The sequence below is a fragment of the Fistularia commersonii genome, chromosome 14, assembly GCF_037954325.1.
Source record: "Fistularia commersonii isolate RoL2024-O1a breed Wild chromosome 14, RoL_Fcom_v1.0, whole genome shotgun sequence".
NCBI classification, from domain to species: domain Eukaryota; kingdom Metazoa; phylum Chordata; class Actinopteri; order Syngnathiformes; family Fistulariidae; genus Fistularia; species Fistularia commersonii.
Window position 1 is genome coordinate 8,090,110 of NC_141297.1, and position 132,588 is coordinate 8,222,697.

General features: G+C 42.2%; 9 protein-coding genes across 14 annotated transcripts; 4 read left to right on the forward strand and 5 right to left on the reverse strand.

The window, feature by feature from the left end:
* The first annotated feature begins 2,516 nt into the window (after nucleotides 1-2,516).
* Nucleotides 2,517-13,337, forward strand: camk1gb (calcium/calmodulin-dependent protein kinase IGb). The gene is made up of 13 exons (XM_086159740.1): nucleotides 2,517-2,633; nucleotides 4,396-4,507; nucleotides 7,076-7,201; nucleotides 7,283-7,357; nucleotides 7,461-7,599; nucleotides 8,136-8,259; nucleotides 9,060-9,135; nucleotides 9,222-9,334; nucleotides 9,421-9,499; nucleotides 10,346-10,433; nucleotides 11,266-11,600; nucleotides 12,116-12,209; nucleotides 12,469-13,337. Exons 2-12 carry the CDS (start codon nucleotides 4,422-4,424, stop codon nucleotides 12,171-12,173), a joined length of 1,299 nt encoding a protein of 432 aa, XP_086015866.1. The 5' UTR covers nucleotides 2,517-2,633; nucleotides 4,396-4,421; the 3' UTR covers nucleotides 12,174-12,209; nucleotides 12,469-13,337.
* Nucleotides 13,338-16,686: 3,349 nt separating this feature from the next.
* Nucleotides 16,687-23,517, forward strand: taf8 (TAF8 RNA polymerase II, TATA box binding protein (TBP)-associated factor). Its single transcript, XM_086158924.1, has 8 exons — nucleotides 16,687-16,853; nucleotides 17,808-17,967; nucleotides 19,002-19,100; nucleotides 19,355-19,417; nucleotides 19,495-19,619; nucleotides 19,782-19,929; nucleotides 21,069-21,211; nucleotides 22,213-23,517. Exons 1-8 carry the CDS (start codon nucleotides 16,806-16,808, stop codon nucleotides 22,351-22,353), a joined length of 927 nt encoding a protein of 308 aa, XP_086015050.1. The 5' UTR covers nucleotides 16,687-16,805; the 3' UTR covers nucleotides 22,354-23,517.
* A 469-nt stretch (nucleotides 23,518-23,986) lies between these two features.
* On the reverse strand, nucleotides 23,987-28,582 carry LOC147227153 (ciliary microtubule-associated protein 3). Of its 2 annotated transcripts, XM_086158926.1 has the most exons (5): nucleotides 28,309-28,582; nucleotides 25,968-26,060; nucleotides 25,080-25,213; nucleotides 24,895-25,003; nucleotides 23,987-24,124 (listed from the first exon to the last, which is right to left on the reverse strand). In XM_086158926.1, exons 1-5 carry the CDS (start codon nucleotides 28,456-28,458, stop codon nucleotides 24,059-24,061), a joined length of 552 nt encoding a protein of 183 aa, XP_086015052.1. In that variant the 5' UTR covers nucleotides 28,459-28,582; the 3' UTR covers nucleotides 23,987-24,058. The 2 variants fall into 2 exon arrangements, with proteins under 2 accessions (XP_086015052.1, XP_086015051.1); XM_086158925.1 differs by lacking the exon at nucleotides 23,987-24,124 and having other exon boundaries at nucleotides 24,596-25,003.
* A 254-nt stretch (nucleotides 28,583-28,836) lies between these two features.
* atp6ap1b (ATPase H+ transporting accessory protein 1b) lies at nucleotides 28,837-36,369 on the reverse strand. Of its 3 annotated transcripts, none has more exons than XM_086159282.1 (10): nucleotides 36,209-36,369; nucleotides 34,381-34,501; nucleotides 33,658-33,732; nucleotides 33,369-33,562; nucleotides 32,917-32,954; nucleotides 32,693-32,778; nucleotides 32,329-32,573; nucleotides 31,975-32,010; nucleotides 31,397-31,634; nucleotides 28,837-30,963 (listed from the first exon to the last, which is right to left on the reverse strand). In XM_086159282.1, exons 1-10 carry the CDS (start codon nucleotides 36,328-36,330, stop codon nucleotides 30,751-30,753), a joined length of 1,368 nt encoding a protein of 455 aa, XP_086015408.1. In that variant the 5' UTR covers nucleotides 36,331-36,369; the 3' UTR covers nucleotides 28,837-30,750. The 3 variants fall into 3 exon arrangements, with proteins under 3 accessions (XP_086015408.1, XP_086015409.1, XP_086015411.1); XM_086159283.1 differs by having other exon boundaries at nucleotides 32,329-32,570; nucleotides 36,209-36,368; XM_086159285.1 differs by lacking the exon at nucleotides 32,329-32,573.
* Nucleotides 36,370-37,040: 671 nt separating this feature from the next.
* gdi1 (GDP dissociation inhibitor 1) lies at nucleotides 37,041-48,888 on the forward strand. Its single transcript, XM_086159399.1, has 11 exons — nucleotides 37,041-37,550; nucleotides 39,267-39,374; nucleotides 39,470-39,569; nucleotides 40,213-40,347; nucleotides 41,336-41,534; nucleotides 42,113-42,244; nucleotides 42,869-42,968; nucleotides 43,062-43,233; nucleotides 43,929-44,073; nucleotides 44,193-44,247; nucleotides 45,187-48,888. Exons 1-11 carry the CDS (start codon nucleotides 37,506-37,508, stop codon nucleotides 45,337-45,339), a joined length of 1,344 nt encoding a protein of 447 aa, XP_086015525.1. The 5' UTR covers nucleotides 37,041-37,505; the 3' UTR covers nucleotides 45,340-48,888.
* Nucleotides 48,889-49,312: 424 nt separating this feature from the next.
* itih6 (inter-alpha-trypsin inhibitor heavy chain family member 6) lies at nucleotides 49,313-66,803 on the reverse strand. Its single transcript, XM_086159398.1, is given in 17 exon segments — nucleotides 49,313-50,558; nucleotides 51,348-51,722; nucleotides 52,188-52,301; nucleotides 52,408-52,500; nucleotides 52,587-52,610; nucleotides 52,720-52,767; nucleotides 55,147-55,179; nucleotides 55,272-56,349; nucleotides 56,351-56,856; nucleotides 56,951-57,122; nucleotides 58,284-58,400; nucleotides 58,515-58,684; nucleotides 59,196-59,443; nucleotides 60,039-60,149; nucleotides 63,151-63,305; nucleotides 65,597-65,632; nucleotides 66,217-66,803. Coding segments are annotated over 17 exon segments (3,654 nt in total). The 5' UTR covers nucleotides 66,322-66,803; the 3' UTR covers nucleotides 49,313-50,289.
* Nucleotides 66,804-67,775: 972 nt separating this feature from the next.
* pfkfb1 (6-phosphofructo-2-kinase/fructose-2,6-biphosphatase 1) lies at nucleotides 67,776-81,208 on the reverse strand. 3 transcript variants are annotated; one of them, XM_086159403.1, is made up of 14 exons: nucleotides 81,012-81,208; nucleotides 73,704-73,829; nucleotides 73,535-73,631; nucleotides 73,382-73,448; nucleotides 71,971-72,045; nucleotides 71,685-71,741; nucleotides 71,466-71,587; nucleotides 71,190-71,397; nucleotides 70,672-70,818; nucleotides 70,124-70,228; nucleotides 69,033-69,162; nucleotides 68,881-68,943; nucleotides 68,735-68,799; nucleotides 67,776-68,627 (listed from the first exon to the last, which is right to left on the reverse strand). In XM_086159403.1, the coding sequence occupies exons 1-14, from the start codon at nucleotides 81,061-81,063 to the stop codon at nucleotides 68,568-68,570; spliced, it is 1,374 nt and encodes a 457-aa protein (XP_086015529.1). In that variant the 5' UTR covers nucleotides 81,064-81,208; the 3' UTR covers nucleotides 67,776-68,567. The 3 variants fall into 3 exon arrangements, with proteins under 3 accessions (XP_086015529.1, XP_086015527.1, XP_086015530.1); XM_086159401.1 differs by lacking the exon at nucleotides 81,012-81,208 and adding an exon at nucleotides 75,627-75,792; XM_086159404.1 differs by lacking the exon at nucleotides 81,012-81,208 and adding an exon at nucleotides 75,048-75,187.
* Nucleotides 81,209-83,966: 2,758 nt separating this feature from the next.
* LOC147227158 (UDP-glucuronosyltransferase 2B16-like) lies at nucleotides 83,967-87,480 on the forward strand. The gene is made up of 2 exons (XM_086159400.1): nucleotides 83,967-84,234; nucleotides 85,449-87,480. Exon 2 carries the CDS (start codon nucleotides 85,451-85,453, stop codon nucleotides 87,059-87,061), a length of 1,611 nt encoding a protein of 536 aa, XP_086015526.1. The 5' UTR covers nucleotides 83,967-84,234; nucleotides 85,449-85,450; the 3' UTR covers nucleotides 87,062-87,480.
* A 4,847-nt stretch (nucleotides 87,481-92,327) lies between these two features.
* ccn5 (cellular communication network factor 5) lies at nucleotides 92,328-103,817 on the reverse strand. The gene is made up of 5 exons (XM_086159405.1): nucleotides 103,504-103,817; nucleotides 100,583-100,799; nucleotides 98,770-99,018; nucleotides 94,306-94,547; nucleotides 92,328-93,750 (listed from the first exon to the last, which is right to left on the reverse strand). The coding sequence occupies exons 1-5, from the start codon at nucleotides 103,657-103,659 to the stop codon at nucleotides 93,463-93,465; spliced, it is 1,152 nt and encodes a 383-aa protein (XP_086015531.1). The 5' UTR covers nucleotides 103,660-103,817; the 3' UTR covers nucleotides 92,328-93,462.
* Between the last annotated feature and the right edge of the window lie 28,771 nt (nucleotides 103,818-132,588).

Here is a 132,588-nt window from a genome sequence, read left to right on the forward strand (position 1 = left end):
AGGTCCCTCAGTTGTTTGGTCTTTGTATGTCCAATTTACTGATACATGTTGATCCCGATTTTTTTTTTTTTTTTCCTTTTGTTTTTCTAAATCGGACTTCTTCCGGGAAGTTAATATCAAGCTGCTTTTTATCTATTTAAGGACCAAAGGCCCTTCACTGAAAAGAATCATCCTTTGTTCGTGTTGGAACATCAAATCTGGACATAAAAGTGGCTGTTGATACTGCAACTGATTATCTGATTCCTCTGAAGGACTGGGGCTATTTTCAGATTTGAAAAATCCTTTTAATTATTCCAGCTGCTGTGTTTAAACAGTGTTTACTAAATAACACCCGTGTCCGTTGTTTGGGAGAAAACGTGTCTTTTTGCATGACGTTTCGTTTGGATTTTTAATTGCTTTATGTAATCTTGATCGTGTTACTGGAGTCCCACGAGGCATAATGAAACCCTTAATCTCAGGTTATGTGAGCAGTTTAGCTTCAGATAGAGGGATTAATGTAACTCGAAAATAACTTATCGATGTGCGGATTTAAATACACCGTCTGGTTTTCCCCGAGTGGAGCAAGTTTACTTATTTTTTTTAAGTCAGGTTCTTCACTTCAGCTCCAGGGCAAAACAAGAATAAAAAAAGTCAGAACATCCAGCAGATCGCTGCAATATAATCACAATCACCTTTTATCATTTAATCTTGGTGGATGTCAGGGACCCCAGGCAGCGTTAATTGTTTTGTTTTTCCTCGCCGGTCTTTGGTTTACATCTCTTTAATTACATAATCTGGAGTTTTTGGATTATCCTGTTCTCAAGAGTTTAACACCTTGTCAAGTCGTGAAGGAAGCTTGAAGGGAAGCGAAGTTACACAAGTCTTGGCAGGATTATCCGTGTACGTCGTCAGTTGACTCCCGGGTCAATGAGATGAAGACTTGAAATGTTTGTCAGAGATTACAGAAATTAACAGCTCATCCTGCAATAATAACAGTACATGCAAAAATATTAAAGCACTTCATTTACACAGAGGAATATATTTACAGTTCATACAATGGATGGTGTGGCTAAATTTTTTTAAAATCCACAAAAGTGAAAGTTTATCTAGAAATCACACAAAATACTATGCAGAGAAGGGGGAAAAAAATAAAAATTACAAGGACAAAAAAATCCAATGACAGCTGACAAAAAATATAATATAAACTATAGAAAATGAAAATTAGATGCTCAAACTACCTGGCAGGCTGCATGTTTTTTTTATTTTATTTCTTTTTAGCAAATCAACAATAAAGTAAAAATTAAGTTAAAAAAATTTGAGGGGGCCAGTTAGTAAATATATCAAAAAGTATCTGAATGTCAAATAATGATTACTTTAAATGAAAACCAATAACAATGAATATCTTATAGGGCCTAAATAAGAAAAAATGTAAAAAGTGAATTAACAAAAATCACTGTAAAAAAATAATGCATCTTTAAAGTCAGAGAGCAAATAACTTATTAATCCATAAGGGGAAATTACTTCTATGTACCCAGTATGGGTTAATTGCAGTCACAGTTGGCTGCCATCCATCAGCGCCACTGTGCAGTTAAGGGTTCAGTGTCTTGCTCACCAACACTGCGACACACTCGGAGCGGCCGAGAATCGAACCAGGAATATTCGGTTCCAAAGAAGATTGCATCACAATGCCCTTTAATATATGCAAACCAGGAAAATAATCACACTGAAATAATGACTTCATATGATATTTAATCCATATTTGCCAGAATCCAACTTTATGAACTCACACCATCAGCACCACCCCTCGACCTCGCAAGCCAGTATCCATGGCAACACATGTTTCCAGTCCAGCTGCAGACATTGTTTTCCCTGCAGGTGCAATTTGTTAATCTTCTAGGATTTGAAGTCTTCATGAGGATGCAGAGTCTGGCACTGCTCTGAGACAAGTGTCATCAGACTCCAGATTAATAAATAATCTGGCTGAAGGTCATCGGCGCTGCCGCCGCAGCACACTCATAATCTCATCTCACACTGTTAGATATGACAACTCTCAAATATTCTTACTTTTCAATTCAAATATGGAAACAATAGGAAAAGGCCTTAAGGCCCAAATTGGAGAGTATGGACCAAAATGAAAAAAAAAAACCTTATTTACCTGAATACATGCCAAAAATAAAACAAAGAAATCTTTCAAAAATGTACTAAATGAAGAAATTAAATTCTGGGTGTAAACAAAGACCAGCACCGAGAAACAGTTTCCAGACAATATCCTCAAAAACATTAAGCCGTTTTCAAGTTGTTGGTTGTTTTGGGGATAATTATTTCTCTGACATCATTTGTGAAAGAAAGAAACTGCAGCAGCGAACCCCTGGGGCCACCTCAACATCCCCCCCCCATGAGATGTAGAACCAAAACAAGCGCTTGTGGCGTCCTGGAGGGGGTGGGCATGGTAACGTTTGCCGCATGAGCCTGCATGGAGATGACGGAGTGAGTCAGCAGCCAATAACATCGGAGGTCACTCCCTCCTCCGATTCCTCCTCCTCACTCCACGCATGTCTAATCTCCGACCTTCCAACAGGTACATGTGATGTTGCCGGCGATGTAATCCCGTCCAGACCGCGGCTTCAGTCAGGAGAGTCAGAGCAGAACCTCCGGTGAGTGTTGACCGATAAAAAAAAAAAAAATCAATGAATGTGTGTAATGCTGCAATTGGATGATGATGATGATGATGATAGTGATGCTGGGTGTTTCCATTGTTTCCCTGCTGTTTTTTTTTTTTCCGATCAAGAAACTACGGAGGTGATAACATCAGGATCAAGTGTCAGAGCAGGTTTTAATTATTTTGTTTATGTATGTATTAAATCAGAGAGAAATTGCATCAAGATTTGATGATTTTGTTTTCAAAAGATTGATTTAAATGTTAAAAGAAAACGCCTTAAATAAGTTTATCCTAGATTGTGTGAAATCTGGAAGGGTTTACATCAATTGCAAACTGATCTGCCTAGAGGAAAATCATTCAAATTTGCAAGAAATAAGATAAAAAATATAAGTAAAGATTTAAACGTGCCTTTTATAGTCATAAGCGACCCAGTGTGAAAATTAGAGCAGCCACATCTCTGTTTGTGTTTGAGATCAATCTCTCAGCATCAGCTGTTTGTATTCCGGATGCAGGTGTGTGTGTGAGTGTGTGTGTGTGTGTGTCCACTGAAAACCGCAGTGATTAATATCAACACGTTGCAGCTGCAGGGAGAGGAAGTCAGTTTGTTTTGCAACAGAGAGTGAAAATCCTCCTTTCAGGTCAAGGTTAACCCCTGGAAAAATAGAAATATTAGCATGTTAGATTTAAGATCTCTATTTCAATAGGAATGAATTTCATCCCAGCATCAACTTGAAAACAGTTGGTGGGCAAAAGAACTATAACTAAAATATGCAGAATCCATTCATGGTCAGAATAAATAATTTTAAAAATAGTCATCGATCCATGAAACTTCCCCAAAGAAGAAGAGCCACAATAATTTTAAATTCAAATGCTGGTTCTTCTGGACCTGCCAGCCAGTCTGGGCCTCTAATCTGTTATATAAGAGAAAACAGGGCAAGAAACCAAAGAAGATCCCGGAATTTAGAAGTGTCCTAATCCTTCCCCACATCCTGATTATTTAATGGATCAGCACTTTGTTCCACCTCACCAGGTTCTCCCGATCTCCTCAGTGCACCAAAAGACTGGATCAAGACTGCACCCACTGTCAGAGCAGTAAAAAGAAATTTTCAGTGAAATTACTTTTTCTAAATTAGCAAAGACATTGCATGAAAAGTCTTAAAGGAAAATGGCGAGAAATGATCTGGTTTCAACAGGAAAGCCGTCTCTTATTTGGTCACGAGACTGAAATGGTCCAGAAATGAGCTAAAAACCGTAAAGCATTACTACATGTAGTTTGGGTCGCTGATGCTGCTTCAGATGGTTTAAATTAAAAGTAAACTAATCTCCAGGTGAGATTATGCCTTTAAAAAGGTATTTCCTACCCCCTTTTTGAAATAAATTCAACTAAACTTTGTCTACTTTATGTAAAGTGAGGAAACTAGGTGGAAATTTTTTTAATAACAGTGAAAGTCCCCCCCCCGGTCATCATGCCGGCCGCTGGGTAACATAATCTGGATTAGCGCGGCAAACCTTTTGTCTTCAGACAAAGACGCATCGCATCAGTCATGTGCTGTCTGGCAGACGGTCTGAGCGCCGTGACCTTCCCCCGCGACCCCTGAGTAATAATCCCAAGGAGAGACGTCGCGTTCTCTGTCATGACAATGAGACGGGATTAATCAGATATGCAGAGGTTACCCACCTGCTGCTGCTGCTGCTGCTCTGGTCGCCATAGTTTTTATTTTGAAGTGACCTCCTGTGTTGTGTATGTCTGTGAGCAGAAATCCCTGCTGAAGCGTCTGCAGTCATGGGGCGACAAGAAGCCGACAGCATCTGGAAGAAGGACACAGAGAACATCCAGGAGATTTTTGACATCATGGAGGAACTCGGATCGTAAGTCCTCTTTTAAACCTCACCCTTTTAATACGAATAACCTCAAAATTCGTAATAAACTCCCTAAAAAAACATAATTCATTCAGTCATTATCTGTACTGCTTATTCTACATTCAGTGCATTCAGAGTGACCGGTTACCAGAGACATACAACCATTCACTCACACATCTGGGCAATTTAGGGTTTTCAGTGGACCTAGGACATGTTTTTGGGCTGTGGGAGGAAATGCAACATTTAAATATATCACATAAAGTTTATCTAAACTTTCCCCCAACATATATCTGTAGACTTATATTATGAAGTCGGTTGTTGCGAGACAAGAGGATACAGTGAATAAGGTTGGACGCAGAAAGTTGATTCGCTGTGGCGGGAAAAACCGATAGGAAAAGAAGATACCTGTATACTATCATGTATATGTTGTACGAATGTATGTATGAACATTTTTGTATTATTCCATAAACCACTGACAAAATTACTTCAAAATTCAAAAAATAAATATTTTTTTTTCTTCAATATAAAACTATAAAAAAAACTCAAAGATCAGACAGATATATATATATACTTTTTTTTCTTTTCTTTTTAATATATTTTTTTAAATGTCTGATCCTTGAGTTTTTTTTTATAGTTTTATATTGATCGGTTCTATCTGTTGCCGTAAGTGGCGAGCAGGGTGGAGCGGTCGACCTCTGGCTGGAGGCCGTGGTCAAGGAGCCGCAGAGACGGATTAGTCTGATTGGATGGAGGCGGCGAGGCCTAGTTTCCAGACTCAGACCGACGGAGGGTCAGTCCCACTTCCAGGCGCCGCCGGTGGATTAATGCCGCTCATTCACAAAACACTGACCTGACTGCTGGTTAATCCAAGGGAGGATGTATGGTTAAAAACAAATATCATACCAATAAGACTGGTAAATTACCAATAAAATTGACATATATCCATGAGGCGTAAAAGGCTAAATATGGGGTAGAGAAGAAAAAAAGAGAGAGAGGGGGTCAAAGACACATGTTGATTTTCTTTTTATGAGAAAGCCAAGGTGGTGTTTGCTGAGGGCCAGGAATTTTATCCTCTCATATCAACTCCATTAAAAAAAATGACTTCATTGACAGCCGGCCTTTTATTTAGAAAAAAAAGAAGTATAAACAGAGTAAAAAATAGAGGCAGGTCACAGCTGGAGGGTCCATAACAATACGGAGTGTTTTTCTACCTGCATACAACTCGCTCTGACACACACACAAACACACAGATAATCTACAAACCAAACATAACTAATCAGGTCATACCAATGACATTCACAAGCGGGAGGGAAAAAAGGAAAAAAGAAATGTATGACAAAATCAATAACATAAATTGCTACACGAATTGAAATGAGATAAATACTGAGGTTAAATGTTTCAGGTCTTAGCTGTCAAATCTGGTGCACGACTCATTATTTACTCTGTACGTAGTCTGAAAACTGTAGGATACCATGAAATGGACAAATAAATAAACCAATAAATAAGGAAAAAATATGTTATACCAAATTTTATTTTGAAAGCATCAGCTTAGATTAATTTGTGATTAAATTATCTTATCATGAACAGTCACAGATTAACGAGTCTATTCCTGCTTTGAGTTCCCGGAGGAAATAAAACCCGGAGGCAGCAACTCCACAAACAACACGGCATCTTTTAATTCTTCCTTGGCCTCGGGGGTGATTTCTCCCTTGAGCAGCCGGTAACCAGGAAGATACCCACTGGAGTGAGGAAGTGTGTGTGTGTGTGTGTGTGTGTTTGCTCTTACACGCACTTCCTGTTTCTGATGTGGGAAAAATAGTCCTGTATTTGTGTGTAAATTAAAAACTATATATATGTTAAAGATCATTTGAATGCCATTTATTATTGTCGATTTTTCACATTTTACTCAAAATACACATGAACTAGTTTGTTTTTTTGTTTTTTTTTTGAGGAAAATATGTTAAAAATAATTTAAAATTTGCCCCTGGAGGAGTGTCAGAGGAGTCTATAGGAGGTCACAAGGCTGCGCTTGACAATGTTTCTGGGTCAAAGTCACATCTAAACTCCTGTGTGACCTTTGCCCCCCCCCTTCCGATGGATTCTATTTGCGTCAGAGATGAGGAGTTAATCCTCGAGAGGAACAAACCGCCCCCCTCAGGAGGCTCCATGGGTTTATTACACCACAATTAACCCTGTTGTTAATTTGGATTGCTTTTATTCCGGGTTAGATCAGATGGATTGGTGAGGTTGTTGTGGCCATGTTGACGTCCATCGCCTTGGCTGTTGTTTATTTCACCCGAAGCCTCTGGGCAACAATCCCAAATGTTGATAATCTCTCTGCAGAGCCACCTTTTCAATCTTTCGTTCTTTAAACTCTGACTTTTTGTTGCTTAATCTAGCTCTCTCCTCACGCAATCTTTTTAAATCTGCAATTCTTTCTGGGTTTTCTCATCATTACTTTTGGTTTCAGATTGGGATTTGGATGGTGTCAACATTTTTATTTTTCTGATTTGATTATATCTTCCTCTTATGTTTTATGTCATTTTTTTTTTTCATACGTTTTCTGTGTGTGTCCAGGGGTGCCTTCTCCGAGGTTTACATGGTGAAAGAGAAGAAGACGGGGAAGATGTTTGCCATGAAGTGCGTGAAGAAGAAACAGAAGCGAGACTTGAACCTGGAGAATGAGATTGCTGTGTTGAGAAAGTAAGCACGCACACACACACACACACACACACACATAATAAATGTTTGCTGTGCGTTAATCCAAGTTGTTTCCTGGAACAGAATCAAACACGACAACGTGGTGGGGATGGAGGATTTATATGAAAGCCGAACTCACTACTACCTGGTCATGCAACTGTCAGTTTACACATTATTGTTATTACTATTGTTGTTATTATTATTATTGTTATAAGATAGTGTGTTACTTGAGATGCTGATGGGAGGTGGCTTTCCTCCTTAGGGTTTCGGGTGGCGAGCTCTTCGACCGGATCCTGGACCGTGGGGTTTACTCCGAAAAGGACGCCAGCAGCGTGATCCAGCAGGTGCTGCAGGCCGTCAGCTACCTGCACCAGAGCGGCATCGTGCACAGAGATCTGAAGGTGCTGCTGCTTTTATTTATTTATTTTTTTTACACCAGGAAGCGCAAAAATAAAATATGAAAATACATTTTGAAGAGCATCCCCAAACATCAACATAAGAGAAAATAAAAAGTAAAAATATACATAAAATAAATCAAAACTATGGTAAAATAATCAGCAAAAAATATATCAGATATGCATAATATAATATAATATATATAATATAATAATATATAATAATATAGAATATACTATATAAATAGAACAAAATATGCATAATCAATCACAATAATAGTAGTAGTATCTCACAGTAACATGTATTACTTCTAATGTTATTCTGTATCTCCATCACTAAATCTATGGATACAACTGACTAAATACAGCCTAATGATAAATAACAAAAATACTTTCAGTGGAAAAAATTGTAAAATTGTAGCAGTTGACCTGCCTCTGGCAAAAAAAGAAAAGGCCAGATATTTTTCCTAACACTGATCAATTTCACCACAGGGTAGGAACCATCCCTGATAGTTTACCTCAATGTGGGTTTCCATTTACAGCCGGAAAACATCTTATACTACAGCTCAGACGAAAACTCCAAGATTATGATCAGCGACTTCGGCCTCTCCAAGATGGTGGACAACGATATTATGTCGACGGCATGCGGGACACCAGGATACGTGGGTAAGAGCGGGGACTGTCAGTGGTTGGAACACAGCTGTACAGTTTATTAATAACGTATTAACAGTTTACAGGTCAGCCCGTGGTCTAACTGTTTGCAGATGACATTGTGATCTATCAGAGCAGGGGACAGGCTGAGGTGGAAGGGAGAGGAATGATGGTGAGGCTACAGGGAGTGGAGATCAAGAAGTTGAAGGGTTTCACGTACTTGGGGTCAACAGTCCAGAGCAACGGAGAGTGTGGAAAAGAGGTGAAGAGACGGGTCCAAGCAGGTTGGAGAAAACTGTCAGGGGTACTATGTGATAGAAGACTATCGGCCAGAATAAAAGGAGAGGTGTACAAGACAGTGGTGAGACCGGCCATGCTGTATGGAATAGAAATAGTTACAATGACTAAAAGACGGGAGGCAGAGCTAGAGGTTGCAGAGATGAAGATGTTGAAGTTTCTTTTGGAGTGACCAGGATGGATAGGATCAGGAATGAGTCCATCAGAGGAACAAGACATGTTAGATGTTTTGGAGAGAAGGTTAGAGAAGCCAGACTGAGATGATTCGGTCATGTAGGGATAGTGAATATATTGGTAGACGGATGCTGGATTTGGAGCTGCCAGGCAGAAGGTCTTGAGGAAGACCAAAGAGAAGATTCATGGACGTAGTGAGAGAGGATAAGAAGGTAGTTGGTGTGAGAGAGAAGGAGAGAGAGAATAGGGTTAGATGGAGAAGGTTGATTCGCTGTGGCGAAAACCGAAAGGAAAAGATTAGCTCATGTCGTAATTTCCGTGTCTGACATTTTTCTTCCCTCCAGCCCCTGAAGTCTTGGCTCAGAAACCCTACAGCAAGGCAGTGGACTGCTGGTCTATTGGAGTGATTACCTACATCTTGTAAGTATGACCCTCTCTCTCTCTCTCACACACACACACACACACACACACACTAACCAACCAACTGTATCCTCTGCTGCTCTCAGGCTGTGTGGTTACCCTCCGTTCTATGAAGAGTGCGAGTCCAGGCTCTTCTCCAAGATCATGAAGGCCCAGTACGAGTTCGACTCACCCTTCTGGGATGACATCTCCGAGTCAGGTAACAGCCTCACACACACACACACACACACACACCTGGTCCTCCTCTATCCTGCTGACGTTCCCATCCCCTCTTCTCACCCGCAGCCAAAGACTTCATCCGGAACATGATGCAGAAGAATCCTCACATGAGATACACGACGGAGCAGGCGCTCAGGCACCCCTGGTAAGCCTATCAATATTCAATATTTAGTTAGGAAGTTGGTTTAAAACCGAGTTGTCAGTTTGACCTGAGGCACAGACGTATCTGCGGGTTCATGTTGAAAACATCAAATTGTCAAAAGACACGTCCGGATAGTTGCTAGGTGTTCTACTCTGGTCAGTTAACAAAATAAGGAAAAATGAAGGCGTCGCATCACACATTTAACCAAATCTGAATGTTCTTTGATAGATCGAAAATACAAAAACTTGGGAAATTTCAAAATGAAATATCAATTAGTAAATTAAGTTTCAAATTCTAATTCAATTAAAAAATGCTTTTGTGGTTATTTGTGGAAAATTCTTGTTATTTCTTTTAACAAATTGTTTATTGTCCTGTTATCACTTATGAATATTTTAGAAATTTACTGAGAATTTCTCACAAAACTCATCAAATATGCCTTGCTAATTTCTTTATATTTCATATTCTTTTTGAACATTTTTAAAGAAGTTATTTTCTTATTATTTATTCATTATTTTGAAAACAGGCTAGTGAATTTACTAAGTGTGTGAAATAATTTTTTTTTTTTTACTTTTTTATTCAAATTAAAAAAGACTTTGCAGTGTCTTTATTCCTTTTTTGTCACATACAAAGACTCCTGTCTAGATGTAGGCAGGAAAACTCATTATACACAATAACGAAACCAATGCTACGAGAAGATATTAGATGTATTACGGCATATTGGATGTGGAGCATGTCGTGACTGGCCAGGCAATGAAGAGTCCATTCACCTTTCTTCGGGATTAGGGATTAAACCACCCCAACCAACCCTGAGGCCAGAAATAAACATCATGGTTACGTCTTGTTTCCCAGGATCATCGGAAAGACGGCGCGGAGCCAGGACATCTACTACTCCGTCAGCGTCCAGATACAGAAGAACTTCGCCAAGTCCAAGTGGAAGGTGGACTGCCTCGCCATCAGGCCATGGGGGGGTTGGGGGGGTTAATCTGTTGTGTAATCAGTCGGGCAGGTTATCCTATCTTGTCAGCCAATCAAAATACAGGGGATTGCAAAACAGGAAGTGATTGTCCGTTAGACTCAGCATCCTCCGTCTAATGGCTTTTTTACATTTTATGACAAAAAAAAAAAACACAGAGAAACAAGCGTTGTAATACTTTTTTCTAAAAAAATACTAAATACTAAAAAACAATACTAAAAATAAAAAAATAAATATATATATGAGTGTTTGTGCACATACAGGCGGCACTAGTCTGTATGCTGCAGGTGTTCATGTCATCCCATGAGATATTTACCCAGAAAGATTTTACACAGAAACATTTTTCAATGCCCACAAATACGCACTGGAGTTTATTTCCCCCCCAAACAGTGCCTGTAATATGGCTGATGAAAAAGATTAATAATAACTAACACAAGGAAAAGTCCATCCATCCATTTTTTTATCCCCGCTTTGTCCTACTCTAGCCGATCGCTATCTTCGTCCGTTCAACCAGTGTTTGAATTGAACAGCTTCACAATTTCATGATAATTTAATTGGTCCGATGTGATGAGGCTAAATGTTTTGGCGACATGAAGTTAGTCCAAAAAAAAATCCATAAATTAACCGCAATTGTTGTTAAAGCAGCAATGTTCAAAGCATGTGAAAAAAGTAGCGGCTTATAGTCCAAAAACAGTCTTCCTGCTAATCCTTATGAGGGAATATTAAGGCTTTTTTTTTGTTTACTATTTCATCTTTTGCTAATTTTAACGTTCATTTGTATCGACTTCGTCGACAGCAAGCCTTCAACGCCGCCGTCGCCATCAGCCACATGAAGAAGCTCCACCAGGCTCACTCCCAGCAGGCCCTGCGGCAGCGAAACATTCCCGCCATCACCGTGGTCGACGTCTCCTCCCCCGACGTGCAGAGGAAGTGCTCCAACCCCGAGAGCGCGGAGGTCAACGGGAACGTGCCGGGTTCCGACCGCATGCCGGTTCCCCCAGACCCCATGGGGCTGAAGAGCCACTTCCACCCGCTGAAGGCCAGCCAGAGCCAGAGCGCCGCTCCCCACCCCCCCTCCATCGCCGGCCAGGGGAAGCACATCTACCAGTCAGAGCCCGCCAACCTCAACGGGTCCGTGGCCACTTCCTGTTCTTAGCCACGACACCATAGCAGGAAGTTGTTTTCTATCCCACAAATAGATTTTCCTCATGACTTGATTACTTTAATCTTTTCGTTTAATTTAAGTATATTTTCTTTTACTTTCATCATCACAAGTGAGCTGTATTCTTTCATTTATTTTATATTTTATTAAATTATTGATTTCAGGGATGTTTTTATTTAATTCTATCAGTAACATTAAAGAGGTTCAGTATTAATATGAAGTAGAGTTTAATTCCTGTTTTTTTTTTTGTTTTTTTTTTTACTTTATATCTGTAATCTTGTTCAATTTTAATAGTCAAATTAATTCTTTCATAAGACTGGAAGCAGATTCATGATTATTTCCGTGTTTGATTTTAACAGTACAATTAAAAAAGGTTGTACCAGTCACATCAAGAAGGTTTCCCCAGCCACATTTTTTAATCTCTGATATGGGTAATAACACTTTTTCTCTTTATTTTAATCAAATGTTTTTCTTTTGCCTTCAGGTTTGGTAAAAACAGAAGCAACCAACCCGTCCAGACTGGGGTGTGTTCAGTCATGTGACTCTGAGGTGCAGTTTACACTGAAAAAACACACTTGGTAGGTTTACCAAAGAATAATTATTAGTAATAGTATGGATAGAGGGTTGTCAGTAAATTTACCTCAAGAAATAACATTAAACTTTGAAACTCATTTTTCAAAAAAAAAATTCGAAAAATTAAATAAAGTTTATCCTTATTGATTTTCAATCAGAGACCTTACCAGATAAGTGAGTGTACAGGCGCATGTTTTTATGCGTCTGTGTTGTGTGTGTTTTCTGTGCACGTCTCACACTGAGCATATTTATGTCCAATTGCAGGTCAGCATTTTGGCGCCCAGGAGACAGACAGGGACGACGATGACGCTCGCCAACTGCTCCGTCAAACGGACCGGCGGCCTCCAAAAAAGTGCCTGCGACGTGTTAGGAAGACATACAAAGACACGCACACTTTTATTGCACGACACACACTTTAATGCACGACCTTTGAACCCGGTGGTTGGAGAGGGGTGTCTGGAAAAGTACAGGAAGCTCACCAGGGAGTTTACGGGCAAATGCCTTCAACGTTGTAAAAAATTATCTTGTTAAAAGTCTGATATAATTTCCACAAAAATAAATAATAAACGGAGGTGCTTGAAGTAAAAAAAAAAAGAAGAAAGAAATCAGATGAAAAAACGCCTTCCATGGCTTAAAACTGGAGGGTCGCAGAGCAGCTTCTGAGAAAAAGAACCAGAAACCTCAAATCCAATCAGGACTCTTCTAGCAATCTCCTTTACCGTCTTCTTTTTCATTTTATTTGATTTTGCCTCTGCCTCCGGCCCCGATTTGACTCCTCAGTCACCCCAGGCTCTCCTACCTCCGTTTCATCAGATTTAATTAAAAAACAAACCACAATCCAATGGCCTGCGCCTGTAAATAGAAATGTAAATATTTCCCACTTCATTGATGTATTTGCTTCAGATAAATATGAGAATGTAGCTGAACAAAGTAAGTAATACCAACTCTAGGGTGTAAATATGTTCAAAATCTACCAGTTCTTTGCTCCATCAACCTAAAAACCATCTTAAATGTGTTTATAAATATATGTTGAAGTGGTTCGTTATTCCAGCTCCTGTTTGTGTATGTGACCTGAAGTGGCTTTGTATTTCTGTACTGCCAGTATTCTCTTAAATAAACGCACATATATCTTTTACCCATCTCAATTCTTTACACTGACTTACTTTACAGAAGATACATTTAGTTTTTTGTTTTTTTGTTTTTTTTTGATTAACTGAGAGACTGCAGCATACTTAAACATTTTTAAGTTAATAGGCGTTTGTTGTTCCAATCATGTCCACCAGGGGGCGTCAAAGTGTATGTATCAGCAGTTGAATACAAATTTCGAGGAGGCTCTCAACAAAAAGAAAATGTTCTCATTTTAATTGAGCAAATACAAATACTTCACATTTTTCAGTTTGCAACTGAACCCATGTATCCCTGTAATAAGATATACAGGATGGTTTTACAAAGAGGAGAAATTTTTCCCCGGGTCACATGTCAAGGCTCCCTTGTTGATTGATAATTATTTTTATCAACAAACCGATTTATCCCGTTGCTCCTTCTGCTTCATCAGAACCCACCCTTTGTATAGATCTCTTTTTTCTATTTTGAAAATTTGCAGTCAATTTTATTACATTGCTGATTACATTTTCAGTGCTCATATATTGTTCTTTTTGCTTTTTTATGGTGTTTTGAGCAATATTTTATTCTTTGAAACATTATAATTTTATTTTATTCTTTTCATCTTCTGACAATTCATTCAATCTGCTTTGTAGTGTATTTCTTAATGTTGTATTTGTTGATTTTTAATAATTCAGAATATCAATTTGATTATATTTCTTCTAGATATTCAGTTGAATAATTAGTTTCCTTCCAAATTACCTGCTTGTTAGACATTTATGACTTCTTTTTTTATGCATTTTCATATTTACATTTACATTTTTTGTATTTTTTTTTTTTTAGAATTGCTGTTCTAATTACCCGCCAATTTTATGAGAAATTTCAATTATTTTCTGTTTTAATCCTCTGCCTCTGGCTCTCACTGAAGATGATTTTTTACTTTTTGTAATGTTAAAACCAGAGGGGTGATATTACAGTCCACAAACACATGAACAGTTGGAGTCTCTGGAGTCCAGACGGGACCAAATGTCTCGTTACCAGGACAACACAGGGTTTGGTGTGGCAAAGATCGGACACCCTTCGCAACCGACTCATCCCATTTGGCCTCATGCAACCGGATCCAGGTCAAAGGTCACACGCATAAACACTCATACTCCGGATTGCATGATGTTCTGGTGACCGTTATCATCTAAGGCCAATCAATAAACACAGTGAAAATTGTGTGTCGGCCAATGAAAGAGTCCTATTTAGCGAGTCTACACTGTGATTGGACAACCGACGACCTCTTGATGTGTGTGGTGGCAAGACGCATTGTCCTCATCATGTTTTCGAAATGGGAGATTACGTACAATCGCAAGAGTTATGAAGGAAAAATTATAAATCATTGTTGACCTTTTTTTATTACAAGAAATGCAGAAACACATTGTCCCTTTACAAGTTTGCTTTTTACCTTCTTGTGTCCTCTTCTTTTTCTTTGGCTCATTTTTAATCTTTCATTTTCTTTTTCTTTTTTTTGAGGTGAAAGCATGTTGACTTTAGTTTGTATGAATTTCATTGATTGATTGATTCCTGATTTTACATTATGTCCATTTCCTGTTCAATTTCCACTATTGTAATTTATTACTTGTTCTTAACAATAATCAAGCTAAATTTCTTTATTTGAATTCATTTTCTGATATTTCATAGTGCTTTCCAACTTTAATTTTCCATAGACTATAAAAATGGCTTGCGTGAACTTACGAGGGACATTGTGAAAACATTTTTTATGTGATCAAAATACATTTTGTTTTCCAGATCACAATCGTTCTCCTGGGTCTCAGGTTCAGTTCGTGTCCTCGTCTGGCCTTTTACCCACAACCAGCCCTGCGGCCCAGACACCCAACCATGAATATTCATTCCTCTGCACTGGGGGAGTCGACTGCCGCTGGCCTTTAAATTCGGGCGGTCCGTCTGAGATTCGCTCACCGGCCTGGACACGAGGAGGAGGTCAGAACCCCCAACCCCTGAATATTTCTGTGAGTTTCTGCCTTTTTCTTTTATCTCACTTTGATGTGTGTGCATGAGGGGGAATGAGTGGACAGTAAGGATATTTGTCTTTTCAATAGAATAAACCAGATGGCAAAAAGGTGCTGGAATAAATTTATGATAAATTAGGCCGCTGGTGGGAGGAAGTATAAGAAGTTTTCTGTGTGATGGTCATGTTCGGGATTCAGCGGCAAGAAATATGTGATAAATAGAATAGTTGAATAGAAATAAAAAATACATTGCAGCCATTTTTTTGCGACTTCTTTCCTTTCTATTTATTTTCATTTTCCAGGTGTTTCTTTGTTATTTTTCAACTATTTAATGATGAAATGTATGTATTGCATTCATAACTATCACCCCCCACCATCACAGTTAGACCCTGTGAACCCCCCCTCACTCAATGGAAGGCCTGGACGAACTGATCCCGTTCACCAAGGAGCTCCTGCAAGGGGCGTCGGGCCGCCGCCTGCTGAAGGTCTACATGCTGGGCTCCACGCTGACCTTGCTGGGGGTGATGGGAGGTCTGGTGGAGACACTCCTGCCGCAATCTGAGGAGGACGAGGAGGTTCCGAGCTTCCCCGACTCCTTCGCTGGAGATCAAACACCTGAACGATGGCCTGAGGAGCCCGGATCATGGGCTTCACGCCTGCAGTGGAGAACCAGGAAACTGATGGCGAATTAAATCGTGTTGAATCAACCGATCACATTGTGTTGTTTTCTCTCTCGGTTAAAATGACGTCATCGTGGCGTGACCTCTGACCTCTATTTTCGGTGGTTGTCGATTTCCCACTGAAGATAACTGGTGTGGCAATGACCAGAACTCAGCTCGTATATTGATTTTTTTCTCTCCAGTCGATTATTAAAATAAAAATAAAAATTTCCGTTATTCTGCTGTAGTGTCTTAGAAGCACGCAGACCCGGTTCTGCTTATCATGTAAATGACGTGACGTAATGTCGTAAATATTTGTAGATAAGGTTTGGCTGGCGTCATACCGGATAGCAAAATGAATATTTTCTTTATTTCATTTTATTCTTTTGACTCAGGTCACATAATTATCAACACTTGCGAGTTTTTTTTGTGATTGTAAATCAAACAGAACTTGAGAGACAAGATTTATATTGAGCCCAAATGCATTTTCATTAACTAATAAATATGCTGGACATTAAGTCACTGTTGATAAAACTGTAACTAAATGAAGCGCGTTATTATTTAAAAACATGTATGGTTTTCAAATTCGGTATATCTCTATATAGGATATCTTACATCTTAAATATTAGCAGTTTATTTTCCTTAAAACCACTAAAATGCATCAATAGGTCCAGCCGTTCGTTTCAACTTCCGCCCGGTCACCGGAAGTTACGTCTCGCTCACTCTCCCCCATGTTTACTAACGGAGGCTAAACGATTGACAGCGGGAGAAAGTTGTCGCTGTTTGTTCCTCCAAACCAAACTGCCGGCCTCCGCGGGGAATCGCGATGGCGGATCCCGCAGTGGCATCGGGGGGTTCACTGAACGCCGGTGGGGTAAGAAAGGTTTTTACCCGCGGGACCGGAAATTAGCATTCATGCTCCGTAGCTAAATTAGCGCTAGCTGCTAGTCCGAGTGAGAAAACGCTTCTGAAATTCTTGTCAGTTTGAGGCACGTTACATGTGGCGTATTGTCTAGTTGAAAATAAAAATGCTCTTTTAAATTCCAAAGAATTTAATATTACGTGCTTAATATAAACACCACTGTTTACAACGGCGGCCAGGCTGAGGTCCTAACAGTATTCCATGTGCAGCTATCGTGGCAACTACGACGCTGAGGTGCATCTCAAAAACAGAATACAAACAAATTTTCCGGAGTTGTTTTTGCACTACAGAGAAATGTTCTTGAATTTTTGTACTTTTTGTCCCTAACGATTTTTGTTACTATGAAAACACCAGTTGAACTTAACGTTTCTCTTGTAATCTTGCAACAAGAGGCAGCATTTGAGAATGCAAGTTATTAAACTCCTGACTGTCAGTGTTGATAAACCCAAGTTTAACTTTGTCAGTATCCTGATTATATATGTTTATTACTAATACTGTTTATTGTATTTATGTTTAAAATCACATGTCCATGATTGATAATGAACAGGAAGTTCAAGGCCATTCCTCATTGTGAACTTGTATTTCTTATTTTGGTTACTTGATTCTGAAGTAGAGTTTGTTGTTCTTGTCTGGTAAAACAGATTCTCAGAGAAATTCTTATAAAATTTTCTGGTAAATGTATAAATTATATCTGTTCATTTAAAACAATTAATGAATTATTTAGGCATTCTTTTTTTTTTCTACCATCACTTCAGCCTCACAATATATGGTGTCCTATTTTTTACCCGTGTTCAAAACTAACTCTCCTGGGTTTTTTTTTTTTTTTTTTTACCTCCTTCCTCTCAAGAGGAGTCCCAGTTCTTCATTTTTATAAAACCAATAAATCCCGATCTCTTGTTTTCCCAGCGTGCAGGTGGAAACAAACCCACCTCCACCGCAATGGAGAACTACCACCTGGCCCGACGGCGCACGCTGCAGGTGGTGGTGAGCGCCCTACTGACAGAGTGCGGCTTCGACTGTGCAGAGAAGGCAGCGGTGGAAACTTTGACGGAGATGATGCAGAGTTGTACGTATTGATTGTTACCGAAAGTAACGGGGAGAAAGAAAGGGACTGAGAAAGAAACTTTGCCTGAATCACAGAGGTAGCAATTTTTAGGCCCGTCCCTCAAATGGGTGTTCTTTTCAAAATCTTAGAGAAATATGTCTTCATGCAGAAAAAGCCATGACAGATGTGGAGGTTTTTCAGTCAGGCTTCAAACCACCGCATAGCACAAAATTCTGCTCCACTGGGAGTCTTCAACAACACATCTTGGTATGTGATTGTTTACCTTTGTTATCCCACTGCTCCTTGACTTATCTGCAGCTCTTGGTACCATGGACCACCGCATTTTAATTTCCCCCCTGTTGCATCTTGTTGGCCCTTCTGGAGACTGGGTTAGTTTTCATCTGTCAGGAAGAAGGTTTTTGAGTAAGCCTCTCTGGGTTTCAATCCTCACTCGCCGGATTCCACAGGGGTCAATTTTTTGGCCCCTGATATTTTCATTATATTTTTTCCCTCTGGGGTCAATCTTTAGCAAGCGTGTATCTCCCTCCATTTTAAATAAGATAGTACTGGGGAAATTGGGGTGTCCCAGCAGCACAGGGCAGAGGAGAGGTAACAAAAGACATTAAACAACAGCAATCACAATAAATATAAAAAGGATAGAGATAACAACCGTAGTAGGATAAAAATAAACTGCTATGCAAGTGCAGGAGCAAATTGACGTGAGTGAAAAATTTTAACTGTCAGATATGTGTCTGATTAAAAAAGAAGGATGGATTTTAAGTAAACGCATTCTTGATGACACAAGAGAGCCAATAATTAAAGTCTGTGAAGAAACCTCTCAAAAATGATAGCAACTGCTCAAAAAATATGAGATTACATTGAAATATATAAGCAATAGACCAGAAAACCTTCAGCAGTGAGTTTGTTAATTATCCAAGGCATTCAGAAATCCAGATGCACAAGTGGACTTATAAGTTCCTCATTGCCTGGGAGACATGCCGCTCTTTGTTTTGTTTTGTTTTTTTTTACTTTTTTTTTTTACATCTGTTTTCCAGATATCACAGAAATCGGACGCTGCGCAAAAGCCTACTGTGAACACACAGCGCGGAGCGTGCCGACCCTTTCGGACACGGTGGTTACGCTCATTGAGATGGGTGAGTCCTGGAACATTGAATTGGACAGGTCGAGAGACGCACAATTGAAAGAATCTCAGAAAAAAAAAAAAAGACGAGCGAGAAATAACCTGAAAATGTGTAAAATCAGAAGGACATCAGATGAGAACACCTCATGTATTTCTCCTGAGTATTTGACACAGCAAATACTGCGAGCGCTCCGATACCATGTTAAAAGTGTTAAAATATCGCTATATTGAGATTCGACCTGGTGAAAGACGTTCGAACCCCTGCAGGTTTCAACGTGGACACGCTTCCTGTTTACGCCAAAAGGTCCCAGAGGATGGTCATCACGGCCCGTAAGTGCTGCCCACAACTGTAGTGATTTTAAAAATGAAGACCGCGCAGTGTTGAATCTGTATTTCCCGAATTTCAGCTCCGGTTACGAACCCACCCGTGACCCCCAAGGCCCTGTCTGCCGGACAGAAACGTTCCCACCCGTCTTACATCCCGAGCCACTTCCCTGAATTCCCCGACCCCCACACCTACATCAAAACCCCAGTGAGTCACGGGCCGCCGGATCCACGCCATTGTGCCAACTGTGCTAAGAGGGCTTTTACATTAATGCTTGACTAACTAACTTGAAAAAAGGCTTGTGGTGCATTCACGATGACGTAGACGAAGCAAAGTGTGTGTTAACGGTTACGGTGTGTGTCCCCGCAGACGTTCAGGGAGCCCGTCTCCGACTACCAGGTGGTTCGGGAGAAAGCGGCCACTCAGAGGCGAGACGTGGAGCGAGCGCTGACCCGCTTCATGGCCAAGACCGGGGAAACCCAGACGCTCTTCAAGGACGACATTGCGACATTCCCCTGTGAGTCCGCCACACTTGGATACTGGATCGGCCCAGAGGAACAGATCAAATTTGAAGATGTTTTTTCACAATTTCTATTGTATTTTGTCACTCATGTTTTAGAATTGACAGGGTGCCGAGACATCCTGCAAAAAAAAAAACAAAAAAAAAAACATGTTTGACTGCTGTCCAGCGTGAGGCTGTCAAGGGCAAGTCTTTCATGCAGGTTTTAGGTTTGCCCTAAAACCGTTTTAGACTCAAATTACATTTCTTTTTTAAAATTTGAATTGAAAAAAAAAGGGTTTTGATGAAGTTATTTTTGAAAGCACAGCGGAACCTTGGCATATGAGTGTATTTTCTGAGATACGAGCCGTCGCTCTGTCAGTGTTTTTTTTTTTTTACCTTTGCCGCCGCTGTCTGTGAAGTGGCATTTAAAAACAGTCGGATGTTCCCGCCCTTCTCTAGGTAACCCAGCAAAAAAATCTGGGATTTGGTGGAGCGGACATCAGGAATGTCAATGGACGAGTCATTCAAAAAAAAAAAAAGGAACCGGCTTTCACTGTGTCGCAAAATTCAGTTTAGCAATAAAGTGTAGCATAGTGTGCAGCAAGCAACTACCCCAATTTCTTCTACCGATCTGTGTCCGATCTTCAAGATAAATACACTTCATACATCCAATTTTTTATCTTTACGTACACTTTTTTCTGATACATTATTGATACATTATTTTTTACATTTATAAAGTACATTTTTCTTATTTAAAAACGTATTACAAAACCAGGGGACTGGAATGTATTGATAGCATCTCATTTCATTTTATTGGGTAAATTAAATTTTATATACCGGAAAATTGAGCTATGAGATCTGTCATTGAACGAATTAAACTGTACCTTTTCCAACAATGTTAGCTGTGCAGCGCAGGGCTAGAAGATCTTACGCTTCTGTCCCAGCAGAAAAAGCTAACAGCGCTATGACTGCGCCGCCGCTGTGAAGGCTAGCAGTCCGGAAAACTCCCATTCATACCTGGATATATTTATTCTGCTCCGAACGCCGTGAAATGTTCAGGCTGTTCTAAAGCGCTTGGCCTGGACGCCATGTCAACACTCAAGTTCGCAACATTTACGACACGATGCTCTAATCCTCGCCTCTCGTGCCACCAGTGATCGCGGCGCAGCCCAGCACCATCCCGTACCTCAGCGCTCTCCTGCCTTCAGAGCTGGAACTGCAGACGCTGGAGGAAACCGACTCGTCAGAGCAGGACGACCAGACGGACGGCGAGAACGTTTCGGGAAACATCATCACCGTGAGTCCCGCGCCCCGCCGAGTCAACCGCAGGCGCTCGGAAACCTCATTTTCCACCTCATTTACGATTTTCATCCACTATTTCGCGGCAGTTGTGAGCTTGACTTTCTCAGCAATGACCCCTGAGAATGAGATGTTGGCTGATTTGCTCCCGACATTTCAAGGTCAGATTGCAGTTTATAGCTGCGGCTCTTTGAGGCTCGAGATTTGGGGAGGTTTGTGTCGGTTACGCTCCTAGTTTGCAGCTCACGTTTCGCTTAACCGCCGTGCACGAGCCATTTAACGGTAGCTGATGGCTGAGTCTCACCCCATCTCTTCCCATCCAGTCCCGGAGGGTTTCATTTTTCCAATTTTGAGTTCTGTTTCAAGAATCCTCTCTCTGGGAGTATTTTTGAACTTTCCCACAACTATTATTGCCATTTCTTTGATTGGATGGTGCACTTTTGAGAGCGATGTAATTGTTGATCATTCCTTGACTAGTCAGTTTATATTACATTACATTACATTTGGCAGACGCTTTTATCCAAAGCGACTTACAATAGAGGACATAAGGACTGCAAATAACACTTGCAAATACAAGATGCACAGGAAATATACAGAACAGTAAGCTTGGGTGTGTTTTTTTTTTTTTTTTTGACAAAGACGTACACAAACATACACACACACACACACACACTGCATAGCCTAACTTGGTGCCTAACCTGATCTGGGGCAGCTCAAGCATCAGCGCAGTAAAAAGTCCTGAAGGAGAAAAGTTTTTACCTGTTTCTTGAAGGTTGAGAGAGATGATGCTAGTCTTGTTGCTTCCGGAAGTTTGTTCCACCACTGAGGTAGTAGAACTGAGAACAGTTTAATCACAGGAAGGTGTTTTGGGTCTGGAAAGTTCAGCCAAACTCTGGAACGACCCGTAGAGGTTACCCAGCGATCTGTCCAGTCATCCGTCGGCCGATTTCGGTCCAAAAACACAGGATCTGATTTCCGTTCTTCTCTCTCCGGCGTCAGGACGACCCCGGAACCGATAAAGAAAATGCCATGCTTCCCCCAAGCGGCGTGGTTCCTTCCGCCAAGGCCAACGAGGACAATATGATCGACAACCCGTATCTGCGGCCAGTCAAGAAACCCAAAGTGAGGAGGAAGAAATAAGCCGGACTGAGCTGACAGACTGATATCCCCCCCCCCCCCCACACCACCAGTTGGGGAGGGGCGGTGGGTCTCCAGGACCAGGGACCGGCTTGGCTCCCCCGGCGGTGCAAGCCCGGGACCAGAACCGCTGCCGAGGGAGACCGGCTTTGCGTGGAAGATCAGTATTTTCGAAGCACACACACCTGTTGAAAAATGTGCTGGTTTTGTATCCGTGTAATTTATAAAACTCACAGGATCCAGACTTTTTTGGAATAAAGAAAATTCTGTTTCTTTTTTTTTTTTTTTAAACCGAATATCAAGTTTCTTCTTCAAGGTGGCTGCAACTAGGAAACGTCACGTGTGATAACACAACAGTTGACAAACAACAGTCACAACACAGTCAACTTTCAATCGGATAAAGTCAACTGACTAGGATAGGTGACTGTACTTACCTGATACAGTTGACTGATATCGCGATACAGTTGCCGAAGGACACGATACAGTCAACTTTCACTGGGATAAGGCCCACGGAGGAATCAATAAGGTCTCAATAATGAATCAATACAGTCGACTAAGGACACCATACAGTCCACTTTCCATCTGATGCCGTTGACTGATGACTCAATGCAGTTTGACTGAAAGCACGATACAGGCAACTTTCATCAGGATACAATTAACTAATGACTGAGTGCATTTAGTTGACGACTTAGCGCAGTCAACACAATACAGTTGCCTTTCAATAGGATGTAGTTGACCAGTGACAGTCCGCTGACGACTCGTACAGGCAACTCGGGACATGATACACGACTTTCGATAAGAGTTGACCGGCCCCTCGATCTAGTGGAATTTCAACAGGATAGTGGAGCTTGGACAACTTACTGTTGCCTTTCAATAGAAGGCAGTCGACAGAGGACACATTACATTACATTACATTACATTGCATTTGGCAGAAGCTTTTATCCAAAGCGACTTACAATAGAGGACATAAGTTACTGTCAACGTTTTATAGGATGCATTGACTAATGACTCAATACAGATGACTGACAACTCAATACAGTCTAATGAGGATGTGATACAGGTGAATTTCAGTGGGATACTGTCCATTGATGACTTGATACAGCCAAATGACCCTGTATTGGACAACGGATTTCATGTTCAGTTTGATGGATAAAAAAAAACCCCAAATCCTCCGATTTTGTATTTATTTCTCCCATCATTCAAACAGTTTGACAGTTTTTTCTCATCCTTTTTTGAAAGCGATCTTCTTTTGACGAAAACAATCATTCGAAAAGGGATTTCAGTAGAAAAGTTTTTAAACCCCGGACTTAACCATTTCTAAAGCTCCACTGTGTTATCTGTCTTAATTTTCATACCGGTGCAATAATAACAAAAGATATTCTTCTGCTGCTTCATCCTTTTAAAAATATTCTAAGTGCTTTTTTTTGTCAGTTTTATATGAAAACCTTCACATCCAAATCGCTATTCGTCAAACTCGGGCCAGTTTGGGCTTTATTACAATGAGTGACTCAAACCCGACACAGTGACACTCACTGGACGGGACGGGATGCAGCGTCACGTTGTGTCCCGGAGCCCCCGGCTGATTCTCAACGTCGCGAGAGATTTTTTTTATCTTTCATGATGCAGGTCTTGATTCCTCTTAATGGCCTCGGCAACTCAAACATACAAATACACAACCCCCCTGCCTGCGCTTATTGTGTAGGCTGGATTAAAAGTATAACCTCAGGTAGGCCTCCCTTCTCCTCTGCTTCACCAGCTTGTCCTCATCTTCCAGCTGAGGGGGAAAAACACAAAACCGTGACTTTAAATTTTCAAACCAATGGCCAAAACAATAAATCACGTTGAAAACACTTTGAAAAGCCTTGGATTTATTAGCTGAGATATTTTCAATTTTCTGAAATCTTTTTCCTTCACTTTTGAACAATGAGGTTTCAGTTTTTGAAGCCGATGGCCGGAATCCAGAGGGTTATGCAGACCGCCTTCCAGGATGTCCGCTTGAAAACCACAGACTTTCTTTCCTGGAATATAATACTGTTCTACAGGACTGTCTCAGAAAATTAGAATATTATGATAAAGTTCTTTATCTTCTGTAATGCAATTAAAAAAACAAAAATGCCATACATTCTGGATTCATTTCAAATCAACTGAAATATTGCAAGCCTTTTATTATTTTAATATTGCTGATTATGGCTTACATCTTAAGAAAACTCAGAAATCCTATCTCGAAATATTAGAATATCATGAACAAGTGATTTTTGTTTTTTTTTAATTGCATTACAAAAGATAAAGAACTGTATCACAATATTCAAATTTTCTGAGACAGTCCTGTATTTAATGACGTCCAACCCTATAAATTCCCTCTCATTTACATCTAAACGGAGATTATTTTCCAAAGGTGCCGCAGACGAGCATCCTTGAAAACACTTGATCAATTACCCGGGCCTGGAAAATGCGAGGAAAAATGTGAAATTCTGTTCCAAATCTCAGGTTGAAGCTGGAACCCTCATTAATGGCAACATGTGTTGCGTTGCCATGGCGACCCACCTTCACCCTGTGGCTCTTGTAGTCCAGCTTGGACCAGTCCGGCCTGCCGAAGCACATGGGCCAGTTCACCTTCCTGTTAGTCTGAATGTCGTGATGGTACATTCCGGGTCTGAGACACAAAACACACATCTTGTAGAGAGCTTGGCTCGTGTGTGTGCGGATGTGGGTGTGTGTGTCTCCATCACCCTGGGCTTTCCTGGACCCTACCCCTGCTCCTGAAGCGGGGGGTGTTGGAGTTGAAGGGGGCCTTGGCAGCAGGAGGTAGAGTAGAGCGGCTATGGTCCAGCTGGTACTGCTGGGGTGAAGGTGTTACCATCTCCTGGGGGACGGAGAACCGTTGAAGGACTGTTAGAAGTTGTGTTCCACCCCTTTACAGCTGCTGTCGCAGTTATAAATTATGATTTTTTTTTTATACATAAATATGTGCTGAAAATATTTTTCACCAAGTTTTAATCCAAATAATAGAAAAATTAAAAATATGTATATATGTATGTATACATATATATGTATATATATATATACACATATACATACATATATGTATATGTATATGTATATACATATACATACATACAGAAAAATTAAAAATATGTATATATGTATATATATATACATACAGAAAAATTAAAAATATATGTATGTATATATATATACATACAGAAAAATTAAAAATATATGTATGTATATATGTATACATATACATACATATACATACATATTTTTAATTTTTTATTATTTTGATTAAAACTTGGTAAAAAATATTTTCAGCACATATATATGTATAAAAAAAAAATTATAACTGCGACAGCAGCTATAAAGGGGTGTATAAAGGGGTATATATATATGTTCATATATATATATATATATATGAGATTTTTAAATTTATTTTTAAAATTTTATGATTCCTTTTCATGTTTTCAGAATTTCAGGGGATTTTTGTGAGCTTATTTTACGTCTCTTTTTGTTAATTGTCTGACAATTTTGTTTGTTTTTTTCTCGATGGATGGTTTTAACGCTGCACATATAATCATTTTTGAGGATTATTTTTATCTTATTCTTCCTGTTATGGTCACCTTGTTGGCAGGCAGGAAACGTGGCCCCGTCCGTGCACAGTAGCCCCTCTTGCTCCATGGCGTTGTCTGCAGACTGTGAAATATGGTTCCAAACTGTGAAGTAACAAAGCAGGTTCTGTGCTTTTAAACGTCAAATCTCAAAACAGACTGTAAGTGAGAAATAACTCATTAATACATGAATAATTAATCAATAATCCAGGAGTCAAATTAGGCATTGTTTTCAGTTTAAACAAATATGCTGAAAGATCATCCAGAAATCATGACAATTATTAAAAAAATAACTTTGATCTGCCATTTTTTTTTAATTAAATATCAGGCATTTTTTTTGTGTATGTTTTAGCAGTTTATTTAATTTACTTTTTTCTTGCTTATATTTCCAATCCATTTTCTGTTTATTTGAAGTTATTTATCTCTCAAAGATTTTTTTCAATGTTCCATCCTATTTTCAGTCAGGTCGATTTTGATTAATACTTTTACTGAATGTAATTTTCACCACATTTTTTTCAAAACAATTAATAGTAAGCTTTTAAAATTATCAATATTTCACCAACTCTGTATGAAGTTATTTTTAGCTTTTTGGCAAAATTATTGGCAATATTTCCTTGCTTCCTATTTTTCATTGGTTTGAAGAGATTTTTCTTTTTGGTTTACATTTCTTGTTGACTTTTCTTTCATGCATTTCTGATGAATTTTCAGAGTACATGTTTAGGTAATTTATTCAATTAAAGGCTGGTTATTTTTTGCTGGTTTTCAAATATTTCTTAGTCATTTTTGTGGATTCTTTTTGCTTGTCTGGGTAATTTGATTCTAATACTCAGGTTATTAGTATCACATACTATAATATGTTGTAAATGTACTGATGTCTCTCGATGAATCCCTTCTCTTGTTTTTGGATTCAAAAGAAAACTTTCATCCTTATTTTTCAGCTATTTTCTAGTGATATCACGTCAATTTTGTTTTAACTATTTTTTTTTTTTTTTCTTTTTACAAAATTCGTTTTTTTTCTTTTTTGAATAACTTTCAATGTTTTTTTCTCTACTGTTTCCACATTATCTCATTAAGGGTTTTATTTGTTTCATCTTCATTCCATTTTCATTGTTAGCTATTTATTTGGGAAATCTTTGGGTTATTTTTTGTAAATTTTGTTAAAGATCAAAGATTTTAACACTTTTTTCCTTTTTTAAATTCCCTGGTCATTTAATTTTCCAATTTCGCTTCATTTAACACCAAAAATTTCAAGAAGAATTTTTCGAAAATTGTTTGTAATTCCTGCAAATGATTAATTGATATGATGATTTTTTTTCTTTAAGTTGCAACATGATCGGCAGGTCAGATTTCTCAATTATTTTATCATAGCCATTTCCTTTTTTTTTTTTTTTTTTCAATTGTTGATGATTTACAGCAACTTTGTTGTTAATTATTAGAGCATTTCCTATAATGTTTTTTTTTTCAAAATATCTTAATTTCTTGCAATCTTGTTCAGCTACATTTTATTATTTTCCAACATTGAAAAATATTTTCTTTCAAACTTTTTGATAATTTCTTCCTGGTTGGCAGCTATTTTTATACAAACTTGAATTGTAGTACATTGCAAATTGTTGGACTATTTCTGTTAAGTTTAAAAAAATAAAATAAAATAAAAATAAAACCTCCTGACTTTAGAATTTGAACAATTCTTTTTCTTATTTCTTAATACATTTATTGTAGTAATTGCTTCCTAATTTGTCAGCAGTTCCTGCTGTTGTCAGTCACAGATTCACGTGACATTTTATCTCTGTTTCATTGTTCTTGTTGTTGATGTTGTGTAATTTCTTGCCTGTTTATGATATTTGAAAAGTTGAATGGGGAAATATTTTGCTATATACATTTCATACACATAATTTTTAAACTTGCTTGATCATTTCTTGCAAAACTGTCAGCAGTTGTTTGGCCGGTACAATTGGATTCTTTTTTTATTTAATTTCCTATCGTAATTTCTTTGACATCTGATGATTTCTCTGAATTTTGTTTGTAAATTTAACTTTTCAGAAATCAATTTTGGATAAACTAGTAAAGTCTAACTTTCTAAAAAAATAAACTCTTACTTGCTTTTCCGTTTGTTCATTTTATTGCTAAGCTGTAAGTTGTATGTATTTTTATTTGTTAGGTTTTACTTTTTTTTATTTTCAAGCGATATCTTTGCATATGTCTTGCAGCAAGATTATATGTATTAGTAAAGATATGTGTGTTTATTCCTTCTGTTAAAAATAAAAATATCGGGTTATTCTGGATACTTTCTTTCCAACACATAAGAACCATGAAAACTCTCGAGCCTTGTGCTGACGTCATACCGGGCACCGACCTGGTGGTTGTTATAGCAACCGGGCCCGATGTGCGGCGCCAACTGCCGCTGCATCCGGTTCCCCAGGCGGTCCGGGGCGAAGTGGAGCGGGAAGAGCTTCCTCTCCTGGCCGCTGCCGAACGCCACCCTCGGCAGCGGAGGCGGCGCCATTTCCGGGGAGCGCGAAAGGCTCGGTAGAGACCGGCGGCCGGTACCGAGCGAGGTCTGCGGCTAGTCGGCGGGGCGTCACCCTGTTTACAGACGCGGTGACCCTGGCAACCGCTCGTTGGTTGCATTTCCGCGTTCGGTGGCGGAAGTGACGTCTACTAACACGGAAGTACGTCATTCGTAAAATTCGATCTATTTATTTGAAAACAGGATTTTATTTTTATTTTTTTTTGTAATGTTGTTAATATCTTAGTATTTCGATAAATATAAAGCGGATACTCTAGTTACTGACTATTGGTTCCCCACACATTTGGGAGAAAACTGGGATAGCAGACAGGGTTCTGGGCCTGGACAAACACTATCCACACCTTCAGGCGTCAATTCTTTAAAAACCTCTTTATTAGAAATCAAACATTGTGTTAATTTCACACCCATTATTTATTCGAAGCAGAAAACGAAGAAAAAAAAGAGGCACTTCTGTGTTCCTTCACCTGAAACCAGCAGACGGAGGGAGACTGCAGGGTTTCAACGACTCAATAAGTTACTGCGGCCAGATTTAAGAACTGGACCTGGAAGAAGTAAAGAAGGAGGAGGACATCTATTGTTTCTTTACAAAGTTCTTCAAAGAAATGAGAAGACTGTTAATGACAGGAGGTCTGACGAGACAGCAGGAAAGATTTCATTTCCAGGAAAATGTGAAGATTCTAGTATACAACTTTTTTTCTATTAAATCCAATTGTTCTCTTTTTAATAAAAGAAATGTGAGTCCTTTTCGTGGAACCTTCAATCTAAATCCAGTGTAAAATACATTTTTTCAGTCTTCATGATCTCCATTTATTAGTTTAAATTAAAGATTAACTTTAATTTAACTTGTGATATCTTGTTAATTTGCAAAAATTGGGAATAAAATTGATTTTCTCGTCAGGGAAGTTAGTTTTGTTGACTTCTGGTTGTTTTCCCCCCCAAAAATGAAAAAATGAATTTTTGGAAATTTGAAGGGGTTCTGGAGTTTTTTGTGAACTTATGTTGAAAGTTTGTTAAATCAATTATTTTTTACAACTTTTTCACATCCTTTCTGTTAAGAATTTTACTATGTCTCATTTTCAAATAATTTTGTTACTAAACTCATTTCTCAATTTTGTTTCCGGCCAAAGTTTAAAATTTGAAGAGCAATATGGTCATTTTTATAAATGTTTAACCTTTTTGATTATTTTACTAATAGATTTATATTCCATTTACAGGCTTTCCTTTTTGGCACTTCTCAGCCCATAACATTCTTTGTAACAAGTTTTTTGTCTTTTGAATTATTCACCCTTTCATCCCTGGGTCAATATTTACTCAAAATGTCACCTAATTTCCCACAAATTTATTTTTTGAGGGGTTATTTTAAATAATTACCCACAAATTTAAAGTCTCACTTTGTTTTTTTTTCTAAAATCCTTCAAAATCACAGCAGATCTCTTCCAACTCTGACCGTTAAGTTTTTCCTGATTATCTTAATTATTAGTGTAAAACAATTGTGTATTTATAAGACACTGAATTAATTGTATGGCACATTTAAGACGTTTCCAACGACCTTGTTTCCAACGACAGCCTTTCTGAATGAGGACTTTTCAGGTTTTCCAGGACACCTGGAAACCCTAGCTGAGGCACTGGGGGAAACAACTTTCCACAAAAAACACACAGTATCACACACACACACACGATTGGTAAGTAGAACCCAAACAAACAACAAAAGAATAAGTGCGGATTCTGGAAGAGCTGAGGATTCTGGGAAGCCCTGAGGCAGAAGCTGTTGTTTGAAGGCACAGAACTTTGGCTGTTAGAAAATGCTATCAGGGAAGACGTATGTCCAGCAGGGGGCGCTCTGCCGTTGGCACTCCAACAATTGTGACGGCATCAGCCTGATTGCGGATGGAGTACTCGTATTTTAAAAATGGTGGCGTCTCCATGGCAACAAAAGCCTGGCAGGTAATTACATTAGCATATTTTGCTAATGACAAGGTGACAATGCGCCCTGGGAGGCTAATGTTCGGGACATGTTGATCGGGTGCCATCAGATATCAGGCAGACCGATTCCGTTGATCAATCCCATCACATGGCGACGGTTTTGTTAATCACAGACCCCGGGTCAGCCGGGGTCGGCTCAGTGCGTCTCTCGCTAATGCTTTGGCGACGTCCGGAAGAACGTTTCACCTTTCAACCTCACAAATCAGCTGCGGTCTCAGAAAGCAGGCAAAAGAGAACGACCCCGTCGGGCAGAGGACCGCAGACCCGGGAGATGCCTGGGGGAAGTTACTCCGTCTGAGGTACCGAGATGGTCGGGCCCTTGGGATCGTCGAAGCGGTCCATGGTGTTGAGCTGCAAGATCATGTGCAGGCCATAGACGAAGATGAGCAGCATCAGCAGCGACGTCAGCAGCCCCATCCAGATCCCTGGCGTGAAGAAGCTGGCGCAGTCGCTGGCGTACGAGAAGTTGGTGCTGTTCCCAAGACCGAAGCCCTGGATCTGCGCGCAAACACACACACACACACGCATGCACACACACAGTGTTGTTATTATTATTAGCTGTTGAAGCCCTAATGTTTTGCTTGACATATTAATAAAGAAAAACGGTTATTCTTCTTGTTTGAGGGAATGTTTTGGCTTGGTGACACCGGTAAAAATTCACAACACATTTGGTCTCCTTCAAGGAGATCAATCGACCAGAATATTGATTTCCAGTCATGATCAGTGATCAGACTGCACTCATTTGCTTTAGATTGATTCTTAAAAAATTAAACTGTTCTTGTTTTCATTCTGTGACTCCAGTTGTTTCCTGCAATGCCAGATCATGGGAGGAGGGTGCGTAAACAATGTTAGTCCTGAATTTTTGACGTCTTACAACAGCAGACTCAAATTTTCTAGGTCAAAATAAATAAATGAAAAACAAATAAAAGACCTGGAAGTCGACAAAGTTGAGCCTCCAGTTGGACAGGTTCTGGGCGCTGCTTGCTGGGATGAGCAGCGGGTTCACGACGCTGCTGACCAACTGGCAGTGGAAGGAGTACTCTGCTGGGGCGTAGACGCCCCGGCTGCCGTTGAAAGTCATGGTCTCGCCGTTGGACTGGAGCCGCACTGTGTCCAGGGTGAACCAGTTCCTGGCCGACACCGGGTACCTCCTCTGGCTCATGGCGAAGCTGGAGGCCGAGACAAGGGTCACTGATGCAGAGCAGGGAAACGCGACTGGACTCCCGGTGAAATATTGTTTTTCTATATATCTACAAACCCCTGAGGAAATGCAGGATTGAAAACCACGAACCCCACTTAAAACCAGAAAAACCGGATCATAATAAACTGTCTTTAAATAACTAAAAAATAAAACCAGTACAATTTGGTAAAGTGGTTTGCACATAAGGGCAATGAAAGTTAGAGCCTAAGACTGGAAACATCAGCTAGCTTTTCTACATCCTTGTCTCAAGGGTCGTGGTCACAATGACGCTCCTAATCTCCTTAGCCGACGGGTCTAATCCTCCTCACCTGAGTGTGATGCCTGAGGAGTAGCTGAGGACGAGCCTGAGGGAGAGGAGGGCAGCGTGTCAGCGCAAACTTGACAAACCCAACGAACAAACATTTCTTAGACATCCAAATACGACGTGACGAACGCTTCTGAACCATATTTAAAGTGACTCGGGGCTAGCAGTTGAAATTGTGCTCATCTGGTCTAACCTTTTTCCAATAACGAGAGAAAATAGAAACAAATTGGCAATAAATTGCATTAAATGACTGCAAGTGTAAGAAATTACATTAAATAAATAATAATCACATGAAAAAAAAATGAGCCAGGCCTCTGCGTGTGTGTGTGTGTGTGTTTGTGCGCCGCGGCTTCCTCACAGCGAGCTGTTGCTGCTGCACTGTGACCCCCTCAAGGTCGGCGTCTGCGTGGCCAGGTCCACCCACGGCCCCGTCCTGGAGAAGCTGACGTTTAGGTTGCGGGCCCACAGCATGATGCAGGGGCTGCCCGATGAGTTGTACGTGATTGGAGGGTGTACAGGGGGGGTGGGTGCCGGCGCCGGCGCCTGGAGCAGAGACCGCCCTGCAGGATGCTGCTGTGAAACCGCTGGGTCAGAAATCACCTGCTGACACATGGGGGAGGAAAGTCAGCATTCCTGCTTGATGTTGTTGGATTTGGCAGTGAGCTGAGGCGGCACGCTCGCGTATACGTGTGTGTGTGTGTGCGTGTCGTAGAGCGTCTCACTCGTGATGGCTGCAGCCCAGTGTACATGGCCGTGTACGGCACGTCTTTGTCCTTCATCGCGCCCAGAACCTTCCCGATGATCTCATCTGTTCAGAGACATCCACACCTAATATCACATCCTGCGTCCTCAGCTATCATTTGGACGATTACCACGACTCATTTGTAAACAGGCTGACATTTTCAACTCAAAAGGTTTTGGAGGAGGGGGGGCACGACAAACCTACCATTGTGTTGGAACACTTCCCTGCAGGATTTCTTCAGGCTGCAGATGAAAAGAGACAAAATTGTTTTAATCAGACCGAAAACCTGAAGGTGCTTCCACTAGACACGACGGCGTTTGTAATGCAGAAATATATTGTGGAGTCGAGAGTCAAGGGGGGAAACTAGTCTTAAAGGGAAAAAAGTTGGCAGAGAAAAGAAATCAACTGAATGTATCAGCTCGGTGAGGCCAATTTACAAAAGCGCTTTTGAAATTCTTGCAAAAACAGGATTTTTCTTCAGCTTGTGCTCTTCTAGAAGATCTGATATTTTAACTCCTCGGAGGTTCTGAATCTCTGAGAAAACCAAATATCATTTTATTCAGTTTTTTTTCTCCCCGCATAATACTCAAACACCTGTCATGTGTGTTGTGTTGTGATCTGTGTTGTGTATGTGGTGACGTGGCGCGGGTTCTGACCCGGTGCAGTCGGGCAGGTTGACGACCAGCAGGTTGCTCGACGATGGTTCCACGCTGATCTGGCCAAGAGTGTCAGCATCCACCAGCAGGGGGGAGACGCCGAGCGTCTCCTGCAGAAGGGCCAGGACGGACGGGGAGCCCGTGCACTCCAGCGCCGGCAGGGTCACCGACACAGGAGACGCTTGTAAGGCAGCCTGGAGGGGGAAGCAAGCCGACTGTGTTTACTATCCCGACTGGACGGGTGGAACCGGGACAATTAAAGGGGGATCGTACGGGGTAGAAAACCGACCTCCAGGTTCCGGAAGGAGCTTTCCTCCTTGTTGCCATAAACGCCGCCGTATGCGGTGAAGTCGTCTTTGCTCAGCTGAGAGAGACAACGGGAACATTGAAAACCGTCATGAGACCAGTGGAAACATTCAAACGCAAATTTGATGGGAGGAAACACGGAAAAAGGGCCGTGCTGATAAAGAGCTTTTATATTCCGCTGACATCCCAGAGCGCTTTCACAATTTTCATCTGAACACCGCACACATAAACAGTTATACAAGCTGTCAACATGGAACAAAATAAATATTACGATACTCAGAGGCCATTTCCTGACGGTGCATTGATCGCCGCTTTACCAGGAGCATAAATAAATAGGTCGGAACGATTGGAAGACGAAATAAATGACGGAAACTGTTTCACAGATTAATAATGACAAACAAGTCTTGAACATCACGGACGCACGATTCGTCTCAGGATTGGTTCGTAACCATACCAATCGGCGCGTACCTAATAAACTGACTGATGCGCGGCGAGGCGAGCTATAAATACATCCTGACCGCGCGGCGCGCAAAGGAACTGTGAATGGGGAAGCAGCTGGAGTTCCACTGTCACGCCATAATGAGGACGGCGAAGCGTGGAGTCACGTGGTCACGCTGTGCATCCTCACATGATTCCCCATGTTCCACTGTGGAAAGTCAAACGCCTTCTCATCTCAACCCCCCTACCCCTTAGATGTGATACTGACCTTGTCCTGCAGGAACAGCAGCACAGTGTGGGAGCCAGAGCCCAGGGCCGAGGACAGGTAGGCAGCCAGCTGGTTGATGGCGGTGATGTGACCGGCGGCAGGAGCAGCCAACTGAGGCAACCTTGGGAGAAGAGGACAAAGAAAGGGTGCGATGGTTAATAATCGAAGTGGGGTGTTGGTGGTTGGGCGGGGACACAGTTGATTCGTAGACTCTTCATTAAAACTCGTGATGAGATTAAGGAAGAAAGAATGAAAACAAATGGAGGTCTGAGAGTTTACAATTCAACTTGTAACAGATGGGAAACCATTTATTTGACTAAATAATTCCCACCGTAAATGGAAAGAAAAATAAATCTTAGGGCTACTTAAAGCTCAAACTTGTTTTTTTTTTTTTTTTTTTTGCTTTGTGGTGTTTTGACAAAGTGACAGAAACCTGGTTAATGAGCAAAGTCAATGTGATATTCAGAAAGTCCTTCTATATCAAAAAAAAGCATAAAGTTCAAACATCCACATTCGGGAGCCACGCACATAGTTCACCCTCATACAAAAGGCATTTTAATTTCTCTGGTCATAATGTTTTAATTAAAATGTAAAAATTAAGACATTTAGTTATAGTCTTTTTGGAGTCTATTTGTTGTCAAGTTGCACAAAATCTGAAACCAGTGGTCAATATATGCAGGATAAAGGGACGGGATCGTAGGTGTTGCTGTTGTGCATCCTGGTGGTTTTTCGACAGCTCAGTTTGGTTTAACGGAGGATGAGCGAGAAGCTTAGATTACGCGGCTGACGAGCCACCGTTTCCATACCATAGTTGCATTTCTGGCCCCTTCCTCCGTTGCGGACACATGTGAAACGTTATCGCGGTGCAACCTCCCCCTGTCTCAGCTTAAATAGTCCTCGCAGACACGTCGACACAAAACACATTAATGTAGAGTTTGCAAGTGATGTTTGAATGGAGAGAGACAGTATCTCTGCATTTTTGGAATTCATGGGGAGGTGGTAGAAATCTTTTGAATGGATATGGGGAAACAACCAGTATTAGATGGTAATTTTAAAAGTATTGTAGCATGTGGTGGGGAGACTGGCGGTCAAAGCCCCAGAATCCTTGGCGAGTGATGATGACTGTTGGGAGCTTCTTCTAGTTCTGTGTTAGAGAAATCCATTGTTTAATAGCTGTACAATATTGTTTGATGTGTGACACTGACCTGCACTGTTTGTTGTCATAACAGGATTAAAACCATCTAAAAAGCACAACCCGCGACAGTATTTTGTTCATATAGAGTTGATTCTAAGAAAAAATCACCCCTGGCTTTTCTAGACGGATTTAAAAAACTGTCAACTGCAGGGATGTGAAATTTGTGAGCATCGCCAGCTGACAAGCGGTGCAACTTCTTAACTTTCCGATACCTCTACTGTGAAATTCGCAAACGTTGGAGAGGTCGAACTTAACCTTTCCTTTTCTCGAAGAAAACTTAGAAACTGTAACATTTGGGCCAAAAATCGACACGTTCCCTTCATCGGAAGCTGGTATAATCAACTTATGCCACAACTTTCAGACTTTGAGCCAGCGTTTTAAAATCGTGCGCTTCATTCGACGACGGTACCCAAACTATCACATTTATGAAATACTATTCAAAACCCGTGTAAAAGAGAAAGAAGCTATCGGGTTTCGGGCTGAGAATTTTGGCTCATTTTAACAGCTCGCAACATCTTAAACAGAAAAGGGAACTGCACTGCCTGCTAGTGTTAGCATGACCATGTTAGCTTCCAGACGATCGTTAAAGCGGCTTTTATTACAGCGTAAAAAAACAACAATACGACACATTACCCTTCGTTGGACCATAGCAGAAGTGGCACTTGTGAAGTGGCGGTCCCCGTTCCGAAAAAGGCGTATAAAATGCCGATAGAGGCGATTAGCCACAGTCTGCTCCGGTACCCCGGCGCTGCCATTTTCGTGTCTTTCCGCAAAGCCCTGATCACGTGACGCGGATCAGCTGACAGTCATGTGCGGCCGCCCCGAGACGAGACTTCCTGCTTATTCCATTCAGCCCCGTCCAGCCCCGGCCAGCCTGCCGTCCAAGAGCCAAACCCTAAGCTTCCCGTCGACGCCGGCATCTCTCAACCCTCCCTGCCTTTCCCCGCGTTGTTCTACCCCCTCTTCGACCGCGTCGCAAACCCCAACGATAAATAGACACGTCGCCGTCGAGCTGCAGGAGCGTACTGCTAGCATCGGCAATGTGTCATGCGTGGTCAAATTTGGATTTAATGGTGGCGGAACACGCTCGATCGCAACATGACGAGTCATAAACGTACGACGTGGTGTTTAGAATGCGGAGCAAAGTTTATCAATGAATGATGGGTACACCTGGCGGCTGTCCATGGTGCTGATGGTCGTAAAACTTGGGGCGTTTCACGGCCTGCGTCACCCCGACTCGCCATTCCACCGCGAATAAATGAACGAACCGTGACTCGGAAGCAAACAATTACATAATGGGAGTAAAAAAAAGAAAAAAGAGTGCTTTTGTGTGCGGGAAGGGGGCCTGCGTGCGTGGCTCAGTCAGTGAAAGCGGCTCCCACCGATACGGCTGCGGTGGCGGAAGGATACCATGCGGCGCATCCACGCAACGCTGCGCCCACAACTGGAAAAAGGAAAACAGAACATTCAAACACGGGAGATAAATGCGTTAGAGCAACGGCGTGGTGTTGGTGGTAGTGGGGGAGGGATACTTAAACATCCCAAAACAACATGAGAGCGATCTCCGCATGGGTTTATATTAGCGTCCATTCACTCATTGCGTGTCCATTGTGTGGCAACATGGGAAGATAGGAGGATGCGCACTATTTCTCGACGCGCATTCACACTATTCTGGGGAGGTGTTCCGCGGTCAGGGCCATCTTTGGTCGTCCTCGCCGGTGACAGTGTGTACAGTTTCTTCTTACGGGAGAATTACTCTTAATGATTAATAAGTAATACCGAACTTTGGACGAGCCATTCGAAGCACCTGCGCCGAGACGGGGAGCCGACTCCCAGGTTTTGTGGACTCACTAGCACTCCTTCCTCCGGTACCCTTCATTTTTTCTCTCACGACAAAAAGAGGGCGAGACGGGAGAGGCGGCGATTCAACATGGATGAGGAATATGATGTGATCGTTCTGGGAACCGGGCTCACGGTGAGTGGGCAAAGTTACGCCCTTTTTAGCTAACATTTCTAAAAAAAAAAACAAAAAAAAACATAATAAGACATCCACGCTGTGAATGAGGCCCGTATCCTACAAGTGAAAGCTTGTCACATTAGGGAAATTGTAATAAGAGACGCCATTTGTAGCATCTCTAAAACGACAGCTAGCACGACGACCGGGGAGGGGGTGGTTGTTAACATAAAAATGTTAGGGTATTGTGAACAATAAAATCCGCCGGCGTCGGGGTGAGGCTTTCGAGTTCCACCCCGTAGCATCTTTTAGGCGTCACCCCCCTGCTGGTCCTCCGCTTAGACAGGCCTCCATCCTGGGGCGGTGCAAGGCCCGACCACGGGGTTACGAGATGACCGAGCTCCGCAGTTCCACTCACTCATCACGCCCTCTGCGGCAATCACCTTCCGCCACAGAAAAAAGAGCCCGGCGGACGTTCAATTTCGCAACCTCGGAAAGACCAAAAGTAGTCAAAAAACGTCAAAATTGCTCTTCAGCATAATACGTTTTTAATACGTTTTCAGTTCTGCTTTGTTAATATGGTAACGACGGTGTTCGGGATACACATGGTTGTTATGATCTCTCTAATTGTGATTATGATTATTATGAGTTGGAGTATGAGTGAAACGCGCATGCGCACAGCGGCCTGTCTGTCCTCCCTGCATCTTTCTGTCATAACAGGTCAGATGGTCACGGCAGGTGTGACAGACCTTTTACTTAAGATTAAACAAAATAAAGGTAATCGGTCTCACCTCATAGCTATAAAGTAACAGCTTTTTGAAAGTAAATCCAACGTTTTTTTTTTACGATTTTTTTTCAGGACTATTGCTTTTTTCATTATTTATCGCAAGCTCAGAGTGGGTCCAGGGATCCCACGTATGCACATGGACAATTACAACATTATTTTAAATTATAATTATAAAAATAAATATATGTTGACCAATTTTGACATCCTATTTGTTTGTGTTGTATTGGGAAATTCCTAATGGATCTAATTACATGATCAACAATCCAAAATCAACTTATTTCTAATTGTAATCAAAATGATTATTTCCTCTTAACATATTATTAACTAGTACATTTTTCATTACATTTACCTACATGTATTATTATTATACTACATTTGAGTCGTAAAACTGAATTAGGACTGTAACAAAGACTGAAAGAAAATGTAGGATATATTGATGACCATTGCTAAATATTCAATTTTCATTGTAATTTTTTTTCTGTTAGGTTACTTTTATTCTAATGCCCCTTACTTATTTATTTATATATACATATATCATGATAGCAGAACACACACACACACACACACACACACACACACACACACACACACACACACAGTTAAGTGAATATAATTTCCTCATCAAAAAACCCTAAATAACATTCCCCTCCCATCACAAGAAATTCAAGAGTTAAAGGGTTGGGAGTTAAAGGGCTGCTTCAATGTGAATATTCGTGATGTCACAAATTGTACTCGTTAAAAATGACATCACGCAAAGAGAGAGAGCGAGAGAGAGAGAGAGAGAGAGAGAGAGAGAGAGAGAGAGAGCACTTTTATTGATGAAACAAAAGAAAAGCTTCTAATGTTCCACTCTGCACTTTCGTCAGTCAGAAATGGATCTGAAGGAACCAGAAGGTAAACACGTTCCGCTCCAAACAGGAAGCTGAGTATCCGCTGGTTTCTTCCTGCAGGAATGCATTCTGTCCGGCATCATGTCTGTCAACGGGAAGAAGGTCCTGCACATGGACAGGAACCCGTACTATGGAGGCGAGAGCTCCTCCATCACCCCCCTGGAGGAGGTAATCTATAAAACCAATCAATATCTTTTGTGTGCGTCTCATTGCGAGTCAACCGCTGACCTACTGGCTGTCCCCCTCGCTGTTCCCTCCCTCAGCTCTACAAGCGCTTCACTCTTCCAGATAGTCCCCCTGAGTCCATGGGCCGGGGAAGGGACTGGAACGTCGATCTCATCCCCAAGTTTCTGATGGCCAACGGTGAGCCGAAGGACGATCTTCTGCCTCAACTCTTGACTATAAAGCTGTAAAAAGTCGGATGATGTCATCTGAGGGCAAAATATATTTGAGATGATGAATCTTAAAGACTGCACGAAGCAAGAATGGACTAAAAAAACGAGAGATTTGCCATTCTCCTTCCATTACAGTAATCTACAATGATTTTATAATTTTGAAATACAATCATATTAAAATACAAAAAATACTAAAAGATGATTATACAAAATCATCATTTTCAAGTCAAAATACATTTGTACTATCAAAATCAAGCTTCCACAGTAAACTACACTTTTAGCCTCATATAAACTGTATAATATATAAATCTAATAAAAAAAAAATCACATTTAAATTCAACCAAGACAATAAACTGACATTTAAAAGATATGACCAATACATATGTGCATATAGAAATATATGTATAATATATGTATATTTGGGTTTGTCTAAATGATGTAATAAGATAGACTTCAAAAATCAAAATGAAACTTGGCACATTGTAATTCTGTTTTATCACCAACACCGGAATCATGATGACAGTGTTTGTAGTGTGTATTGCTGAAGGCCAAAAATTCATATAAAGTGTGTGTGTGTGTGTGTGTGTGTGTGTGTGTGTGTGTGAGCACAGGCCAGCTGGTGAAGATGCTGCTGTACACAGAAGTGACTCGGTACTTGGACTTCAAAGTTGTGGAGGGAAGTTTTGTCTACAAAGGAGGGAAAATCTACAAGGTGCCGTCGACCGAGACTGAGGCCCTGGCTTCAAGTAAGCCATTCAAAATTGTGAATGTTCCTGGGGGATGGTTTTCAGGATGATTTAAAGTCACCTTAAAAAGTCCCGTCCATCATAAATGTTTGTCCCTTCTTGCCGCTTTCCGCTCTGTGGCTTGACGGCCTTTTCTTCTTTCATCGATCAAAGTTGAGCTTTGAAACTCAGCGGAGACCTGAATTTGAGAAGGCGAGACAGAATGATGGCCTCCCAAATAGTTGAAGGCTGATCTTGGCGTCATTTATCCAGCAACACAAGGGAAACGTGGAAACTTGAGAGGAGAAAGACTCCAGAGCAGTATGCACCGGGAGCAGGGGCTCAGTAAACCACCCAGTGGCCAGAGCTTAATAATGCAGAACTCTTAGTTTTTGCAAGAGGATGAATTTAATAAAAAAAAATTATGTGTATTTCGGAACTGGCATACCAAAGTTTCAGAAAATTATACCAGCCAGAAAATTAGTAGACTATCACCATTTGAAAATAAGATCAGTACATGATACAAAATCTACAAAATTATTAGAAAACACAAGGAAATTAGCAAAAATAAATCCCAGATAACAGGATAAAAATAATCATATAAAATCAACAATAAAATATAACCTGTTTTTATTTTCAAAATAAGGTTTAAATGAGTAAATATCTTGTTTTTATAATAATTATTATTATAATTATTAAAGTTATGCTTTCCTTTTACAAGCCATATTTTTGTATTTGAAAAAAATTCCTTATAATAATTCCTTCTTTTTTTTTTTCTTGAGGGAATAAGGCGAAAACTTGAAAAATGTCACAACTTGTAAAGGTGAAAAAATATTTGCATAGTCATTGTTTCTGGAACTTGCGATGAGGAATTGGAGAAGAAGGTGGCGACATTTGGCAGATTTTTATGTTGCAGCCGTGCATGAATGCAAGAAATGCACTATTTCTGCACGTCACCATATGAGGACGCCGTGAATTTTAACCCCAATTTTTATGCTCAAACTTCCAGATTTGATGGGAATGTTTGAGAAACGCAGGTTTCGGAAGTTTTTAGTTTTTGTGGCGAACTTCGACGAGAACGACCCCAAAACCTTCGAAGGCGTCGACCCCAAAACCACAACAATGAGGGATGTTTACAAGAAGTTTGACCTTGGCCAGGATGTCATTGACTTCACCGGCCATGCCCTGGCCCTCTACAGGACAGACGAGTGAGTGAATCTTGCGATATACGCAGAATTGTAGAAATGTGGTTCCTAGCTTTGGTCTCAGTCTCAATTCAGGCCTTTTTTTGTTGACTTGAGTTGACCTCTCAGCGGGGAGTTTTTCACTGAATTATCAAGGTTTTATACATCCTGATAAACCCCGAAGGAAGTGGAAAAACTTCTCCAGCCTTGGAAAATGTGGAAATTGCCAAAAGAATAGGTGTCGTCCTGGAAAAGTAGATTTTTTTTTAATATATATATATATATATATATATATATATGTATATATATATATATATATATATGTATATATATATATTTTTTTTTTTTTTTTACTCTAAAAAGACAAGTTTCAACTTCAATTGTGTTTCACCTATAGCACCAGAAGATTAAATCTAAAATAGCTTTACTTCTCTGAGTACCTGAGGGGTGTAGCCTTAAGTCCATTGTCTTCCCAGTGACCTGGATATCTCTTAAATGACACCCGGAAAAGCTCTTGAAAACTGTCTTTCGATATATCGAGTTCCGTTTGGCGGTTACTGTACCTACAGATCATGACCACGTTTTTCTTGTTTCCTCTCCAGCTACCTTGACGTTCCCTGTTTGGACACGATCAACCGCATCAAGCTGTACAGTGAATCGCTGGCTCGATATGGGAAGAGCCCCTACCTCTACCCTCTGTACGGCCTGGGAGAGCTGCCGCAGGGATTCGCCAGGTTCACGCTCCCTCACACTCGCGCTCACAGACACAGTCACAGCTGCGCAGTGCGTCGTGATGTGTTCCCCCTGTGAGGTGTAACACCGATGATTCAATTGCAGATAGGGATGTATTTCAGAATCCCAGGAGGGGTGTTGGTAAACTGTCCGAGGTGGCTTGCGAAAAAAACAAGAAAAAAATATCACGCATGAATTTTTGTGGAAATCCCCGGAAGAGGATCGGGAAGCTTTCCAGAAAAATGAATTGAGGAATTGCGTCACACTTTGCAAGACATAAACCAGTAATTGTACAAAGTGGCCTACTTACTTCAGACAGACTAAATTTAAATGCCTGCTCCAAAAAAAAAAACAAAAACGAAGTAATTACTCTTAATGTTGCAGTTAGCCCAATAAACGTGTTTCAAATGACCCCATAATGAGCCAAAAATGGCACAAAAGTGAAACTGTATACGTCTAAAGGGGCCTTTAACAACAATTAACTGCTCCTTGTTGTTCCAGGAACACTTTCATATATATAAGTTAATGTCAATATCACTCTTTTGGTTATTGTGATATTTCAGTTTCCTTATTGATCAAATGCCACTTGTCTCTAACATAGGATAATCTCTATAACCCCATCTCAGGTTGAGTGCGATCTACGGAGGAACTTACATGCTGAATAAACCAGTGGATGAGATCGTGATGGAGGGCGGTCATGTGATCGGAGTGAAGTCCGAGGGCGAGGTTCGGCCATATCGGATTATTCATAGTCACCACGGACGGATTAAATGTTGCGACGCTTTCTCAAACAGGCCGCTGTCGTGTTCCCCCCTGCAGGTTGCGCGCTGCAAGCAGCTGATCTGCGACCCCAGCTACATCCCGGACCGCGTCCGCAAGGCGGGTCAGGTGATCCGTGTGATCTGCATCCTCAGCCACCCCATCAAAAACACCAACGACGCCAACTCCTGCCAGATCATTATTCCTCAGAATCAGGTCAACCGCAACTCAGGTGAGGCTCGTTGCTGCCTGAGGGGATGTAACACACATGCACACAGCGCACGCATAGCACCCCACTGTACTACTACTACTATTAATAATAGTAATAGTATCTGCTTGTTTTCTTAACAGTATCAACAAGAGAACGCAATGTCACCACTTTTTATAATTTTGGTAAATATTATTCATACTGGTATTTGAAATTTCAGTATTGCTCATTTCATAGCATATTATGTAAACATATACACACTGAAGGTACATATTTATGCGCATCAACATTTCCTGTTCTACGGTACATTTCCAAGTAAAATCACCTTTAAGATTTTACTTAAAATATTCCAGTTTCATGTTATTCAACCAATTGGTTTTCTATTCTTTTTTCAATGTGTGAAATACTCTATCGAACCTTTAGTCGACCAGCAAATGATTCTCATGTAAAATAGTTTGATGCGGTTTTGATGCAAAAAACTTGACCCCCCATTAATGAACCACAATGCTGAAGAATCTTACATGTATTTCTGGATGCTTAAAACACAGACTAACACACTCAAAGTAGCCAATACTTTTGGCCCTGTTGAATGTTCTCTGCATTATTTTTACATGTAGCTCAGTATATTAAGAGTACCTGGTTTTTACACGTACTTCGGTCAAGTGTCGGCATACCACAAATACCTTTTAGTTGAGACGCCGTTGTCCTCATCCCTGCAGACATCTACGTGTGCATGATCTCTTACGCCCACAACGTGGCGGCCCAGGGGAAGTACATCGCCATCGTCAGTACCACGGTGGAGACCAGCGAGCCCGAGGCCGAGATCGAGCCGGCGCTGGAGCTGCTGGAGCCCATCGACCAAAAGTCAGTCCTCTGAATTCTGTCGATTTCGCTTTTTAAGCATTCGCCAGAGATCTTGTTTTTAATGAGATGCTGCAGTTGATTGATTTATATATATATTTTTTTTGCCTTTTACTCGACAGGTTTGTGGCTATCAGTGACCTTTACGAGCCCACAGACGATGGAACAGAGAGCCAGGTGAGGAAACGCGGCAGCAATAAGACTTTTATCGACACCCGGTATCCCACACACAAGTAGAGCTGGACGCTTCAGCAATTCTATGCATTTTTTTTTGAAGCCTTTCACTTCAGCTCCTTTATAAATACAATGAAGCAGAGGTGGAGTGCAGTCATTGATCCGCAGGTCCCAAGTACAAGTCTTTAGGTCCAAGTCCAGTCAAGACAGGAAGCTTTCAGGCTACTCATAAGTCTGGAAGGAGGGTAAGATCGAGGCAATGGTTTGAAGTCAAGGGAGAAAGTAATCACAAGTCCTTCATGTATTGTAAAAGCTCTGTTTTTCTTTTTATCTTTATTTTTGGTCACGCTTTGTACGACAAATCGATTGTTTAGTGTCTCGGTCCAGTGAAGACAGTCGTGTCTCATGCGTTTTGAAGTCGAGTCTTATTACGATCGTCATCCTGTTGGTGGCTTGTCGGCTGCGAGAGAAACGAACACGCGACCCGGCTCCGACTCCGGTTCGAGTCGGATAAATCGACTGGCGCCAAATTCAAGTCACGTGACTCGAGCCCAGGGCCCTGAGAGTTCTCTGGGATTGCTGACATTGTTTTAACCTCGGCACGATTTTCATCACCTAGCAAAATGTAAAAGTCATGCGGTTGTCAATCTAACTTCTTCACATGGACTGCGTTAAACTAATGTTTAATGTTTAACGTCTAACGTTAAATTCAAGATTAATGTCCGTATGACATTAAAAAGAAACGTGTTTTATGACGTTTTTGGTGTTTCGGCCGTCCAGCGTCATCGCTTTTTTGAAAGTTTCACTCTTAATGCTCCTTGTACTGTCGATACTTCTAAATCTGGGCTTGGAATATCAACTTCTGTCGGCCCTGATAAGCTGTGCGACGTGTGTGTGAAGTCATAACAGCAAACGATGACGCTCCAAATTTCTCCCGCCCAGGTCTTCGCCTCGAGGTCCTACGACGCCACCACTCACTTCGAGACCACGTGCAACGACATCAAGGACATCTACAAACGCATGACCGGGAGCGACTTTGACTTTGAGAACATGAAGCGCAAACAGAACGACGTGTTTGGGGAGGACGAGCAGTGAGTGGTAGACGGGGGGCTTCTGAGAGAGGGCGAGGCCGGGAAAGGAGGTCGGGGCGAAAAGGTGGAGGAGACTCCGCCTGTCTTAAACCCTTTGCCGCCTTTTCCTCAAGTCACCCTCTCTCTTTCTCTCTTGACACACTAACGCTCTTACACACACATACACATACACACACACACGCGCCGTTCAAACACTCACTCTCCCTTCTCTGTCACTGAAAAGCAGGGTTGACACGGTTCCTCATTTCATGATAAGAATCTATAATCATGTCTTAACTTCCATCATTAGAGCTGAATTATTACTTGTGGTTGGTGATTTTGGAAACATTTCATTCTTTCTGTAACATCTCTCCGCTCGCGCCGACGCCGCCTCGACTTCGGCGCCCGCGCGAGATGATAATGATTTAAAAAAAAAACAAGAAAAGACCAAAAAAAAAAAAAAAAACAGTGACAGCTTTTAGCGTAGAATTCCTCTGGAAGGGTCACTTCCAGGCGACGTGCATGTTTTCCACACGATAGTTCTGTACATAGACTCAAATAACACTGCGGTACGAAAGCTGGACCATTCCACTCATCGCTCCTGTCAGCCCTGCTTTCACCCTTTACGCTTGTGGTTTTTTTTTTTTTTTTTTAAACAATATTATATTTTTTTCCCCAGTGTAACCTCAAATGGACGCCGCTACTTTAACATTTTTTTTTTTTTTTTTTTTTTCTTAATTTTCGTTTCGGCAAAATTTGTCGGTGAAACGGCGAAAAACAGAAACAAAATAAGTTATGAGACGTTACATATAAAATCGGGCTGTTAAGTCAACCGATAGTGCTCACTTTGCAATGCTGTTGTGTTCCCTGTGCTAGCAGGCAAGCTAACCGGTGGCTAATAACTGTGGATCGCGCCCCCAACCTCTCCTGCTATCCACCTGTACGGCGGGTCCCTTCGTCGAATTTCTGTTTGTGTGGCGTCAAATTTGAATAGTTTTACTTGCTAACATTTTAAATTATTGAAGAGTTTTATTTCTATATATTTGGTGCACATTTCACTGGCTGAAGTTATGACGTTTACAGGCGCAGAGATGGAAACGGGGGTTCTGGAGCTGAAAATGGAATTAAAAAAAAAAAAATAAAGTAAATAAAAGGGAATGTCGGGAGGAAAGTTGGTGTTGAGATAGTTGGTCTGGTGCTCGGCGAGGCTTCCTGTCACGGTGACCGCCAGCTCTGGTTCTGGAAGTACTTTTTCAAATTACCCTTTGGCAACAAATGCAGTTTTGAAAATTGTGGTCATGCAAGACAGGCTAGCTATCTAATTAGTTAGCAGTTTGCTAACTTCCCCTATAGAAGCCAGAAGTCAGTTTGGTCTCCGTCATTTTTTCAGTAGGTATGTGCTGATACTTGAGTCCAGTCTCTGATTGGTAAAGTACGCAGTTCGACCCTGTAAACTTTAGCTAGCATGTTTGCTGCTAGGGATAATCTCTTACTGTACCATAGTTCATGTTTTTGCTTTTACCTGCTTAGAGAAACCAGTTATTCCCTCTCTGACCTGCTGTGTGTTTCAGGGAAGTTAAGTTTGATTCGCAGAGGATTCTGGGATAGATTCTGTGATTCGGATTGGTTTATGGAATTGTGGTTCCTTCAGTCTTAATAGTGAATATATACTTGGTCTTGTAACTTTACTTCAGTTTGCCTCGCATTACACACTAAAACGCATTTCATTTGCTAGATTGCTGGCTCCATTCCCTGTTTCAGTATATTTTCTGGGGAAAAAAAATGGAGGAAACATTGTGAGAAAATTTCACTCCCTGAATCAGAGGTTAAAAGAAAACGAGTACAAATCGAAGCGGTCACCTTTGACTTCCGTTCAGCCAGGTCTGGAGCTAGTGTCGAAAAAGAGGCGGAGCTTCAAGGAGAGCGTTGCGCTGACAGGAAAAGGCACGGGGTGATGTTTTGGATTGTGAAAGGTTTTAAAGTGAGGAAGGTGAAGACTGAAATTTTGGCCCAAAGTGAAAGTGAAAGCACCAGACTGTGTCCTGGGTGGTTCAACCCTTTGTGTATAAGATAAGTCAACCAACACCAGCCCTTTTCCCCCTCACTGAGCTCAACCCTCTGTGAAAACTGTAGTGATGAAGTAGAAAGCGTAGCTTGACTAAAGTTTGAAGCTCCAGTTACAAGTGCCGCCCCAGGAGATGCTTTTATTTAGTCATAGCCTTAATTTGAGGTCTCCCTCTAATCCCTGGGCCCCTCAGAAAATAACTGCTTTGCTTTAAACGATCAGGTGTGGCAGGTGACACCTTTGAGATGACCAGTGAGATGACCGGTGCTGGCGAGACGTGCTAATGATGCTAAAACTAGAACTCGGAGAAACCGTGGAAGGGACGACGTGCGATCCGGTCTTTGGAGCACGTTAACAGCCCGATCTACCGGCGGCTCCGTTAAAAACATCAAAAACACCTTCATTTTAAATCAACCCAAGTGTGATTTAAAATGATTATTTTTTGCTTCTGTATGATTCAGAAACCCAGTGAAATCCGGTAATCCAGGCTCTCATTTAAACCCGATAGAAAAGTTTTAATTGGCCTAGAAAATCGTGTACAAACTTAATCTTGGATTGGCAACCCCAATTAGAAACAAATTTGGGACGGAGGCCACGAGTCCGGACACAAATATTTAAAATTTGAATCTGGCAGTGAGTCGGAAATGAGCTCTAATGCTCGTAGCATGAATGCACTAGTCTCCTTGAAATGCAGCGATAAAGTTCCTTTAAAATCCAACCTGCCGCAAGCTAGTCGCCTAGCAACCCAAAACACAGTCGTAGGGGGTGTTTGGAGTGTCTTACTGTTCTCACTCTATTTTTTTGAATTTCAGCAACGTGCCGCGGAAGGTTTTACGTTGAAACGCCGAACACGCTATGCTATCAGTTTACATTGAAATACATTATAAAAGTGATGCATTCCAATCTTTTGTTTGTTTTTTTTTCGCTGGGTCATGTTTTATGTTTACCTTATCTCGTGATAATCCAGGCATCGCACAGCATCCCAGACGACGGCGGTTTGTCGCCGAAAAACCTTCGAGTCCGTGTTCAATTTCCCGCTTCTCATTACGCCTGCTCTTTATCCTGGAATTGAAAAAAAAAAAACCAAACACACGTACATACACACACACACGTGATCTGATGAAAAAAACTGGATTCCTGTTTCCTGTCTGAGATATAGATCTGTTGGAAGCCCCCCCTCCTCCTCCCACCCAGCATCACATATTGTCCTCTCTCTCTTTAATTTATTGAAAACAAAAGCCTCGTGTGATGGTACTGATTTCATTTCCTTCCGGTTTTGGCTTTTTTTTTTTTTTTTTTTTTTTTTTCGGACAACCACTATTGACAACATTTCCCTTGAAAATTGACTAAAGTGAAATAGTTCAGGCTGAGTCGTAGAAAAAAAAACAACTTAACTGTCCTTGTTTGATCACTAGTATGTGAACAATGCCTAATGTCTTGTGTAACAAATAAAATGAAATAAACTATGAATGAAATGATAGAAAAATAAAAAAAAAAGCACATGGCAAACCTTGATTTCTGTTTTGCTTTTTCTGAAAATGTTGTCAGTGTTCGGGTGGGCGGTGACGATACTCACATTCGTACGATATTTTAAATGTCGGTTATCCTAAAAAGGAAAATAAGATAAATATATCAAGAAAACTGAACGAATGAAAAATGACAGACGACGGCGGAGTTGGAAGGTGGAAATGATCTCCTGATGATCCTCAGCCAACGCTGTGAAGCAACAGCTGCTGCGCCACATGCGGACATTTTGTGGTTGCCATGCCGACGTGAGCGCACTGCCACCCAGAGACAGAGAACCCCCACCATCCGTGCTCAAGCCTTGGGTGTCTGTACCCTTTGGAGGTTCTTGGCACCGCAAGGTCAACCGCTCTCCAGACGTGCTGAAAGATCAGTCTTTGTCGGAGCTGCAGTTATTGATCGCTTTATTCATTGGCTTATTTATCGGTTATTCCATTGATTAATCATTCATTAAGCGGTGACGGTAAATATAAACAAGACAAAACAAGACAGTAAGTCACTCAAAATGAACAACTCGCTGTTTTTTTTTTTTTAAAGTAATAATCTCAGGGTTCATTGGATAGATATGATCCAGAACAGAAGCAGGCTGGTAGAACACCCATCAGTCAATAGCAGGTCAGTGTCAGTATCAATATATGAAACTTTCACTGATCAATATTTAACCTGTCAAAAACCTGATCAGTTTGTCTGTCTACATTCCTTGCAAACGTTGTTCGGACGTGGGTATTTGGTTGAATGCAGGGTGTGAGGTCGGTGTCGGGACATCTGACCACTTGGTTCGATGTTGACATGAAGTTGTTTCAAAGTTGTCAACAAACCAAGTGTGATATTGTATCACTTTTAAGTCCATAGCAACATTAAGCGTCAACCTGACTCTTATTTCCTGCTAAAATGATAGAACCTAGGGAAAGAAATAAAACAGTTCTTGGATAGAGTTAAAAGCTGATCAATTTCTTTCCTTTCGTAAATATTGATATCAGCAGCAAACGTCCGGTTGACTGACATCACCTGTTTAAAACATTTTGAAGGCCGATGCACATTTTCCTTTTTCTTCCGCGTAACCTTTCATTTTGCACAACTGAAAAATGGTCGCGCTGAATTCGAGGTTTTTTTTCCAGGGCGCGTGAGAATCGTGTTTGTCCAGTTATATTTTTTTGTTTCCGCCTCTGCGGTTTTCCATTTCATCATAGCCGCTGTCGCTTCCCCTCCTCGCCTTCCCCCGACGCCCTTTTTCTGCTCCGCTGCTCGACACAACAGAACGTTACACCTCGAGCCGCAGCTCGGCCGTGTCCCGCTTCCTGTCGGTCCTCTTGTCAAATAACCGATGCTGGTGAGAGCGTCCGGGCTCAGGTGTGCGGCGAGCGGCCCGGGGCGGAGCCGCCTCGGCTAGAATTTCACCCGGTCCACCACGTAGCTCTCGTAGGGGTGGCCCAGGAGCGCCTGGATCCGGGCCTTGGGAACCACCCAGCACTGGTCCGAGTGTCGCCTCAGCACCGTGTCCTTCAGCAGCTTGTCTTGCAGGGTCACAGGCAGCAGCTGCGACCCCCGTCTCAGGATCCCCAGGGACAAAACTCCCTCACCGTGTTCCCAATGGACTCCCTCGCCTGGGCGGTGCTCTGCCTCTGTTACACTCATATCGGCATGCTGGAACTGTCCTGGGGGGGGGAGTACGGGACAGAAATATGAGATCCAGTGTTCCAGTAAGAGCCGACAGATAGAAGATAGCTCAATATTATTTGAGCCGAAGGGTTCTTCAAGAGTATTTTCTTTTTATAATTACAATATAGTCAGCCATGGTTAAACCCAAACAAACTTCAATATCAGGTCAATTTTTTTTGTGAATTCAATGATTTAAAATGTTATTTTTATTACAACTGTTTGATTTTAAAAACGGGGTAGCTGATGTTTCTACGACATGGGTCTTTGTGAAATGTTACTTTTTTTTTTTTCTCTTTTTTTTTTATAAATGCTTTTAAGGCCCTGATGAATTTTATGATGCAGGTTTCAGGACATAAAATCCCTGTTGACACTGGTAAGCTGTAAATCACAGGTTCGCATATAGACACCAAACCATTCCAGCCACTTTAGTCTTGAGTCAACTTGCTTACTGGTTTCGGACGGCGGTTCTAACCTTGAACGCAACTAACCTCCCCAGAGAGAAAAATCCTCACAGCACCTAAATGGAGTATCATCTTCACTGCCACAGACCATCTTATCTGGCGGTGGGTTAAGAGTTTGACCTCTTTACAAGAAAAGTATTTACCGGCGTTGGGTTTTGGAAAATAAATATCTGGTCTTGCCCACCGGCCGTGTTGTCGAGCTGTTATTTCTGCCAGCGCCCTGATGTAGAAGGCCCAAACCCAGGTCATCTGCTGTGGCGTCTGACAATACTAACAGTAATCCAGTTTAACAGTTAATATACACCGACGTGCGCGTGTGATTACCCAGCAGGCCTTGTGTCGAGGCGGACAGCCCTCGTCCGTGTGCGATGTAAAAACCCAAGTGCGCCATCTGCAGGTAGCTGGGGTGTTTGTAGCGATGGAACAGGACCAAGAAGCGCACATTCTTCGCTGGCTCGATCCAGCAGCGCCGGTGGTTGTCCACGGTGATCGTCGCCCCCTGCCTGGTCAGCGACGCCGTCTGATTGATGGCGAGCGTGTCTCGCCCCTCCCCTTCCACCACCACGCCGTCCAGCGACAGGATGATTGTGACGCCGCCGCTGCCCAGGGAGACGGTGAGCCGGTCGAAGTAGGTGCGGGGGCGGTTTTCGGCGCCATGTTTGGCGGGCGCTCCGGTCAGATGGCCATCTACGATGATGCCTGGAAGGTCAAAAGGTCACAGACCAGGTCACAGAGTCCGGCGCAGGCAGATTCTTATGAATTTATTCCCTTTTGGCTGCATAGGTAATTAATTGAATTCCTATTGTAATACTAATTTCAGCCACAAGGAAAATTGTATTTTACTATGATCTGGGATCTTAAGATTTTCAAGTATTTGCAAAGTTTTTTTTTTTCCCATCACAGGATGTCCCTGGTACTTACAGGATGGAAGCAAATTGGACGGATTTTAAATTCAACATCTAAACATTTTTATGTTTTTTTTTTTTCTCCTTTTTTAACCCCCTGCCGAAATCTTCCGTGCTCTCATGCTAATTTTGCCCCAAAAATGTATATAGACTTGGCTTCCTCAGGATCAAACCCTGAAAAAAAAATGTTGCTCCGGTCAAAGTGGTCAATCGGAAATAGAGGAGCTAGCTTAGCATAGCACTGCTAGCCCAGGCGTACTTTTCTCCGGATCCTCTAATAGCCGGACGACATCGTTGGCTCTGCCGTCCACTGTGAAACACAAGTTCTGGTGCTTATTTGGCAGCTGGACCATGAAATGAGGGTCTCCATCAACTGCAGAATTAAAAAAAAAAAAAAAATACAACACATAAGACATGAGCTCTGACTTCTCGGATGTAATTTTGAATATTGACACTAATAAGTAAGGAAGGCTCTTGACCAGACGAGACGAAGTGCTCGGTGCTCAGTTGGGCTGAGGGCTCTAAAAGCACAAGACATTGGGGTGAAGGACAGTCGTCGTCGCTCCGAGGCGCTGAAAGCAACCACAGGACGGGATGTGTCACGCAAATAGGAACCGCGAACAACACGACATCGGAGTTCGAGGCTCTGGATACCTACCCGAGGTCTCCGTAAGATCATCCCCTGGAAAACAGACACCGGGGGGGAAATATTTTTAATATCCTGCTGTTTGGGGGGGAAAAATAAGAAGAGAAAGAGGAGGAGAAAGCCGCTTCGGATGAATGAAACTCACAGGCGCCGTAGTTGAGGTTGTAGTCGTAGTCGTAGGTGGCATCGGAGTCTGGAAAAACCCAGGTAGGGCAAGATTAGGACATGCGTTCAGGGTCTTTGCATGACTATTTGACTCATTTCATATAAAAACAGAAACGGCAGTTCTTTTCAACACAATGTAACTAGTTTATCTTTCGTTAAATCTATGTGTTGTAATGCCATCTCTATCATGATTCCGATTGTTATTTTTATTGAGTTTCAACCGCTCATATGTCACGTTTTCCATTTATTGTTTTTATTGCTTAATCGTATTCACATGAAGGTTTGTATACACTGAGACATTCTAGGGTCCTTTACGTTTTTGTTTTGAGTCCTTATCATTGAAACTATCTGAATCAAGAGGAGAAATCTAAAAAGAACTTTGCTTTTTGTAATTAATAGTAACCTCCTACCTCTGATTTTGCAGGCTCCCAGGATGCATGGCTGAATTTACTCTAGCAATAATGCCAGGCATCCACCATTGACATATTCTTTTATGAGCATTAACCCTCTCAGGCTCAAATTAAGTTGTAGTTGCAGGAAAAATCTGATATTTGGCTGTCGCAAATCTGCAACATCTGCCTGGAGAGGGTTTTTAAAGCTATTATTGCATCATGTCAGCTATTATTGTGCCGATGTTAGTGTTATTACTACTAGTATGAGATCATTTGTCGCTGTCCCTCACAAACCTCCTATCTCCCGTGTCTCTAGTGTTCCTGCCTCAACTGGTCAAAGCAGAAGGCTGCCCACATTGAGCTGAGATTCGTCCTATACTTTCTGCTCCTATAGAAAGGCAGCTTTACCTCGTGCCAGGAAATTCTGTCCATAAAAGTTATGGACAGAATTGGTGACAAAGGACACACCTGGCGGAGTCCAACCTTCACTGGAAAAACGGGTCAGACTTAAAACTGGCAACGCCGACCCTGCTCTGGCACTGATCATACAAGGAACAACGGCCCAGAGTACAGGGTTCAGTACCCCATACTTTTGGAGCAGCCCCCACAGAAGTCCCCCCACGGGACACGGTTCTCCAGGTCCACAAAACACATGTAGACTGGTTGGGACCCTGCCGAGGGTGCGGAGTTGGTCTACTGTTCCACGGCCAGGATGAAAACCTGATGTTCAACAACCCCCGTCTCTGCTGCCTTGTTGGAACGCATGTCATTGGGGTTGAGGAGAACTTGGAAGTTCTCCTTCCACAGAGCCACAATGTCCCAGCTTGAGGTCATTCTCCATGGCTTCACCAAACTCAACCCATGCCCGAGTTTTTGCCTCAGCAACCACCACAACTACCGGTACCTGTCAGCTGCCTCCGGAGCCCAACGGGCCAGAGAAGCTTGATAGGACTCCTTCAGCTTGACGGTATCTCCAACCCCTGGTGTCCACCGACAGGTTCGGGGGTTACTGCCTCAACAGGCACCGACCACTTTATGGCCACAACTCCGATCTGTTGCCACATCGATGGAGGTACAGAACACTTGGACTCAGTGTCCCCCCGTCTCCCCCGGGATGTGGTTGAAGCTCTGCTGGAGGTGGGAGTTAAAACTCTTTCTGACAGGGGACTCTGCTAGATGTTCACAACCCTCACAATGCATTTGGGTCTGCCAGGTCCACAATCATAGCCAGCTCACGTTCAGGTGGTGATCAGCTGACAGCTCAGCCCCTCTCGTCACTTGTGCCTCAGGTCCAATGATATGACCACAAAGTTGATCATTGAACTGCGGCAGGTAGCGGTAGGCTACCCTCCCATCCACAAGGTCGACTCCGACTTGTAGGCGGCGAGCAAGGGGGCAATCGATATGCCCACACTTTTTTTTGGAAACCTGACAGCAATAAAATCAATATCCCGTTTTATATCACGTTGCACCAATCTGGCAAAAGAATTTCCTTCTGGATTAATAAAGTTTGATTCAATTAAATTCTATCAACCTGCCCGGCACCTTTCACCAGGGGCAACTACAGAGTGGAAAAAAGTCCAACCCCTCTCGAGAGGCCTGGGTCCAGAGGCTACGTCTAGCCAGAACCTCTCAGCTTCCGTACAACCTCAGGCTCCTTCCCCGCCAGAGAGGCAACATTCGAACTGCAGCTGCGGTTCGGACTGTCAAGGCTCCCCCCTCCGGCCACCACCGAGCTAAGACTGCACCTGACTCCAATGGCCCCTCCTATGGGTGGTGAATCCGAGGGAAGGGGGACCCATGTTGCCCTTGGGTCTCGGCAGGCGCTCAGCATCGAGCGCTATCCCGGGCGACTCAGCTAGGGAAAACCTTCATTTGGGGTCTTCTTGAGCCATGCTTTTGTAAAATTGATTGTGATAAAAAGGGAATGTGACACCAAAAAAGTCCACATTTAGATCATATCTATGAATCAGATTTCTAAATCTAAACTCTGTTAAGAGAAAACTAAAGGTCACCTTTTCTCTGGACTTGAATGGAACTTGAGACATCTGGCGAGGAGACAAAGAACAGAGCGTTAGAAGCAGGGCTGAGGTTTCCCAAATTTCAGTCTCTCTTGTTTCGGAACAGAGCGGAAACCAACCCAGGAGCCCCGCTGCCTCCCACAGCTGCGGCCCATCCGTCACACCAGGCATGGGGGCAAAGGTCGCTGACACCAGGGTGGCCACGTGCACGTCCGGGTCCACGGCCAAGTTCACGTCATTGCCCTCCAGCCCCGGGGCCGGGGCCGGCGCAGGGGGGGATGTAGTCAGCGTGGGCTGCAGGCGGGGGGTGGTGATCTCAGGAAGGTCTGGGGGCGATGTGCCGTTCTCCACCTCCGGAGGGGGGATAGGAGGGTTGTCGGTGCTGGGCGGGGGGGCGAGCGGCCTCGCCGGGGTCGTCACAGGATCGGGGTTGAGGGCAGGTGCGCTACTGCTACTGCTGGTGGCTGTTGACACTGTGGTCGTCGGGGGAGGCGTTGTTTTCGTCGTGCCGAGTGCGGGGGTGGACACCCGTCCGGGTGCTGGAGGTGCCACGCTTTTCAGGGAGTTGGAGATCTTTCCAGCAGGCGCTGGAGCGGCAGATTTGGACTCATTTCGGGCAGCGGCGGGCTTCTTGCCGGAGAAAGGAGCAGGGGGGGATCTGGTGGCTGCAGGGTGTCTGGTAGAGCCAGGGCTGGAGGTGGTGGTTGTTTTTTTGGACGAGCTTGTAGTTTTTGTGGTGGAAAGTGGCGACAAGGGTTTTTTCCCCCTGTTTACGGCGACTCTGGGTGGAGGCTGAGGAGGGTCAGGTCTATGTTTGCTCGGCCTCGGGACGGGCCTCTTCCCTGCGCCAGCGACGGGGTGTTTGGTGGTGGTCGTAGTTGCTGGTGTGGTGACTGTGGCCGCAACAGTGGGTTTGGCGGTCATTGCCTGCGCTTCCTCTTCTTCCGGCTTCACCACGACCAAGGACGTGACGGGCGTGACGAAGTTGTACTTCAGGGAGAGGTTGGTGGCCTTCTCCGACAGAAGCCTCTGAGCGGCAGCATCCGTCGTGTTCAGCTTGGCGAGTAGCAGCTCTTTGATAGTGAAGTACGCCCAGAGACGATGCACAAAACTGGAGATTCCTTCCAAACCGGCGGAACAGTCCAAAAGACCTGCCGTGGCATTCTCCGAGACCAGAACGTCATTCTCCAGCTTGACGTTTTTTTTTCAGATCCGTCGCAGATAATGTGACTTTCAGATCTCTGACACCGGGCTTGACCCTGCCTGCCACCACCAGTTCGGAGCCCTGGAAGTAGTTGGGGAACAAGGAGCGCGTGACATCGAAGGCCTGGTCGTCCAGGTATGTCAGCTGGATGTCCGACAGCAGGGGGCTCGCCACCTCGTCGTAGAAGCCCTTTAGCTGCAGGGCGGCGTCCGCGTCCTCGTACACCATCCGAGCCACGCCGCGGTTGTACAGAGCCAGGCGTTTTAGCAGAAGGAAGTCGGCGTCGTCGCCAAAGGCGAGCCCAAACAGGGAGGCGGAGCCGAGCGCCTTCTTGGCGTTGCTGATGATGGTTTCCCCAGCTGTTACGCCAATAGTTGCCTCCCCGTCGGTGAGGAAAATCACCAGCGGGACGCGAGGGGAGGCGCTCTTTTTGGACGAATCAGGGGACGATGGATTGACCAGCTGGGCGGCCGAGAGCAGGGCAGCGTTGATGTTCGTCCCTGAGACCACAAGTGGACATCGAAATGCTGAGAACACGCAGATCCTATTTTTTTTTTTTTTTGGGAAAACGAGATCAACGAAATCAAGACTCACATCCCTCTGCCATGATCTTCCTCACGAAGTCCTTGGCGTCTCGCACGTTCTGCCGAGTGGCCCGGACCGTTCGGCCTCTGCGCCACGTGTGAACTTTGTCAGAGAAGGTGATGATGTTGAAGTGATCGCCCTCTCGAAGGTCTCCGAGGATGGTGCTCATGGCCTGCTTCGTCTACTGACAGACAACAACAACATTTTTTTTTTCAGTAAGCGGAACGTTGGAGAGAAGTTAGGAAAACATAGAGAGCACGCAGAGGAGTGAAACCAGCAGTTTAGAACTGGGAGGTTCTTTTATTCATAGAAAGTATTTTATGAAGAAATAACCAACATGGATGTATCAGGATATCTTTTTTTTACCTATGTCATACAATTGTAGTTGGCTAATATGAAAACTATACTGTTTACTCTATCCAAGCTGGACATCTACGTTAAGGCACTGATTATGTCGCTTTCAGGATATATTATATGAATCATTTGATTAAAACTTTCAATTTGATAAAATTGCAATATTAAAATGTAAAAGATAGTACAGTATTACCTTGACTTACGAGTTTAATTCGTCTTGTGACCAAACTCATAGCTCAATTTGCTTGTATATTAAACTGAATCTCACCATTAAAAATTGAAATGCTATTAATCCTTTCCACCCATCAAAAACACCACCTTAAATAAGAAAAATCGACTTTTTAAATACTACATAAAGCATAATAAATAATAATAACAGAGAAAGTAGGAATGCAGCCTCAGAGCTGCATCGGCCGGTGTTTCACTGAGCCGGTCCCAGGCGCCAATAAATGCAGAGGGTTGCGCGAGGAAGGGCATCCGGCGCAAAACCAAACATGAAAATTAAACCTAGTAATCTCATACCGACCATAACAACGACCAACATTGGTACCAATGACCTAGAGCGTACCAGTGGAAATTGGGCTACGGTGAGTCGCAGACGGAGAGGAGGAAGGTGTGTTTGGAAACAGAGCGGCAATTGCAGCAACAATAGAGTTGATGAGCCTTACAATGAAGTTAGGGGAAAGAGTAGCGGAAACTTTTTATTGCTAAACTTAATTTAGCTAGTCCACTTTTTAAAATGATCAAATCATCCCTTACTGGCTTTAAATGCCTCTTTCGATGCCATCTGTGTTGTGCCTTCTGACAGATCCCGGCTCGTATCACAAAGCAATAAAAAAATTTTGTAAAGCGGTGCACTTGTAAGTCAAGATTCCAGTGTACAAAATTCCAAAATTTAACATTTTTTGCACTTTGCTAGGTTCAAAATCCAGTCTGTGTACATGACTACGCCCATGTGACGTATCTCACTCCAGTTCGCCCACTTTACCTGTTTCATTTTGGTGCCGATCATGGAGCCGCTGACGTCGATGACAAATATGACATCCTTGGGAACTACGGGAAGTCCCCTGGGCGCAAAGTAATGAACGAAGTAGCCGTCAAATGCCTGAAAGGAAGGAAACAGGAGGGCGAGGTGCTTGGATTGATACATGCAGCATGTATTTATGTATGTATGTATGTGTTTGTGTGTGAGAGTAGTGGGGGGGGGGGTGTCTCCCACCTGGACGTCGCCCAAGAGGTCCTTTAGGTCTACGTCATACTGGAGGACGAATTCGGCGTTGAGGCCCTTGGACGAGATGGCGTTCTGCTGCTGGAGGGACGGGCTGTAACGGACCCTGGCGCAGCAGGACGTCCGCTCAACGTGAGTGGCAGCGGGGGGGCCGGCATCCCCTGCGGGAGCAGAGCGCAGATTCAAATCTACAACAATAAGGCCTGTTTTTGTTCCTTTTTAAGTTACTTCTGATTTTTAGGAAATCGTTTTCCAATGTATTCGGGCTGTTTTGTTTTGTTTTTTTTTGTTGTTAATATGTTTCCTCGTCATACTTGGGATTTTTTTTTTTGACAGGTATCTTGAAGGGAATTTCTTGATTATTTGAGATGAAATTAAGATAATTTAATTGAGTTCTGGTGTTTTTTTTAAATAGTTTCTGGTTCTCATCTATATTTAGACCATTATTATATTGATTCATCCGTGGTGCAATAATGAAGAACAATTTGAGTTTTTTGAAAGTTGCAGATAGATATTGTTTATTTCTTTTCTGACACTCTTGATTGCCTGATTTTTTGACCGATTTCCTGACGGTATTCTGATTGACAGCCTGATGTCTTTCCGACACACACTTTCAGACAATTTTTTTCGCCGCTCCGATTGCTGCTCATCTGGTGCCCTGACCGGCTTTACCTTGAGCGCTGTTGGACAGCAGCCGGTTCGTCTTCAGCGGCAGGACCTTGACGAAGCTGATGCCCGTTCGTTCCGTGACGGTCACCTCCAAGGTGAGGTTCCGGACCAGCTGGCCGGGCCTCAGGGCCACGCTGAGCTCATAACGTCCCAGTCGCCGTGGCAGCAGATCCTCGTAGGACAGTGAGAAGGACACGTGGGCTCCTGGCGGGATGCTCACCGCCACACGAAACTTCTCAATCTCCCTTTCTCTGGAAATAAAAAACAAAAAAAAAAAAAACAGTCTGTATTCCGTACTTTCTCAAAAGTTTGATGTTGACAGAACTTGAGATCTTGGGGGTCTTTTGTTAGAAACACTGCTGCCAACTAGTAGTCAGAGAATCTACTTTTCAACCCTGTAGATCGAAGTTTGAGGTCGGGGGGCCTTTCAATACAAGCTGCTGATCGATTCTGACTTTAAAAAGTTGGGTTTAAGTTTGGCTCATAAACCAACATTACAAAAAACATCAAACTTGGGAATAAAATTGCACAAAAGCATTACTGAGGACGAACTTTCTGGTGGAGTGACATAGACTGCCACCAAATAAAAAAGAATAAAACGGGGCACTGGAAATGATGTCCCAAGACTTCGGTCCTGCAACTGCTGTTTTTGGTGTTTGCAGCATTCCCTCATGACAGAAGCAAAACAAGCACAGGGCATTTAATAGGGATTTCTAGATTTGTAGTTGCTAATACCAAAATATAGATAGAAGAGAAAGATATGTATGTTTTTTAATAAACACAAAACTTTTAAGAACTATACTGTTTGTAAAATCAGCTGATAAGCGTGAATTTCCTGGGACTGACTTGGTCGCGACGAGTCCGGCCGTTTTCCCTTGTCTCTTGGCGTCATCATAGATTTTCCTGGCAGCGGCTCGCTCCTTCACCTGGGCCACGTACACCTTGCCGTTGGAGGTGCTGTTGGGGAGGCAACCACAGCTTGACTCACAGTGGCTGGATTATGTTTCAGCAAACCGCCCGGGCGATGCACCCTACTTTGCCGCCCTGTATTTCCGGCTCCACCACAAAGCCGTCTCACAAAACCGCATTACCTGTTTTTAGGTTGGTGGCGCAAAGCTTGTGAGGAGGGGGGCGCGGGGTCATGGCAGGGGTAAGTGGAAAGGACTAATTTCCCTCTAAAAACAGGATTTAGCGCATGAAGAGCTGGCTGATGGAGCTCAGAGGGCCATCTTGCGCCCTCCTACCCCCCACCAATGGTTGCCAATGTCACATGACCAGGTGCTAAATTAAGGTCAGCTTCATTGAATAAAAACATCCAAAGCGAGAGGCTTCAAGGGTTAATCAAAATAAACCTGACGGCATGAAGCGGCGCTTGTTGGAGGCACAGAGGCTGAGTGGCATGAGAGGGAAAATGGAGGCGCCTGTTTGCTGAAGTGAGGCCAGGCAGTGCTCTGGTGTCCCACACAGAGAACACACAGTTCTAGGTCTCTCTCTCTCTCACACACACACACATTAAATGCAACACTTCTTTTCCGTCTAGATGCTGTACTATTGCTCAATGTCTCAACCAAAAAAGGAAAAAGAACTAAAGCTTTTAGCCTGAACCTTGGGGGTTGGAAGGGTATTGAAGGAGGGTGGGGTAGCAGTGGTGATAGAGGGGTATTACAAGGAAAAATAAAAACTCCCATCTCTTCCTTCCATGATACTTTTTCCCCTGTATTTCAATAGAGCGACTGCGACGGCCTTTTGGTTTTGTCACTTCACACTGTTTACACCGCAGCCTCACATCAGTCGAAACATCTGTCAATCTTTTTGACTTTCTGAAAGTTTGCATGTGTCCACTACAAAATAAAACTTTTGAACTTTCCCAATGGTTTCTGTGTTTTTATCGCTGTCTGGCAAACAGGGTGGCACGTTGGTGCAGTGATTAGCGCTTCGCCTCAAAGCAAGAAGGTCCCTGGTTGGATTCCGACAGGGGTGGTTCCGACTGCCAACCAGTGGACTTCACCTCTCAACCCAATGACAGCTTGATAAAAATTATACATAATGAAAGAATTAATTTAATGAACTAATTAATTAATTAATTGACATCTTGCAAAGAGTTTTGTGCATATTTTGATTTTTTTTAGTGCAAAATCTTCAAAAATGTCGGGTGATTCGCAGCTAAAGGTTTTGGTGATTTCTTTTCAGATTTTTGCTGAATTTTCTGGACTTGTTTTTTTCTGGCTTGTCCCTTGAAAGGGGTTTTAAATTGGAGTTTATTTGAAAATTCTTTTTAGCTTTATTTTGTTCCAAGTCCAGTGGAAAACAAACACATTGAGAAAAAGAGGTAAAAAAGCAAAGAAAAACCTGCTAAAGTAACTGTTATTGTTATTATTATTCGCGTTTTGATTTTATTTGATTCCTGAGAACGTCCCACAATTTTGTGGAAAATGTTGTAACCCTACCTGCACACACACACACTTTTAATATTGTTTTTACATTTTGCTTTATTAGATTCTTATTGCATAACTCTAGTTTCTTATTAAGTTACACAACCTAGACGTGTGTAAGTCTGCTAAAAACACGCTTGTGTGTGTAGGACAGTGATGTGGCGGCCGTGATGAGTTGTAGTTTTTCCAGACTCACACGTACTTAAAAAAATCTCAGTGTGAAGTTCTGTGTCCGTACAGGCAGACCTGTGCGTATGTAAGCATATCTAACCTGGCCGGGTGCCTCTGTAAACTGGGGGTGGGGGGTCAGAGGGGGGGGGACCCGGGGGGGGGACCTGGGCAGACTGTTATTTTCTCCATTAACTTTCTGACTGGTTTTCACAAAGCCTGGCATTCATCGGGCCTCGGGTTCCCCTCCTCCTGACCTGCTTCCGCTCCTGCACCAGGCCGCTCTTGCTGACTTATTTGTTCTGTTTATATTTAGCTTTTTGCCTTTTTATTTGAAAAGGGCCGCGGTTAAAAACCCTCTCCGCAATTATGTTCGGATTCCTTACGTAATTCCTCCTGGGCCGTATTTTTTGCAATTTTACAGATGAGACAATTGTTTCTCTGTTTGAACTGACATCTTTTAAAAGCACAAATCGACTTTCAGTGGAGAATTAGCTTTTCCTTCATCGTGATCTTTACAGCAAAGTGAAAAAATTGATGTTCTTTTCTTTTCAGCCTGCTTTCTTAAGACCTCCTACCCACCTCAGCTGCTGGTCTGCTTGGCACAGTGCATGGTGACCTATGCAACTGGTAGCTGACCTTCATCAGAGGATATCCCAATTCTCGCAAATAAAAAAAAAAAAAACAAAAAAAAAAAACACAGATGTTGATGCTGTAACTTGTTTAGTCATCCCAAGATTAAAATTATGATTTTATATGACGACGTTTTCTTATTTTCAGAGCAAAAACTGCTTGGATGAAATACACCGGGGTGTGGTGACATCAGTGCAGAACTCCCTTCAGAAAACAACAGTTTTAAGGAATTCCTGTCATCTACTGTTCAGACGAGACAAAGCAGGAAATTATATTTTAATAGGAATCGGCACAGCCATGACAAAACTTCGGGTTAAACTTTTAATACGTTTGTGAAGACTCGCTTCCCCTTCAACCTGCCGAGTCTGCTCGTATCATCACATCTCTACCATCTGACTTAAAACAGATGTCTTTCCCTGATGCTCATCTCATATAAGCCTTTGGTAAAAGCAGCTTGTTTTTAAAACACAATGGACTGACTAAAAACACAATGGGTGAAAAAAAAATTAATCTATTCAAAGCAAACAATGTGATGATCCGGTCCCAAAAAAATAACACTGGTGCCAACTACCGCTAAAACAGATATTATTGCAACCTCCCCATGAGGATCGATGCTCACAGCTGCAGAGTCTAAGCAGGAGGATGAACATGCCTTTCATTTTGACATAAATTGGACAAAAAGTGATATTTTGTTGGTAAAACAAATGGTGGATGGAAGGACTTACATGGTGAAGTTGGAGATGAAGGCGGAGGAGGGAAGGTCCACCTCGAAGGCGGCCTCCTTGGTGACGCCCAGCTGATTCCAAATTGAGCTCTGGACAGTCGTGACAGCGTAGCGAGAGACCACTGAACATCTGACGTGGTAGTCTGTCACCTTCAGCTGGTGACACACACACACAAAAATGTTTCAAAACCACGATTTCAGCCGGACTGAATCTCCAGCTTGACTGATCCAGGCCGGCTGAAATTGATTCCGACAGGGCTCTTTCTGTGGAGAGTCTCTATGTTTTCACTGTGTTTGCGTAGGTTTCCTCTGGGCTCTGCAGTTTCCTCCCACAGTTTGAAAAACATGCTATAAGTTCACTGGGAGATGCTACATTGGCAAGGTGTGTGAATGTATGTCTCTATATGACCTGTACATGAGTGAGTGAATGGTTGTAATGTCTCTACTGTCCAGAGTGAACCCTGCCTTTCTTCTAGAACAAGCTATGCTACACACACACACACACACACACACACACACACACACACACACACACACACACACACACACACACACACACACACACACACACACACACACACACACACACACACACACACACACACACACACACACACACACAAAAGAGGCTCACTGTATATACTGAGCCTTTTTTAGGATGTGGTTGAATTCAGACACTAAAATATTTCCTTTTTTCTGAGGAAAGACTTTTCCTGGGCACATCTTTTAAAAAACTAAAGACAAAATTAATAGACACACAGGGAAACAAAACCCGCACACACACACACGCACGCACACACGCACCTTTTATCTATATACAGTGGGGAGAACAAGTATTTGATATACACTGCCGATTTTTTAGCTTTTCACACTTGCAAAGCATGAAGCGGTCTGTAAATCATAGGTACTCTTCAACGGTGAGTGACAGAATGTTAAACAAAAATCCTGAAACACATATTGTATAATTTTTAGGTAATTAATTTGCTTTTTATTGCATGACATAAGTCCTGCAGTTTACATCAGAAAAACAGAACTTAATATTTGGTACAGAAACCTTTGTTGGCCATTTAAGAGATAAGGGATTTCCTGTAGTTATGGACCACATTTGCACACACTGCAGCAGGGATTTTGGCCCATACAGATCTTCTCAAGATCCTTCAGGATTCAGGGCAATGACTGGACAATATGGACTTTCTCTTCCCTCCAAACATTTTCTATTGGGTTCAGGTCTGGAGACTGGCTAGGCCACTCCAGGACCTTGAGAGACCTCTTACGGAGCCACTCCTTAGTTGCCCTAGCTGTGTGTTTCAGGTCATTGTCATGATGGAGGTCCCAGCCACGGCCCATCTTCGAGGTTCTTCCTGAGGAAAGGCAAGATACATCGCCGCATCCATCCTCCCCTCAATACGCTGAAGCTGTCCTGACCCTTTTGCAGAAAAGCATCCCCAAAGAATGATGCTTCCACCTCCATGCTTCACGGTTGGGATGGTGTTCTTGGGGTTTTACTCAGCCTTCTTCTTCCTCCAAACATGGCGAGTGGAGTTTAGACCAAAAAGCTCTATTTTTGTCCCATCAAACCACATGACCTTCCATTCCTCTTCTGGATCATCCAGATGGTCGTTGGCAAACTTCAGGCGGGCCTGGACACGTGCTGGCTTGAGCAGAGGGACCTTGCGTGCGCTGCAGGACTTTAATCCACGACGGCGTAGTGTGTTGCAAATGGTTTTCTTTGAGACTGGGTCTCAGCTATCTTCAGCTCATTGACCAGGTCCAGACGTGTAATTTCGGGCTGATCCCTCACCTTCCTCATGATCACTGATGCCACAGACCGAGGGAGATTGACCATCATTTTGAGCTTCTTCCATTTTCTAATAATTGTGCCAACAGTTTTTGCCTTCTCACCAAGCTGCTTGACTATTGCCCTGTAGCCCATCCCAGCCTTGTGCAGGTCTAAAATTTCATCTGTGACGTCCTTACACAGCTCTCTGGTCTTGCCCATTGTGGAGAGGTGGGAGTTTGTTTGACTGAGTGTGTGGACAGGTGTCCTCTATACAGGTAAGGAGTTCGAACTGGTGCAGTTAATACAGGTAATGAGTGGAGAACATGAGGGCTTAAGGAGAACAGAATAGGTTTGTGAGAGCCGCAATTCTTACTGGTTGGTAGGTGATCAAATATTTATGCAATGCAATAAAATGCAAATTGATTACTTAAAAATCATACAATGTGTTTTTATGGAATTTTGTGTTGGATTCCATCACTCACAATTGAATGAACAGTAACTATGACAAAATTGACAGACCTCTACATACTTTGCAAGTGAGAAAAAGCTGAAAAATCAGCAGCGTATCAAATCTCCCAACTGTGTACAGACACACACACACACACACACACACACACACACACACATAATCTATTTTATTGGATTCCGTGTTTCCTGTCAGACTCACCGCTGGTTTCACAGGTTTGCTTTGACGCCTCACCCTCTGAAAGACAAACATGGGAGCATGTAAATAAATTTATATATATATATATATATATATATATATATATATATATATATATATATATATATGTGTGTGTGTGTGTGCAACTTTGATCAAAAGTGTCATTTCAAATGTCACATTGGCTGTCATTTTCCTGGAGAACTTCTTTAAGGAAAAAAAAATGTGTAGGGGATATGGGGCAGTGTGTGTGTTCTGTGTGTGAGAGAGTGTGTAATCGTGTGTGTGTGTTTGTGGAGGGAAGGTGGTATTCTGTGTCAAAATAGCTTGAATCAAAGCCATTCACGAGTGGAGTGGAAGTGGGCCTGGATATAAATGCGCCCACTGTACACGGGGGGGAGCGGGAGGTTTCATCTGGCTCTGCTATGTCAACATATTACCGCACATCCTGCCGCTCGCAGGGAATCAAATCCAAACCGACAATTAAAGGAGGAAAATATTTAAAAAGATAAATTCTTCTTCAGATGAGTCCAGAGTGGGGTTAAAGGAAACTTTCTGAAGAAAAAAGCAGGGATTAAGAGAAAGCGCACCTGGAAAGACAGACAATAAATAGAGTAAATCCTCACCCGGAGGCGAAGGTTGTGTCCGAGTTGCGCGGCGTAATCCCGCGAGAATCCCTCCGGCGGCTGGACGATGAGGAAGACGAGGGCAAAGAAGAGCCGCAGCTTCATTCTGGCACGTTTTCTCTCTCTTTTGGGCTCCAAGAGAGAGAAAGTTTACGGGCGGCGGCAGGAAAGTGCGACGCTTACTCACATTTTATTTCCTTTTTTTTTTTTTTTTTTTTTTTGCTAACCTCTTTAGCTCCCCCCTACCTTTACCCCCTCCCCTCAGCGCGAGCGCAGCGGTTCCGGTGCGGCGGAGGCGATATTAAAAAAAAAAACAAAAAAAACAATTAAAAAAAATAAAATGAAAATAAAAACGTTAGGTATTCGACATCCTTGAAGTAGCTTGAAGAAGAATTTGATAAAGTAGAAGAGTTGAGGGTTTGTGAAAGAAAGTTTTGCGGGCGAAGGCGGCACACGCGGCTCCCGGTTGGCGCTCGTGGACGCCGGAAGTTGCTGCCGCCAAACACCGGGGGCGAAATGAGATCTCACCAAACTCTGCTCGCCTTCTTTTTTTTCTTCTTCTCCTCCTCTTCTTCTTCTCCTCCTCCTCCTCCTCTTCTCCCTCTCCCCTCCTCCTCATAAGAGGCGCTCCAACTTTTATTTTCTTTTAAAGTTCCTTTTTTCTTCGAGTGGAGAACACCAGAGTGATTTGACATCCACTGACGGAAGGAGATGGACAAACATGATGGGAAATATAGTTGGGTTTTTTTTCTTAATATTTTTTTCTAAAATATATCATCAGGAATCTACTTCCTCTTGAATTGTACGCGTGTTGTATACGTTGGTCGAAAGTACATCCGGGTTCTCCTTGTTCCGGTGCTGTCCGTGGTGCTGACGCTCGTCTCGTGCGCGCTTTCGTAGAACCCGGAAGTCCGTTTGTCCTTCTAGTCTGGACTTCAAATTTGCATTCCACAATCTGGTTGTCAAAAACAAATTCTACCCAATTCCAATGTTAGACGAGATTCAAAGCATATATGAATCTCAAACTTATTTGGATTTTGTGTATTTAAGGAGGAAATAACCCTAAATCTATAAAGTTTGAATGTTTATTTTATGTGATGTTATTTAGCCTGTTTAACAACCTTCAATGAACCCTATGAAAGAGTATCAGCACTTTGCAACCATCAGCCTAGTGGTCAAACCGTGTAATTACACCATAATGTCACACACATACACACACACACACACACACACACACACACACACACACACACACACACACACAAATCCGTTGTGGGTAGAAGTGCTTGTCCAACACAGGATACACACTTTAAATACTAACAAACTAATTTTTTGATCATTTAATTTTTCCATTCAAAAATTGGAGTTTTACAATTAGAGGTGTTGAACGATTAAAGAATCAAACGCATTTTTTTTTTTTTTATGAGTATGGAATATTTATATTGCCTCAAAAGTGCCTTGTAGAAACGTAATATCTGCCCACCAGAAGGTGGCAGTAGTGAGCTCAAAAGCAGCGTCTGAGGACATCAAGAGGGAGGAGACATAATGCGGCAAGTAAGTGGTGTTATTGATTTAATGTCCTGTGATTAATACATTAACTTTGATATGTGCTATCAAGAATAAAGTGTTCTGACTCTGTATCCAGTTCTCTTTATACATCTGCACCCTGACCCCCAAATTCTTTTGTAAACAATTACAACTGTGCTTCAAACAAAGTACAGACAGGTGAACCAGGTCACAGCCCTAGTGCGTCGCTCCCCGTGTCCTTATAGCACGTCTTCGAAGCCCATTGGCGGCCCGCCATCTTTTCCTCTGCCGCCTCGCCATCCTTTAACTGTTGCCAAGGGTTGAAGGTCAAAGGGCAGCTGGACTTGAAGATGTTTCGCATCCCCAGGGCCTGAAATACTATCACTGTTTTTAAATAAGCAATAGGATGCGTTGGGAAAGTAACACTTCACATGTTTTTGTCTCCATCAGTGTGGACGCAGGGGGACGTGCCGGTCTTCACCCCCCTGGTGTCGTCAGAGGTTTCCAACCAGCATCCCTTCTGCCCCCCGAAGCCTCCCCTGCAGCAGGGAAAACTCGATGGTCTCTCAGATTTATGCTATGTGCTCCAAAATAAGGAGGTTATTGAACCTAAATGATAAACGTCAGGCCCAATAAGAAGTCACTGATGTGGCTGAAACCCTCCAGTCCCTCAGGATGAAGACACCTTCAGGACCAGAGTCCAGAATCTTCTTAAGGTGTCTCCGTCCAAATCCAGCTGCCCTCCATTCTGACCTACTTGGACAACCAAGATTCCGACATACTCCGCCCCGGTGGTTGTGATCTGTCCTTTCCGGATGTGGCCTTTAAATGTGATCGGGGACGGTCTGCAGCGCCTCCTCCGGGTTTCGGTTCACGTCAACATTCTGCAACAACAGAATTGATATCATGTGGCAGTGAAGGTTTTTCGGTTTTAACGAGAGAACTGAGGCGCGAACGGGCCACGCGCCACAAGGTTTTGGCTGAAACTCACCACCGGCCTCTCCCTGTGCGTGTTGACGGCCTCGATGTTGAGGAAAAAGGGTTCGACTTGACACCCTGCAATCGAAAAAGAAGACACTAACATGATGATAATGACGATGACAGTGATTTGGGTCAAACGCTAAAACGCTCACCCACCGTAGGCTATGGGGGTGAGTTTGAGGACCGTGTGGAGGGGGCATCTGAGATAAGGCAGCTCGTCTTCGCCGGAGGACAGAGAAGGCAAATTCTGTCAGATACAGTTTGTTTTTTTCCCCCCCGAGGGATGACATTCCTGTGGGTGTCTGTACCTGAAGGCTTGTCCAGGAAGTACGCCAGCAGGCAGCGCATGACTGCCTGGTGGCAGATGACCAGAACATTCTCCTGCCTCTCCAGCTCCATGATGACGGGCTCTAGACGGTGGACCAGGTCTTCGTAGGACTGGCAAGGGGACAGAACAATCAGCCACGCAGCCAGTTGCTCAACTAGGGAGCTTTAGCAGCTCAATTCGTTGGCTAAGAAAACATCTGGGGGGAATTAATTTGGGTGTGGAAGGGACAGATAATTGTCTGCTGTGGAGACGGTCTTTACCCACAGGTCTCGGAGCCAGGAGACAGTTAGCTTAGCTTAGCATGGACTGGCTCTATTTCCTGAATGTTCCACGAAGCCCGGATCTATTTCTCACGGCCTGAAAATAATGTTGAACTGGAACATTTTTTTTCATTTTAATGCTATAAAAACAGAATTAGATTTCCAGTCCCCTTTGGAGTCAAGCTACCATTTAAATATTGAAGCCACAGACAGAAACAAAGACGGGAGTGTTCGCTGAGTAATTATCAATGGCTTTGAGAAATATCTGATTTGAATTGGTCGAGTTCAGCACAGGTGCAGTTTGCACTAAATCAGAAGGGTTTTTGAACCCTCGGGTGGCCATCGCTGGAACTGCAATCTGACTCAGTTCCGAGTGAATGTGCTGTAATATCGCATAACAGCAAATAAACAAGTTGAATGAAAAATAAAATGAACTAACCAGAGGATAAGACAGAAAATCCAGGTGCAATAAATTCAGAAAAATACCGATATTAATGCTGCAGATAGATTGAGCAGGCAGATTAAACTAATGTGTCTTTGAATTGAGACAGGCTTCATGCTAAGCTATGCAAAGGAAGCTAAGCTAACTGTCTCATCACTGAAATACTATACTTTCAGCTCGGTCATAATGACAGGTAAGCGTTTCCATCTACTTTTATAAATAGATGTAGTTATCCCCCTAGTAGTAACTTATAGAATTTATATCAAGACTTCATTTGTGTGTGCGTGTGTGTGTGTGTGAGCGAATTTTTCCACACAAACACATTCTGTGATACTTCCTGCCCAAAGGAAGGCGTCGGAGGGCGCTCACCTCACCCTTGGGGTAACGGTATCGGTACTTGTCCTGGTCTCTCAGGGCAAACTCCTCAGGGAAATTCTGCTGGATCTCCTCGTACGTGAACTCCTCACAAACACCCTGAAAAAAAATGTGGCATAAAAAATGTAAGAATGAAGGAAAAAACAAAAATTAGCAACGCTCCTAGTCTGCTGACTCGACAGCACTGGGGCGAGGGCGGGGTTTAACCTGCACAGGCCACCTGTCAATCACAGGGCCACATACAGAGACACCCCATCACTTATTTACGTACGTACAACTTAGTTTTCAATGAACTTGCCGATTATTTTTTGATTATTTTTTGAAGATGGAGCACCTGGACAGGAGAACATGAAGAACCCACGAAGAAGGAGTCAACTGACTGAACAGACCTTGAACACAACGTCTTCCAAACGTCAAAATGCGAACATCAAATCGCAGAAGAAACGCCGTGTATTAGTGTTTTTTTTTCATTTCAATTCCCATCAATCTATCGCCGTTCGTTCCAGTATTGGTGGAAGGAAATACAAATGGGAAGAACCTACGGCGTCAATCTCGTTGAGGGCTTTCCACTGCTCGTACTGGACGCCCAGGGCCTCGGCGGTTTGGATGGTCCTCTTCATGTGGCTCGTCCAAACCTTCAGGTCACTGATCTGCTGGCTCTTGATGAAGGAGCCCAGAGCGCTGGCGTACTGGGCACAGAGAGAAGCTTCATCGTCAGTATCGTTATTTTACATCCTTTCACGCTTACAGTTCCCTCAAAATTTTTTTTTGATCGGATTGACTCGGCAAAACGCATTTCGGTGCATCCGATTTTTTTTATTTGTTTATCTGATGCTTTTCAAGGACACGTTGGATAATCAAAATAAAATTAACCCTCATATTATGTTAAGGGTCAATTTGACCCATTGGGTCAAATGGGTGAAATGGGTCGAATTGACCCTTAACATAATAAAAGGGTTAAATAGTGGCTTTGCATTGTCGAAAGTTCTGGATAGGTGACAGTATTTAGTTTTTTATTTTATTTATGGAACTCTTTTGAGCCTCTATCTGAATAACTGACTTTGTGTCCTCGGGGTGAAAGGCCCGAATCCCCGCCGATGCGCCCCTGCAGGTTGAGCTCGCTCTCGCCGTGGCGGCTCAGGTAGATGGACCTGGGCGTGACGTGGATGTTCATGAGGTAGTAGACGATCCTGCTCTGGATGTGATCCTGCACCCGGTTCACCAGGTACTTCTTCCCCACTTCGAAGATCTTTATGTAGGAGAGCTTCCTGTGGACGTTGGAAGAAATCAGGCAAATGTCACTCGCTCCACCATTTTAGTTGACGAGTGTCAGTACCTGTCCTTCTCATCATCTATAGTGACGTAGCTGGCCTTGTAGCACTCGATGCGCTGGGCAAAGTCTTCCATGGCCTCGTCGATGTCTCGATCCACGTAATCTGGACTCCCGAATTTCACTTGCTGCAAAAGACGATAAGTTTCCGCATACGATTGAAAAATGTAACCTCAAACTCTTCAAATTCTGCGGACGAACGGATGCTACCGAAGCGATTCTCACCTTGATGTTCTCCGCAATAATCTCTGGGTCGTTACAGATCGATTCCACGAAGAACACCTGCAGACCAGAGGCTGATGTTTACCTTCTGAACAGTCGAATCAAATACGCGTTTTTAGAAGATGAAGATGTGAATTTAAAGAAACTAAAAAAATCTCTGACACAAGGTCACTGCTGTGGTTTCAGATGTGTTAAATGTACCGGGGACTGGACCGGCACCAAAATTAACAAATCAATTAATAGCTTCTAACTCGTCTCTAAATTGAAGCCACACCACACATTGACTTGCCTTGTAGCCTCTTTCCTTTGCAAAGCTGATGATGATGGCTCTCCGCTCCCTGGTGGTGTTGGTGGCGTCAAACACCTGGAAAGACATACATGTTACAAGGTTCCCCAGGCAGGACCAGACCCAGCCTCGACCCAAAGGGCTGGGTTTGGCTCAAACCAGGTGACTAAAACACGGTAGATGTTCTTTTGGGTCTTACAAGGTTCAACCACACATTTTGGCCAATTGCCTTATCAGCATTTACAACCTTGACTAGGGTTGAGCGAGCTGGTTAGTTGACTTTTTAACTGAGAGACCACAGAGGGTGAGGGTAAATGGTGTTTTATCCGATGTGCTTTTATCGTCCCCTTTTAGTTTATATACAAATGAGTGCCAAAGTCAGCATGCAAACAGACACATTATCAAGTTTGAAGTGATTGTGTCGCTCCTCAACTACAAGGATGTCAATCACGGGCCGTTGGTGAGTGATTGCATTGGTGGACAGGCGTGAGCGCTTGTCCTTAGAAATAAATGTAAATGATTTTTGTGTGATGTAAGACCAGAGCTACAAGGAAGGCAGAGGCCATCCTGGTTGAGCACCAGAGTACGGGACTAATAAATGTCAACACTCATTCGTCATGGAAACTATTGGCTTCACAATTATATCATTGTAATCACCGCCCCTGTGACGTGTACCTTATTTTCCTGCTGAATGTATGTGGTATGTGTTGTGCTATTGTTGTTTGTGGTTGTTGTTTTTTGTGTTTCTCTGCCGGTTGCAAAACAAAATACCCCTCAGCGGGATGATAAAGTTTTTTTATTTTTATTAATATGCGGTGGGAACAGGTTTGGGCCAAAATTCAGCTGAAAATCCATGACATTCTGGAATGTGAAATGTCAGTTTATGTTGTAAGAATACGCTGGTTTATTTATCTGTTTCTTGGTTGATTTATAAAAGTGGACAGCTTGGTTACAAAGCCATTTCATCTTAAGTGTCTCAGCTCAGCTTATATTGATATTGGGGTGTTGCTGATACTAATCTTAGTCTTTCAGTTTGTGTAAAACAAGGGGCTAAAGTCACTTTTATAAATAAGACGTTTGTCCATGTGTGTAACCGATTAATTTCACAGAAGGGTCACGCGTGTGTGTGAAAGTTTCCATTCATTTCATGACCACACATTAAAAAGGGAACGCCGCCGGAGGCACCGATTTCCCCAGAGTCGGTGAACACATCTCATCTGTATATCCAACAACCCAACTGACAAAGATGAGCTCAGATGAGACCAGTAATCGGGCCTGATTCCCCTTCCTGAGTCACCCGATGGTGAAATTCCCCCCATTACTACCGCTACTTTACACCAAGTCCCCGTGTGATAAAGGTGGTGGGTGAATTAAGGTTGGATATTTAATCGTTGTTTGGGTTCGGGCGATTCACCGCTACTTGTCCTTGCTCCTTGGAGAAGTAGGCGGCCACGTCTTTCAGGGCGGCGGATGCGCAGGCTCTGCGAGAGAACCAAAGAACCGCATCGTGAGTGGATGATGGAGGTCATGTGACGAGGAAGTGCGCGACGGGACTCGTGGCTCTTACTTGCGGATCCTCATAGCCTCTTCGTTGTCGGGTTTGAAGAACTCAAAGTTCTTGTAGGTCTTTACTGCCTGCCTGCGGTACTGGCCAACGTTAAACACTGGAGGGGAAGGGAAAAATATCAGGCTTGCAGAAAATAAAGTCACGATGTTTTCACTTATTTGATACTAACTTTTCGTCGGGACTCCGATCCAGTTCAGGTAGCGGGTGAGCTTCTTGGAGATGTAGGTCTTCCCTCGAGCCGGCAAGCCCACCATCACGATCATGGTGGGGGAGTTACAGAACTGGGGGACGGAAGCTGCGGGGAAACGGAAAGACGTAAAGAAGGGGATGATGTAACCCGATCGCATGATCGTTCAGCAACGGATTGTGCGCCTGATGAGACAGCTCAAACCTTGTACCGCAGCGTAGTTGTGAAAAACCACCAGTTGAGGTGAGACATAAACACCTTTCTGGATCTTGTGTTTAAATTAGTGATGCTTATCGGGTTATCAAACCGCAGATGTAAATGATAATGAGTGTTTTTTTTTATTTTTTGATTCATTATCCTGATTACTGTGAATGGAGAACCATGAGTGGAGGAACTGCTGACTCGCTTGGATTGTCTGGGACGGTGTAAATATTATTATTGTTTTTATTACCTATGAGACATATTATTATTATTATTTGGGTTTAAAATAAAAATCAATATTAACCCAAGCTCGACTAAAAATGACAATCTACCCTAAAAATAGTATCGTTTACATTCTAATAGAGAGTTTACATTCATTCATGGCCAAATATGTAGTGTGAAAAATGACCTTGAATTGATAAAGATGCAACTTTCCATTTTCTTCATTGCTCTGATTTGAATATAAAGACGTGTTTTGCACCTACCTCACACACGGTCCATTTTGCGGGGATGCACAAAAAAAATTTAAAAAAGCCAAAACCACAACCCTCCTCATTCTCATAACTTGCTGGTCAGGTGTGGCGTACACACCTTAAAACCATGTAAGGAGCAGCCAACAAGCAAATAGCTCCCATCAACACGCTGAACAAATACCCGGTGTGCAAAAAGAAGAAGGAAATAAACACTTGTCAAGTCCAGTTGCCTTATATTTCAAAATAAAACAAGGCCGGAGACAAACTACTATCGCAGGGGTGAATACTTAATGTGTTGTTCCCGTATAGACATACAATTTTATCAGTAAGACATTAGAACTACACTTAATATACAGTAGACTACATGACTACAATGGAAATATATGAATACAATATAGTACCACACTTGCTACATACTGATACACTGCATTCCCACACCTGAGATATACAAATCCACCAGTGTAATACACTTGACCTACTTTAAATATACTCAGTCGCCAGATTAAGAGACAAGAGAGATACTGTAAAAAATGAACTGTTATACTAATATGCCATGAAACACCGGATAATGGTATTTTAGATATACAAATATACTGTATTACTGGACTGGACACAGGAGCACAGCAGATTCTAGTACTGGAGTCATACTTACACACTGCAGAATTACACCACACGAGAAGGCAACACTCAAAGGATCTGTCTTGTGTAATATTAATTTGATCTAAATTCGGCTCCTTGTCGTGAACGCCCCCGCACGCCACCCGTGGCGGCCTCTACCCAGACAACGCAGCTCGTCTGACCCGCCAGGATCCAGACAGTACCGCCGTCTGTCAACGCGGTGCCCTGAAAATACCCGGATGTCCCGTTGTTTGTGTCCTTGGAGGGCCGGGGTTGGGTGAGGGGTCGGCCTCCAGGCTGTTCGATTATGAATGGAGTTTGCTGCGTCTGCACAACCCTCAAAGGACGACGTCACTGCCACGTGCGTGAGAGAGAGAGAGAGAAACCTGGCATCCCGCGAGCGTCTGAGGCCACTGCCCTGCCTATCTGCGACCCCCCCCCCCCCCCCCCCCCCGGATCCCCACACCCCCACCCGCCGACAGGCCGGACCAGATGCCCGGGACCTGGCTGGGGTGGGGAAACGCGACGCTCTAACGCTACCACGGATGTAAACACAAGCTGCTGAAGTAAGAAGCCAGCTTAACGGCGATGCTCAAGCCGGGGTCGGACTTACATCCCCGCCGGCGGTTCAGGTTGCAGCCCATCCATGGCACCCAGATCTTCAGCAGAGGGGTCTGCATGAGTTTTCTCTGCTCCGCAGACGTGTGAATGGTTAGAGCCATGAGGCCTGCGGTGGGACCGACTGAGGCGCCCGGCTCTGTCAGTCTGTGTGTGTGTGTGCGTGTGTGTGTGCGTTTGAGTCTACGACTGTGTGTGTGTGTATGTGCTTCACTGAACTCAACTTACTGCAGGTCAGCTGACGGTTGCTAAGGAGAAGTACATGGTAAGCGGGGGAGGAGGAGGGGGCAGTGGGGCCATGCTGCCTCTCCGTCTGTTTCGTGATTTAAAAAGGCCTGCCAGCGTGTGCGTGTGCATGTGTGGGCGGGAGGGAGTGTCTAAATCCACCGCCATGAACGTCTGTCGCGGTGACAATGCCCGGATCCTCGTCCGAGCGCGTCGGTTCGGGCAGACGATGAAGAGGAAGGGAGTTGCTGTTGAATTCTGATGAGGACGATTCGTGCACGAGCGTGTTTGTCAAAAGGGAGGCGCAGGAAAAACAAAAAAGGCGCTTCAACTCTTCCACCTCTAGAGGGCAGCTTGAAACTTCATGCAGACTTCAGGAAGAGACGCTCCAAAATTGAGAATGTCATCACAAACCAGCTCAGTTTAGATACATTGTATTGTGATGCTTTATAATTATCTTAATGATATTTTCACACTATTGTTAATTTTCATATACTACTACTACTATTATTAGTGCTACTACTACAAGTAATGGTATATATCTAATCTAATCTAACCTAATATAATATAATATAATATAGTATACTATAATGTAATATATCAATATTAATAGTGGTAGTACTAGTAATAGGAAGAATAATCCCAATAACCATTCCTCTATTTATTATTGTTATTATTATATGATCGTGATAATTATCAGATAATAATAACGATAACAATAAATATTATGTGATAATAATACTTATCATATAATAATATTCATTATTATAATTATTATACTATTTACTATTATTAATAATAGTAATAATGATAATACACGTAATAATAGTTCTTCTTCGTCTTCTTTCAGAAAATCATGTATAAAATTGTCATTTTAAATGAAAAATTCAAAAACAGAGATTTGATGTGCAAAATTAGTCTTTAACATCAACATGTTTTTTTTTCTCATGTACCTGAAAGCCTTTCTGTGTGGAATTTTGTAGATTCTGCATGGGTTTTTCTCCCACAGTCCAAAAATATGCAGAAGGTTAATTGGAAAAAATTAGGAAAATTGCCAAGACGTGTGAATGAGCTGTTGGACTGTTGAGCTCCAGATGCAGTTGATGGGTACTGGCAGGCTACCTGGAATGCAGTGTCACCAGGACAAAAAAAGACCTTTGCATGAGGCCGTGCAGAACGACTTCTGAACTACCTCAAGGAGATTCTGGTGCACCATAGAGGAGGGGGAAAGAGTGCACTGTCAACCCTGTATAGTGGGGATTGGGATGCTGCTATCCTCAACTTGAGATGCTGTGGTTTAAGGTAAAACTTCGTCAACCCCCTCAGTCCAGCTACGATGCCTTCCAATGAGGAACCAGAGTCCTGAAGTTGCAGAGGTGTTCTAAGAGCTCCTCTGTGGTTGGGGGTGGATGAGTTCCTCAAGGCCCTGGATGTCTTGGCTGAGATGACTCTGCAGTCATGTGGAGTTGGGGCCAGTGCCTCTGGATTGGAAAACTGGGGTGGCGGTCCCCCTCTTCAAGAAAAGGAACTGCGGTATGGTCATACTCACCTCAACCTCAAAGGTCTATTCAAGGGCCCTTGAGATGAGAGTCTGTTGGAAAGTCAAACTTCTGATTAGGGAGGAACATTATGGTTTCTGTCTTGGTCATGGAATAGTGGACCAGCTCTGCACCATCTGCAGGGTCTTTGAGGGTGCATGGGAGTTTGCCCAAACCAGTCTACATGCGCTTTGTTGACTTGGAAAAGGCATTCAACTGTCTTCCTCAGGGAGTCCTGTTGAAGGTACTCCAGGAGTATGGGGTACCAGACCCCTGATAAGGGTTGTTCAGTCCCTCTACAGCTGGCGCCAGAGCTTGGTCCCCATTTCCAGCAGTAAGTTGGACTTGCTTCCTGTGAGGGATGGACTCCGTCAGAGCGGCCGACAATTTGTCACCAATTCAGTTTATAACCTTTATGGACAGAATTCCTTGCCGAGGAGGTGTAGAAGGGATCCGGTTTGGTGGACTCAGGATTGGGTCTCTGCTTTTCACCGATGATATGGTTCTCTTGGCTCGATCCTGCCCCAAGCAGAGATACGAACTGTATCCTGCTGTCATGATGAAGAAGGCTAGGAGCTGAAATGCAGAACCTTTGTTTAACCCGTCGACCTACGTCCCCACCCTCACCTTTTTGGTCATAAACTGTGGGTAGTGACTGAAATAACAGGATGACGGTTACAAAATGAGCTTCCTCCACAGAGTGTCTGGACTCTCCCCAGGATGAGACAGGATGAGAAAATCTTCCCATCTCGCTTCATCGTATCTCTCCCTTTAAGGACATTATATTGCAGTGTAAAGAAAAACAAGTGTTTGCATAGTGCACATTAAATACAAAGGGTACATCGAAGTTCACACCTCACGGTGAGAAAATACTTGGTAAGGGCCTTTATTTCAGATTAGCTCAGGCTTTTGGTGTTTTCAGGCTAAGACTCGACACACTGGCACGATATAACCGGTCCAATGAACTGCCGAGAATAAACTACTTATTTCCAACACCCAGAAAAACTCATGGCCTGATCTCAGCCTACTAGAGATTAGCGGGAAGCAGAAGTTTGGCGACGCTGAACGGATCTCACGGGTTCTAACGCTGACAAAACAAAGAGCACCACGTGGTTTCACTGCCTCTGAGTCTCATTGCCTGCGAGTTGTTTCCAGGGCAGCGCTTGTCTCAGATGACCACCATTTCCTGTTTGGGAAAGTGCTGGAATTTTGTCTTCTATTCACTTTCTGGACTTTCTGATGAACGTCCAGAAAGTTAGTTAGAGTGTTCCTCTAACCATTACTTCAGCACAAACACACGCACAACATATTGTTGTCTTTGTAAGAGCAAGCTTGTCCTGAAGCTCCGCTCGTGTACAACTGTACTCTCAAAGAAATGAATGGCCCTTTTCCACGACACAGGTCTAGCATGCAGTGACTTGACCGGGCTCTCTTTGCAGGGATAGTACCAGGTACCCGGTACTTCCTTAGCACCTGCACTGATGACGTACCAAGCGAATTGATCTGATTCTTAAATGTGACTGATTGGCCAGAGAATGTCGTCCATGAACCTGCAAGGGCGCTACATGTTAGCATGTAGCCCTCCCCGCCTCTTTTCTTGTCAAAATCTTCTTATCTTGGCACTTGTGCTTGATGTTCTTCAGTTGAAGATGTTTCGCCCCTCATCGGAGGGGCTTCTTCACTTCTAACGGCTTGTGGGCCGAGGTTATGATGGCTTGTTATGCAAATAAGAGAGTTAGTCAGCTAGGTCGAAGGGGGGTTTTATGCAAATTAAGTGGCCGTAAGGTGGAGAAAAAAGTACAAAATATTGGGGATTTACTTGATTAGAACCTGAAAAGGTGAAGCCAAACTTCTCAGAATGTGACACAAAGGAGTGAAACCTTTTGGATCACATGGCCTGAGGCTCAGGTGGAAGTTACCAGGGGGTGGTTCTGGTTGTGGATCCGCTCAGGTTCTTTGGAGGGTGCAGATGGGCCTGGTCCACGTTTCTTTATCGGTCTTGGTATTGATCCCAGTACAGTGGGATTCAGATTCTAATCCAGATAAAATCCTCAATAGCTGTACCTTTGTCCCCACTTAACAACACCACTGTTAGCCGTTGTTACGCTAACAGAGGCGTTGTTAGCATAACAACGGCCTTCCATCTAGTTTCAGCTAATCTACTCTTCCATTTGCATAACAAGCCATTGCAACCTAGACCCAACTCTGGCACTTTATGTTCAGAAACTCCCAACAGGCCATTAGAACCGAAGAAGCCTCTTGGACAAGGAGTGAAATGTCTTCAACTGAAGAAAATCAAGTCCAGTTGATTCGACAAGAAGATTTTGATAGTAATTCAACTTGACCTGGATGACTGAGGACCTCCACAGACTCCCCTTCCCCTGCCTCCTCTTGCTTTGTGCGGCAAGTCGAACCAAGAAGCAAGTCCACAATTGTCTCCATGTCCTTTGTTTGTTTGTGTTTAGTGCCACGTATTAAACCAGGTAACGGCAGGTTTGCACCGCCGTGCTACATCGGCCCCTTGCACACTGAGGATGAACTGAAAATGAATGTGGAACCACCTAAAAGTCGAGCTGGAATCATGTGGACAAGCCATATTTCTTGTACACAAAGTATTTCAGACAGAGATAAAGAGTTTACAACCGGGCCAAAGTCTGCATGTTAAACATTTTCGAACAATTTACAGCCCCCGGAGGATGTATTTGGACTAACAACCCGGAAACAACTGAAAACAACAGCCCTAAAATACAGCCCTGCTCCGTCACAAGGGTGGAATTTACATAAAAACGATATAGAGTTGGAGAAACACCCAAACGCCTGTAACTTTAGCTTGACGCTGAATATTTGAAGCGAGCAAATGACGAACGAGGATGGACATGGATTTGTTTGTGTGTCCATCGGTATTCAGAGTGTCACGTTTGTCACCAAAGCGTTGCGGTCTTTGTGTAATTCTCTTGAACGTTGCCGTACGTTACCATTGACGCGTCACACAACTCATTCATTCATAATCCGTCCCGCTAATCCTGCCGTTAGGATCGAGCGGGGGCCGAGCCAGTCCCGGCAGACGGCGAGCCAGAGGCGGGGTTTCACCTGTCAATCACAGGGCCGCATTGAGACCATAAACATTCACCCTCTCATCCAAACCTATGAGTCTTCAATATCCAGAAGGAGATATATATATCCCAACTTATCACTCGCTGCCATGACATGTGACGTCATATTGCACCTTTTCACCTCTGAATTTATGGCATTGTATCATTCTAGAACTGAAGGCGAACAATGCAATAGACAATGCAATAGGGAAAGTGTGCAATTTATCAGGTCACAATACTCAGAAAGTCAAAAGTCAGGCCTGCGGCTACAAACACCTCGTCGTGTTTGTTGAGGTGTGACATCATCTAGCAGTTTGAAAGCGTCACCCGGAATCGTTTTTGGTCTGCACCGCTGAAAAAAACTGATCCTCTTAAATCCCGAGGTGACGAATGTGGAGTGACACCCGGCACAGCTGTTTCTCTCACAGCTTCAGGACGCCCTGCCGTTAAATGTCAACACCCACACCCACACACACACACACACACTGTCACTCTCCGCTTCCTGCCCCGGTGGCGCGACCTCACCTGCACTGTCACACCTGCGGCGCCTCATGTGTTCCAGCCGCGGAGCCTCCATCTTGAGCGGAGCGCCGAGCAGCTGAATGAGCGGCGATTAAAAAGGCCAAGCGGGGGGGTGGGGGGGGACGGGGACGAAATAAGTGATGCTCTTTTTAAAGAAACTGAACCCCTCCGGCCCAAGTAACCCCCCTCCCCCCCTCCCCAGTACACCCACCCCCTCCAAAACACACATGCACATGCTCCGAGCCGTCTCTCAGTCCGCTGTTTTCGTGACACATGGACATATGATAGCGGCGCGCTGGGTTTGTCCTTTACTGTTTGCCAGGGCCAGAGTTCACATTGTACACAGGCAGCGGGGAGAGTCGGTCGTCAGAGGTCGGCCGATAGCGGGTTCAAAGGTCGTGGCGGGGAATGATGAATAGAAAAAGAAAAAAAAAAAAGGAATTCGGGTGGCGTGCGGAGATGCGGACTCAAAAATCCAAACGCTCCCTCGACATGCATGCCTGTGTTAAAGTGTTAAAGCAGCTTTGTCGACGGGGGTGAAGCCTATGTGTGTGTGTGTGTGTGTGTGTTGTCTCGTATCACCGGAACATATAATACACCGGGAGGGGAGAAGACGGGGGTGGGGGTGATATTTGAAATGAAAAACCGGTGGTGCATGCATGACTTTGGAAGGATGCATGCTTGCAGGGGCCGTGAAGCAGATGTCCACACTGCAGTATGACTTCACTTAACAAATACTACAGTATATTGAGTCTTTCTATTACATATGTACTTTATATATCTAAATGTATATGCATTTATATTTATTCACACACACACACACACACACACATATATATATATAAATATACTTGATTTCCATTGATAATTTTCATGTGATTTTGTTGTCAGCACATTCAACTATGTAAATGACAAAGTATTTATAAGAATATTTCATTAAATCAGAACCTAGGATGTGTTATTTTAGTGTTTCCTTTATTTTTATGACCAGTGTATATATATTCATATATAGGCGTGTGTGCATACATGCACGTATGTAAGCTAGTAAAGCTCACAGTTTCTTGGAAAGAGGTGCTGTAAATTATAGGACCCGGAAACAGTCGGGGAGAAAGTACTGGGGATCTTCGCTCCGTACTTTCTACTGCAATTATTTAGAAGCGTGTCCAATATTCTATGTAATCTAAGCAGACTTTGTACCCTGAGACAACGCTTAGGAACAATATAACAAGTAACTCATCCTTCTGTTATGTTTGAAGTCAAATTTGCATTTGTTGTTGTGATTAATTGTTTTTTTTTTCAGATATGTAAATCATTTTCAATTAAAATCCAAAGATTCATGACAAATCTTTTAATATTACAAATATTCCAAGATATTTTTTTTCCCTTTAATTACAGACAATTACTCAGGTTTAGAGGATTTTCAGAGCCGGCACTTCGGTTATTTCATAATAATATAATATAGCGATTGCATATCTTAATGAGCTCTAAAAAATAATAAATAAAATATATTATGGTTTTACAAAAAAAATGACCATTTTTTTTTTTTAACCAAACAGTAAGTATCAGAGTTAGAGTAAAATTATAATTCATTTTATTCCGGGGCCCGGGGCCCGGAGCCGGGGGCCACGTCCCATCGCCTACACAACACGTCATTGGTGGAATCCTTGAGTAAGCGTTGGGGTTTATTTGTCTAGGAGGTGAAGGGAGGGAAGCGGGAGCAGAAGTTTGGGGTTAAACCAAGCGAGACGATCACTCCGGACTGATTCGAGGCAGCTGCCTTTGGACCCGAAGAAGAATTTAACTACTTTACATAACGGAGTGTGTGTCGGCGTGGGCGGGGTCCGAACCTCCCTGTGTGCAGATGGCTGTGGAGACGGCAGTGAGGGAATTTGCCCACGCCCCTGACCTCCTCTCAACACTCTTGTTTGACATTTTTGATTCAATTATGTTGCTTACCTTAATCTTAAGTGCTGGATCAGTTTATCCAATCCAAGTTGATTGTATCACCAAGCCCTTTTTTAATGTGGTTTGGGTGTGTGTTGTTTAAAAATAATAAAGGACTTCTGATGCAATTAACAGAAAAGTAAATAAGCAATAATTATAAAACAAGTCAAAATAACTAATATTGATAATTAGAAATGTGAGGTCAAAGCAATATGTGAATTTTAAAATAAATAAATGTACATATATTTACATTTACATATATATTACATATACATATTTTTTTCTACTGTTTATACTGTTCATACAATTTTCTGCAATTATTTATTATTGTTATGTTTTTCTTGTAACTGGCAACAACCTTCTCCTTCGAGATAAATAAAGTTGTTCTTATTCTTATTCTTATTTTTACATAATTGCAATAAAAATTACAGTATAATTAGTACACACAGTAAAAAACGTGAAAGTTAAACTTAAAATTTACAGGGTGATTTCGAAGAAGTTATACCCAATAGATAATTATATCAAAAGATTCACTCCGCTAGGCCCTCCAACACGCTGACAGTTTGACTAAAGAAAGTATGTGAAATTGTCTTTTTTTGGGGAAAAAAAAGGGAACGCTTTTGAAAATGAATGGCTCAATAAAGATGAAGAACTTGGGGGCTCCAAAAGTTCATCTGCTTTCTAAAAGGATTGCCTCGATTCCTCATTCTCGTCTCCAGGGGATGAAGGCAGTTTATCGTGCAGCCTTTTTGTCCTGCAAGCCAAACGAGAACGGCAAACGTGCCAAACTCGAACTTGTGAGCGAGGCGAGGAATACATGCACGCCGAGCTCCGGCCCAAGCTTAAGAAGTTCGCATCATTAACCGCATTCATTAAAACAATTCACATTTTTTCTCGATGACAAAGCATCACTTTTTGCCGGAAAACGTCTCCTCTTCCCAGTAATACAATCAAAACAAAGATTACTAGAAAGAAACAGCAGCATGAGGTGCAGAATTTCTGTCCAGAGGGCGTTTTTTTTTTTTTTTTTACATTTTTTTTTTTTTTTTTTAAAAGAAAGAATGACATCCAGATTGCGCTCCTGCAGGAAGGCGAATCAGCTGTAAACCTTGGAGCGGAGGATTTTTGAGGGCCGTGAACAAACAGGCAGAGAAAGAAACTAGTTCAGTCGGGGACTCGGTTACATATTCACTTACGCTTCAGCCGGAGTTTGAGCGGCGTGTTAGCGTGAGGACGTCGGCTGGCGCAGGGAGACGCGTGGCAAGGCCCCAACGGACCTGAGGTGAGGAGCTGATTTTACTGTCAATCTCTCGGTCGTCGGTGCCGCTGTTTTCTTTAGTGTTTGAATATTTTTATTTTACGGTGATTTTCTTTCATCTTAAATCCAAAATTAAAAAAAAAAAAAGCAAAATGTTTAAACAGCTCTTTTGGACGGCGTCTGCGGTTCTGTAACGTCCCCGTGTTTGTACAAGTGTGTGATGTGCCCGAAGAAAGAAAGGATGAGCTGAGTGTGAGTTCTTATCACGAGATAATGTGCTTAAATTCTACATATCACTTTGTTCTGGTACTGGAAACTACTTAATGCTACAACTATGGGATGGTGGAGAGATGGGAGGTTTGGATCCACATCTGGGGCCTTAATGGCAGATGTGGGAAAAATAAAAACAAATGGAAGTCAAGAGTAAGTGTGAGAGAGGCTGTTAACCACTATAATGAGCCATTGTTGTTCACAGCAATAGAAATCAGGACATTGTGATCTTGTTGCTGTTGTATGATTGAAATATTCCAGTCCAAGCCAGAAAGCGAGATGTGTTGTGTTGCAGAAATGTAAACAGCAGAAGATGGTTAACACATCTAATGATGAAAATAATAACTGGCTATGAGGGGGAAAAATATCATTATCCACTAAAAAGAAAAAAAAAAATCATTAAATTCATTGGTTCATCCAAAAAAAAAAAAAAATCAAGACTGTTGTACGCCGAAATGTTTTCAAGACAGTGTTAATGGCTACTGGAAAAGTGTGCGATGATCTGGTTCTTTGCTCTGTGCTAAAGCAGAGTTAGCTTTAGCACCGTGTAGGCTGACCGTGTCAAACGTCACCAAATGAACAGATACACATCATGTGTATTCATGAAAACTGAAAGATATTTCTCAAGAAAGTACCCAGCGAAAGTACCCGCTGAATTGCAGGAGGACGAAAGTTAGTACGAGAAGGGGTCAGGGAACAAACTGACTTAACTGGATACTATATTAACATGTTGCTATCCTGCGCCATCAGGTCTTAGCCAGCTGCTAACCTAGTACCTTCCTGGGTGAAACATCAACTCATCTGCACGATTGGGTGTCTGTTAAACGTTTCGTATCCTCCTTGAAGAACATTTAAAAACTACTGGCCTTTCTTTGGCCCCAAAATGAGGAATGGTTTAAAAAGGCTTCTTGACCGCAGCAACGTTAACAGGAAGAGGTGACTCGGTAAACTCTACGTCTCGTCCACAGCGATGGCGCCGTATCCAGCCCTGGCCTTCCTCCTGATCTTCTCGGCAACTCTGTCCTCCAGCTGCGACGGTGGGAAAATTCTCGTCTACCCCATAGACGGAAGCCACTGGCTGAACATGAAAATTCTGGTGGAGGCCCTTCACTCCCGGGGTCACCAAATCACGGTGCTGCGTTCATCCACCAGTTGGTACGTTTCAGAGTTCTCGTCGCACTACACGTCCATCACCATCGCGCAGGAGCGGTCCCAGAACATCGAGAGCCAGACTTTTATGACCTTGTTTCTAAAGCGGTCGCTAGACATACGAAAGAACGCCGGCTCGCCGTGGGCCTTTGTGGACTTTTATCAAAACATCTTCAGCATGATGCGGGAAAACCAGCAGGTAGTCGCCAAACTAGTCGTCAGCATCCTGGAAAATAAGACGCTGATCACGCAACTGAACCAAACGGGGTACGATCTATTTTTGACGGATCCCGCATTCCCAGCCGGGGTTCTGCTGGCGCATTATCTCAAGCTTCCCTTGGTTTACAATGTACGCTGGCTTTTTAATGGGGAGGCGCACTTCGCCATCGCTCCCTCGCCTCTATCCTACGTCCCCCAGCTGTTCTCACTTTACTCTGACCGAATGACCTTCTTCCAAAGGTTCAACAACATCATTTATCATGGCATTTTGGTGTACATGTACTACTACATCTCTAGTCCACCTTACCAGGAAGTGTGCGATCGCTACTTCGGACCCGATGTCAAGGTCATGTCCCTGATCCAAGGGGCCGATCTCTGGCTGATGAGGGTTGACTTTGCGTTCGAGTTCCCTCGTCCCACCATGCCCAATGTCGTTTACATCGGGGGATTTCAGGGAAGGCCCTCCGAGCCGCTCCCCGCGGACCTGGAGGATTTCGTGCAAAGTTCTGGAGACCACGGTGTGGTCGTCATGACTCTGGGAACGCTGCTCGCCGACCTCGGCCCCGAGCTCACCGAGGTGATCGCTTTGGCCTTTTCCAACCTCCCTCAGAAGGTCGTGTGGAGGCATTTGGGGAAAACGCCGGCCGCTCTTGGCAACAACACCATGCTGGTCAAATGGCTGCCTCAAAACGATCTGCTGGGTCACCCGAAAACCAAGGTATTCGTCACACACGGAGGAACCAACGGTATCTATGAGGCTATCTACCACGCGGTTCCAGTTTTGGGAATTCCCCTCATCTTCGACCAGGAGGACAACCTTGTACGCTTGATGGCCCGTGGAGTGGCCGAGATGGTTGACGTGACGAGACTCGACGCGGAGAGTCTGACACAGGTTCTGAGGAATATGTTGGACCCGACGAAGGCTTACAAAGAGAAAATGCTCAGGTTGTCAAAGCTTCACCACGACAAACCGATGAAACCCATCGATAGCGCCGTTTTCTGGACGGAGTACGTTATGCGACACCGCGGCGCGGGACACCTGCGCACCGAGTCCTACAAGCTACCGTGGTACGCTTATCACAGTCTGGATGTGATGGCGGTTCTGGTTGCCATTTGTCTGCTAATCATGACGACAGTCTGGATGTCCTGTCGATGTCTCTGTCAGCATGTGATCAGAACAAAGAGGTCCAAATTCAAGTCAAAGAGCGAATAGATAATGATATTTTCTAAAAACAATACTTGAAACGGGAAACGGGAAGAAATTTAAGGCATACATTTTCGCTTTTGATCCTATAATAACTTGAAACACTTCAAATAATTTGTGTTATCTGTGCTATCAATCTTTAGTTGGTACCTCATTTCTTTCAGGGTGGGGCTTTGACCCTTTTGTTTCCCGTTTTAGTCTTCATCCATTCCCTGCTTTTTAATTGTTTTGATGTCTTTCCCTACCGATTTGCCTGCCAATCATTCAGGAATTTAAAACACAACAACCCCCTGCTGGGGAGTCGCAAAGCGACGGGCCGCTGAAGCCTGACCCCTGATTTTGCGCCCTCTAGCTGACAGTCTTTTCCAAATTACACTGGTTTATTATCAAAAAAAAAAAGTTTACAGATTTATCACCGTTCAACTCTGGATTGAAATCTGCACGGTTGTCTCATACATCAACATCCGCCTGTTTGGGGTTTTGATTGTTAGCCCTGTCACTGTTTTCACACGACTTTAGTTTTCAAATCCAGGACATCTACTTTGGTTTTGTTTCCGTGTCAGAGTCTGGTCATCTGTTTTAGTTTTTCTCCCTTTTGGACAATATGGTCTACTTGTTGCCGCTTGAGCTGTTGGAGTTAAAAACCACATGTTTAATTTTTTTTTTCCCCCTCCTTAAATTACACCAGCATGCTGGGTTGTAAATTTCTTTTGCTTGTATTTCAAAATGAAAAACTGCCTGTTTCTCAGACTTAATAATGAACTGAATCACTTTGCTAAATATCAATATAGAAATGAATATGGGGTCTTTTTCTTTCCTGTTTTGGGGAAATTGACGTTATTTTTCAAACATTGTGGGAAAAAAACCTTGGCTGGAAACCCCGTTAAAAAGGATCGTTGTGGAAATTAGCAAGAAATAAGCAAGCAGTGATGAAACAGAAGAGAAACTACGTGACAGAAATAAGAAAATTGGAAACATTTTTCTTTTTCAGACATTAAAACAATAGTCAGCAGTCGGATGAGTGATCCTGCAGGCACAGGTCTTCAACACAGAAGGAAATTAAAATTGAAATTAATCTTCACCTGTAGAGGACCCCTTCCATTACTGAGCCAATTCTCCCAAAAAAAGCAGCCAGGTGTTTTAGACAAACAATTTCATTTTCATAAGAGGGATTAGAGTTTTTTGGTTCACCATTTGGGATTAATCATCATGTAATGGTTCTAAATTGAAGCTCATGTTGGTTTTCTGCAAGCTTCTGAGCAAAGCCGAGTTGATTTCAAACACATTTTTTCATTAACAAAGAACATGCAAGGCATCAGGTTACCTTAGAAGACCTAGAAATGTCAGATGCAATCATAAAAGTAAATAAAGGCACACTGAAAACGACAGATGTTAGCTGCTAGTGTTAGCATCAACCTTTCGATCCAATGTACATTGTGCGTCATACAATAGCCTCGTAGACATTCTCAGTAAGAGTGAATCCAAAAATTATTAATGTTTGACAAAAGTCATACCACAAATAAGCTAATCTAGCTGGCATTCCTTTGGTAAATGATTCGCAACGCAGGGGTGGCCGCTAATGTTACCCATCTTTCTGGTAGTGTGAGGGGACACTAGCATGATTGACTAGCATGAAGATGCTCCAGTAGCTGATGTCATTTGGCTAGCTTAAACAGAACCAGGTGAACGTTAGCTGGTGGCATTGGAATGAAAATTTGCGTCATAGAAATTCTCTTTTTTTTTTTTTTGGGATGCGGGCAAATATGCAAAATTCGCCGATATATTTGCTAACTCGAGCAGGAAATGGGCAATGTTAGCAGCTAGTGTTAACCCTGATATATTTCACAGAGGGCACGCTATCCATCAGGAACATTAAAAAGAGGTCTGATGAAATAAATGAGAGCATTGCTGGAATTCTGACGCGGTCGTTATAGTTGTTTTTTTTGTTTTTTCATTCTTCACACAAAACATCTGAATATAACGGATGTGATCTGGAAATTAGTCGACTTTAACGAAAAGCTAGCGGTCTTGTTTGACGTGGACTCACTGCTGGAAGGATGACTGGCAGAGAAGATCACCGGGGCCTTTTCTTTACAAATACGCTTCAGTAAAAATCTCCAAATACGTCATTCCTCCGCAGTTGGTCTTAAATCCGGAGTTTCTTTGTGTAGCAGCTATCGTAGCCACGCTGGGGGGAAAGACCAGAACATTTAAAAACACCATCCAAACACACAAGGCCAACTACTTATCTGATTAGCGGAATAGACTCTTTTAAAGAGCTTAAGGCCCACCTGGCTCCAGACTTGTAGCCTCAGGTTCCGGGATGCACCGATCTTTCCAATCGTGGATGACAATGACGTATCTATGGGCCAAGACAAGAACACAATCCCCCCCGATTAGTAGATCCGGTGCTGCATTTATGCCTCTCACCTCTCGCGGGTGGCATCACAATATCATCCCACAGTGAGTTTTTGAGAGTTTTTCCGGAGATCATCACTGTTTTGGACGCCCGCCGACATTCAGACCTCGACGGAGAAACCAATCGGTGTCACCGGAGGGACGATGGATGGATAACAAGCACGCATTTAGGGATGCAAGAAACCCAAGACAACTGGTTGTTTGACAGAAAGTATCCCCTTACTCTTTTAAGAAATAGTAAACTGTGAAATATATGTTCGTGAGGATGTTCAAACGGGACATCCGGAAAAAAAATGAGCGCAAGGTCCTGGAAAATCTGTTGAAAAGAGAAAACCTAAATGAAATTCAAAAAGGTCATATTTTGTAAGATATGTATTTATGTGTGAGCTTTCCAAAGAATTTAGATTAATGATTTTCAACTTGATTTTCATGACAAAAAACCCCCAAAAACGTGATTTCATGCCTTGATTTTTTTCACAAACCTACAACCTTAAAGTCCAAATTTTGACTGTAATAATGAAGGACGTTTGTTTCTAAAGTCACCCGTCAGGGATGAGTGGCTGTTTCTCTGAATCGGTGAAAGATTTAAATGTGTATTTAAACAAGGCACGGGTTGGTATGTTGACCAGAGTTCAACCTGCTCCCCAAGGGAGGAGCGATAATCTTAATTCTCATTTGACTCATGAAAAGCCTCTGATTTCTGCGAGCAAATAACCACTGACCTTCGAAATGTAACATTTATAATTGAAATAAAAATATCATTTCAACCAATTTTGTTCCAGATTGCTATTAAAAATTTTTTTAAACAAGTCATTTTCATTTTTGTGTTCTTTTAATTTTTTTTGCTTTTACGCAACCGTTCAGTTGGATTTTAGATAATATTGTAGGATTTACGGGGATTTAAGATCCGTGGTTATCGAAACGAAGAGCATTGTCCGCCATCAATAAAATCAAAGAAACCACCACGCCAGTGACTTATATATAATAACTGAAGGGTTTATTTACATCCACAACAATAAAATGGTGCCGTACTTTTGCTTAGGGGCAATAAAAATTCTGACAAGTCACTTTATCCCGAACAGCCTCAGTCCCTCGCATTACTTTATGCAGGAGTCACTTGATCGCACCTCATGTTGCTGCTAGGGGAACATTTTTAACTGGTTCAACGTTTATTCTCTGCTAGCTTCAAGATCTGCAACTTTAATATTATAAATCTGTTAAGGTGCAAATATAATCTGAATCAAAATTAGCCAAGGAATATGTGAATTTGTGCTGAGGATTTGGGGATCCTTGGAAAATTATCTCTTCCATAATGCTACAATGTTTTGCTAAATGTAACTTGCATGCTAAACTGCACTTGAATGCAAAACTTGATCCCAAAAAATGTATCGCACCTTCTGACGGATGAAGATTTCGGCCTTGCCGTGATTTTCACGCTAGTGGCGGGTGGCGCGTCCGACTGTTTTTAAACCCAAAACGAAACAACCGATCGGAAAACTTGTATGTCGGGGCGCTCGTAATACAAATGGTCCGCTGTATATGTATAAATTTGCGATTTATATATGCGCTTTGTTTCTGCAATTTTTGATTCAGGACCTGAGCCCCTAGCATTTTAACTTAACAGGTCAAATGTTAACTTTGCTTTTATTACCGTGTTTATTACCCTGCGCCCTCTGACGCCCCCTGGAGAATTACCTGGAGTCACGGCAGTTCCGCTGCTCCTCACTTCACGGCGTGAGAGGCGTGTTCTCTCCCACCCGAAAAATATGGTGAGAGTCACCTCCTGGTGGCGAACACAGACAGCACTCCGCAAACTAATCCGAGAGGGCAAGAGAATTCCAAGGACGGTCTTTTCGGTCCGAACGCGCTTAATTTTCTGTGAGTTTTTTTTCTATGAGCAAATACAAAATATTAAAAAAATGACAGAAAATCCAAAAGCTGAGAATCAAGAAAAAAAATCACATAAAAAGAAAATCTGCATTAAAGAAAATATGGAAATTATTAATAATCTACAGAGCAAGGGGGGAAAGTCTCTGTTGATAGGGTAAAAAAAAAATTAAAAAAAAAATTAAATTTTATTACCATTATTGGGAAATTAGGAAAAGTTCGTCATGACACACCGAAGGACATTCAAAGTCAAATCACTGGTTTGTAATGTTTTTTTTTTTCATTGTACATAAAATACACAAAATTATTTACAGCAAAGGAGAAAATGAGAAAATAAGTGCAACATTGTCTAATTACAAACACATGAAAAAGAAAACTGTACACATTTAACATTGCATTGATCGCGGCGGGGAATGAATGTCGGTCAGTTCTGCAGTTTTTCCAGAGGGATACATTTATATTGATCAAGTATTATATCAATCAGTTGTGGATTTATATGATTTGTAAATTATTCTGGTCACATGTCATGTTATTTGATTAAAGTTCCAGTGTGTAGAGTTGAGGGGGGATCATTGGATGGGGGTAAAAAAAAATAAAAGAAGAGAAACCGAGGGTACTGACAAGACAGGATGTTATTTTTAGTCGTCTAAGCATATTTATAAAAGGAAAATAAATAAGTTACTAATTTTGAAATTGAAGCTACTTCCCCTCACTCTCAAGGTATTCTTCTTGCAATGAAACACATCTAAATCAACAGGAACTCATTTTATACAGAACAATTTGGCTGAATTTGATTTCAAATGATTTAATTTTAATCTTTTCTTTGTGATTCCATCAACCTGCTCCAAAGGGGTGAAGGAGTGTGAGTTCAATGTGCAGCTTCTCCACTAGATGTCATTAGAACCCTCACACAACGCTCCTCGAAATATTTGGGGCACCAAACGGTGAACCCCGAAATCTTCTCGTCAAGATTCTTTAAGCTTTTTTTTTTTTTTTTTTTTTTTTGACATCATGCCTTAGCAATGACCGGGATGTCTCAGTGCAGAGGTGAGAAAATGAAAGCCATCACTTCTGGTATTTTGGGGTTTTGACTTCAGGTATTTTTTGCTTAAAAAGCTCCTTCATAGCTTTGTGAAATATTTGCCGGAGAAGGATGTCGAAAGTGTCTCAGTTTGTTTGCTGACCTCGTGGAGACTTGAACTTCGAGACAGCCGCGTTTGGCCGCTCTCCTTACGGAAGCGGACGGCGGCCGAGGTCACGCGACCCTTGGAAGGTCGCAGGACGTGTGAACCAAAAAGGCCGACATCCGTGTCGACCCGGGGGAGAGGGGGGGTCAAGGCCGACCGTGACCCGGCTTGTCGGAAATACAGGTCGCGCAATATTCTGAAGGTTAATTCAGTGTTTCAGGTGGGGAAACGTCTATTTTTTTTTTTCCACCTGCCGTTAATTTCATAGAATGACATTTTGAAAATCTCTATTTTTAACTCCCGGGGAGCGACAAGGAAACAAGAGAAGTCAAACAGTGCATTTTCATCTTTCCAGTTACGGTGTAAACTCTGTTATTGTAAAGCACTGAGTAACCTCTCTGGTAGTTCTAGGTGAGCGGTGTAGATGTATAAAGAGAACTGGATACAGAGGCGTGGGTATCATTTCTGTAAAAAGCTGAAGTATTAAAACAAAAACAGTTGTTTCGCTTGGAGATTTAAGCCCCAAACACCGGAGACTCAGGCTGCTAACGTCCAGATTAGCCCTTTTCCCGTCCGGTGGCTGGAATTATAGAATTTCATCAATTCAAGACAATCAACTCGGTCAAGTCACCGGTTCTAACAACCCAACAACTTTGAACTGCCACTTCCTTGTGAATAATAGTGTACTAGTAATGTCCTTCTGGGCTCACTGACTAATCCCAAACTTGTATGATTTGGATATTTGGATCTTCACCCACATCTTTCTGTATCCAGATACCTTTAAACTTCCATGGGAACAACCAGGAATTTGGCTTCGGGAAATAGTGCAGGAGGGTTTCGCCCGCACGTGGAAATCGACCCAATGGCAGTCTTTATCTGCATCGTTAAAGATTCTCCTCCCGGGTTGGCGGGCGATATTCAGGGTCTGAAGCCCCACAGAGCGGGGTTAGTGAAGGGGGAGTAAGGGCAGTTGTGGTGACAGACGCACGAGTGGATCACCATCACCGGCCGCTGCACCGCCCTGCCGCTCGCGCAGTGGAAGGTCACCTGGGCGGTGGTGGTCTGGTGCGGCGTGCAGCAGCGGGAGTCGGTGCACTGGCCGCAGTAGCGGAGCTTGTAGGGCCGAGCGCTGTAGCAGCCCTGGTGAAGCAGCCGGACGGGTCCGGGGGATGTGAAGCTGGGCGTGCAACGGCCCTGCTTCCCCCACTGGAGAACACACACACACACACACACACACACAGACATAAAGACTTACCAAGTGTTTATGGATGGGATGGTGATTCAAAGTGCATTTAAGTGGCTGTTAAAAATAACCATAACGACGGAAAGTCCTGCATAACCCTAATCAATTGATCAATGACATAACAAATTTAAAACAAATAAACATGATCACTAAGTAGATTGATATAGATATATGGTAGATATATTATCCTAGTATATTACAGCTTCTGTTCTTCAGTTTTTTATTATTTTTTTATTTTTCATTTTCATTTTAACATTTTTTCATTTTAATTTACATCTGTCCACGGAAGTATTTTTTTCCTATAATTAAACAGACTGTTGGGGAAACGAATCAACATCCCCTATTATAGAAAATGAATAAATATACTTTTAAAATATATCATATAGTAATCCGCTCTGCTTGTCCCCAAATACCGTTTGGAAGAAATTATCCTCGGTTTCTTGTTTTTGCTCGCGTTTTTGCGCAACCTGAGAACCATGGCCATTACAGGACCGTGAGCACGAAAAATCCCCCCTCACCTGGCGTCTCCTCGGGGCCGGTTGGACCGAATTGCACGGCCGCACTTTACATATCCGAAACTCCATCTGCAGCCGGCAGGCCGGGTTCTGGTTGGAGACCCGCGTGGAGATCCCGACGCCGCAGCTCTGGGAGCAGGCGCTCCACTGGGTGCTCTGCTCCGCGCAGACGGATGCCGGCAGGACCGGCTTGTTCACGGGCTGGTCCCTCTGGTAACCGGGCCAGAGTCTGACCGGCCTCATGGCTGCAGGAAAAACAGACAGGAAGTGAGTCCAAATCGTGTCTGTTATTGATTTAATGCTGTTCGGTTTTTACAAGAAGAGGTTGTCGACGGTCTCTACGAGGGCGAGCCGACGCTCTTTGAAAATGCACCTGATTTGAATCTTTGTGATAATAAAACAAGGAGATGGATGGCCTTTAGATGGATGGCAGTCCCTGGTAAGTGATAGCATACGTTGCTAAGAAGCCATCAAACACACTGTGACAAATCACAAACACACTCGTCTGATGTTATGTTTCTTTGCTGCCCTTTAGTTCTGTTGAAAAATTTTACTTTTTTTTTTTTTTTTTTACATTTTTCAAAAAATTTAACTTTTTTTTTAAATTTACATTATTCAATTTTTTTTACATTTTTCAAAAATTTTTACATTTTTTGACTGGACAGGAGTCTTTATTAGACTCCTGGCCCCTCGGACCAATATTTTGTGGCCCCCTGCCTGAAATCAAATCTTTGTGTTAGTGCGGCCCGTGTGTTTTTTTCTCACATTTATCTTGGGGTTTCATACGGCTGGTTTAAAAAAAAAAAACAGCAAAAGAAAAAAGTAATTTTGTAATGTATTTGTTTTTGTAATTTGTTTTGCTTCAAAATTTGAAAACAAAATGGTTTTTTGATGAAAAAACATCTTGTGACAGTGTTGAAACAATATTTTTTTTCTTATTTTGATAAAAAATACACAAATGAAAACAATATACCTCCTCTTACACATGTTACCAATCAATTTTCTAATAAATTCTAATGGCAAATTTTTTCCATAGTGACAAGATTTTTTCTTTTAACTAAACAGTATTTTTGGGGGGGTAATTTCATCAATTCTTTTTTAATATTAATTTGAATATGAATTTGCCATGTTTTTTTTTTTTTTAAAGGAACAGTTCATTACATGTAAAGATTTTTTTAATTTACCTGTTTACCTCCTTTACACAAACACAAAGATAAAATTTGGACTTGGTGTTATTTCTAGGTAGTGAGTTTTATACCCTTATTTAAACATTTTTGATTTCTTCATGGAGTTTGGATCCATTTATTTTATCTATCTTAAAATATAGATTAAAAAGACTGGGAGTTACTGTGCCCAGTCAGTTTGTGAGGAAACAAGTAGTTCTGGCTGAACTTGGTGAAAAGAAACAACAAAAAAAAAGAAAGAAAAAAAAAACAGACATCTTATAACAGACATCATGAATTGGGTCACATGATGTTTCACGTGTCATTATTCGTAGTGTGTACTTTGTTTTGTTTTGATTTTTTTCTCTCATTTTCCAGGAGGAAAGGCTGACATTTGGAGACAGGTGTCCGAGGATTTTTGTTTAAATGTAAGGATCATTTCCAAAAAAGGGACCCTTCGAAATGTTGCTCAACTTGTTTCAATTAAGTTTTGTAAAAATAGTTTTTGTGACTTTGACGTGGTTTCAGTTCCAGAATAAAACTGAACTGTTTATTGTGCAGGAAATGACTGATTGCCCATTTGTGCAATCGTACCCTGTAAGAGCGATTAAATCAATTAGATCCTTTCAGAGTAAAATTCATATTACACACAGTTTTTTTTCCCCCCCGGAAAATCACAGGAATTCTTCATGTGCGAATTGAAAAACTGGTGAAACTAAACTGGAGTGAGAGGAATTTTTTGCAAAAATGCTGCATTCCTTTGAGCCTTCTTTTGACAGACGGGGCCGATTTCACATGGTGAAATTGACCTCCACCACACTCAGCCTGACTCTGTCTGATGTCCTTCCCTCTGCTGAATCACTTCCAGGAATATTTTCAAGGATTTTTTTTTTCGGATCAAATACAGTCTTTTAGTGATATTTTGTGAATTTTAAAATTCCAGGTAACTGGAATGGGTCTGATTTTTTTTTTTTTTTTTTGTCAGGGGGGTGGGGCGGGGTGTGGTTCTTCCAAAGAAAACATTTATGAGTCAAAATAATCAGCTGATCTTCAGGCACGTTGTCTGAGTTTTATTTTTTGTTTTTTTTTCGCCTATCCAAGAACAAAGTGTCCTGTTGCTGTTCCCATAATATAGTTTGACTCAGACACTGTTTGAAATTCCACATGTTTGGCCCCCAGGAACACACACACACACACACACACACACACAAACCTTTTAATAGAGTAATGTAATCTCCCCTTGGCTTCATATGTTTAATTTCTACACAACTGCGGCTGTTGCTATGAACTACAGGACACGGTGACTGCGAGAAAAGCAAGGATGTTTTGAAGCCTCCCCGAAAAGAAAAGTGTAGGTTGTACTGGTCCAGATCCGCCCCGGTTAAACGCTCCATTGCTCCAGTAAAAACTCCCAGACCTGACCGCCGATGACAAAACCCCTAAAAATGAGGCATTGTGTGAAACGTATGGGCCGTAATCGCCGGGCGGCCGCTGCAAGCAAGGAATTTAGTGCCGCGTGGGGACAAATGAAAACAATGCAATCACGCCAGGAGGCTTGTTGAAAACATCAGGGCCAAACGAGAGGGATGTTTCTTTTTTTGGTGTCGCAGGAGATAAATTATTCAGTCCACCAGGATGGTGGAAACTCTGAAAGGACTTTTTACTTTGGAGTTTTTGCACAGATTAGTTGGTGATAATATGTTAATTCACAGCTTGGTTTAATCCAGTTATTTAGGAATATATATCAGTAGGGATAAAATAAAAAGAATATAAGAATGACATTGAATTATTTGGATGAGTAAAGTTGGGTGTTGAATGGAAATCAAATAACTTCAAAAAACTCGCAAGAAAATGACTTTTTTATCAAAAAAATGGCTGTAACGTGAGGGTTCTTTTTTAAATCCCATTCATTATTTCTTTTTACAGTGTGAAAACACTTTTTTGGACGGCTCAGACTATTAGATCGACTGCAGGAAGTCCAGGCAGGCGGCCGGTTTTAAACAAACAGCAGAAGAAAAAACAACGAGAAGAAAAGTCAAAATGAGCACATGGGAATCGGAGGAAGAAAATTCAGTTGTAATTAGATCTGACGGCAAAATTTTTTTTAGAAATTTAGAAAAAAAACATCATCAACAGGACAGTGGGCAAATATACATTTTTGTCATTTTTTGACAAATGACATGTTTTTGAATTTATACATTCCTTTATTATCTATATTATTATTTCTTTTCAACAGCTCTGTCACAGCTTGTCCCAGCATTCTGAGCATTTTAGTAAACATCCAAATTCTTCATCTTCCTTTTTTGTGTCCTCTGGAAACATCTATTTGTTTGCGACTATTTTCACGATAAGAAGTTTTGAAAGTCGAATAAAAATAAATAATAAGATAAATAATAAATAAAATATTTGTTTCTTCATTGAAAATTCTTTGCAGCATTTTTGCAATAATTTTTTATCCCTCCGTGTTGCAGTTTGTTTTTCCCGCGTGTGCAAACTTTTTGCAGTGTTCGTTTTGTCTGGGAGAAAAGAAGGGAAATGAAAAGTACCTCTGCCAAACTAAGATATCATTTGATTTCCTTTTTAAACCACTCAGATAAATTTCATATTGCTCTGTTTAACTTCCTTTTATAAATCCAGTGATATTCTGCGAGCCTTCCCAGAGCTGCCGGCGGCCACACACTGTGAAAACCACTGCGCTGTTTATCCTTTTGCATCCATTCTAGCGTAAAAAGCAGAGCGAGCTGAATCCTGGCGAGGCCGAGGCGGCGGCACGCAGGTGCCTCAGGCAGATGTCTTTTAATATTGAAAATGGCGATTCTTGATTTTAATGTTGATGTCTAGACGAGGGTCTGGTTTGTTTTTCAGTTATCATAATCATGCTATTTTTTTTCTTGGGTAAAATAGTTTCAGGATAATGTTAAAATATGATAGAATATATCATATGATATATAATATAGTGTATTTACAGTCACAAAATTACCCATTAAAAGAAAATTCCAGGGAAAAATCGACCTGAAGTGACTTCATATGACATGCATGACATTAGGTACAGGATCTATATAAACATAAATTTAGAAATTCCGTAGTTGAAGGTAATATTATTGGTGAAAATAATCAACTAAAAATGCCTAATTAGTAAAGAAGAGTTTTAAAAAATCAAAAAAAGAAAAGTGACCCGAAAATCAGCATAACATCTCTAAGATACAGGATCACCGGAGAAGTTCCGTAGACTTTCATGAGCATTTAAAGGTAGTTGTTCGAGCGTGTGTGTTTGTGTGTATGTGTGTGTTTCACCCGTGTTTACCTGTAATGGCGTCCTGGATCACTGTGTTCTCCAGGTTTTCGCAAACCCACTCCTTGCAGCATTTGCCCGGCAGCTGGACGCGCTGCGGGTTGGGACAGTCCGGCGTGGGAAGGCGGACGTTCAGGGGACACGCGGGGACGCAGGTCACCCCTCCGGCCCTGCAGAAGCAGTGAGCGTCACAGGAAGGCTGGAACGACTGGCCCTCCTGGTAGGTGACGCCGTTCACCTCACAGCTTAAATCCTCCCGACCTGCCGGAGGACACACAAACACACACATACACACACACAATCAACAACTCTCCACTCAGTTTAAAACTCTGGCCCGCGGGCCAAATTTGGCCCGCACTGTAATTATATTTGGCCCGCAAAGCCACACCAAATTACTATTAGAGCTGGCCCACCGGTATAGTCTACAATGTACGTATCGCTAATTCTACAAATCCCAGAATTTTCTGCTGGTGTTTTGCCACGAAAATCACAACAGGACCCATAATCACCCATTCCTCTATGTACAGTAGTCATAGTGACCTTATGCTAATACTTCTGCTACTTAGGTAGAAAACAGGATTTTGCATGTGTGCAATATTAAATTATAAATTGTATAGTATTAAGCTAGGCTTGTTCCATGTTTAGTTTTTAAGCAAAACTTTTTTGGGTCCATATGAAACGGTTTATTGTTATATCTGGAGGAAGATTTTTTTCAATAAATAGTCCCAGTTTTGAATTTTGGCCCACTGTGTATTTGAGTTTGACACCCCTGATTTAAGCTAATCTACCTTCTTCTTCTTCAGTCACAAGATGAAATCATGTGATTGTGAAAATGAAACAGTGAATAGTGAATGAAACAAGCACAGATCTCTGACTAACAGAACAGTCTATAACAGGTGATGGGCAAACTACGGCCCGCGGGCCTCATCCGGCCCGTTTGTCTTTTTAATCCGGCCAGATCGGTGATTAAAATATTGGATCAATGAATGTGGGAGTCGAACAGGAGATTATTTCATTTTGGGAGCTACTTGAGAACACTTTTCCTGAGCTGAATGACAAATATTTGCTTTGTGATTTAGCCTTTGCTGTGGACGTATTGACACTCGGGAACGAGCTGGACGTGAAGCAACAAGGGAAAAAACGGTTTGTGCATGCAAACGTCGGAGCCTTCAAAACCATGCTGGTTTTATTTTCAAAGTAAATGTCAGACGAGTCTGATATGTACTGTTAACAATGCTTTTTTTTAATTTTTTTTTTTATGTATGGTATCTTGTGCTGACCCGGCCCGTCTGTCAAATTTTAAAAGTCAATGCGGCCCCTGAGCCAAAAAGTTTGCCCACCCCTGGTCTATAACTTGGGTGTCCACTTGAGTGTCTACATGCTGCTCCTGAATGGACTTCGAAACCCGACCAAGATGGCTAAAGCCCCGATTAGTCACAAAATGTGCCACCATAGACATATGTAGTCAACTGTTTGACGCAGAACGTAACATTTTCAACCAGCAGGATTGAGAAATCCATTTAAGCGCAGATCTTCCTTGATTTCTGACATTTACCGCACCTGCTCCTCTAAGGGAAGGAAGGACCGATTCAGTTTGAGTGCTTTTTTAGGAGATTTACGAGGAATCGGGCCACTTTACTGAGAAACCGAGGAATGTTTACGGCTACCTCTTTCCCATCTATCATCTTTAAGGGCAGCCAATAGAGAGAACGTGTAAACAGCGGGCCTGGAAATAGAAACACCTCGGACTTCAGGCTGTCCCGCTTTCCGCATGAATTGTGCGTTCGTCAACGCGGCCGGCATCACCCGAAGAGGAGGAACTCACCGATGCACTGGCCGGGGTCGCCGGGGAAGCTGGCGCTGTAGTCGCACTGCAGACCTCCCTGAGCGTCGCAGGGAAACATCTGGCTGCAGGGCTGGCCTCGCTGCCTGGCGCACACCTGGCAGCACCGGCAGCCGTCCGGCACCAAGGGGACCCCCGGGGGGCACTTGGGGGTCAGACCGGGGCAGTGGCAAGGCTTGTCGCAAAGCTGGCATAACACCTGCAGGGGGATAATTTAAAAAAAGGAATGATGACAGCTTCCTAAAGGAAACAGGAAATGACAAGTTTACACCTTGGTTAATTTTTTTTTTCAGATGCAAATAGCATCGGGTCAAGACACTCGCTTTTTGCCCCCTAGTGGCCGTAGCCAGCGGTTCTCACAAAAGCACAAAAAATTGTGTAAATATTTGATTAATGTCAGTTGAAAATATAAAAAAAAGAAGACATTTGAATGAAAAAAAAGAGTTACATGAAAAAAGTGGTTAAAAATCCAGCTAGTCCTGATTTAAAAAATGATGAAAAAGACATCTCTATATTGTTTATCAAGCCAATTCGATGTTTTTTTGAATTTAAACAAATCAACTGGAATGAAATTTTACTAATCTGCAGAAAAGCAAGACATACTACTATTAGTATTATTTTACTTATTTTTTAATGATCTGTGATAATGCTGACATTGCTCGTGAGGTCGTGAAATCATGTGTAACAACAAGTCCAGCTGGCAAACATTTGTTTGTGTATTCTTTTTTTTAACAGAAGCCGTTTATTAGGCAAACCAAACTCAACTTCTTGAAATTTTATTGATGCCCATTAAATATGTCACATCTAAGCAGTAAACACACCCAGAGGCTAAATCTGTTAGTGTGACTTAGCTGTTTAAAGGAAAACACCCAGTAAATGTATTTATTGCTAATATTGATATTTTCAGACAATGGTTAAAAAGAAAGGAACAAACCAAATGTATCAACAGAAAGAAATTTGTCAAGATTTTATTGTAATTAGCGGGGCTGGTTGTTCATTTTAAGTTATGTCGGTAAACAACCAACAACATTGAAGGGTGGAGATGTTAACATCCAGCTGGAACACTTTTAAAAGCATCTAATAGTTTTTCAGGCTCCAATTATCTAATAATAAGTGACTATGTTGAGATTTTACTGCTACCAATAAAACTCAGAAATATTTAAGTGGCACATAATAAAATAAAGATCTGACCAATGGTGTAATAAGTTATTACATCACTGGCTTTTCATTTGTTTTTACCAAGGTTATGAACATAAAAAAAACATTAAAAAATGACATGGGTGGAGCCAAAAGTGTCTTCGTCTATTTATGCAACTCTAAGAAGTGTAGTTGTTGGAAAACAGTCCCAATTCCATGACATTCAAAAAAAAAGCTGGTCAATGACATCATACTATCGCATGATTCATAACAAGGGTGATTATATCGTTGAGAAATGTGATGACATCATTCATTTGATCTGAAACCAACCACTACTATATTGTTGGCAATATCTAAATCTGGCTTCTTAAGGGTGTTTTAAGTACTACTACTATGAGTGAAATTTTATTATATTTATTTTTTATTGAAAAAAAAACAACAAAAAAACAACACGTTCACATTAAAGGTGAATTAACAATTATTCATGGCAACACACAATAACTGTTAACTAACAATAAACTCATCCTTAAAATATTCAATTAAAACTGCGCTGCTGCTTATCATGGTAGTTAGTGGTAAGCAAACGACCACTTAATCCAGACGGGACCATTGTTTTTAAACATTATTGAGCATTATTTGGCAATTCAGATGTAGATATACTATTATTTAATGACATATAACAACTGCTAAGAAAAGTTATCATTAATTGGTTTAATGTCAATTTGGATCAGTTAATATTGTGTCATTAAAAAAAGGAAAAAAATTATATGTATCTAGTGCATATTTATTTTTGTGACCATTTTCACGCTGATGCTTTGTTTTATATTGTTTAACAATTTGGAGTTGTAAATGCCTCTCAAATGTGCATACTCTGCACCATTTAACTACATTTCTTTCTTAATAAGGGACCACGTGACTTACCAACATTAAGACCCTTAAACTTTTATAACCCCTTTATTGTTAAGTTGTATAACTCTAAATTACATTTGGGAAATGTTTATAGCAGCAAAATCATAAAAGAAATTATAAATTCAAAAACTGATTTCCTGTTGACAACAGTTGGAAAAGAGCTGTATGTATTAGTTACCTACTCATTGATCTTAATTACAGTGCATTACTCAGTGATTTATCACAGTTTTTGAGCTTCTGGTTCAACAGATTATCTTAGATTGCCTTCATTCCACCACCTCCATTGTTTCAATTTAATTCTAGTTTTATTATTCATTACCATTTCATTATTTTAACCTACGCCACTCTTTCCTACTAAAATTACCACCCTTTCTTGTTCTTAATTTGTGAAATACACGACTTTTACTCTGTTTATTTTGTCTTTGAATTGTCTTGCGATATTATATAATAATCACTATAATAATTCTGTTTGTAACTTATTGCTGCCTCTTGGCCAGGACTCCCTTGTAAAAGAGGTTTTTAATCTAAACAGGACTTTTTTTTTTCCTGGATAAATCAAGGTTACATAAAAAAAAAAAAAAAAAAAAAAAAAAAAAAAAAAAAAACAAGCACCAAATGATTCAGTGATCATCAATGCTCACACACACACACACACCTGCAGTCACTGAGGAATGCGGGTTGCGTTTTCTCTACTGGGCCGTTGAAATAACAACGCACGACTAAAATTCATCAGTACATGAGAAAAGCAAATGTTGGATTGAAATAAATAAAATGCTGATAAACTTTTACTTTCAGATGTCCCGCACTATATCACAGGGAGACGTTAAACGGGTTTCGGCAGCAGGTTGAAACCTCACCTGTCCCGCCAAACAGAGCAGCACAGCCAGCGTGGTCATGCAGTCGCGCAGCAGCCGGTCCATGGGGGCGAGTGCGGCGCGTCCCTCGGTGTGACGGCGACGTACGAACGGGGCTGTCCTTTTCCGCTCACTGCTCATTCTCGCGCCGGCCGACATTTATAAAGTCCGGACTCTGATGTCACGGGGCCGACTGCCGTGTAAACAGCCGCTGGACCGGCATCAGAAATGTTTCACATTCCTCCTCCCCGTTGCCCATTTCCACTTCCAGACGCGCTCCGCCTCGACTGCGCCAACCCTCTTTTTCCTCTCCTCCCTCGTCGGCTTTCCAGCCTTTGTGGTGTTCTAAGTTTACTCGGCTCGACGCGGGCCGTGGAGAGACGTGCCTTTTTTTTTTTTTTTTTTTTTTTTGTGGCGATGATTCTGATTTTAAAACGGGGAGATTGTATCACACTGATGGTTTCACAAGCTGCTTCTTCAGCCACGAGAAGGTCAAATATAGCAGCCGGCCGTTTTTGATGTGCGTTTGGGATATTTCCATTATTCCATTTAAATACTTCAAAAGCCCCTTAATGTGTAACCGTTAAGCAACCATGCAAGGGGATTAATTATGCTCTTCTGTGGGGTTTCCATGACAGCTGGTCTGAGGTCTAAGTTGAGTATTATGGTCTATTGTGCTCGGGGAAAAAAAGAAAGCGGTAACAAACGTCTCCTGGGAGGCCACATTGAGACGGCTGCTATTAGAGGACAAATGACAATGTCTCATATTCAAGTTCGAGACGCGTAAACAACCGGTTTGCATTAAAAAAAAAAAAAAACATTCCACATGCATGTGTGATGGAGTGTGTGTGTGTTGTGTCTGGCACGTCGCAAAGAAGACTAATAAGGTTATTGGGAGAAATCCTGAAGGGCTTTTCTGCCAAAAACTCTTGACTTCCAGAAAGGCTTTAGGAAGTCGGGTCTAAGTAGTCATGACCAGTGTGTGGGGGTGAATGAGCCGGACACGGGAGTCTCTTCCCCGGAGGCCTGGCTTTCAAACCTCTATGAAACCTTTTGTTTCACTGTAGACTTATTTTACCTTTTTTTTTTTGTCTCTTCTATGGTTAAGAAGAATAAAAGCATTGGCGTGGGTGTTGGGATTGTTTAAGCCTGTTTTTTTTTGTTTTTTTTTGATACTACCCTGGCGATGAGAAGCGAAAAGAAAATAACCTGCAAAGAAAGTACATGAAATAAACTGCATTATACAGTTCAAAATCAAGACTTTTTACTTAATCAAGAATATTTAGACCCCGGTATGCTTGTAGTATATAGAACCGCTCACGACAGTGAGTTTTAACGTTTCTTCCCACTTTCCAAAACACCCCTAACTCTGAAACAAAACAGACTAGCCATTGAGGTTTCTCCGTTCCGGCTGGCAAAAAAAAATGAATTTTTGGGCTAGATTTTAATATATAACACGACATGCACACTTTTGCCCGATAATCATCAGCATCCAACTTTAAGACATCCCTCATTCGGGATTTTGCTTTTATTCTCTCAAGTTTTTATCATTTCTTAGTCATGCGTTGGCTTCTGGTAGCCTCTTTGTTTATCTGTTAGCCATCTAAGAGCAACCTAACTGGTGCATTGAAAAATGCACTAAACGATAAATGATTACGGTGAGTTGCATAATGACTAATGGTCGTGTGAGCCGTTCATAATTCAGTTTCGTGAAATACCGAGAAAGCGAAGAGAGGCGGCGGGGTTCTTTTTCATTTTTTCAAATCCAGTCCTCGATCCTATGGGAGGCTTTTTTTTTTTTTTTTTTTTGGCCTCGATTATTGATGACTTTTATTGCCGTTGTTATTCAGAACATCCCCAAAAGATGCGGTGCGCGTCCTCAAATGGGAGGTTAAGAAAATGATAAGGAACAACCAAGAATAACAACGTCTGGCCTCTCAGTCACACGTAGCAGGTACACAATAATCTTTATTTATAGGGTACAAAACATTTACAGGGTCAAATGACAAGAATGCGGTTAATATAATTGATGATGAATCAGGGGATCAGGAAAAGTTACCAAGGTTTATTCTGAGGGGATCAGAACTGGATTTCAATTTCATGACAATCCATCCAGTAATTGAGACAGCATTTTAAAACAAAATGAAAAAAAAAATGTTTTTAAACACACATCACCCTGAGTCTGGGGTCGGGTCCAGAGAGTAATTCGATCCAATAACTGTTGAGATATTTCAGTCTGGACCGAAAAGCCCGGCTATCCATCTAATACATTCATAAATCACACTCGCGGACGTGTCCGGTGCTACAACCAGCTGGAATATTAAACACAAAACAGAACTTAAACAGCTATTCATGATGTTTTTTTTAAAAAAAAAAAAAAAAGAGTAAGAGGGGTTTGGAAGGGGACTCAGACAAGAGTAACTCAAGATTCCATGAATTTTTAGCATCATCGGTCTTCTCGCAAGCGCTGGGTGGGCGGCAAAGGCGTCCTGTGACTGCGAGTTATAAATAGTACCAGCCGGAGAGCAAGATAGAGCCGGGGAAAGTATGTACGCGGCGGCAGCGGCGGCGGCGGGCAGGTGGGCCGCAGGTGGAGAGCCAGTGGCATTACCCCCTCGCCAGACCTCCAATTCAGCATTCTTTGAAAAGTATGCTTTCCTGGCCATGTGTTTTCCACGCTCTCCAAGAATGGCGGATGGATTGCTTTATAATGGGCTCGACTGTAACACTCATTTTGTGGAAGAAGCTCTCAAACTATTGAACATGGCAAATAAATCTCGACTATTATTCTGTATAAAAGGGAGTCTGTCGGCGCTTAAGACCCTGTGACATTCGACACAGCGAGCTCTTGAGGGATCTTAAATACACTTGTCAAGACACGGGAAAACTTTGCCAGAAAGTCTTTCAAACAGAAAGCCAGAAAGAAAAAGACCTCTGGAAGTTGCAAAACAGCCTCTCCTTAATCCAAACCATTATGTTTTCCACAACCTTTTCAAGTAGTTTTGTTGTCTAAACCTAAGCAATATGTTTTGCTGTCTGGATCTAATCAAAATATTTGATTCTTTTTTTTCAAGACCTAACCTACTTATTTGTTTTTTAGACCCAAGTCAGTTATTGTCCCTGTCTAGACTTAATCCCAATGTTTTTGTGAGTGAATTTAACAAGAGTGCTTGTTTTGCTTAAACAAAAACACAGTTTTTGTTAAAACAATACTGTTAGTACTGTTTAAAACAATACTGTTAAAACAATACCGTTTCCCAATACTGATCCGAGATGTTTCCTGAAGCAGGTAGCCTGGAAATGGTTCAGCTTCCTTGTAAGACATTGGCAGACAGTCCATGTATGACATCCATAGGATGAGTTGGTGAGAACAACGGTCCGACACGCCTTGATCATTGTCACTGTTGTGGTACTTCTCTGCCAAAGGAGACACTCGCTTTCGTGGGTCTGGCATTTACATCGTCATTGATGACAACATTTCTCGAAAGTGTGCTACCAAGCTAAGTGAACTTGTCCGCCAGATTCAGTGCCCGCAAGTTCAGCATATGGTTTTCTTGAAGCTGGCTGACAAGACTTTGGTTTCCTTTGCACTGATAGTGAGTCCAAAGTAGTGACAGGCCTTGTGCACTTGTCTACACCCTGTTGCATGTCCCCTTCCGGGGAAGCATTAAGGGCACTAGCAAAGAGGAACTTGTTTCTGGTATCTGTCCTCACTTTAGTTATGGCTAAGAGCCTCCTCAGGTTGGACATTAAACCATCGATACAGTATCTGACCAAATGCCCGTGATGCCGTCTCGGAATGCATCAGTCAGTATTGCGGGAAACATGATACTGAATAGGATCGGGGCAAGAACATAGTCTTGCTTCACTCCATTAGAGACAAGAAACGATTCAGACGCTTCTACATTATCTTGGACTGAACTGTTTTTCGATTGCAATTGATTTCCTGGGGTAACCATACTTTGTTATTAGAGGGGTCCTTTGGAGAATCATGGCAGAGTTGAACGTCTCAGATCACAATAGGTGAAATACAGGCCAGTTCCTGGCGTTTCTCTTTGGGTGCCTATTAGCAAACCCCTTATCAATAGTCCGACATCCATTCCGGATGCCACTCTGGCTCTCTGGTAGGAGATCTTTCTTATGCGATGTGATGAGGTGACTGACTCTGGCCAGTGCCAATGGACAGCAGGGAGATTACAGTATGATTAACACTTGCTTGAAGACTTCCTTTGTTAATGTACAGATGTATAATGGCCATATCCTTGAAGTCTGATGGGACCATCTCATGCTGCCTAATGAGCAGGAAAATCTGTCTGAGTCTCTTTGCTGGATCGTTCCACCTTCTTTGTAGACTTCCGCAAGATTGGAGTCTGTGCCTTTGCCGCAAGCAAGTTGGTGTATTGCTTTTTCTGTCTCCTCCTAGGGTGGTATAGAGTCCTGCATCTTGTCAGTTTGGACCCTGGGGTGGGCCATCAGTGGCCTTGTTGTTGATGGTAGAGGGATGGTTCGGTATGCTGCTGAAGTGCTCAGCCCATCCTTCAAGATTTTTCTCTCTTTAGGTGATCAGCGTTGACCCCTCTGGTGGGGTCACAGTTGTCATCAAACCAGTCCTTATGTTTCTTGTCAGAGGACCTTCACAGACATGGCCTCTTGGAGGGTACTTCACGTTGCTTCCGCACCCTGGTCATTCAAGAGTGTGGCATTTTGGTGTTTTCACTCCCAGTGGGCATCTCTCGAGTTGGACCCGGAGACCATGAGCCACTCAACACAACACATGGCCTTCATGATCCTGATGTCCTGCCAATGCTTAGCACAATGGTCCATCCATGATATCTTGTTACAGGTGAGGAGTTGGAGGCCTGCGTTGATAATCAGAAGGCCATGCTCTGCACGGGCCTGAAGGAGTAGCAGACCGTTGCTGTTGCAGTTGGCTACCACAATCTAAAACTGCTCCAGTCGGTGAAGAACAACCCTGTGGTCTGGTATGCCCTTGTGCAAGCGATGGGATGACTGATGAGTTGCTTAATAACTTTGTCTTAAGTGAAGAAGAGCTGTGCACTGTGTCTCTCGGTATCTCACCCAAGACCACTTGTGTCCAGTAGCTGGAGATGAAAACGCAGTAGATGACTGAAATGTCTTTTTTTTTTTGCTTCTTTCAAGCTCTCTGTAGTCCACATTCCACTGCTGTAACTGCCTTCCTCTCTAATGAACTACAAGCATTTTCAGAATCTGCTGGATCCAGTCTTCACATGCATAGGTAAGCAATCCCAAACTCACCATACCCAACTCAACAGGTAATTTTTTTCTGTCCGGTCAAAGCTGTTGTGTTGTGCACTAGTTGTGTCAAACATTGACTCCCTTCACATGGGATTGGTTTGTCAAGGACCGTTTCTGTCTGGTTGCAGGAGCTGATAGCGGACATGCTAAACAACACTCCTTCTTCTACTGTAATCAGTGTGTAATCTTTCGCAAACATACCAGCAGCAGTTTAACCTGCTGCATCTATTAGGGATGAACAGCAGTAATAGTACATCTGAGAATTCTGGGAAATTTCTATCCAAGAGCCTAGATGAAATAAACGCTTGTAGGCTAACATTTCCATTCTCCTGAGTCCAGACACATAAAATGTGTTAAATTACAAACTGAAAGGATTGGGCCAAAACACCGAGGGCTACCATTTTCCCACTGAAACATCACCAAAATCAGACAAAATTTATATATCATATATCCTTCACACATAAGCATAACAAAAGAAACAAACAAAAACAACAAGGTGAATAATCATGACATGAAATAGACTCACTCATCGGGATGTTTCAACAGCATCACATAATATTTAGCAAAAATAGCTTCAAAACAGCATCAAAACACAAGCTTTGAGTCAAGGTTAGTCAAAGGTTGCCATTTTCAACACGATCGCCGTCGCTCCCAACAAGGGTTGCAGCCAAATGATAAGCAATCGCTTATCAGAATGCCGGACATCTGGCACACACATGACCTTGGAGGGAATCCTATTTCTTTTCATTCAGTCCCTAAAAATGATGCAATGAAATTCAAAAAAAAATGCAGTTAATTTTAGCTCTTGCTGTGGACAAGAACACTGTTTTAAGAAATCAGAAAAAATTGTTGAGTGTCTGGGGATTTTTTTTTTTTTTTTTTTTAAAAGAGGGGGTACACAAGGATCTATGGTAGCCCACAGTCTACAAGACATAACATCAACATCTTTGGCCATTATCAGTCATACTGAAGTCACATTCAAGCCAACTCAAACCCAGAAAGGCAGAAAAGGCTCGACACATTTTTCCAGAGCTCACAGATGTTGGAAAACTCCCAGACAGTAAAGTATCACTTCACTGTCTTCACTTTACCGACATTTCCTTTTGAAGAAATCCCTTACAATGACCCCCTTTCAGTTTGTGCGAATATTGTTTTGGTATGTGATGGCATGTAGGAAAAGCCTGTTGGATTCCTTGTTGATTCACGCATGCATAAACTGCAGGGCAAAGTAAGGAAAATATTATTTGTCCTGTAAATGTTAGGAAAGAATGCACTGATCTAAGTGCTGAAAGAGAAGAAAATCTCTCTGACCGATCTGTCGCCGTGAAGCAGAAATGTCCAACACATGTTGAGCAAAGTTGTCGGATTCAGGTTTTTTTTTTAACGAAAGTCCGAGGTGACACTCCGCCGAAGCTAAGCTGCACTGTAATCACATTCGCAGATGTGCGAAGGATTCGCGGCTCCACTTTTCTAATATTTACGAAGATCGGTCTTACAGTAACCTGCTCACAGGAACTCACAGACTGCCGCAGTTGGGGATGAACAAACATTATCAGCTCTGCTTTGTTATTGTTTATATTTCCTCCGCCGGGGTTACGCCTCGCCCCCGTCTGGCCCGTCTAGCCGGATCCCTGCAGGTTTATACGAAACTGCAATTTCAAATAATGATGCGAAGGTTTTAACCCGGAGCATGGAAGAATTTATTATACAAGATTACGGGGATTTTTTTTTTTTTTTTTTTTTTTTTTCTTCTTTGATCGTTTCTGCGGTTATTTAAATCTTTATGTGTCTGTCGAGAAATCCGTGCAAAACAAGAAAATAAAATGACAAAAAAAAAAAAAAATCACGGTCGGTTAAACGGTACGAAGTAATCACATTACATTTACGTTAACGCTATTGCAATACAATTGCGTGATGAATTCACCTCAACATCCAGTCTTGTGGACGCCAATAAAGGCCGAACAGAAATAAAGAAAGGAATGATCAGATGTGACTTGTCATTTCTTAACATGATATTACTTAGAAACCAAATGTGTTTGTTTTTCTTTCTACCATTAGCCTCTGAAAATTCTTTATGAATTAGCGGCGATCTGTTTTTGAAAATGGTAGAATGATCGGTTGACGTGCGACAAAAGTTACACAAAACTGAAACACGGGTGGAGACGATCAATTGCTTTACACATAAACACAATATACAGTAAACATTGACTATATTGGCATTTCTGTCCCCTCGGACCATTTCTAAGAAACAGCAATGTTGGATTTGTGATTGACAGGTGTCTTATCCGTGTTTCTGACTTCGCAACCCAAACACAAAGTACGCAAATAAATGAATTTGAGCTGACGGACCCCTGAGGTCGATGCCGGTCGATCCCAAATAAGACGAAAAAATCGTCGAGAATCAGTGACGGTGATCTGATAAACATCAAAAACGTCCAGGTTTAAGACAGACTTCGATCGTCCGATTATCCAAATTGTTCATCAGTCAGTCTGAACTCGCCTTGTTCATTGAAAGTGTCGGTTGAAGCATCAACCATACACTTGTTTCTCTCAAGTGAAAGCAGCAGCTGTAATTTCATCTGTCTGACTGATCCTTCCGGCGGAGGAAGAGGAGGACAATCAAAGCTCTGTCTGAACTGTGATTCATCGGTCTGTTTCACCCTTAGTAACTTCAAAAGTATTGGTAGCCGAGCAGACTTTTGTGATTCACATCTGGATTTTATCTGGCCAACGATGATGTCATGTTTTTGAAGAGTTGTTGAGTTGTCAAGGGTTGAGCAACAGCGACAGGAGTCGGGAAGGAGTCCGTCAGAGGTGGCGGACTCGGGTTTATACGTTCCTGGAATCGGTCGACTCGACTCGACTCGCTTGAACAATTGACAAATATCTCATCTTGACTTTGACTTTGGAATTCATGACTTCATTCTTGACCCTGACTTCCCCAAAAATAATTTAAAGTCATAATATTTTGAGACCGTTGTAACTTTTTGTAGATATTCAGTGGCTGCTGTTTTTCTTTAATGATAATGTCATAAGCAATAGAAGCATAGCAACCTTCGGGATGCACACACTGGCATTAAGAAAAAAAAACACATTACCTTTATGGAGGATTTGTTCACAACTAATTTTAAAACATCATTGGTTTTATCAACTAAGGTTGATAAACACAGCAATAAAAGCGGGAATCAGGCTATTTGCAGATCCATATCAGGCCTTGTTGAAAATGAATGTGGTAATATTGGAAAGTCCTTGTAAAAAAGTACCTGAAACTATACTGATTCCATATTTTGATGGTGAAACATTGTGATTCTATATATGCTTCGTAAACCAGTGGCTGTCAGTTTTCATCGTAAACTTGTTCGCCTTTGGTTCGCAGTTTGGTAAAAATATCTATCAAACAGGAAAATAAAGAGAGTGTCTTTGATTTTCTGGACAAGGAATTGTAAATAGTGATAATGGAGGTGTGTCTCTTAAAAGTAGGTGGTCTGGAAAAAATAAATCTTAGGCGGTAAACTAGAGCCTAAGTATTTAAGCAGGTTGAAGGCTTGTCTTCAGTAAAACAAGGTGTTTACCGGTTGACACCTTGAAGTAGCGACCTTACGACTTATGTAACCAAAATTATTAATACTGACCGAAAGAAGTCTGGGTTCTTTCAGAAGTGAGGTTGTTTACTTTCCTGGCCTGCGTCCCATTACTAAGCTAATTTAAAAGCTAATCAGAAATAAACTGTAGGCAAACGCCCTCCCCTCTAAAGCCAGGCAGTGAGACTTCCCACAGGAAAACTGATGTTCGAGTCAAAACAAACAGCCCGAGTTCTGCCAAAAACAGAAACACCGCCGGGCTTTGCAGGTCTGTCCCGGCACAGGAGAGAGGGATCAGGTGCACGGAACGAGAGAATAGATCTCCCGATCCACTTTCAGTATCACTTTCAGACTCCCTGCGGCGTATTTATCAGTTTTCTGAGCGTGTTTTCTAATGTTAGCGGACGTGGCCTGGAGATCGGACAAAACCGACGAGGATAAGTTTTGCACGGCAGCTCGTAAATGCCCCGAACAACCCCCCCTCCCTCTCCCACACACACACACACACACACACACACACACACACACACACACAATCTCAACAACCACAATCCACACAGTTAGGTCAGGCTCAACTCTGAGGAATTGCATTGCCTGATGTTGCAAGTGATTCTTCAACCTAGGCTTTTTTTTAAAGAAAAAAAAAAACAAAAAAAATTAAAAATATTTGACAAAATGTACCAGCTGGACTTAAAGCGGGGCTTCGACGATGTGACAGCGTGTGGGATAAAGTGCTCACACCTCCTGATTATCCAAAATGAACTAATAAAGGCCGCAAACATTCGTCAGGGGGATTTGGTGTAGCGTTTCTAGGCAACGGTTGATGGATGAATGGCATCAGTGTTGCTCATAAATCAAAATGTTGCACAAATTAAAAAGGATCTCAAGTTATTACATTTCTTCTGAATGGATTCGTTCGGGTCCAAGCCCCGGGGGCGATGTGTCATTGTTTACAAAGAATAAAATTTACCAGAAAAATAACTTGAATTAGTTAAATTTCAGCAAACCAGTACATTCATTCATTCATGTTCACACAGCTTTCACTTTGTCTATGTAAACTTAAAAAGAAATGTTAAATTCTCTTCAAAACATGAGATCAGCCATTCATTTCCGAAATGGATTATGGAAGTAAGAGAAAAGGCTACGTAACGTCCCGGCTTAAATTCACTGGCGGAAGACGGGAAAAGGTAAAAAACATATTTAACTTTAGACATCAATACTTTCTTTCATTGCAGGTATGTTTTCAGTGTCCATTCTACTCCGTCGGTCTGAGTCCGCGTGAATACGGTCCCGAAAATGTGAGATTAATGGCGGCGTTGGAGAGATTGTCAGGTATATGAGTGTGTGTGTTTCCTTTAGACGTATGTCTACATGACACAAAAAAAAAAAATATGCATGATTAAATATTTTTATATTCTGTTGGTAAAAAAAAAGCTACATCAAATTACAAATGATGGATTTTATTTATTTTTTTTTTTATGTATTAAATTTATTTATTTATTAAAAAAAAAAAAAAAAAAAAAAAAAAGTCACTCCGATGGCTGATTTTTGCTCGTTTAATCGAACCCCCGACCCGAGCTCCTCCCTCCCTCCATCCAAGGTCTCGGGTCTCTGTTTACTCTGAAAAGTACATTTTGTACCCCCAACATTTGCGACCTCGGCAGCCCAGACAATACGTTTGCCAGTTTTTTCGTGGGTTTGGGTGGTGCCACGGACTTGCGACTGAGTTGACCGTGACTCAGAATAAACAGGCTGTGGGCTGAAACGGCCACTAAGAATACTCACATCTTCTCCTGGGACAATATTTGACACACAACACACAAGAGTGCGTTCGGTAATTGGTGTCTGAGGTTTTGGCAAGCGGCGCGGCTGAAAGTTTTCCAGTGGCCGGGCAGGTTTGGCTGGAACGGACCTGCAGGTATCCTTTCAGATTGGCAGCGACTGCCACAAAAAAGGGAAAAAAAAAAAAAGAGGAAGGGGGTAAAAAGGCACGGAGCTTTGAAGGCTGAGTGTCAGGAGACGTGTGAGCTGTTGTCTGCAGGCGATGTTGATCTTGTTAAACTGACTCATTATTCCAGTAAAGATTTTGGAGAATTAGTGTCCGGCCGAGGTCAGGGGCTGTGCCGACCGCGTCAGACTCAATAAACAATCAAATGTTTTTTCTTCGTCCAATTCCCATCATCATCGGCAGCAGCAGGATGTCCAAAGTGCGGCTATGAAATCCTCCGAGAATACGCACTTGGGGGTCCACAGTTTTATTTTATTTTTAATTTTTAAATTTTTTTTTTTTCTAATTTTTTTCATTTTTATTTTATCTATCTATTTTTTTTTTTTTTTTTTTTTCTGCCGGTCATTTAATATTATCTATGTTTTTCATAATACTCATTTATGAGTCACCTCGTTGTGTGTTTTGCACCTGAGTTATTTCCGGTGTTTGTGTTGATATCTTTGTGCTGTTGAAATTGATTTGCAATTGAAAAAATTGGTCAAAGATAAAAGAAAAAAAAAAATTTTGATTTTGAAAAATAGAGAAAATTGAAACTCAGCATTATGAAGCAGCATTGTTGATGTTTAGATACATGTATGTATATGGACAAGTACTATCTATAAATCTTTTAAGTTGATTAATTCATAAGTCAATTTTCTTTAAATGCTAACCTACATAATATAAATATAGTGTCTCTATATATTTCTTTTCCCCAAACTTCTCTCCTTCACTGGTCAAATAATGACTGCATTTCTTTTCCCTCTTTTATCCTTTATTTAACCAACCTGGTCATTTAGAACCGGTTTATAGTGACAGAACCACATCCAGGAGGGTAAAAAGGTTAAAAAAAAAAAAAAAAAAAAAATCAAACAAATACATGAAACCTGATGAAAGTTAAAAATCCCCCCCCGCCTCCCCCGCAACAACTTTCACAGCTCGGTGAAATTGACAGAAAAGATCTCATTTCCACTTGTGAAGTTTCGAAACTCAAAAGTTCCACTTGAAAAACAGAAGGAGCCTGAATGTCTGTTGACGCTGATGTTTTGGTTTTTTAATTCCCCAGCTTGACATCGCGTCAAACTGATTAATGTCCTTGTGACCCCGTCGGGATGTAATTGCTTTTATTTTGCGAGGGAGTAAAAAAAAAAAAAAAAAAAAAAAAAATTTTTTTTAAGTTTTTAAAGGTTAATTTCCATTTCCACCCAACATACTTCAGCGAATGTGGACAGGGAGGAGTGAAAAACATGAGCGGGGGTTGTTTTGTCATAAAAACTCGAAATGGAAAAAAAAAAAAAAAAAAAAAAAGAAATGATGAAGAGGTAAATGTTTGGCGCAGATGGAAAAATTAGTCAAACATTTACATAACGTAACAGCAAGCGGCTGAAGCTGCAGATGTCCAGGCATTTCCTCCGAAATTCACTCCTGCAAGGAAATAAGTGCGGCTGCTGTCGTCATGCGGAGCTTAAATTGTAATGAGTGGATAATATTGGGTCTGGTCGGGGGCAGGGAACAGAGACGTGATTCAGGCCTGGCAACCGGACACTGAGCGGTTGTCGGCGAAACCGTTCGAGAGGCGAAAGCCGCAGAATAAAGTGAAGGGAAAAAAAAAAAAAATTAAATGTCATTTCAAGTCGCGATTGCGTAACCGCTTTGAAAACGTGATTAACGTGTCGAGACGGCTTTAAGACGTAAACGCACGTACAGGTACATAAACGCACAAGCAAGAACTTGTGCAATATGGAGAAAAAAAAAAAAAAAAATGTTTTCTCTAAAATGACACCTAAGATTCCAGTCATTCCAACTCGCCGTGTGAAAATCCCACCGTGTTGCCACAGGAACGCCCGGAGCCGGCGGGCGGGACGCCGTCCCAGCCAGAGGTCACCCTCCTGACGTACCACGGGGGTCGAGGTCACCGCCGGCGTCCGCGACGACAGGAGGGAAGGCGGTTCGCACCCGCTCATCAGGACGCGCTCCGCTGACAGATTTATCAACGCCGACAGGAAGAGCTGTCAGATCCTTGGATCGGAACCAGAGGACGGCGGCGGCGGCGAGGAGGTACAAGCCGTACACGCCGTTCCATCCCGTCCGGCCTCTGTTTTCCCCGAGGAGGTGTTTTCTGACATGTTCATTGTCATGCGTGACAAAATTCCCACAGTGGACGTCAGGGTGGACAGAGGACTAAAAATGGGGTGGGAATTAGGTTTTTTTTTTGTTTATAAATTACAGGAAAAATAGCTTTTTAAATCATTATTTTCCAATTTTCTTTTGACAAATTTACCGGATCATTTTTTAATATCGAAATAAAAAGCGGTGCTTCGGCACCATGAAAACCATTTAAGCAAGAAAGACGTTACTAATTTGTTCAAATTAAATTCAATAAAAATAAAATGAATTTGCTGGGGGGGGGGAAACCTAAAGAATGAAAATCTCTCTAAAAAAAAAAAAAAAAATATATATATATATATATATATATATATATATATATATATATATATATATATATATATATATATAAAAAAAAAATAACCCAGAAAAATCAAATGAAATTACCCCAAAATGCATCAGCAATACTTCATAATGATCAGCTATATACAGATATTGAAGAATTTGCAAAAGATGTCACCAAAATCTTGCAGCAAATGACCATCTGTCATTGCACCTGCTTATGACAGATGTTTTTCAGCGTTGGCTGGTGAGACATCCGAGCTAACAAACGTAACGTGGAAAGCAAGAAATCAAAGTAGAATATTTGAACCGGTGGAGGTTTAGGACTTTTTTTTTTAAAAAACGGGCAGAAAAACCAGAGGAGTTGGAGGGGCCAAAAAAAAAAGTGGACAAAGAAACCGAAGAGGAGATAACAAAAAAGAAAAGATTATTCAATGGAAAATGGAGGTCAGGTGGAGAATTGGTAGAATATGACACATTAGAGAAAGTAATATATTACATCAGTTGCAGGGGGAAAAAATGAAGGGGGTCTCTTTTGTTTGTGTTTAGGACAACTTATTTTAAACCGGTGAAGGATCACAAAGCGTCATAGCAGAAGCGATGTAACTAAATGGATGAGAGTCTATTTCGCTTCAAGAATATGGCGGTGGAGTCTCTACGTCAAGACGGCCGAGCTCCGGAGAATGCGGCTGGTGTTTTGCCACAGTCATTTTTCAACAGCGATTGTGGCTAGTAAAAGAATTTCAGTGGCTAGTAAAGTTTGAGAATCACTATGTCAAGCCCTGATCTGAATGTAAAACCTCTGAATAATCAATGTCTGATGATATCAACTCCTGAGTGTAGAAGGAGATGCATCTTTAAATGTAGTTACATTTGGCCTCAAACTACCTAAAACTCAGCTAGAACTCTCCGATAGCTTCTCAAAAAAAAAAAAAAAAAAATTAAACATTGCTGGCAAAATTATAAGGCAAAATAATCCCATCATCCTCATAAAATCGCATCCCATCTCCTTTCTATCCGGAGAAAAGGCCAGATTTTTTTTTCTCTTATTTTGGTCTGTTTCAACTCAAACGCCTTGTAGAAAATAAAACTCAAGAGAATCAAAAGCTCAGCTCTCAGGAGGTTCATCAATAAATTGTCATCAACCGCATTTGAAGAATCAATAAAAAGTCCCGCAAAAAGCAATTCTGTGGTAAACCTCCCTCAGCAATGTAATTTATCGAGGCCTCCAAAAGGAGCCTCTTGAACACTGCTGTGATATTTCTTAAATCCAGATTGATATGTGGATTAAATGTCATTAGGATCTGATAATTACTCCAAAAACTTTGATTGCTGACAAGCTTTTCTGAAAAATAACTATCGCCAAGATACGCTCTTCAGAGATCAGCCTGTGATTATTATTGTTTCAGCCTCTTTCAGCATTTGACGGCTAAAGACATAATTCTGGACCAAACCGCTGCCAAGGCTGAATCAAATCGATGATAAAGCCTTAACTCACGACAATTGTAATTTATGAAATATAATACAAACAAAAAAAAAAAATGAATAGAATCGTCACTTTTTTAAAATTTCACAAAAGGCACAATCAAAAAGTTAAAAAAAAATGTATCGAGTCCCAAGAAAAATCAAAGATAAATTCAGAGATAAACATGCTAGTTATATTGCAGATTAGTAGTAGTTCCAAAAAAAAAAAAAAAGATCTGAACTACTTTCAGCAGATAATAGTGACATTATTTCCAGACATTAATGGGAATAATGACTTACTTACTTCAAATTCTCTCTCACTACATCCATAAATTTCCAGATTTATGGACGCAGGATATGAAGTTAGTACGTTTGAGAGAGGAGGATACAGAGAATAAGGTTAGATGGAGAAAGTTGAATCGCCGTGGCAACCCCTGAAGGAAAAAGCCGAAAGGTAAAAAAAAAAAGGGGCTCTGCGAAGTCGGATAATATGCTTGTTCAAACACGGACGTGAAAAATAAATTAACAAACATATCACGCCAATATTATCCACCCAAACCTTCAACATTACCTATGAAATAATAATAATAGCATCAATCGTAAAAATATTTTTATTTTTCACTCAGGTTGAAAACATTTTTCAGATGAATGCCAGTCTGGTAAATATTCCTCTGTCTCAGGTTGTGAAATTTCCAAATTTTGGGCTGGTTATTATTAGTTTATTAGAACTTGTTAACCCGCTTTAAATGCGCAACAGCAATCAGCCGACCGGGAGCAACGCTATTACAGAACTGATCGTAAAAAAGAATGTAAACGGGTTCGATTTAGGGATGTTTTGCAAACGTCGTTAACTTGCACGTGATTTGTGGCTCCTGCGGGTCAAATGAAAAAATAAGGTGCCGGGGCAGATTTGGCACGTCTGCCCGAGAGTAAGTGAGTGTTACTACCCTTGGAAGTGTGTGTGTGTGTGTGGGGGGGGGGGGGGGGGACCCTGAACTCATCCTGACTCCGGTGTTACCGTAATCGTCCGTCCACGGCAAATGCGGTCGGAGGGCGAGCTGAGTCAGGGAGGTGTTTATGGAGAGTGTGGAAATAACCTCCTGCACTCACTAGTACATCTAAACCAAACAACAACAGCAGCAACAACTCATCCATTTCTGGCTTCAACCTGCTAAAAATATGCACGAGGGGAACAAATAAATAAGGAACAAGGCCGGGGTTCATGCAGGCGACCACTTCTTACCGCCGAAGCACACAGTCGGTGTGTTTTAATGTCAAGATTGACTGATAACCGAGTCGGAGCTGGTGAGGAACATCCTTACAATGATGCCTTCAGGTTCTAATAACATCTCAAAGAAACCGTTTCATGTCGTGATTGGCGGAGGTTTGAAGGAAAATTCCGAATATTCAAACAGCCTGACTGATGTTTGAAAAAAATAAAAAAAAAACTTTTTTTTTTTCATATAAAAAAAAATTCCATAAAATTTTTTTCACAAAAAAAAACTTTTTTTTTTTTTTTTCCTTATTTGAAAGTTACTTTTCCAGAGTAAAACTACTTTTCCAGATTTCTATCTACTTTTTATTTTATTCTATTCATGTTTTTTTCCCCAGCTTTATGAAAGATTGGTTCAGGGACTTGCTGATTCCCCCTGTGGCCACAGCTTGAAATTGACATAAAACAGCTTTTATAACCTTACAAAGATATAACTGATAAAGCGGAAAACATGTATTTTATAAAAAGATGTAAAAAAAAACTAAATTAAAAAGTCATTTTTTTGCCATGATATCAGAAATGTAATCTGAAGAAAAATCAGAAAAAATTTGACCTTTTTTCTTCATTATTAAAATAGCATTAACAAGATTCAGATTTTAAGTGAAAAGAATGCATTCAAGAGTCTTTATAAGGTGTGTAAATAAATAAAAGTGAGCTAAAACAACCCCTTATTTGCCAAGGAATTTTGTTTTCATTTTTATTACATTGCCTCTAGAGCTCCAATTCCGCAAACACTCACCCCAAAATAAACAAGACCGGGTCTTTTATTCACTTCCTTTATCACGGCCTGTTTATTCTTAGCGTGAACGATTGAAATAAAGTTGGCAGGACAGCGGCTACTGCAGTGTGAGAATAACTGCACATGACACACTCATGAGGGAATGCTGGAGGAACGTTTCAGGTCATTCAAAAAGAATTCAGCTCATATTTACTGGCTTCCTCACACTTCATTTCCAGAAGAGACATCAGTAACATTTGGCCTCCGGCTGAAAGTCTGGAAGCGGATGCTAACGGGATGTAGCCGCACTGATCAGATTCTGCCTTTTGCACTTACTGATGCTTTTATTTTAGTTGGGTATTCACTTGCAGTTTAGGATTAAACCAGTGGAGGCAGAATATATTTAAAAGAAACATTTGGACCCGGTTTCTTCAGAAAAGAAAACACTGGGAGCCGAAATCACTTTTTGACGTCTAAAATAAAAGGTACCACTGTATATGTTGCTTTTTATTACCTTTACACTTTGTATAAACAAGTGTGTAGTGTGTTGCTTCTGAAATTCACAAAGTATTACGGAGAAAATTAAATTTTATTCATGTAATAAACTCATTTTGAGTTTCAGAGCGTGTAGCGGAGCCTTGACCTGAATTTTAAAAATAAATCGGGGAAAAAAAAAAAAAAATCACTCTGTCATTAAACAATAAAAAAATAAATATTTGCAAAATATCTTCATAAATATTTATTTTACCTGGTTTATGGGACTTCTGCTCCTGAACTTCTACGCACAGCATCTGCAAATCGGGACTTTACCGGCTGGCGGGTATACCGGCTTCCGCGAGGGTGACGTTATTTTGAGCGGCGAAAAATAATAAATATAATTTTATATTTCAAGATCACAATAATCTTCCAACTTAGAACTTAAAGTTAAAAAAAGGAATTACCACACAAATGAAATACACTTCAATTAAATATTTATAATTTATTTTCCCAAGCCGCGGGTTGCCGACCCCTGACCTAGCTGATGGACCCTCATGTCCATGACCCCCCACAATGGACCCCAACAAAAGCAAGGCTCAAGAGCGTGATGCTAATCTAGTTTCCGACGTCCACAATATCAAGACCCTTCCGGGAACCCGACACAGAGGAGCTTTTTAACCTTGGATACTAAGGTCTAAGAGATAGAAGAGCAAAGATCCTGCTTCTTCATTGGAAGGAGTGCCGTTAGGATTGAAGGGGTCTTCAAAGTATTCCCTCAACTTCAAGTTTCTGAGCCACAGGACCAGAATTTCCTGGAGGCTGTTCGGAAGTTGTCCTCCATTGCCCTCCAAACTCTTGCCATGCCCGAGGGAACCGCCAAAACCGCATTCTGCACCTGTAGGCTGCATCTGGAGCTCCATAGACCAAAAAGGGCCTGCCGGGCATTGTTCCCCACCATTGGAGCCAACTCACCTCATGGGTTTACCGCCCCGCCCTGCTCCTCACCCAAGTGTCCAAAACTTGCGTCCGCAAGTCCGATGAAACAAATACAAAGTCGAACTGCAGTCTCAAAAATTGCAAGCAGCAATAAAATGCTTTTCTTTCCTTCACACAAGGTGAATTTTGTGCACAACACCTACAATCAGCAATAAAATAGCTATTTCCTGATCATGTCCGGATCGTTTTTTTCCCCATTTTCCCGGCTTCGGGTGCCTTAGTGCTTCTGCATCCCCTTCTGTTCCCGGGCCACTAGTGCAAATTTGTCGTCACCTCATTGAAGATTTGGGACACGAGCGATTTCTCAGTCTGAGCTACTTTAATTTGCCATGGTGAATATTTGTTTAGCATGGATTTGCATTTTCCAGGAAATGACCAGTCGATCAGTAGAGAAGTCTTTGCAGCCAAACTGATGAGTGCACATATGTACCGTAATTTCCGGGCTATAAGCCGTCACTTTTTCACCCATTTTGAACACTGCGGGTAAACAATTTATAGATTTTAAGGGGGCTAATGAACCTCATGTTGCCAAAACATTCAGCCTCATCACATCGGACCAATGAAATTGTGCTTCACCTTCATGCTGGAAAACACACAAAGAAATGCAAATGATGCAGCTTTCAAGCTAAAGTCGATGTTGAGATGTTGGAGACGGAAGCCTGAAAAACTGACTCAATGCAAAAAGGCGACAAAAGGTTTCAGAGGTTAAAAAAAAAAAAAAGCAGATAGCCAGGACTTGAAAACGTTCTTGAAGATCGGGTGAACACACAGAGAGCAGATGGACGGGGTGTTTTCAGCGCGTAGATCCGACCGAAAACATAAACTATCACCGCCGAAATCAAGATTGAGGGTTTTAGAGGTAGAGCATCGTGGCATCTCAGATTTATGAGACAATAAGACCTGTACATCAGGACATGGACGATCCTGTGTACAACCCTTCCCGACGACGAGGAAAAACTTACAAACTTAGATAGCTGAGAATTCCGTCGTACCAGACGACATAAATAAAAAAAGGGAATCGTCCGTCACAATGAAAATAGCCGGCCGTGAGAGAACGCGTTTCACTCGCTTTGAGTCGCACAGCATCCAAGAAAAGCTCCAGAAAGAGAAAGTCAACAAGAAAGGGTGGATGATAGGAAGCCTAGCGAAGGAATGGCTGACAGAGCGCTATGTTAAGACTTTTTTTTTTTCCACAGAAAAAAAAAGCATTGGTCCTGTGATTTCTTGGGACACAACGAAGTATTTGCAGCCACTCGACATCATTGGGAATCAAGAAATCATTTACCGAAAGTGGCCATGTGCAAAGAGCAACTTTTTCTCAAGTTTATCAGCAGATCCTGTCAAAAATAATCCATTATCACCGAAAGGTTTCAAAAGGCTGGACTGCTGCGTGATGAAGAGGACGGCAAAGTGCGAATTTGCCTCAAGACAAAAACGACACTGACGGCGACAACGAAAATGAGACAGAGGAAGTGGGTGACAAAGTAATTTTGAGGCTTTTCAGATCCGACAAAGAAGACACGACTTTAATGGTTTTAATCCGCGGGAGGAAGACGAAGATAGCGACCAGAACAAGAGGACTCAATTCAATCAGTGCACGAATAATCCGGGATCCACATATCTCAGTTAGACGTTGTTTCCCGGCAGCCTCTACAAACAAACGACTCATTCAATCTGATTGGTGAGTGTTATAACAGTTCAAGTATATTTTCTGGGCTTCATATGGTTATTGGAATTTCTATGGGCCGTCATGGATATCCGCTAACACATGGCTAATGTAATGGACCGAGCAGGAGCAGCGCTACAACTTGGCTCGCGTACATTCAAGCAGAGTCATTGACCGTCATAGGATGCAGAGCGTTTCTAAGGAATTCCCGGCTCCTCCCGGAGACACTGAACCCTCAACTGCTCCCCTGGCGCCGATGGACGGCAGCCGACTGCTCACGGTCCATCCATCCACGAGTGAAGTGATTTTGGAAAGGAAAAACTCCATTTCCGCCTTCTTAAAGGGATTGCCGTTACCATATTTGGTCATTTGAAGATGTTTCTGAATGCAAATGAAGCTTGATATGCATGAGCACGGTCGTTTCGAACGGAGATCACTTGCAAGTGTAAATACGACAGGTGTCGGCACATTTGAGGAGTAGTTTTTTTTTTGCACGCTATAAATTTCGGTTGGACTAAACAATTCAGAACCTGTTTTATGCACAGTTGATGAATGAGTCCCCCGCACTTCTCAAGCGTGCAACTCATTCTTACCTAAGTTGCCACGGTTACTGTAACCTGGATGCAGAAGCCACCCGCATCCAGGCTCATCGGCATGATGAGATAAACGCTACGATAGGTGGTCATCTCGTATCAGATCTGAACGGTAGACTTCTCTAGGCGATGCCACTCTCATGTTGTAAATGAAATTACCAGAAAATCATACACACACAAAGAAGTTAAAAATCAGTCAGAAATTACTAACAAAATTAGAAAAGATGACTACTATGACAAATTAAAAAAAGAAAAACAATACCAGAAAACTGAAAAAAGGTAAATAACTGCAAGTAAAATCTTAAACCTAAAACCAAATTGCAAAGTTGCGTTGAAGTGGATTTTGTTTAAAATAGTAGGCGTAGGTCTACTGTTCTTGGGTTGCTGGTGTCTTGGGGAACCTCTAACTTTAAGAAAAAAAAAAAACAAAGTGGGGTTTAAATGTGTGTCTGTGAGTGTATGTGCATGATTGTGTGTGTGTTTTTACAGGAGTACATATATCCAAATAGTGAGCTCCCTCTAGTGTCACCAAAGTGTTGGTTCAGTCTGGCTGTTGAAAGTCAAATCTGACTTCCTGTTTCCTTTTTAAGTTATCTTGTTCTTCAGGGATCCGTGGTCGTGGGATCGCCGACCCCTGATCCAATTAGCTGGACATTTACTAAAACAAAAAATTATATTTAAGACCTCTGACTGACAAGGTACACAAGGTTCTTAACAAATAATGGTACTCAATCTTTCGGCCTCCGTCCTGTGCTGCTAACCTTAGTCTGCTTTCTCAAAGCAGCCAGAAAGAGGGAAACAGTGAGTCATCAAACAAGCGAAGACAAGAACCAGGTGCAGCGAGCTTCGGTCAAAGAATGTCCCGTTCAGCGCTAAAACAGAAATTAAATGGCAGATGAAACTTAAGTCGTCCATTCATGACTGAAATAATAGTCATAGTAACTACACAAACACGCCTGCCTGTCCGGCCAAAACTGTGCAACAATTTTTGTGTTTATCAATTTAAATCAGCAAAGACATTATTTTCTTTAAATTTTGAAATCATCATGAACCTAAGTTATCTCGGGTAGGACCTTCTGGCCGAACCCCAGATGCAACTTGGAGGAACTGAATGCTTCTATCCTCATTGCTGCTGCATGTTATCTGTGTTTTACAGGTCAGTAGTTGGTGAAAAATTACCAATTTGACCTCTTTTGGCCTAAGCTCATGTTATACAGAAGTATTATTATTTTCACATTATTTATATTTATTATTTTGAGCATTTCTGTCACCTTTAAAAACTGCAGGCTCAAACACAAAGCTGCACTGCATATGTTATGGGGTCGCTAATCCCCGATCATTGTCTTGCAGACAGGTCGCTAGTGTGTCATTTTATTATAAATGACATGAAAAATGTTTTATATTTCACTTTGAGTGAAAGTTATATCCAAATCTATGTCCAGAATAGAGCTTGCTTAGTTAAATTCTAGTTGGATATTATGGTTATTTGCGCTATATCATTAAAGTAGCCGTGATGCACTTAGAGGTGATGGAGTGAACTAAAATGTTACCGAATAACACTAAACCAGACTATTTATGAATTTATTATGTAAGTTACTGAACAAGTGAAACTCATGGATGTTTCATGCACCAACTTTAAACAGTATTTTGGACTGAAACTCAAGAGAAATATTTGTGTAAGCTTAGACTGTGAGATTAAATGAAAATGAAACATGGAATATTAACTGTACACTCCTGTTATATCTGCTAGTGCACGTTATCTGTGTTCTACAGATTTGTGTTCGTTCCCACACTCTGGGACTCGGAACACCAACTGTATCATGATAATGCACGAATTTGCATGGCTAACAATGTTTCCTTGAGGCTGTGAACAATAAAATCCAAGTAGAACTCTTAAAAAAAAAGCCTTTATTAGTAATAGAAAAATGTTTGTAAGCTCTCGATCTCACAAAGATTACTTTTGCAGCATAAGCTGAATTGTAAATAGAAATAATGTCATCTATTTTGTAATGCAACTCAATGAGTGATAAATAACAGCAAGCGAGTAAAGAGAGGTAAATGCTGCCAACCCTTTAATTTAGCAAAATGAACAAGCAGTGGTACATCCACTCGCCAAACCAAAGCAAAAAAGAAATGCAGTTTTTTCTGAGCATGTTAAAGTTCTCATCTACAATATTCTACTCACCCTCAAATAAATTCATTAAATCTGACAGTTGAATTTTATGATATGCGATGCTAAAAATTCTCCCTGGCATATCCTGATAGTAGTTTAGAGCAAAGCAAACAGTGCATAAAATGCATGTCCTACATATTAAATACAGAGGAGATTTGTGTTTATTCTAGTGTCATTTATTTGGATTTTTTTATTTCCAAAAATCAATGATTAAATGCTGTTACGAAGCTATGACTGATAGAATGCTAATTATTGGTGCTAAGGTATTGATGTCAGTTTGTGTTGACATAAGCTGTGGCTTGTGGCTCTACATTCGGGTCGAATTTTGTGTAGTTGTGTTTTTTTTCTTTTTTACAGTGCATGCATATCACGCGCATGAGCCTTGATGCAAATGACTTGGAGGGAAAAACGTCGAGTTGTGTCGGCCTACCAAGTTCACTCTCAAAACGACAGGGGAAAAAATGCACGGCAAAACAAAAATATGAAGATTGAACAGGTGACGTGCAAGAGATTATTCTTTTTTGTTGTCTGACGTGTCAGGCATCATTAATGCATTTCAAGGTTTCAAATCTTCAGTTCACCCCAAAGCAGACACAGTTGTTCCGAAATTTATGAAGAAGAGTATGTAAACTTCAATTCCTATAAACTTGCTTGGAACATTGCGTAGGCTAAAAAAAAAAATAAAAAAATACAATGAAGACGCTCGTCAAAACATTACTCAGTGTTATTTTTTAAATCTTGTCTCCTGAAAACGACAACCTAAAACTAATGGTGTGAGACGTCCAACTGTCCTGCCAAACGGTTGAACATAGAATATCGGACATTCACTTGAGTATTGAACAGTGACGTGCGGTGTTTTTTTTTTTGTTAGCAGAAGTTGCCGTGTTTTGTTTAAAATATATCAGCATTCTTTACATGGACAAACTGAAGCATAGAAAAAAGCACATGTAAAAAAAGGTTATCATCTCTTACCTTTACTACTAAATGAAGTCCATGCGCTGCTCCTTCTGAAGCATTGATAATGTCACGTGCCGCTGGGGCCGACTCGAGCAGGGAACCACACTTCAGAGCAGGGATGGGTTGAAAGCGCTTTTATTGCGTTGAAATGGCAGGACGGGTTGCAGGCGGGACGGGATGCAGGCGGGACGGGATGCAGGCGGGACGGGATGCAGAGGCTGGGTCTCACCAGGACGGGATGCAGACGGGACGGGTTGCAGGCGGGACGGGTTGCAGGCGGGACTGCAGAGGCTGGGTCTCACCAGGACGGGATGCAGACGGGACGGGTTGCAGACGGGACGGGTTGCAGGCGGGACTGCAGAGGCTGGGTCTCACCAGGACGGGATGCAGGCGGGACGGGATGCAGGCGGGACTGCAGAGGCTGGGTCTCGACGGGACGGGATGCAGACGGGACGGGATGCAGGCGGGACGGGATGCAGGCGGGACGGGATGCAGGCGGGACTGCAGAGGCTGGGTCTCACCAGGACGGGTTGCAGGCGGGACGGGTTGCAGGCGGGACGGGATGCAGGCGGGACGGGATGCAGGCGGGACTGCAGAGGCTGGGTCTCACCAGGACGGGTTGCAGGCGGGATGCAGGCGGGACGGGTTGCAGGCGGGACTGCGGAGGCTGGGTCTCACCAGGACGGGTTGCAGACGGGACGGGTTGCAGGCAGGACTGCAGAGGCTGGGTCTTACCAGGACGGGTTGCAGACAGGACGGGATGCAGGCGGGACTGCAGAGGCTGGATCTCACCAGGACGGGTTGCAGACGGGACGGGTTGCAGACGGGACGGGTTGCAGACGGGACGGGTTGCAGAGGCTGGGTCTCACCAGGATGGGATGCAGACGGGACGGGTTGCAGGCGGGATGCAGGCGGGACTGCAGAGGCTGGGTCTCACCAGGACGGGTTGCAGACGGGACGGGTTGCAGGCGGGACGGGTTGCAGGCGGGACGGGTTGCAGGCGGGACTGCAGAGGCTGGGTCTCACCAGGACGGGTTGCAGACGGGATGCAGACGGGACGGGTTGCAGACGGGACGCAGACGGGACTGCAGAGGCTGGGTCTCACCAGGACGGGTTGCAGGCGGGACGGGTTGCAGGCAGGATGCAGGCGGGACGGGTTGCAGGCGGGACTGCGGAGGCTGGGTCTCACCAGGACGGGTTGCAGACGGGACGGGTTGCAGACTGGATGGGCACCAGGAAGGGTGGCAGACTGGACGGGTTGCAGACGGGGTCAGAGGTTACACCGGCCGACTGGGTCCGGTCGTAACGAGGGCGGGGACAGAGGTAACACCTGGGGTCCGGTCGTGGCAGGGATCTGCAGTGATCTGAGAGCCGCAATCCCCCGGCGCCGGGCAGAGCGCGCCGCTGCCCTTTACAGGGATCTTGATTAGCGGCATCTGCCGCAGCTGGCGCCAATTGCAGATTGGGATCAGGTGTGAACCCTGACAGATAACTTGCTTGTAGAAGTCTTCCTTATCTTTTTTACAGTTTTAAAAGTCTCTCTGACTCAGTAGAAATGACTGCCAGTGAAGACGGTCGTCCTTGATCGGTCCTGTTCCGACTGTATGTTTGGGTCTTTTCGGTGCCGAGAATAACCGCTCCGCCGATGCTGTCGAAGCCGGAACGGTGACCAGCGGCCGGAGCAACTTCGTCTCCTCGGGAACAGTTTGAATGAGATCCTTCTGGCCAAAAAGTTGAGAAGCTGCCCAGGAGTTTGTGAGCTATACAGCCTGATGAGATTGGGAAAAATAGCAGGATGGCTGCAGTTGACTTGCTAACTGTTTACTGTAGCTTGCTATTGCTAATGTCTCTTCGCAGTCGTTTTAAGATTACGAGAAACACATTACAGTTGTTGACGAAAAACAGTCGACACATCAACTTAAGTATGGAAATTTAGTTCATATATTAAGTGTTTTTTTAATAGTGACATCCACATAGACAGCAATACGGTCTCAATCCATAACATGCTAGCACAGTTAGCAGAATCCTTGCGCAATCCATGGTGGGCTCTTCGTATTTGAACGGTAAATGTGATTTTTTTTTTGCGATTTTGAAAAATAACTAAAAACAATAACTAAAAATAGTGAAGTTTGGTGGAAAATTACTTTATAGAACAAATCACTAAATAAATATAACCATTTAATTTATTTTTTCATTTTGCATTTTTTTCTTTCCATGATGACAGGTGAGGCCCGGCCTCCCCTGCCTCTACTGACTGCACGTCTCTGGTATTGAATCACAGTTGTACTCCGACCTTCAAGCAGGTGAGTATTTTAGTGTCGTGTTGAATGAGTGACATACAAGACAAGCCTCAGCTGGCAATATTTTCATGATCTGTGTCAAAAGATTGTGTGATCAAAGAAGAACTTGATATTGTGCGATTAAAAGATGGATTTGCATAGATGTGAAAGAAAGAGTGATGGCTGAATTTGTAAATGCAAATCTACCTGTATCGAAGGGTCGATAACTACTCCCTACCATCCCCAAGGGAATTGACGGGTTGTGCGGTTTAACCAGACACTACTCCAGATGCTGAAGACATTAACAGAAAGACAAAGGACTAATGTTATGTGTTCGGGGTTATTTAAAAAAAACAAACAAAAAAAGGCGGGGGGTATAACAATGTTGGCGGCTACGTGAGGAAATATTTCAGTTTCTGGAAAGCAAAGGAAAAGACACTGCAGAGCTCCAGAAGCAAAGGTTTTTGTGCGAGCTGTTCTTTATGTAGGACATCACAAGTCATCTTGATGCGCTGAATGTGCAGCTTCAGGGGTGGAAGGGTCATCCCAGACATGTATGCTCGAGTGAGGGCTTTTAAAACAAAATTGTGCTTGTGCGAGAATACGATGCTAAAAGGAAATTGCTCTCCGTGTTCAGCAGCACAAATTCTTTAAAAATCAGATATGATATATGATTTTCTGCATTCTGTCTCAGTTGAAGTGTACTTATGATGAAAATTACAGGCCTCAATCATCTTTTTAAGTGGGAGAACTTGCACAGTTGATGGCTGACTAAATACTTTTTTGCCCCACTGTATCTATGTGAGAAACTGTCGGCCTCCATGAAAACAACCAAAACATCTACCAGGAGTTGTCTGACAGATGATCTACTGGCACAACGGACACTTTTACATGTCGTCCCCTGTTTCTATGATTCTTGTTCTATATTGTTTAAACTTGTTTGGGTCATTTTTTCCAATAAATATCAATGTTGGCCCGCAACTTTGTCCAAGTTTAAAATTTTGGCCCACTGTCTAATTGGGTTAAACACCCCTGAGCTAGATGATACTGTCAGTAGACTATATGAACACTCAAAATTAAAGCTAAGGTTTTATATAAGCAATAAAGAAGAAGTAAAAAAAATAAATAAATAAACATGAGTTCAAGAAAATACAATGAAAGTTATATTGTGTTCGGATTCACTTTTACTGGGGAACCAACTGTACCGACTCCGTTATGCCTGGTGTTCGGGGGAAAAAGCTGTCCTACAGTGTTGTGGTTCCAAGCAAACTTAAACGCCATCTCCAAACTAAACACCCTTCACTTCAAGATAAGAATGCAGACTATTTTGCTCATCCATGTAAGCAGACTGAAGAAAATCACTAAAACATGTGAGAAAGCTCTGAAAGCTTGCTGAAAAGTTGCTGAACTCATCGCTAAATCCAAGTAGCTGCACACCATAGCAGAGACATTAATACTACCTGAAATAGCCCGAGTCCCGCTCTCAAATAACACCATTTCCAAATGTATTGATGACATGGCTGCAGACATTGAAAAGTCGCACATCACTGGGAAATTTGCATTGCAACTCGACGATATTAGTGGACATGCACAACATCTGGCAATTGTGCGCTTTGTAGACGGAGACAGCGTCAGAGAAAATGTTCTGTTTTGCAAGGAATTGCCAGAAAAGGGCAACGGGAGGAGGAATATTTCAAAACGTATCAGAGTACTTTGACCGAATAGAGCTTAAGTAGCAAAACAGCGCTAAGTGTTAGCACTGATGGAGCAGCAGCTAAAGGGTGAAACCAGGAGAAACTGATTGTCAAAATATCACCCGCGGACCTGGATTCTGTACCGAAAGATGTGCACGATAAACATCATGAAGACGAAACCTGAAAAAATAAATAAAACACGCATATTTGCATCGTTGTGTTAGGAAATGGAAGCGGTGCATGACGTGTCCCATGCAGAGGTCATGGCTGCCCCGTGTTAAAGTTTTAGCACGTGTGTGTGTGTGTGTGAGCTGCGGGAGGAACTTCGAGTGTTTTTGACAAATGAGAAGTGTGATGATGCTAAGTTGGTTTCAAGTGCTGGTGTCCATTGGCGTATATATTTCAACATTTGTATGACCTGAAAGCATGAATGCATTCAAAAGGTGCAGCTCCGGCGCCGTGTGGGGGAAAAAAAAAAAACGCCAACCATGAAATGTTCCCACACACACAGAAACGGCAGCGTTGTCAATAGCGCCGCGCTGTGAGAGACAAAAGGTAAACATTTGCAGACTCTGGAGCAGAAGCTGTCCTGTTATTTCCCCTTCGCTTTCCACTGATCGCCTTGACCGAGTTAGGAACCCATACAGCTCGGCTGCAGTTGGATAAGATCTAACTTTGCAGGAGCGGGAGGAAATAACGGAAGTGAGACAAAATCGCGGTCTAAAGCTGAGATTCGCTGATCTAACTTTGGGCATTTTTTGGCTGACTTCTGCGAGGGAGTTCCCCATTTTGGCAATTAGAGTCATTTCAGCTCTGCTCCCTTTTCTCCACAATATACCTAAAAAAAAAAAAAGAAAGAGACTCAGAGCAGTTGAAAGAGATGTTTGCGTGTGTTTCTCCTCACTTCTTGCTAGAATAACAGCTTTATTTTCAACCAAACAGGCCCAGATTTCACACTGAGTAAGTCATTTAAGATCACAGTTCATTGTATTTTATTAAAAAACGATTTTGACATATTTATCTAGTGGTGTGCCGCATGACTTTTCTAATGTTAAATATGTGCTGTAGCTCAAAAAAGGGTGGGAAACACTGGGATGGATGGATGGATGGATGGATGGATGGATGGATAGATGGATAGATAGATAGATATTTTTGGAGATTGTAAACTCATATTTACAAACCCCGATTTACATTGTCATGTAAATCTGGAGTCAGACATGAGTTTGGAAAGTCTAGGTGTTGTGGCCTTTTTTTAAATTTTTTTTATTTCTGACGCCTCCAACACTGGGACAATCGCTATATATGTTGATCAACTTAGAGGCGTCTATTTAAGTAAAACCAGATATCCAGAGGCAGTTTATGTAAAGAGCAGATGTATTTCATCTGGTCAAATACATCTGTATTTAACCAGATTTGGCCCGGTTAAATACACCTTTATTTAATCGTGCCAAATGCTTTGCAGGCAGACAGAAGTGCCTGTTTGATGCTGTTCTTTTTTTTTTTTTATT

Bases quoted from the DNA above. Each gene is read 5' to 3' on its own strand.
- camk1gb (XM_086159740.1), top strand. From the start codon at position 4,422: ATGGGGCGACAAGAAGCCGACAGCATCTGGAAGAAGGACACAGAGAAC. The intron at 10,434-11,265 runs GTGGACTGCCTC...CTTCGTCGACAG, and splicing joins TCGCCAAGTCCAAGTGGAAG to CAAGCCTTCAACGCCGCCGT. The intron at 11,601-12,115 runs GTCCGTGGCCAC...TTTTGCCTTCAG, and splicing joins GAGCCCGCCAACCTCAACGG to GTTTGGTAAAAACAGAAGCA.
- taf8 (XM_086158924.1), top strand. From the start codon at position 16,806: ATGGCGGATCCCGCAGTGGCATCGGGGGGTTCACTGAACGCCGGTGGG. The intron at 19,101-19,354 runs GTGAGTCCTGGA...GAACCCCTGCAG, and splicing joins GGTTACGCTCATTGAGATGG to GTTTCAACGTGGACACGCTT. The intron at 21,212-22,212 runs GTGAGTCCCGCG...CTCCGGCGTCAG, and splicing joins TTTCGGGAAACATCATCACC to GACGACCCCGGAACCGATAA.
- LOC147227153 (XM_086158925.1), bottom strand. From the start codon at position 28,458: ATGGCGCCGCCTCCGCTGCCGAGGGTGGCGTTCGGCAGCGGCCAGGAG. The intron at 26,061-28,308 runs GTCGGTGCCCGG...GTTACTTCACAG, and splicing joins GTTGCTATAACAACCACCAG to TTTGGAACCATATTTCACAG. The intron at 25,004-25,079 runs GTGATGGAGACA...TTTGTGTCTCAG, and splicing joins AGGGTCCAGGAAAGCCCAGG to ACCCGGAATGTACCATCACG.
- atp6ap1b (XM_086159282.1), bottom strand. From the start codon at position 36,330: ATGGCAGCGCCGGGGTACCGGAGCAGACTGTGGCTAATCGCCTCTATC. The intron at 34,502-36,208 runs GTAATGTGTCGT...TCTTCTCCCAAG, and splicing joins CTGCTATGGTCCAACGAAGG to GTTGCCTCAGTTGGCTGCTC. The intron at 30,964-31,396 runs GTCTTTTATTTG...GTTTGCGCGCAG, and splicing joins TCAACTTTGTCGACTTCCAG to ATCCAGGGCTTCGGTCTTGG.
- gdi1 (XM_086159399.1), top strand. From the start codon at position 37,506: ATGGATGAGGAATATGATGTGATCGTTCTGGGAACCGGGCTCACG. The intron at 39,375-39,469 runs GTAATCTATAAA...TCCCTCCCTCAG, and splicing joins CCATCACCCCCCTGGAGGAG to CTCTACAAGCGCTTCACTCT. The intron at 41,535-42,112 runs GTGAGTGAATCT...TTTCCTCTCCAG, and splicing joins GCCCTCTACAGGACAGACGA to CTACCTTGACGTTCCCTGTT.
- pfkfb1 (XM_086159401.1), bottom strand. From the start codon at position 75,735: ATGGCTCTAACCATTCACACGTCTGCGGAGCAGAGAAAACTCATGCAG. The intron at 73,830-75,626 runs GTAAGTCCGACC...GTTTCCCCGCAG, and splicing joins CCTGAACCGCCGGCGGGGAT to CTTCCGTCCCCCAGTTCTGT. The intron at 72,046-73,381 runs GTGAATCGCCCG...ATGTCTTTCCAG, and splicing joins AGGAGCAAGGACAAGTAGCG to GTGTTTGACGCCACCAACAC.
- LOC147227158 (XM_086159400.1), top strand. From the start codon at position 85,451: ATGGCGCCGTATCCAGCCCTGGCCTTCCTCCTGATCTTCTCGGCAACT.
- ccn5 (XM_086159405.1), bottom strand. From the start codon at position 103,659: ATGTCGGCCGGCGCGAGAATGAGCAGTGAGCGGAAAAGGACAGCCCCG. The intron at 99,019-100,582 runs GTGAGTTCCTCC...GTCCTCCGGCAG, and splicing joins CGACCCCGGCCAGTGCATCG to GTCGGGAGGATTTAAGCTGT. The intron at 94,548-98,769 runs GTAAACACGGGT...TTTTTCCTGCAG, and splicing joins GATCCAGGACGCCATTACAG to CCATGAGGCCGGTCAGACTC.